Raw genomic sequence first — 144,179 nt, 5'->3', positions numbered from 1 at the left:
AGCAAAAACCAGATTGGAAAATATAGTGAAAACACATTAGGCTTTGAAAATACTGAGTGGGAGTTATATAAATACACAGAAATTATCTCAATAAAAATGTGCTACATGTAGATGAATTTCTGAGAAAATAAGGAGAGACATAAAAGATGTACAGAGTTTTACACTATATCTCAAGACAGGAATACTAAAAACAGTTAAATTAATTTTTTCTAAATTGAAATTACAGGTTTAATGCACATCTAACCAATATTCAGTGGGATACATTCTAGAACTCAGTATATTCTGAACTCCATACAGAATATGTTATATTTTGCTGATTTTAATATGCACAACTTTTCACGTTAACTCTAAAATTGAACTGTTATAAAATTGATAGATAATCATAGTTTAGCTGACAAATTTTTTTTCTTTAGTTTTACATAATATAAAAGCTAGTAGTATAAATGATAGTGTCTTATATATAAGATAAAATAGGATATGCACATACAGTTAAAAAGCAAATTAGAAAATATTTTCCAGAGGAAAAACAATTATTGAACTAGAATAGAGGGAGTAAGATCACCATTTATTAAAAATTGTAAACTTCAAAGACAAAAACAAGTGTCAATGGTGTGCTAGACAGAGAGAACAAAAAAATCCTTGTATCTGTATTATACAGATAACAAGGATATTAAGCATAATAAGTAAAGCATTATAAATTAACTGGAAATGGAAGATTTATTCCAAAGAACATGTTGAGGTAAGTAGTTATCAGCTTGCAGACAAAACTTAATTTAGCATCTAAACTATATTGCATATGAATTAAATAGCTAAAAAACCTTTATATAAAGTATACCAAATATAGAAATGGAAATACTCATATATGCAGTATACATACATATACATATACTCTCATATACACAGAATACTGTATGAAAGGTATTTCCACAGTTTAAATAATAATAAAGAAGAAATTATTTCTTCCCCATGGCTTAATAAATAATATATTGCCTGGCCCTCAAAGCCCCTTGGATGTCTTTTCAAATCTCCCTGTCTAATAATCCATCTTCTTGCATTCTTTGATAGTTTTACTTCTAGTCAATTTCAGTATTCACTGATCTCACATTTAAAAATGTGCTTTCTCACCAAAATTTATTTCTAATCCTTGAATCAAATCTCACAGAACTTTTGTGGCCAATTTCAGATATGTTCAGAGTGGTGATTCATGTGAATCGCATGACACACACATTTCCAGGTGAAATTGAACAAGAAGGCCATGTTCTGAGTTCTTCTTTCAGCGCTCATGCTGTAAGCAAGAGTTCTTTTCACAATCTATTTACTATGAAGTTATGCACATTTTGTGGGGTTTTTCATTGCTTTTGGTAGTGACTGCTATATTTTTCTTATGTATTTTACTTACATTCTAAATTGACATGTAATAGCTGTACATATTTATGGGGTAAACAGTTATATTTCAATACACGTATATAATATGTGATGGGCAGATTCATGAGTGCATGACATACCTAACCAAACAGTTAAGTAGCCTAGCTAACAGTAGGCTACTAGTAGCTAAGTAACTAAGTAATAAACTACTTAACTGCTAAACTAAAGAGGCAGTGCCAACTCCCGCCCAACTCCCACACCCTCTCACCCCTGCACCCGCTGTGGGATTGGGGCCACAAGCAGCAGGACTCTAGAGAAAGCGCTCAACATACTTTAGTAGTAAAGTAGTTTGGGGAGGAGTCAAAAACTATACAGATATTTTCAAGTGCCTGGAGATCAGCTACTCTAAGCCCCATGTTGATCAAAGGTCAACTGTAATTACGTTCATCAAATCATTAGGAAACGGTTAAAATAATTTCTTCTGATATAAGCCTGGATTATGGTCAGGTATTTTAGACAAGAGTTTCACAATGTTTCATAAGAAATTGTAGAATATTCTAGTATTTAACAAATGTTCTTTGAACCCAGGTCCTGTCTCTTTATGTTTTTTCTCAGTGTGTCTAGTGTTAACCTTCAGTAAAGTATTTTAACGTGTTGATTTCATAGTGCCACATACTTACAGTAACACAGCAGAAAATATGCCGAACACATTAATTAGCCTGTGTAATAATGACATTCTTTGTGTGTTTTTCTTGGGGAGGAAGGGCTAACTTCTTATAATTGTCTCCTGTCTACATTCTCTAAACACATCTGCAGTTATAGTTATTAGAAATATCAAGTGAGACTATGGTTATTTCACTTAATATTTGACCAACTTGGTACCATTTTGATAAAAGCAATACTACTGATCTCTTGATGAGGTTTTACAAATACAACATAATTATAAAAACCAACTGAAAAAAAAAGAACTAATTTAGAAATATTAAATGGTGCACATACCTAGCTATGCTTAGCCAGTAAAAGAAAAGTATATGCCTATTTCCTACTCTATTGAAATGTTTCTCAATGTAAGGGTTCCTATCATCTGAATAAGAAATAGCCACTGTGCTTGCTAAAAATGCTCAGTCTTGGGCTTCACCCTAAACTTTCTGAAATTGAAATTTTTAAGATTTATCCCTGTAATATACATTCACAATAATTTTCAAATACCCGCTAATATGATAGTTTCTGAGCAACACAATTTGGAAATATTGTCACAGTATGCTGAGACATCATAAGCAAACATGGATTGATTCCTCCATTAAAATGATCTCGATGATTGTACAGAAAATGCCATTAACTGCATTAACTGAATTAGGACCCAAAGAAGAGGCAGCAGCTTTTGTGTGTGTTCAGTTATGCTGCTCTAAATAGTTATTCCAATTAGAATTCTCTTAATGCTAAAAGTTTTATTCTTGAGACCCAGTGTTTTTGTTTTGTTTTGTTTCAGAGGGTAGAAAGATTGCAGGAAGAATGAAAAAGGAGAGCATATTAGGAAATCTCCTATTGACCCTTTTCATGGTGAGATCAGGATTAAAAGCTGCTGGATTTTGTTGTTTGGTTAGTTAGTTTGTGTTTTTTTCCAAGGCAGGGGGGTTTGGGTGATTTTTCAAAGACTCAGAAATGTAGAAAATGTATTCTAAGCCCTTAATTCTACTGGTTGCTATCCTAGCTAGAAAAAGGAATATGTATACCAGGAAATAAGAGCGAACTTTCTTTTCCCTATTTTGCCCTTCAACAGCCTCCAGAGGCAAAAGTTGTTTGTCTCTAATATTGAATTTTAAAGGTCACTTTTTATTTTATAGCTGTAGGTTGGTTTTTTACTCCTAGATATTTTACATGACCCATGGTAAATTAGACTCTACCCTGCACTGAAGGACAAACTTTAACTGTGTCTAATATCCCAGAACTTCATTTTCCCATTCTGGAGCAAATACTTTGAAACTGACTTAACAAGGTCCTATGGTAATTCCTTTAGACTGGCATTTAGGCAGTATATTATTGTATTTAAAAATTTAGACTCTAGGAGGAGAGAAACATGGATTGGAATTTTATAATACGTACTAGCTGTTTAACATTGGTAAAGTTGCTTAAACTATGAAAATCTGCATTTTCTCTAAATCTGAGACAACATGGTTCTATATTACAGGGTTGTAGTAAGAATTAAGTGAGATAACACATTTAAGACACTTAGAAAAATAATTGATATATAAAAATGATCAATAAATATTTTTATTAAATCTCAGACCATATTTTAACTTAAAAATTATTATATATGTAAAAGCACATTTTGCCACAAAGTCAATGTCAGCATTTTAAGTTTCGTCATAGAATCATATAAACAGCACATTTCAGAACATAAGAGTTCAATTAAATGAGAAGAATGGCAGATAGAAAAGAAAAAATTTCTAATTTCATCTTTCAAAAGTAATTGAAATTAAACTTTATTATAACAAGAATGTGCCTGTTTTTTGGGTACATGATATATAATAAAAGTCTGATACATTGTGTATTGATGGATGTTGTTTCCCATGTTGTTTAAGGTGACATGGCTCACTTTGTATATTTTAACAATGGGAATGTCTACTTGTAATTTCCAACAGTTTATCCATGTTTAGCATAATGGTGAGTGTATACCTGGTGCTCAGTAAATGCCTTTTTGAATGAATTAATGATCAAATGAGAAAACCATTAATCATTGCACAGGCATGCCACTTTTGGAGAACTAACTTTATTCCAAGAATATTCATATATTTTTTAACCAAGTAACCTTAAAGATAATACAGGAAACACTTCTTTAAATTAAAGTTATAACTCAAAAATATAACCAATAAAATTTTCTAGCAGAAAATATCGAAAATACCATAACCATATAATGATATAAAATCCCATTCAATTGATCTCCTCCCCATTAAAAGCACCATAAGCCATATATTGATTCTTTAAAAGACAACTGAGAATAACCTTGTGCCAACTGAGGCATCCAGTTAGCTGGCAAATAAAACAAATTTCTTACATGGAGTTTCTGCATTGTAATTGGTATAAGAACAGTGTCAAAGAGAATAAAGGAATAGAAAAAGTGTGAAAATTAGCTTAAAATTAAAAGAAAAATGTTTACTCAGATGATCCCAACTCTCAGTCTAAAAGGAATATTGATCAAATAAACATTTCTCCAGACATCACTTTAATATTATTTGAAATTTTGAGATAATGGCAGTGCATTTATAGCAAAAAAACAGAAAACAAAAACACCTTTTTTTTTTTTTTTGATGACTCAGTCTTGGGTCTGCAGCAATTCGTTTGTCAGAAATTTGAATTATATTTCTCACCAACACACACACACAAGCACAACAACACACGTGCATGCATGCAAATGAATCTGAAGTTTGTGAAAAGGTTTACATTGGGTGTAAAGGCCAAGTGCACTGAAATAATTGCAAACACATATAAAAACATCTAACACTAGGAACATTCTATCTAAAATGACAGCAGTCAACTTCCATTGCCAGAAAACAGGAATAAACTTAGCTTTCCCAATTATTCATGCTAAGTACAACTAAAAATCCTGCACATTATATATGAAACAAACAGTGATGCTCTGAAAGTTGGAAAGAAGAAGGCTGACCAGCAAAGGACCTTAGGATCCAAGAAACAACACAACAGTGAGTTTCCTGAGTTTTAGTTGGCTCCAAATAGCCCATACGTAATGCTGAAGAAGCTGGCAGCCCAGAAACACCAATGGGTGCATACCAGGAAAAAGCCCAAAGGTACTAGGGAGAGGGCAATATAGAAAGTGAGAAAAGTTTTAGATAACTTCTATATAACTGCCAAACACTCCAGAGAAAACTGTGTCTCCACCCTATAAATGCCACACTTGTTAGAATGGCTATCAGAAAGACAAAAGTTAACAAGTTGCCTCAGGTTGAATGTCCCCCCAAAACTTAATCCCCACTGTAACTGTTGAGAGTGGAAAGTCCTATTATGGTAATTGAAAGGTTGGGCCTTGAAGAAGTGATTAGATTGTAAGACTGTGCAGCAGTGAATGAACTAAAAATGGTAATCATGGACATGGTTTGGAGAGCTTTAAAAGGAGATTGAGTAAAGAGGTTAGTCTCTCTCTGTACCACCATTTTCTCAACATAATACTCTTCCATCACTGTCACCAGCACCAAGGCTCTCACCAGGTGTGTTCCCTGGACTTTGGACTTCACAGTTTCAGAAACTATAAACAATCAATTTTGTGTTCTTACAAATTACCCTGTTCCAAATACTTTGTTATAAGCAACAGAAATGGACTAATACACAAGTGATGGTGAGAATGTGGAGAAAAGGAAATCCTTGCACACTGCTGGTGGGAATGTAAATTAGTACAGACATTATGGAAAACAGCATAAAGTTTCCACAACATGTTTTAAATGCTAAATAAATAAATAACTGTCAAAGCACGATTCCATATCCAGTGAAAATATCGTACAGAGATGAAGGGAAAGTCAAAGAACGTGTTATCATCCTTTCTGTTTTGAAAATTGGCTAAAGGGAGTTCTCCCACCAGAAAGGAACCTTGAGACACAAGGACTGGATACAAGAACAAGTAAAAGGATAGGAAAATACATACATTATCTTTATCCTTTTGAATTTATAAATTACATTTGGTAGTTGAAGCATAAAAATAATAACATCTGATATACTTCTCAATTAATATAGAGAAAATATTTAAGGCAATTATATAAATAGGGAAAGTTAAGGGACATAATTAAAAGGGTCAAGATTTGTCTATTGTACAGTTTATTTAAACTGGTAAAATGCCAACACCAGTAGAGAGTGACAAATTATGTATACATCATGCAACTGTTTAAAAAGGTATACAAAGAGATGCATTAGACACACAACAGATACATCAATTTTAAAAAAAGATTTTAAGTAACCCTAAATAAGGCAAGAAAAAAAAACATGGAAATAAAAACAGAAGAAATTAAAACATTAAAAGGAGAAAACAAAATGGAAGATTTAAGCCCTAACACAACAGTAATTATATTAAATGTGAAATGTCTAAATACACTGATAAAAGTCAGACATTAATAGAGTGAATTTAAAAATCAGGATACGTCTGTAAGTTGTCTCCAAAAAACTGACTTCAAATGTAATGACAAAGGTAAGTTGAAAGTAAATGTTAGAAAAAGTTCATCATGCAAAAAATAATCAAAAGAAAGCAGAAGTAGCTATATTAATATTAGATAAACTAAAATTGAGAGAGAAATAGAGAGAGAGAGAGATTACGGAAGGATAAAAAGGGTCAATTTGCCAAGAACACTTAGCAATCCGAGATTTGTATGCACCAAATAGCAGAACTACAAAATATGTAATGCAAAAACTGATAGATGAAACAGACAAACTTACAATTATAAAGATATCAACACCACTCTCATAGCAATTGATGAAACTAGATAGAAACTAAGCCCATGATATATAAAAGAGTTCAAATACTATATCAACTAACAGGATCTAAACAAAATTTACAGAACAGTATATCCAACAATAGTAGAAGATGCATTCTTTTCAAATGCCCAAAGAACATATACCAAGACAGACCATATCCTGACTGTAAAAAAAAAAAAAAAATTCAACAAATGTAAAAGAAATGAAACCATGCAGTTTCTTCTCTGACCACAACAGAATCAAACTAGGAATCACTACCCAAAAAGGTAGTGGGAAAATATCCAAACATTTGGAAATTAAGCAACACACTTCTAAATATTTCATGGCTCAAAGAGATAGACTTGAGGGAAATTTAAAAATGCATTGAACTGAATAAAAATGAAAATTGAACATACCAAATTTATGGAATACAGCTAAAGTAGTGTTGATAAGGAAATTTATAGCACTAAAAATTTATTTTAGAAAACAGGAAAACATTCCAAATCAATAATCTAAGCTCCCACCTTACAAACTAGAAAAATAAGAGCAAAGTAAATTCCAAGCAATCAGAAGGAAGTAAGTAACAAAGATTAAAGCAGAAAGCAAAGACATTTATAATAGCTAAACAATAGAGAAAATCATTAGAGAAACGTAAAGCTAGTTCTTTGAAAAGATTAATGAAATTGAAAACTCTTTAGCATTATGACAACAAAAGAGGAAAGACAAATTACCAGTATCATGAGTGTAAGATAGCACTGCAGACCCATGGACATCAAAATGTTAATACAGAATTTTAGGCACAGCTCTAATTAGATAAATTTAACAGCCTTGAAAAAATGCAAACTACCATAATTCACCCAAAATGAAATAGATAATTTGAAAAGCCTTGTAACTATTAAGGACACTAAATGTAGAATTTAACCCCCCTCCCATAAATCACCAAGATGATTGCACTAGAGAATTCTACCAAAGATTTTTTTTAAAAAATAGCAATTCTACACAGTCTCTTTCAGAAAATAGAAGAGGAGGGAACACTTCCAAGCTCATTTTATGAAACTGTTATTATCCTGTGTATCAGTCAGTGTTCCTCAGAGATGTACACAAGTAATATGACAGATTAATATGTTGATTTAAATGTTCTGTTATCTTGACTCTCTCAATGTTGATATCTAGTTGTAGTATTTTACTATAGTTTTACAAGATATTACATGGAGGGAAAACAGGGTAAAGGACACATGGACCGCTCTGCATCGTTTCTTCTAATAACAGATAAATCTTCAATTAACTCAAAAAAAACCTCTAATTTTAAAAGTATAAAAAGTACAATCAACTTAGTTATGGTAGTGTATTAAATTGAATGAAATTGAGAAAACAAATGCAAATAGGCACTCATAATGTAACAAAAATTTCTTAAAAGTCTCTTCACAACAATTCATGTAAAGGCTTAATGTGTCTACCATCCTTGCAATCATTAAAAGGGAATTGTGAGCTGTATTTTAGAAATAATTTTATCATATCCTCACCTTCCTCAAATGTAGATGTCCAGGCCTTGGAAAAATCAAGATCCTGACTGATAGCAGAGGTACGAGTCATCCAATTGTTAACTCCTTTATCAAAGATCAATTTAGTGCTTACCATATGTACATTCTGATTATTCAATGGTTAATAAGGTGTATTTACCATCTTCATGGAGCTTACAATCTTTTGAGGATGACAATAAATGGTTTAGAACAGATTGCTATGGGAGCACAAAGGAGAGCTGTGTGTCAATTAAGGTTTTCTCATTGTAAAAATAGAAAATGACTAAGAAAACAAAAGATTATTTTGAGAGAATGGAGGTAAAATAGATGTTAGCATACAAAATCAAAAGAAAGATTGAATGACTAGGCATCAGGATAGCACAAAGAATAGTTCCAGAGATTTTGCAGGAAACAGCATCTGGAGGACAGACTTTTCACAGTGCTGTCATTGGGATGAACAGGCTCCATTCATTTTTCCCTGATTGGTCTGGTAAGGTCCACTTGCCTGACTCTCAGGGGGTGGAAGGGAATCTTGATTTACTGTTAAACCAACAGTATAGGCAGCAGTGGGAGGGTTGTTTTACAAAGGAAAATATAAGTACCATAAGAGAGGTAAGGACTGATAGATTGGTACAACAATACCATGTGATTGTCATGGAATTGTTCTTAATTAAGATTCTATCTCAGTTTAGAGCTGATGATTTTGTAGAATTTAGCCAAGTAGAATTTAGTAAAGTATATGCCAGGCAGGGGAAACAGCTTAGGTACAATAATTAAGGATAAGAAAAGAATCATGATGTATCAAAACATACGTGACAAAAACTAATAGGAGAAATAGATAAATCCACTCTTATATGTGGAGACTTCAACACTGCTCCATCAGAAATGGACAGATCCAGCAAGCAGAAAATCAGTAAAAACAGAATTTAATTCAGTAGCACTATCAACCAACTAAATATAATTGACATCTATTGACTACTTATCAACAATAGCAGAATAAACATTCTATTTACCAAGAGAGACAACTTTCTGGGCCATAAAATATACCTTAACAAATTTAAAAGAATAAAAATCATGTAATGACTGTTCTGAGTCCACAATGGAATGAAATCAATAACAGAAAGCTGGGGAAAAATTACAGGGAAATTAAACAACACATTTCTAAATAATACATGGTTGAAAGATAAAACCTCAAAATAAAATTAAAAAATGTTTTGAACTAGAGAAAAGGAAAATATACCTTATCAACCTTTGCAGAATTCAGTGAAAGCAGTTTTGAAAAGGAAAATTTTAGCATTGAATTTGTACGCTAGAAAAGAAAAAGAGATCTAAAATCAGTAATCTAAGATCCTCCTTTAAAAAACTAGGAGAGGAAGTTAAATCCAAAGCAAGCAAAAGAAAATAAAAAATAAAAATTAGAGCAGAAATTAATTAGAACAAAAAATTAATGGAGAAAATCAACAAAGCCAAAATATGGTTCTCTGAAATAATCAAGAGCGTACTTCAAAAAGTTTGTGGAAAAATAAAATTAAAAGATAATATGAGCTTCTCTATGAACTTTTAAAATTACCATCATGTACTCAAGAAGTCTAAGGAGAAAAAAAAGAAGACACAGTTACTAACCTCAGAAATTAAAGTTGGGACATGCACTGAGATACCATGGACATTAAAATGTTTGATACTACACTACACACTCCTAAGTCTAGACACACTGTGTTTCATTAAAGTACTGATTTGTGTTGCCTCTCAGAATACTTAGAGAACGTGAACTGAGAGAGACAGACAGACAGAGACAGAGATAGAGAGGTGGAGTGGGAAAGATAGAAAAGGAAGGAAGGAAGGAAGGAAGGAAGAATAAGTCAAACCATGTTTGTGGGTCCATGTCTAAAGAGAATATCAACCAGTATAAATAGAAAACACAGGCAATGAAACAACTGCTAGAGCATACAGTTGAGAAATTGAATTTTAATAATAATAAAAATAACGCTTGGGGAGATTTAAATGCAACACTTTGTGGAGATAAATATATAAATTTGCAACTCTACATACTGTAGATAAATAAAAGGAGATTAAGTTGGGTAAATATATATCAATCTGAAGAACAAAATAAAAATTAATTATAAAGAGAACAACAAAAAAAAACCCTTGAAGTGTAAATCCAATAGAAATAACATGTAATAATGGGTATAATAACAATAATTAAAATAGTTTTAAAAAAGAAAAAAAAACTGAGATGTAGAAAGACCATAGTTTAAAAGGTGAATTTATTGAGTTCCAGGCTGCACTGCTACTGCTTTGAAAACACACACACACACACACACACACACACACACACACACACACACACACACACACACACACACACACACACACTGAGGTATATCCTTGTAAAATCCCTGCACCTGCAGTATAAAGAGAAGGTCATGAATGATGTTGTGTTCAAAAGCAGAAAAATTTAAGGAAGTAATAAACCAAAAATCCGCTCTGACTGAGGTCAACTAAATTCCTAACTCCTGGGATGTCTGGAATGAGCTGGTATTTCCATCTCCACATCCTAAAAATGTTTACTGTAAGATTATTTTAACTTAGAAGCTAGACATCCTGTCACTAGAGAAAATTACCAATTAATTGAGGAATGCTAAAAAGCATCTTGTGACTATTGCTTATCAATAAGACAACCAAGAACCAGTCATTTGCCTATGTGTTATTAAGAAACCAATGAAAAACTTGATCTATTGACTAAGGGCTATCCTCTGTCTTTCCTTTGTCCTCGCTTTCTCTGTGATTATAAAAAATACTAAAATGTGGCTTGCATCTCAGAACACATTGTTGACAGCTTCTTGAATCTATGTCTTCCTGGGCTGTGGTCACACATATTTGGCTTAAATAAATTTCCAGTGCCTCAGGTTCTTTTTTAAGGTTGACAGAAGCATGAGACTCTTTCCACAGAATAAACCATAAGGGGACTTCTTGTAAATACATGATAGTCCTCCTTGTATATGAAGGCACTGGGAAATTGTCTCATATTCCTATTAGTTCTTAAAATGTGATTAAAAAACAAATAATTGCCTCAAAAATGTGGTCTCAGAAATTTTTACAGCACTGTCCACAAATCTTCCTTTTTATATCCTAAAACTCTATCATTAGACGAAACATTATGTAGCTCTAACTGAATGTGCATACATAGTATAAACATTTCGAATTATAGACTTTAAAATAGCATACTCTACATATTTAGTTTTCAGTCATTTTTATAATGCTTCAGGAGTACAAAAATGTAGTTCTTAATCAAAATGCAGTTTTTGAAGGACAAAAGCAAACTTTTGCTAGAACTCACTCTCATAATTTAACTAATCTCTCAATTTTTGAGAAATAAAAATTCCTGTATTTATAATTTTGATAAATCAGTCAAATTTGGGGGAGAAGTATATATATGTATAACACACACACACATATTTATCAATGTACATGTATATGCATATTGTTGGGGAAATATAATTAAAATTTTTTATCAACCCAGAAATCTTCTCCATAAAGATGGTGGAGAAAGAAAACACTTTTATTACATAAGTATTAAACCACAACATGTTACACACCGCAGGCACTATGCTAAGAGATTGTAGAAATGAAAGGAATTTCACCCTTTATGTAACCAAGCAGATACAACCCATTACATACATGTTTTTCGAGATAAACAATGATTAGTTCTCAAGTACAAGGATTTAACAGTACCATTTGTCACATATTATATTTCATCCTAAATTTACATTGTAATTGGGGTGACCATCTATGCCAGCTAATTGTCTATATCAAGAGGAGAAGCAAACTTTCATATCTCTATAAAGAAGAAGTAGTTTTGCAATTTGAAGCAACAGGCCTGCCTAAATTATGCTTCTACCCTCCCACAGAAGTAGGGAGAAAGAGTTGCTATCTCCAATGATATTTACATTTCCAAGAAGTGCTCCCAGGTCCTTGGGAAAGACATTCCTCACTCATAAAATCTATTTTCCAAAAGGGCTTATACACACTTCAAAGAGAGGGAAAAGTATAATTATAAATTTTCTAAAATAAATGCTCTGAGAATAAAGGGAGGGAAATCTCTTATTTTCAACAGAAAGAATCGTCTCCTATTTTTAATTTGTATTTGTCCTTACAATATGAAAATGCTATGTATTTGGTTATGTATATGTATATGTACATGTTTGTATGTACTCCTACGTCCCCCTCCAGTCTTTAGGTCCTGGAACTATTAATCAGGACGGTATCCTACACCTCACCTTCTATTTTTGATATCAAACTTGTCAACATCAATATGGATTTTTTCCCTTCTTTTACTTCAAATGAAATATGCTACCTTAAGTGATTCAGCTGATTCAATTACATACCAATACATTTGCTAAATAAGTCTGGCACGTGCTGTCATAAATAAATATTTAGGAAGTTTAAAACATTCTAATTCACTTTAAAATAAACCCCTCTATTGCCATCATCTGAAATTTACACATGATCTTAGTGGTTTCAGAGTTCACCTTGTGTATGTATCTCACTAGAAATATATACACATTTGGCAGTAACAGTGTCCAAGAAAGTCATGTGCTATTAATTAATGAGAAGCAAATTACTTCTCACAAACTAATTTTTTCAAGCTTTTCAAAACACAATCCCCAGTTTAGAGTAAGAGCATAAGGACAAGGTAGGAAAAATGAAACTAGGACCAATTATCCAATTACCTTTTCCTTTAGGGGTCATCCATTTCCTTGCTAGAGGTTTAATTCCTCACTGCTTGTCATTTCTTGTTTATCTGGTGGTCAGAGACCATATTTTTCTCCATCAAATTTAATATTAGCTTATACTACAAAATATGATAGAATATAACACATCTCATATATTAATTACATATACATTTTTAAGGTTGTTTTGTGAGTCAGGTCTAATATGTGATTAAAATTCCTAAATTACACATTCTCAAATCAAATGAGAGTTGGAAAAGATCTTTAATTGAGTTTTAAATTGGCTTTCCCATTAAAGTATATTACATTAGTCCTGAAGCTTAATAAACATTTCATAAATACATTGACTGAAAGAATAAATGACGGTATTGCCTCAAATCCAAAAATATCACAAGATGATTTGTTTAGCTTCCTAAGGTAAAGTCATCAAAATCTTTCCAGCTCTCCAGCCTGCCAACAATAACATTTACATTCATAGGTAGAGGACCAAAAATTAATGTCACTCACGTAAACTTTGCAGATTTGAAATAACCGATATGATTTCAGATGTCTAAACATTCCATAGTTTAAAAAAATGCATACTTTTAAAAGGACTAACCATGAAAATGCCTGAACATCTAAATATCTTCATACATGAAAAGCAATTTAAGACCAATGACAATAAGATTTTAGTTAAGATTATGACTAGTTCCTTATTCTTTTATTCCTCCCTAGTAATCAGATTTTCTGATACCTCCCATGTTTACAAGACGCTTAAGGTGATCTTATTTTTCTAAGTCAATTACTTCTTTTCCTGACTGCCAACCCCCCTGATACCTTCAACTAGGTCTAATAGAGAGAGAGTACTGAGCTAATTGAACTACATCTCTAATGGCTGCTAATGACTTAATGTGCTCATCCTCCCAGATAATATATTTGCATTTTAACAGGAAAATAAAGTGCAGAAGGAATGAGTACTGTGATGATTTCAGATTAATTATGAATATTAGTGCACTTTAAGTAAAGTTCCCTGAGAAAGATAAGATTGTGTTTATTGAATAGGAAAAAGTTACTGTCAATTATTTCAAAAATATTTGGACAGATCCATTCTCTGTGTAGTCATTTCAATCAAAATGTTCGTCCAAACACCTTAGCAAAAATTGTCCATTTAATCTAGGCCTTATAGCAGAGAATAAGTAAAAATCTTGGGAGAATAAAGCTTTATTCTAAACAATTACTAGTTGACCTACAATTATCAGTTATTAATACATTTATATTTTCATTCCTGGTTTAGAATTTTATCCCTTTCTGAGTCTTACTTTTTATAGACATATGGGAAGTATAATTGATATACAATAAATTTAGTATATTGAAAGGTTATAGTTTGATAAGATTTAATATATCTTTAAACCTGTGAAACTATTACCACAAACAACATATTCATCACTTCCCCAAATTTTCATTTGCTCCTTTGCAATCTGTTTCTCCTCTTTCCTAGCCCTATTCACAGTCATCTGTTATCTATTGATCTGCTTTGTTGCTAGAGATTAATATGCATTTTCTAGAATTGCCCCCAAATAAAATCATACAGTATGTAATATATTTTGTCTGAATTATCTCACTCATAATTATTTTAAGTTTCATACTTACTGGTGCATGGACCAATAGTTTATTCCTCTGTGTGGATGAGTTGTATTGCATTGTGCAGAAAGGCCACACGTGGTTATCCATTCACCTGATGATGGAACATAGGGTAGTTTTCAGTTTTTTGCTATTTCAAATAAAGCTGCTAAAAATGTGTGTACAATTTTTGCATGAACATATGCTTTTATTTATCTTGGTTGAATTACCTAGAAGTAGAATTTTTGGATCATATAGAACATGTGTGTTTAACTTTTTAAGAATGAACTTTTAATTTTAAAAGTTTTCAATCTATAGAAAAGTTGCAAATTACTACAGAGTTTTCATATTTCTCACACCCTTTTTCTTCTGTTGTTAACATCTTACATTGGCATGGTACATTTGCCACCATTATTAGTACATTAGTACATTAGTACATTATTATTACATTATTAGTAACTAAAGTCCAAACTTTATTCAAACAACTACATAAAACCTCTCATAATAAACAACAATTAGTCCTCAGGTAAGAGGACTTGTCAGCACCACTTGTCACATAGTTCATCCTAAATTCACCTGGTAATTGAAGTGGACATCTGTATTTGCGAATTGGCTTTATCCAAGGGAAAAATAAACCTCATATTTTTCTGACAAGAGGTAGTTTTGCAACCTGGAGTAAGGTGCCTGTCTAAATTAGGCTCCTAACCTGCCACAGACACTGGGAGACAGAGGCACTGTCTTCCTTGATGATTATATTTCAAAACACTGCTCTGAGGTCCTTAAGAAAGACATTCTGGGGTTTGAGAATGTTACATCCCAGCAGGGAGAGATTTAGCTGAGGATGTTCGCCCAGGGCAGGAGCTCAGTGTAGTCTAGCAGTGACAACCTGAGCCTCTAGCTACAGGCTTATCTAGCTTCTAAAAAGATTTACATACATTTCAAAGAGACAGAGAAAGAACTTAAAATTACAAGTTTACTAAAGTAAATGTTCTAAGGAAAGGAAGGAGGCAGGGATTCTCTTCCCTTATTTTCAGTAGGGAGAATTAAGCCTCTTATTCTTAATTTGTATTTGCCCTTCCATACTCACTGATATTCTGTCCCCATGTTCTATCAATTTTTGAGAGAGGGGTGTTGAAATCTCTCACTATAATTGTGGATTTGTCTATTTCTCCCTGAGGTCTATCAATTTTGCTTCATGCATATGAAACCTCTCTGATGAGGACTGTAAATGCCTAGGATGGACTGACTTTTCTTCAATAAGAAATTACTTTAATATTTTCTCTGATACATTGTTTGTCTCATTGATATACCTATTCTAACTTTCAGCCTTTTTCCTTTATACCATTTGTGTCTTCATATTTAACACAGGTTTGTTGTTGGCACCATATTCTTAACGTTTTCACTTTTACCCAATCTGATAATTTTTTTTGGCATGATGTTTAGTCTATTGTCCTTTAATATGGTTATTGATACAGCTGGCTTTAAATTCAACAAATTGGTATTTGTTTTCCTATTTGTCCCATCTGTTCTTGTTCACTTCCCTCTTTTACCTCTTTTTTTTTGTTTGTTTTACTTTATCTTCTTTGCTAATCTGTTAGCTGCTATGCTCTTTTTATTTCTTGTTTCACAAAGGGATTACAGTAACACCTTTCATTTATATTAGTACCTTTCAAGTTATATTATACAACCTTATGTGTCACACACAAAACAACATATGTCTATACCTAAACTTCTCCCACATTATTGGCATTTGTGCTATTATCTTAATTCACTTTATTTATATATGTAATGTAAAACCCACAATATATTGTTGCTAATTTTGCTTTAAACAGCTAATCTTTTAAAAAGATTTTTAAAATAAGAAACAGATTTGTCAAAATATGTATGCAGATATTTATCATTTTCACTTCTCTTTATTCCTTTGTGGAGATCCAGATATACCTAAGTATCTTTTTATCCTCCTACCTGAAAGACTTTCTTTAACATTTCTAGAAATGAGAAGCTGCTGCTGACAAAATGTTTTAGGTTTTTTATGTCTGAGGTAGTATTCTCATCAATATTTAAAAGATATTTTAAATACAAATTTAAATGTTTTTCTTGTTTATTGTGGTCAGAGTATTTTGACCTATGTAGATTTGCAGTTTTATGGTTTTAATCAAATAGCAAAATTTTAAAAATTTATTCCAATATTTTTTCTATCTTCTCTCTCCTTTGGCAACTCCAATAACACTGACATTAGACAGTCTGATAGTGTCCCACAACTCACTGATACTTAGTTTGCTTTTTTTATTTTTCCCCTCTCTTTGGTTTGAGTAGTTTCTATTGCTGTGTCTTTGAAATACTTACCTTTTCTTCTGCAAAGTCTAATCTGCTGTTAATCCCACCTAGTTAATTTTTTATCTTAGACAGTGTATTTTTCATCTTTAGAAATTTGATTTGGGTCTTTTTCTTTCTACCATATCTCTAGTTAATGTTCAATCCTTTCTCAACCTTTGTACACATAAGAATATATTAATTATAACTGTTTTACTGTTTTTGTCTACTAGTTCTATTATTAATGTATTTTCAAGTTTTGTTAATATTGATTTTTTTCTCATTATATTTCATATTTTCCTGAATCTTTGCATTCTATTTTTTTCCCACTGGATGCCTGATATTACAAATTACATCTTGTTGGAAACTGGATGTGTAGTATTTTTATAAACAGTCTTTACCTTTATTTTGGAATTCAGGGAAGCTTCTTGGAAATCTTTTCTGGGGAGTTTGCTTTTAATATTTCTTAGATGGGACCAGTAGTCATTGGTTAATTTTTTTTTCTCCCACTACTGAGGCAAACCCTTCCCATTACTCTACCCAATGTTCCATAAAGAATGATGTTTTTCACTCTCACGAGTGAGAAAATGAAGTTTTCCAAGCTCTGTTTGAGGTCCTGGGTTTGTTTTTTCTGTTTCTTTTCCCCACTTCTTTTTCCAGTTTCAAGTACTTATAGTTTTCTTAATTATATCCACTGATTCATACTCAGCTGAAAACTCAGAAGAATCCTTTGTAGGACTCAAGTTCTCTCTCTGAGAAACATTCTCCTCTCAGTGTTGTGCCTTGCAATATCTGACTGACATGACTTCACTGCATTCCCAGCTTTGCTACTTTAACTTAGGGAGTCCACTGAATTCTGCCTGGTTTTCCTAACTCTGCTATGCAGTGTGAGTATCCCCAATCCCTTCCCACTCAGTTATTAAGTCTGTACAACACTAGAGATGCAAATATTTTTTTCTGGTAGAGGTAAAATTGATTGAACTCCACTCCATCCACCATGTAAGAAGCCAATTTTCTATCTATTAACAAATTCACTTCAACATTTGTGATTGCCTGTATATAGGTCTGTTCCTTGAATTCTCCTTTTAATCACCTTGAAATCTCCTTTTAACACCTAACCATTTTCCTTATTCATTAACACATCAAATCCAATATTTGAAATGTGTTAATTTTACATTTTAAAATCTTATGATTTTGGGCCGGCCCCATGGCTCACTCAGGAGAGTGCGGTGCTGGTAGCGCCGAGGCCATGAGTTCAGATCCTATATAGGGATGGCTGGTGTGCTCACTGGCTGAGTGTGGTGCGGACGACACCGTGCCCAGTGTTGCGATACACTTACCGGTCAAAAAAAAAGTTATGATTTTACCTATTTTAAAAATAATAATTTGAAAAGGTGTTTGGACAATACTCCAATAAGTGTAATTTTCTTAAACATTGCCCAATTGATGGATATTTTGATATTTCTAATTTTTACTATTATAAATTTATCACTTATTTTATGCATATGGCTTATTTACTTTTCCATTTTAAAACTCTAATTTAGGAAAAAATCCAAATTATATTTAATAAATCAAAAGAGATGATTGTTTTTAAGAATCATGATTCAAATGGCTTAAACCAGGCTTTAGTTCTGAGTACTCATATTACTAGTATGGCGGACCACTTCTAGTTGCAGTAATTTTGACTGTAAAGGCATTGTATTTTTCTGTATTTAGTGGTTTTGTTATGCGCTTTCTGGGGTAAAGCTTTTAGATGCTTATGTATATTTTATTTCCAAATTTTGTTAGTGATAGCTGGTAATAAACAAAAATTTAACAATTCCAAGTCTGCAGGGGCTGGCTGGTTAGCTCACGTAGTAACACCATGGTGCTGATAACACCAAGGTCAAGGGTTCAGATCCCCATACTGGATAGCTACCAAAACAAACAAAAAAACCAGAAAAGCAAGAAGTCCGGGTCTGCTAATTTAGTATGTTTGAAGCTACTTCTTCTGTAGGCCCTACTGGCATTAATTTACAGGCTTTGCTTTAGGCCCTTTCTTTCTTTACGGCCTCATTTATGATGATATAAAGTCACCAAGGGTTTGTCTTGCATAAAGACTCATTTCTAAAGTTTAAAAAAAAAAAAAAAAGCACTATAAGTGCTGCCAAGTGAGATTCTGTGCATATGTGTTTGGATGTTTGTGCATTTAGATTTGGCAGATAAATTTTTCATTAAATGAGGAGTAATCCTTTATCTTTTATTCCTAGTAGTAGGTCAGAGAAATCACATGAGAAAAAATGAGCTTTCGTGTTGATTAATTGCCTTCCATTTCACAGTCATCATTTATTGATTTGAAATAATATATTTCAGAAGCTAATTCCATCTCACAATAATTTAAATTTATTTTATTGATATTTCTTTCAATATGTCTAGATGTAATGGAAACCTCACAATTATAGTATTGTTATTTTGTTATTAGGTTGTAATCAAATTTAAATCAAGCAGAACTGACAATCTATATTCTTAATGTAAACTTAAAAAAATTGGGACTTGAACTTTACCTAAACTTACAAATGAAAATCATGACACTGGGTTGTACTCTAACGTAAGAAATAGGTTTATTTGTACACTCATTAATTGACTGTCATATTACGTATCCATATTTACTCTAATGTTTAGAGACATTTATTAAAACAACTTATCTGTTGTATGTTAGGTTAAATATTGGTAGCTAAAAATATAAATATAAGAATGATGCTGTCCTTGCCTTGAATACATTTCAGAAATATTGTATCAAAAACAGTCTCACAGAATTAGAAACGGAGGGACCAACTCTCTGGAGGCATTAGAGAAAGATTTATAATGAAGCACACATGTTTGGTTGGTCTGAAAAATAGGTAGATTAACATTTCTGAAGAATGGGAACAAATTCCAGACAGAAGAAACTTTCAGCAGTGGGAAAATTTACCCTGTGATTGGAGAGGAATCCACACCCTGGCTTCATAACTTTTGTGTCAAAATTAAGAAGAGCCAATAGTATTTGCTGCACAGGAGTTAGGTTTGGATCAAATAATACAAGATTTATGTTGGATATTATAATACTTTGGTCTTTCCCCACTGAATATTTTTGGAAAGTTGGAGAAAATAATTAAATCTGTATGACTAATTGCAGAGAAGAAACTAAAGCGGGTAGATAAATTAGTAGGCTCTTACAATAATCTTAGTAAATATTACAGTAGTTAGAATTAAGTTGACCAGATGGATCAAAGAACTTTTGCAGGCAGAATTTAAGAATAAATTGAGAAAAGAATTTTCCAAAAGTTTGGTGATTAATATGAGGCCTCAATTTTCATTCTGTTATATCAAGCATGACTTTATAAAGAAATGAATTTCACCTATAATTATTACTTAGTACTGTGATGGGTAGGATTCCTATGTCAAGAATTACTTCAATCTTTTAACTTCAAAGTTTCAAATATTTTAATAGCTAAAGTTAGACACTTCAATTGTCTCTCAAATTCCAGGATAGCATCAAGTTGCAGAATTCAGAAAATTAAAAACTACATTTCCCACACTCCCTTGCAACCAATATTCTGGATTTTTCTCTAATAAAAGAACTCTTGAGATACAGAAAGAAGAAATTAGATGAAAGCAATTTTCTTGTATTTTGACTATTATCACTGGTTACAGGTTTTGGTAATGTGTCCCAGTGTTTCCTGCTAGCCAGGGAGGTAACATTATTTCTGTATCAAAAGAGATCCCATGATGGCTCCAGAGTCAGCAGTTTCCTAAAATTCAAGACCTATTTGTTCTGGAGGTCATTTGAAAAACCCAGGATTTAATGTATTTCTATAATTATCCAATTGATTTTGAAATATCCAATCTCTTTTAATTTAAAATATCTTAATGATAACTGCTGTTTGCACTGAACTGTGACTGACAATTAGGTTTATGTTAGCAAAGAAGATAACAAAGTAGTTTCAAGTTAACATTCTTGTAAAGTTTACAATAATCCATAACTTCAAAACTAGTTACATGTGGAAATTTTTAAAAATTTTATTGATATATAATTAATATGCCATCTCATTGACTATTTTTACATGTACAATGCTAAAATATTTTGTAAAATATTGTAATTTTTTGTATTTACAAGATTGTATAACTATCACCACTATCTAATTTCAGAATATTTTCATCATCCCAAAAATAAACCCTGCACCCATTGGCAGTCATTTCACATTCTACTTTTTCCTTATCCCCATTTACCTATTCTGGAAATCTCATATAAATGGAATTACCCAACATGTGGCCTTTTGTGTCTGGCTTCTTTACTTAGTGTAACGTATTCAAGGTTAATTTATGTTTAGCCAATATTAGTATTTTACTCTTTTTTATATCTGAATAATATTCCATTACACGTATATACCATATTCTATTTATCCTTTTGTCATATGATAGACATTTTGGTTATTTTCACTTTTATATGAAAGTGGCTATTAGGCTATCATGAATAATGCTGCAACGAACATGTTTTTGTGAAGGAAAAGGCAACATGTTCTCTGGGGCTTGATCGAAATTTGGGTTGAGATGGGGGAGATGGGTGTATATATGAGGGGTCTTCAAAAAGTTCACGGAAAATTTTGCATTATATTTTTCTTGTATTTTTTCATAATTTTTTTGAAGTACCCTCATATGTGACAGCTGGTCTACAGTAACAAGACCCTAGGGAACACATGGGCCTATTAACAGCTCCCTATAAAGAAATCCTGAACTACACCTTGCTCCCAACAATTTTCTCAAATGTGGATAATTTAAGAATAGGACCTCCAATTTTAATGTACCTTATTTTTTTATGTTATCAAACAATTTCTAAAATTGTCTAAAAAATACCATTTTAGGGGTATGCATGTGTGTTTGAAGTGTGAAAGGACACCTATCTCTCTAATGCTCAAACATTTTGAGTATCAACATTCGAATTATTATCATTTTTTAAAAGATCAGGAAATTGAAGAAGGTGTGGTTGGGAGAAAACAGCTTCCTCAGATCCCAGCAGCCACCAAACCAATACTAAAACGTTAACCTCTATCAATGGGTAGCTTCTACATTAAAAGCAGGGCAAATCCTAAATTGTTGCACTGTTCCTAAGTAAAAAGAAATTATTTAGATGGCATTCAAGAAAGTGTGTAAATAGTTCACACTAGTCTATCTTGGGGAAAAATACTGTATATGAAAATAAGATATTTAGATAGAAATTTTGTAAATACTATATTTATCTTGGTAACATGCTATTATACCCTTTTAAAAACTGGGTCATAATTTTTCACTGAGGCATTAAAGAACTATTTCCTTTTACATCCTCAAGGACACAGATTAGTTCAGTTATCATTTTTGACATTATACTTACCCAGAGAAAATTATAGGGAATTAAATGTAAAAGCTTTCCTCCCTAATTCGAGTTCCTCCTTTTCAGAGAAAATCATATAGAATTAAATAATGTTGGGGTTGGAAGGAGCCTTAAAGGTTAGCTACTTTAACCACCCTTCTGAAGCCAGAACTGGATATTTGATTATAAGCAGTGGCAGTTGTAGCAAATATAATTTCAAGGAAAAGATAGTTAAGATTCTTTATATCGGCCCTGCATGTAATGAAGAAAGGAAAGGGGCTCTCAAAAAACCATTTCATCTGTTAAGGCTGGGGCAGGATCACAGCATCCCTCCCACATTTAAAAGTACAGAGAGATAGTGGTAGAAAGATAAAGATGAAGATAAAAAGAGGAAGCCAGACATCCTTGGGATGCCCCTGCCACCCATGGAAGAGGAAATCATTCAAAATTTGTATGTTACAAAGGAAACTTATATGTTACAAAGCTTGGCCCTTTGGTGACTTCTACTTATTATTTATCTATTTTTTGGAGGAGGGGTAATAGTAGGGGAGGAAGGTCAAGAAGAAATGCAGGACATTGACAACATGGAGACCAGGAAGGTAAATGGAGCCTTTTGTTCTGATAAATCATATGCGAACAGTTTTCCTTTCTTTGTAGAAAATTAAACCTTGTCACTGATCAAGAATTATCATATTTCCACTTCTTTGTATGTCCTAGGGATATTTAAGTGAGAAATAAATATATTTAGAGGGTGCTGAAAAAATGTTTATTAAAAGCTGGGAGAGTGTAAGTTTTGTTACTGCTCCTTGTCCGCATGAATCTGCCTTCTGCCCAGGGAGCAGCTGTACCTCTTAAACAGTAAATATCATGTTCAAGCCTTGCAGAATTTTCTGGCAGTCTTGGCAGTTCCTAGGATAGAATTCATAAATTCTTTCCCACTCTTACGCTACACTATTCAAATTTCCAGTGCCTATTTTTTTGTAAGGTAGTTCTTTTTACATAAGCTTGGTTCCTTTGATGGACTGGTGAGTGAAGGGACCATTGTACATTATACAATGAGGTAAAGCCCTCAGAGTACAAGGCATAAAGGACATAGCATAGTACAGGCAGCTATGTAGGCACTGAAATACTTCTGAAGAAAAACCAGAATTTGATAATAAGATTCTTTCCAAACCAGTAATAGATATGGGAATTAGGAGGATTTAATTGCACTAATTTTCTGGTACCAAACTTTTACTTGAGCCATGCACTCCCATTAAATGTCCCATCTAACCATGTCAAGGAATTCCAAAGTTTCAGATATAAGTTTCCTGGAGTTCAATGTGTTTATTATGTAGTGTATGTTATATCAGTTCCACACTTACGGGAGTGACAACAGTCCAAGGTAGCTTAGCCCAAAACACACAAGAAAGTGTTAGGTGTTATTTTCTTATATCTTTTTCTTTCTCTAACTCGTGCAGGTGTTTACGACCAAACCTGTTCCCATTCTCTGCGAAACCTATCTGCAATTTGTCTATATTAGATTCTTCCTGCTACTTTAGCAAAATTTTAACCACTTTTAATATTAGTTCCACAGTGTTTTTCAAGAATTAAATATTTTCTATGTAAAATATTTAGCCAAGTGCCTGGAAGATAAAGATAGAATAAACATACTCTATTATTATTACTATCGGTATTGATGCAGCTACTGCTATGACTGATGCTGCTCCTCCTCCTCCTCCTACTATTACTACTATCAGTAATTTCTAAACTAGAAAACAGGAGCGATCTTTGTCTCTTGGCTTGGGTATGCAATGTCGCAATATTATTTATATTTTACTCTTATATTCTCTTAACCTTCTCCTTTTATCTCAATTCTCCTCTGTTTCTTTCCAAAGCCAATTAGTTATTGATTCTAGTAAAGCACCATGCCCCTCCCTCTTTATTCAGTATACTTGCCTGCTCTACTGTGAAGCTAAACTTTAATAAACACTGGAAAAATGGCTAGAGATAAAGAGAAGCCTCGGATTTGCTTTTATAGAACAGATTTCTAAATTGGCAGCAATTGTGGAGGAAAAGCTTTGAAAATAAAAACAAAAAACAAGCTAAGAAAATGATCTCATTAAAATAATGATTGCTAGGATATTATTTAGATACTTAATATAAATGCAATTGACAAATCTACTTTTTATAAGTTTCTTTAAATAGACCAATACAATAAGTTTATTTAGTTTTTTGTTAATAGACTAATCAGGTAGACCAAAGCACCTTTGGGGAAAGAAGAAACTAATAGATGACCTATCTTGTGAATGAAGTATAACCACAAATTCAGAAGAGATTTGAAAAATAAATACAATGAATTTGAGAAAAATGAGCAAATGAATGTCAGACCTACAAGAAAAAGGACAATTTTTAAGTAAATCCTCTAGTGAGACAATGGTCTAATGCTTTTCTTTCTTTCTTTTTTATTTTTTTAATTAAATGCTGTTGGGAAAATGTAACAATTTGGTCAGGCTCCCCTCGCCTCAGGGCCGGATAGGGATGGTTCCGTAAACATTGTGTGTGGGGGGGCGTACTGAGTGTCCCCGCACCACGCAGCTTTGGCTGGTGTTTTATGACCTTGGGTGCCTGCCCTGCACGGCCATGTTTTTCTGGACCTGTGCCTTCCAAGGATGGTATGGCCAGTTACCTAGCTTGCAGACCTGCGTGGAGGGATCTGGTGACCCAGCCTGGCATGGAAGGGTCTGGGGACCCAGCCTGGCATGTGAAGGGCTTGTGACCCAGTCTGTGCATGGGCTTGAGGGGTCTGTGAGCTCCAGACCCAGCCTTAGCTCAACCACCGGCCCAGTCGGTGAAGGATTACGGGTAGGTAGAAGAACCGCAGCAACTAGCGTGGTCGCCTAGCTTTACAATTGGTGTCACAAACAGGATTAAGAGTTAGACAGCTGGCTCTGAGAGCAGGATACATGACATCAGCCTTAGCCTTAGCCTTGCAGTAGCCAGACAAATGCATTTTCTATTTTATTTTGCAAGCATAGCCAAACATTGTTTACATAAGAAAAGAGTAAAACAAAATGCTCTAATTTGGTAGGAAACCTTGATATTATCAGGTTTTTGTTAATGCACACCTATGGGAACCATGTCTGGGCCTTCTCAGAATGCAGACTAGAATTGTAAGGTGTTGATCAGCATTACAGAGACTAAAAAATGTATAGGGCTCCATTCCCCACAAGAAAAAGGAGAGTAAAGCAAGAAACTATGACTATCATTCCCGATACTCCTGCACAAGCATAAAAGCAGTAACCAGCTGTACTCAATAAATGTCTTTACCTTTTTTGCAATTCCTTAAATAGATGTTGCTTGGTTTCTCAAATCATAACAATGCTTTTAATTTGGTTTGTTTTCTTTGATAGAAAGCATGCTACTTTTGTATATGAAGAAATATCAGAATTTTAAGTATTCTGTTTACCTTCAAAATCAAACAGATAAAATTATTTCTTTTTCCTTTTTCAAAAAATCTGTTTATTTTTAATTGACACATAATAATTGTACATAATCATGCAGTACAGTGTGACATTTCAATACACATATACAATATATAATAATTGAATTAGAGTAATTAGCATATCTGTCCCCCTCAGATTTATAATTTCTTTGTGGAAGAACATTCAAAATCCTTTCTTCTTGCTGTTTTGAAACATACAATATGTTATTTTTAACTATAGTTACCTACTGTGCAATGGAACACTGGAACTTCTTCCACCTGTCTAACTGTAACTTTGTGCCCGATGACCAACTTCTCCCCACCTCCCCATCTCTCTGTCCTATTCAGTCTCTGGGAACTACTATTCTACTCTCTTCTCCTATGAAATCAACTTTTGAAGATTCCACATATCAGTGAGATCATATGGTATTTCTCTTTCTGTACCTAGCTTATTTCACTTAACATAATGTCCTCCAGGCTCATCAGATGGAAATGCTTTTTATTGTTATATTTGACACTCACTTTGATAAAAATCAGCTGTAATGAATTGTGATATATTACACAAAATATTAACTCTAAATTTATTCAAATATATATTTATAAATCTAAAGATGTTACAATGATGATTCATTTCTTTACTTTGGGTTATCAAATATATTGGATTCATCAGTGCTTCTATGTAAGTATTTATACAATGCTTTTAAAAGAGCATGTGTAACTTAAGTAAACCTTTTTAAACATATAATAACTCATTATTACCTCAACTTTATATTATATTCTCCATTAAAATTCCACTTTTTATATCTAATTTATAAGAAAGAAGAGTCACTTCTGGATATAACATTTGAAACTTTTAAATGTTGAGAATCATTTTTCAAATAAAGACAACAAAACTTTTAAAATGTCTTTCCTTGTGTGTCTGGTTATCTTTAAGTGTCTGCTGGTTATTATCCTAGAACAAATATTCTGGGTTTTTCCCTGAGGCATAGAATGAAGAAATCCTTTCCCTCAAAAGAGTATCTGCGATTGTTTTACCTTCAAGAAGGACACAGTCCCTCTTTTTTTAATGGATTTTACCTTATTTAGTTATGCCCACCCAGAAAAATTTCCCTTTTGATTAACTCAAAATCAACTGATGGGACCTTAATTACATCTGCAAAAACACATCACCTTTGTCACATTCTATTGGCTAGAAGTCTCAGGTCCTACCCACACTCAAAGAGAGGGTAACATGAAGGATATGACTAGTACAAATGGAGATCATTCTAAGTATCTCTGCCTTGAGTTCTCCTGCAGTCCTCCTGCACTCTGTCTGCTACACACATAATAAAATATATCTAAAAAATTCCTCAATGTTTGAAATTAAGTGATATATTACCTCTAGATAGCCCATGGATCAAAGAAGAAGTCGTAAGAGAAATTGAAAAAATATTTTGACCTGAATTCTGATAAGGGCGCAACATATCAAAATTTATGGGACACCCTTAAGCAGTGCCAAATAGGAAAACTGGAAGTTATAAGAAAAAAAGAAAGAACTAAAATCAATTTATTAAGAGTCATCTTAGGAGGCCAAAATGCTGAAAAAAGGGAAAATTAAGTAAGAGAAGGAGGAGGGGGGAGAAATTAAACCCCAAATAAACAAATGCAAAGATTTTACAAGTTTGAGTGTTTGAAAGTATTCATTCATAAGATTTTAAGGAGAATACCCATGTGAGGCTTTAATGTAAAGGCAAAAGATGGTACAGCAAAATAAAGAGAAGTAGCCAAGCACTGGGCATCTAAGAGGCATCCAGTTGTAAACTCTAGATTAAACCACCAAGATCTATACAATGAATCTTGGCTTCAAGGGAGCTCAAGGCAGAAGAACCTCTTCATGGAGGTTTTTATCCCCTGTGGTTGCTTATTCAAGCTGGGTTTTCTAACTGGTTATGCCAGGTGAAAACCAATAATAAACAAAGCAGCCCTAGGAGTATCCCTGTAGGGTATTTATAGAAAAAGTTTCAATTCACATTAATTATTTTTTGTACAAAACATTTTGGGGGACACTTGCGTAGGGGAAAGATTTCTATATTTAACTTAGTGGTTCTGCAACTGCATGATTTTGCCCACCATGGAACATTTGACAATAATTTGAGACTTGGTTGGATTCCACAAAGGAAAAGGGAAGTACTACTGTCATCTAGTGGGTAGAAGCCAGTCATGATGCTAAGTATACTATATTCACAAATCAGCCCTGCACCAAAAAGAAATACCTGAGCCGTACTGTCAATAGTGAAAATACTGAGAAACTGATCTAGGTTGAACACATCAAAAGAAATAGTTATAAGGGAAATTAGAGTTGTAAGTGGAGGAGGCACCAGGCAGAAAACAACAGTTTTAGCAAAAAATTTCTGGGAGAAATTTACATTTTCAAAGACTGCAAAATTGATGACTCAGTAGAGTGGCCACCACCTATTTCTATACAGGAGTGAAATAAATATAAAATTACACTAAGATGATATCTGTGAAATAATGAAAGGATCAATTTGGAAAAAAAGAAAGGCACGAAGAAAGATGGAAAGAATTGGAGGCTGGAGAGAGTGGTATCTGGAGACAAGTGATTGGCAAGATGGTAGAGAGGATTTTAACTCTTAAGAACACTTTGCAATTGTTTCAAAGCTCTGTTATATGAGACCAGAACTCTGGGTGCAGCATGCTTTCTCAGTGCTTAGTTGCCTGAGACAGCATTTAACTTCCAATGATGGATAACAGTCTCTTTAGCACGGGGATCAATAGTGCCTATGCTCAAGCTCAAGCTCAACTACATGGAGCCGTCACTCTTTTTACTTCCTCTAGTGTACAGTAGATCTCCTACTTTTGTTTATCCACTACCTGCAGGCAAATCAAATATCAATCATACTTGTGAAACATATGTATAGCAACGAGGTAAGGGACTCCTAGGACCTGTCTCACTTCTCATTTTTCTAAATCTAGTTTTGGTATTATCATCTTGCTTATCCCTTTCCTTTTTGAATGTGTAAGTTAAATTTTACTCTTTATTGACTTGTTGAAAAAGAAAAGAAAAATCACAAAGTCAGATTTTTTTTGCTCTTAACCAGGTAGATAAAATGATAAATACATTATATACACAAACACATATATACACACATATCTATGTGTGTAAATGTTTTTATCATTTTTACACACATATATCTGTATATGTAATACACATATATACATATTTAGGTATGTATACATATATATGTATATACACATATACACATATATCTGTATATATATTTATCATTTTATCTTCCTGGTTGAGAGCAAAAACATTCTGACTTTGTAACTTTTTATATATACACAAACATATATGTGTATATATGTGTGCTAGGTGGAATCATATATATCGTGTGTATGTGTAAATATTTATAGTATATTATTTGGTCTTAGCAAAAAGATTTTCAGACTCCACTCAGCACAGAAGAAGGACTGTCTGAGGAATTCTGTTTTGCTGTAACACAGACATAATGACTCTGAGGTCCTATTTTTGAGTGCAGCCAAGAAAGGTGAGGTGACATATGGATACACTGACCACTTCACGAGACTTTTAGTGTATACACTTGCACAAAATATCCATTGCAGTTTCTAATCCCTGCAAATGTCCAGGTGTTTTCAAAATCACTGATTCAGTAAATGAAAGATTAATCTGTGTAGAAACAAAAGCAAACATTCCTACAATTATTTCCAATTGTTTTTATGTTACTGCTATTATATTTAAATGACTACATAATGCACAAAGCAAGTTAAAGATGTACATGAAAATTCTAATAATTCTTAAACAAGAGATAGTAGCTTTAAAATATTTTTCGTATTTAGGAAGAATTGCTCCAAAAAGCTATCTTTAATATATACTTTAAAAATTATCCTAAATTTACATTGGCACCTTCAAACTTCAGATAATTTGGGGAATCACAGAAACAGTTTTGAAGTAAAATTCATTGCTTATTCATGCATACAAAATTTCCCATATTGTATTTGAAGGAAAAACATCATGGAAAAAATACTAAATCTGAAGATTCTGTGAATTAAATGGAAGAACATTTCTAATATTAATTATTAGTCTTAAGGGAACACAGCTGATTTTTTGGAATATCATAAAATGTCAGCTGTATGTTATAGCTAAAGAGCATGGATCATGGAGTCAGGCCTTGCATTAAACCACAACTCAGGCTCTCAAAACACTAGTTCATCCATTCAACAAATAAGCCCTGTCTATGGGGCACTGTGCTATAAAACTGCAGTCAGATTGTTTAATTTCTCTAAGCTTTTGTTTCATTTTATTAAAAATATGGTTAATGTTATCTACCTCCAGGTTGACTGTTAAAGCTATATTATGCTAATTGTAAAAGGGCAAACAAAATGAATATAGGATTTCTATTTTCCTTTGAACATGTGATTGACTATCTAAATTTTAGATTAAAACATGGCACACTTCTCTTGAAAATAGGCTAAGTGTGGTAATAATTAAAAACAGTTTCAGATTAGAAGATTTCTTTCATATATTGAAGAGCAGTATAACTCTAACAGAATGAACACCATCCAGCCTCTTCAGTAAACGGTGCCAGGAAAACTGGACATCCATGTGTAGAAGAACAAAGCTAGACCCAGACCTCTTGCTATATACCAAAATCAAGTCAAAATGAATTAAAGACTTAAGTATAAGACCCGAAACTATAAACCTCTTAGAAGAAAACAGGGGAAACCCTTCAGGATGTAGGTCTGGGCAAAGATTTTATGAATCAGACCCCAAAAGCACAAACAGCAAAAGAAAAAGTAAACAAATGTGATTATATTAAACTAAAAAGCTTCTGCACAGCAAAGGAAACAACAGAGTGAAAAGACTAGTAACCTACAGAATGGGAGAAAGTACTTGTAAACTATACATCCAACAAGTGATTAATATCCAGAATATTCAAGAAACTCAAACAACTTAACAGTGAAAAAAAAAAAAAAAAAAACCCAAAGCAAATAATCCAATTAAAAAATGGCCAAAGGAGCTGAATAGACATTTTTCAAAGGAAGATGTACAAACGGCCATCAGGTACATGCGAAAATGCTCAACATCACTGATCATCAGGGAAATACAAACAGAAACCACATCGAGATATCATCTCACCCCAGCTATATTGGCTATTATCAAAAAGATGGAATAACAAATGCTGGCAAGGATGTGGAGAAAGGGGAATCCTCCTACACTGTTGGTGGGACTGTAAGTTAGTGCAGCCATTACAGAAAACAGTACGGGGGTTTCTCAGACAACTACAGATAGAACTTCCTTACGATCTAGCAATCTCACTACTAGGTAAATACCCAAAGGAATGGAAATCATCAGGTCGAAGGGGCACCTGCATTCCCACGTTCATTGCAGCTCTGTTTACAATAGCCAAGATATGGAAGCAACCTAAAAGTCCATCAGCAGATGACTGGATAAGGAGAACGTGGTATATATATGCAATCAAATACTACTTAGCCAAAATAAAGAATGAAATTCTGCCATTCACAACAACATGGATGAGTGTGGAAAAAATTACTTTAAGTGAAATAAGCTAGACATAGAAAGAAAAATACTGCATGTCCTTACTCATAAGTAGGAGATGAAGGAAGGAAGGAAGGAAGGAAGGAAGGAAGGAAGGAAGGAAGGAAGGAAGGAAGGAAGGAAGGAAGGAAGGAAGGAAGGAAGGAAGGAAGGAAGGAAGGAAGGAAGGAAGGAAGGAAGGAAGGAAGGAAGGAAGGAAGGAAGGGAGGAAGCGTTTCTATAAAACCATCCACAGTGGGCTGAATCTAAGTAAAAGTTATCAGCGATAAACACAATATATGCTAAGCAGGTTTCTTGGATTATGTTGACTGTCCTTTTGTAAGGTAGTATAAGATTTATTCATCAAAAGGACTAAAAGAGGCTTGGTTTTCTGACTTACAAAAGATCTTGTAAACTGCCAGGAACTCAGGGTGAAACCAGTTGTTCCTCAAGGTACCAGTGATATGAATTTTATCATATGATAAAGAGACATAGAAACTTTTTTATGTTATTATAGCTGGGCAGATTTCATTGTTAGAAAGCTCATCCTTATTTTGAAATCTATCTCCTTTTAGTATTTCTTCATCATTTCCTCTTAGAAAAATCCTGAGCCTAATTAAGTTTTACCACATGCACCTTAAGACCAGCTCTGTATACTCCTGGTACACTCTCATGAGGATAAAGATATGTCTCTTATGCTCATAGAAGTAAGGCTAAACAAAATGATGTTTTGTTTTGTTTTTTTAAATTAAAAAAGCACAATTGGGGTTTCTCAGAGTTTACTGAAATTATTGTCAATTTTAAGTTACATAGAAAGAAATATGAAAACTTGATAAAGTTGCCCCAATCAGCAGGTGAGAGATGTTCCTCCCCTTTGTCATTCTTACAAATGTGTGACCAATGTGTTCATTTAATGTAAGCCTAGAAGGGTTAAACAAGACTTCACTAAATTTAGTGAATTTGTTAACAAATGGGAGGAAGGATTTAATGTTTGCCATACATCTAGATATCTGGCTTGGAAGGAATATCTCTCATGAAATCAAATATTCTCAATTTCCTACTTGGGAGTTTAGCAAGAAAAAGTGATGACTTCTTGACTCTGCTTCACAATGTCTGGTGACTCAGACAAAAGATTCCAATGTCAGACGCTGGAAAAATCTGAAGACTCATTTCCTCACACGACTGCAGGCTGATGTCAGACATCAGATGGGCACCTCAGTTCCTTTATGCATGAGTTTCTCCATGTGGTTTCTTTGCATCATCTAGTATGTACTTCTTCAGGACTCATGGCTGGGTTCTAAGTGTGAGTGTATTGCCAGAGAGGCAAGGGCGAGGGGAGGCAGAGAGAATAGAGGGGGTGTAAAGGAAGGGGAAGGGAGGAAGGGAGCACGATCACTCCAGGGAGAAGCCATATGCTGTATTCGCCTTTAAAGGTAGACTCGTAAGGCACATAACTTCCACCGTACTCCATTGCTTGGAACAGACACGAGCCCACATGGAAGGGAAGTAGACTCAGTGTATTAATGAGGGAGTAGCAAAATTCTGGAAGAGCCTGTGGGACCATAAATATTTCTGTAGCCATATTTGGACAATACAATGTTTCATGTGTGTTTTTCCCCGGGGGGGGGGGTGTCTCTCTAATTTATATGTAAGTCTAAGGAGTAAGGGAGAATAGTCACTAATATATGATTCATTAAAATGCTAATTTTAACTGTTCTGTATATTTTCAATTTAGAAAATAATCTGCAAAAAATATACGTATCTTTAAAATATATCTTCAAAGTCATGGATTCAGGGAGTCCCTTGTCTGTTGTTTCTTTCTTAAGTTTGCTATTGCTTCCCATACATTTCTGCTCCTCACCTAGATTAAGAATATCATGTATCTTACTTCAAATGTGTTTCCTAAAAACTAATTTGCATATTTAAAACCTGAAATCTAGTCAAGGACTTATCCCTTTTTTTTTTTTTTTTTTAAGAGAATGTTCTTTACAACTTTACTGGCATTTCCTTTTCAAGCTTGGCCTTACCCAGCTTCCTTACATTTGAAATGGGTCTTACTTGTATCTTGATCAGTGCTCATTATAGTATTATATAGTATATTATGACAAAATACAATTAAAATCTTGGTTAATGATCTGCTTGATTCTCTGGCCACCATGAGCAAATAGCCTTACTCTGAAATCCTAGAAGCAAAGTTCTGGGATGATTTTCTGCAGAAAACTTACCCAGGCTTTGGAACTATTTTATTCGCAGTCAGATTTAGTGGGATTTGAGGTAAGCATTTTGCTCATTTTCCATTTCAAGGCATGTGCATATACACATACATAACACTGGAAGTACCCATAATACACAGGCCTTTTGCTCATTCCTTCCAACATTTAAAACAATCTACAGCAGTAAATATTGTGTAATTGAGACCTATAGTCACTAAATTTCAGTGGCTTGACATCCATACATGGAGAGACACACAAAATTATTTCTTACTAATGAAACATTAATGGGAAAATGACCAGGTTTGGGACCACACTCATGCAGGCATTCATTCAAGGAATTTATTCAGGGATCATTGTTGATAGAGACTCTGTCATCTTTAATGCATGGATTTCAAGATGAGGCTAGGAATTCAACTGAAGTTGGCAAGAAGGGAAAAGACTACCGGATAGTAAAGAGGAGTTTCATCATTCCACGCCTGTAATTGTTTGTAACCCATGGGCTATACTCAGTCACATGAAAATTACTGCAAGGTAGATGGAAGATGGGCAGCTATCCAGTAAAAACTATACTGTGAAAGGGAGTGTACAAATTTCTGATGGACAGTCAGCCAGCTCTGCCACAGTAGGTAAAAGTTCTGCTCAATTATTTTTTTTCAAGAACCATTACTACATGTTTTCAAAGTGTTACATGCAGTTTCTATATTTACATGCATATGATGATGTGTAAATGACAAAATAGCAAAGATAACTCCACACTGTGTTCTGCTATCCCACACAGTATCTAGTTCCATCATACTTTAAATTGACTTAAGCCCGAGCAAATAACTCCATTAAACCCATTTATATATCATTTGCTTATACGAACTAGTATACTCTGAACTGCAAAATAAACAGACACCTCAGTAATTATATTTTAAATACACATTTTCACCGCACATTAAAGACCACCACAAATTAAAGACCACCACAAATTAGATAGCCACATGGTATATTTTCTATGGCAGACTTAGCTTTAGTAGTGCCAGTGATTTCATTGTTTTAAATATATAAAATATGTATCTACAACAATAATTTTTTTTAATACTCTTCAACCTTGCTTACCTTAACAGACAATTTGTGGCTGCCTATAGGCATAGCTATATGTCCAAAAATTATTTATAATTACTTAAGAACACATTAACATATAATTATTAATAAATTAATACTAATCACTCATTTTACCTACTAAAATAGACAATTATTAGAGTGAACAGGGTTAAAGTTTTCCACATGATATATTAACCCTTCATAATGCAAGTTGTTGATTTGTTAATAAATTATTTCAGTGCATACTTCTTTTCTGGAACAATATAAGAAAAATGCTAGGAAAACAACACCTATCACATAAGAATGACAGACTGCCCTATGAATGTGATTTATAAGAACTAACAAAATATGGCAACCTTGAGAAGAGGCTAAAATACAAATTGAAATGCCAGACAATCTAATTTTAAGAGACAGTAGGTCATGCTTTCCTGTAATTCATGGCTTGTATCCTTCTAAATTTACTACTAGACAATGCTAGGTATTTTTTCCTAAATGAAATATAGACACTAATTAATAGGATCCAGAGATCTAAAGTTTTTGAAATCTAAAAGATCTAAAATCTCATGCTCCTCCTGTAGAAAAGATGTACACTATTGCCTCTGAGGCTACATAAAAAGGGTATAGTTTTTTCCTTTCTCCTGCAGTCTTTTTAGTTTCTAAAAAAAAACCCAAAAAACAAAAAACAACACAAACTTCCCTTTCCAAATTCTATGTCTGTCATAACAATAACTCTTCTGACTATGTCTCACAATATTTTATTCATAAGAATTTTCACACTTAAAGGTTAACCTATCAACCTAAAAAGCATGATAACCAATGCCTGCTTAGTAATCTCACATTTTGTGGGTGTACCACAATTGACTTTATCAATAACACGGTAATAAGTATAGAAATGGTTTATTTGCTTGCTCATTTTGATGAGAAATTCTCAAAATGAACATGATTTCAATTCTCAATATGAGAAATCCTCTGTTGAATATGATTGCATGAAGATCTTCATGGATAAGCTTGATTTTTTTTCTTTTCATTTTTAAGTGTCATTGTTCATTGACTCTGGATCATAAATAATACTTCTAATTTTGTGTCACTACTGCTGCAAAAATCAATCTTGTTGCAACTGATACCAAAGCCATAGTGATACACTTTGTGGTCACTGTGAATGATTGAAAGTCCTGGGTGGACAAAACTCCTTGGTGAGGCCAAGGTCACAAGCACTACCTGAACTTCCAAATGTTCTAAGGAAGCTTCCATTTTAACTCCTATACTTGGAGATGAGCTCGCCTTCCCACCAAGACTTGTTAGATGGAACTTCCCAAAATATTCAATGACAGTTCAGATGCTGGTTCAAAAAATGAGAGACCATATAAAAGATACTATATTTTCTTATCTCATATAAATTAATATTTTAATGTGAACACATTTTATTTTTGGAAAGTACTTTTAAATGGTTCTGTGTGGCCAAACATCAATATTTTTCATAATCATCTTATTGTTTGGTTTTACATTTGAAAGATTCCTCTGTTATCAGAGAAATATTTGTCAGAGTTTCTTCTTAGAAATAATTTCACTTTTTATATTTATCTTTTTAGTACATCTAAAGTATTATGGTTATGAATATTTTTGTAGCAGTGTAAAAGTAGTCTGAATCAAGTTGAAGTTTCTGAGTCTTTTAAAAATAGTATTAATGTTATTTGGAATGTTATTTCAATGTTGAAATAATATAAGAAATGTTATATCTTTGTTTCATTGAGCTTTATATCAAAGCATTATACAATTTTACTATAAATGTTATAAAGATAAATAAATATCATACTCTGCCTTTTCTTTTTTGGTTATGAATATTCATGAGATACAAAGCTGATTGTCATCCCTCGTGCCCAAGATGTGAAGGCCAGATTCAAACTGGCAGCATGCCCATTACCACAAATTGCATTTGTACCCCATGTCCCCCACCCAATTATCCCCAACCTCCCTCCCCTTCCCTCTCTGTCTCCCCCCCACTCCACTTTGCATTCCAAGGTATGTTCCCTCCCTCTGCAAGTCCAATGCCCCATGTGGTCTTTCTTTCCTTCCTTCTGCCTCTCAGCTCCCACTTATCAGTGAGCGCATGCAGTATTTATCCATCTGTGCTTTGTTTATTTCACTCAACATAAGTTTCTCCAGGCTCTCCATGTTATTGCAAATGGGAGAATTTCATTCTTTTTTATGGCAGAGTAGTATTCCATGGTGTATATATACCACAGTTTCCTTATCCAGTCACTCATCAAAGGACATTTAGGTTGGTTCCATGTCTTGGTTATTGTAAACAGAGCTGCAATGAACATGACAGTGCAGGTATCCTTTTGACATGATGATTTCCATTTTTCTGGGTATATACCCAAAGTGGGATTGCTGAGTCATATGGAAGATCTATCCATAGTTGTTTAAGAAACCTCCATACTCTTTTCCATAGTGGTTGTATTAATTTACAGTCCCATCAACAGTGCTGGAGCTTTCCCTTCTCTCCACACTCTCGCCAGCATTTGTTTTTCTCCGTCTTTTTGATTATAGCCAGTCTAACTGAGGTGAGGTGGTATCTCAATGTAGTTTTAATTTGCATTTCCCTGATGAGTACTCTGTCTTGATATCTATTTAAAGCCTTTATTCTCTATTTAAATAACTATTTTTAATTTCTTGATACAAGTTACCAAATTTCCTTCTGGGAAGATAGTTCTGTTTATGTTCACTAAGATAAAATTACTCAATGTAATGTCCCTTCTCATCCTTTCAGCATTAGTTATTATAGTTTGGTAATTTGAAACACCAAATAAAATCTTCTGTGAATGTTCTACTAAAGATGTTTTTTCTGACATTGCCTCAGTACTTTTCTTATAAGTTTGCATGAGCTTTACACATAAGTACATTAATTCTTTTGAGCTAATGGACAATATGATGGACAGAATCGGGCATTAAAACATAGCAGATAATACTCAAAAATTTCAATAGAATAGACTAATTTTAAGGGCGATTTTTATATTAACCGGAGATGTAAAACACAGAAACTAGAGATGTAAAATATATATAGACATTTACATACCATCATTTAAGGTGAATAGAGATAACTACTAATTTTGCTTTTTAAATAACTTAAATGAAAGTATGTGGAAATGTGGAGATGCAATGCAAAAGTGTGTATATTCAATTGATTCTTCCTTAGCATTATCAGAACTTACAAAAAACTCCAGTGCTAAATTAAGACAATTAAATTAGTGACCTAATTTACCACATCCATTCAGAGATAACAACCAAGCTTTTGTGGGATAAAAAAAAAGGAAGGGAGAAGGGAAGAAGGGAAAAAACATTATCTGCTCTACAATCAGTATTTAGGAAGACTATTACATATTTTCAAACTTTAAGCTCATATGTAGAGAAACTAAAATTAAAAGTTAAATATTTTTTAAATGTACATTCATGTATTCGCAAGTAAAGAATTTATTAGAAATTATATATTGTATATTAAAAAATGAAGTATAGAGTTTCCTCTTTCTCAGTAATAATAATTTCCATAGATGTCTTTCTCAACTTCATCTTAAAACATACTCATCAAATACATTATTTTTGGCAATGAGTAAAAGCTTTTGATTGCCATGAATTTTTTTGAGTCTTACAAAAGGTAATGAATAAAATGGTTTGCATTAGCTATAATTACAAAAAAAATTATTACTCATTTCAATTATAAATGTAATCATCATAACCACACTCTAATTTTATTCACTCTAAACTTGGTATAAACCAAAAGAAATCTTTGTTGCTAAAGGACAAATAGACACTGTATGGTGGCTTTATAAAATACTTGACTAGGCTGAACTACATTTCCCCAAATTTCCTTTCTTGTATGTTTCTGTTAGAAGGGATTTTTATGGAGGGTGAAAGTGAAGTAGCAGCCACTTAGCAGCTCATATACATTGTCACTTACGTGCTGGCTCACCTTTTTGACAAGATACAATCGCAGAGCCTTCCTCTGGATCCTTCTTTTCTGACTCTGGGCCTGAGGTATGAGTTGAATTCCGTGAACTTCTGTAGGATACACATACCATCAGGCTCAGAGGCAGTAAGAAAAGACATGGATTTCAGTTCATACTCCTGAACCCTAGCTTCTTGTAGTTTCCAGATTGTTCTTGTTCTGCTTTCCTGATTGAACCCTGACTGATGCAGGCACAAAATAATCAAAAAATAAATGCCAATCTTAATGCCACAGTGGTGCTTATCAGTTCAATATTAGCTCAGCATTGAGCCAATATTTAAACCAGGTATTTCATAAGATGAAAGTTCAGTCTTTTTCCACTGCCAATACAGAGGCTGACTATGTGAAAGTGCTTTGTGAAATTGTGATGTGTTACACAAATTTAGGTTTTTATTGCTATCATTATTATCAACACTATCACTATTAAGCTTTGCCTGGTCAATAATAAGCACAGGATGTTCTCAAATACAAATTTTATTAAAGGTCCAAGTACACTAATATTAAACATTAGAAGTTGGTTACAAATGATACATGTTTTTATTTTTACTGGGCTTCGAAAAATATCCTCAGAGGCATTAGTTAGGTTCTGTTAAGTTACTGAGCAAAGAAACAACTGACAAAGTCAAGAAGTCAATCTTTTTAATTGAATTCATTGGTTAAATGCAGAATCCCCAATGTATTTACCCCTTTTTACTCTTGACATCTGTTACACAGCTACCAGCTACCAGCTACCAGTTATTGCTTTCTCTCATTTCTGCCATCACTTTTCACAATGAATATACATATACATGTGTGTGTGTGTGTGTAGTACTCTTTTACAATAAATTAATTGGTGTGTGCCATAGAGTTTGCTATTTAAATCTACCCTGTCTGACTCTAGTCCCTACCTACCAACCTCTTTGCTGTTGCTAAGATAAAATTTACATAATACTATTTAACTAAATGTGTAAATAAATTATAAATATTTCAAATACACACTATGTCAAGATATCCTCTGCATCCTTAAAGTACTCATATATATTCTTATTTCAGGATTCAGAGACAGGAAAGCAAATGGCCTGTTATATCAAAACTACTAAAAGCCTACAGCATCAGTTACTAAGAGCCAGATTTATTTCTAGGCTGTTCTGATACTAGGTCCACACTGAGTAAAAAGATTAAGAAAAAAGAAATAGAACTAATGTTTTTTGAGTGGTTACTGGTTGTCAAGGCTTTTATATATGCCTATGATAGGCAAAATAATGGCCTCACCAAAGATGTTTATGTCCTAATCCCTGGAACTTGTGAATATATTTTACCTTATATGGCAAAAGGGAGTTTGCAGACATGATCAAGATCACAGACTTCGAGATGGAAAGATTATTCTAGACTGTCCAGGTGGGCCTAATCTAATCACATAAGTCCTTAAGAATGTAGAATCTTTCCTAGCTGTGGTCACAGAGAGAGATATGATCACAGAAAAAGGGTCAGAGAAATGGCAGCATGAGAAGGACTTAACCTAAAATTTGTAGTTTTGATGATGGAGCCACAAGCCAAGAAATGCAGGTAGCATCTAAAAGCTATAAGTGGCAAAGAGATTCTCCCCAAACCCTTAAGAAAAAGTTCTATAACATTTAATTTTACTTCCTACTGGGCTTGATTTTAGCCCAGTGTGATCTGTGTTGGACTTCTGAGCTACAGAATATAAGATAATGCATTTGTATTGTTTTAAGCCACTAAATTTGTGGTAAGTTGTTATGGGAGCAATAGAAGTTAATACAATGAGTTATGCTATTTAGTTCTCAATAGAGGAATCAGGTACCATTGCTATCCTTGTTTTACAGAAAAGAAAACTGAGTCTTATAATGGTTAAGTAAGTCAACTAAAGTCAACTGGTTAGTGAGAGATACAGCTGGAATCAAACTCCAATGTTTCTCTCTGAATAAGACAGATCATTTATGAGATATAGTTTTATAGTCAATATATATGGAATGATGTTCTAGGAGAAAGATAAGAAACTGGCATAGTTTTATAATTATGTGAGATAATGACTGAGACATTTTCAGAATTAAGAAAATATGCAAGTACTCAAAGTGAAGTAACATACCAATTCTTCAGTAGAATACCATTATAAATTCAGGTAACTCCTAAATAATAGAAGCATCCTGTACAACTTCCAGATCAGAGAAATAAATTTAAATGGGTCAGGAGGAAGGAGAATTAAATAACATTTCATCAATCCAGTAGAAAAATAAGAATTCAAATAAACAAACAAAAATTTAAAATTCTAGACAAATAAAAAGCTCAAAATAATTTGGTAGACTTAAAATTATGGCAAGATACTAGAATAATATTAACTAGACCCCCTGTATGAAAACAACTACAAAATTACTTTTACTGCAAAATTGCAAAATTGCAAAATTGAGATTAAAAGAAGTAACAAATAATATCCAGGATTAGAAAAGCAAGGTGAAACTAAAAATAAGAGCCATAAATACACTGTTTTATGCTTGGCTTTTTTTTTTTTTTTTTTTTTTTTTAATGCTTTACTGCTTTTAAGACATTGAGGAGGACAATTGCAGTTCCTTGTAACCTAAACCATAGTATCATAGAGAAAGTAAAATGAGACATAAGTTTCTACAAGGCAGCAGGTTTAATCTAAAACTCCTATATAGAACATATTAAGGGCTGCATATTAAGGGAAAAATGAAAAACAAACAAAAACCCTTTAGCAAAAGAAGATAAGGAAACGTGTCTCAGGCTATTCTCTTATGGGGGTTGCGGGGGAATTTCCCTGTGGAAAAAAAAAAACCTGGGTCTACAACTTGAATTGATTTCGGATTCAAGTGCATTCCTCTCATATACCCCTGGGAGATATTGAAGTAGCATGTACAAAACTTTCCCACCACCCTGGCTATATAGACCCTGCAGTTAAATATCAACTAATGATTAACATACAGTTTAAAAGTAGTAAACATATGAAGGAAGAATCCATCATCGTGTTCACCTTATTCATCTTCTTCTCCCTCCTGAAAATAAGATAATCTACAGTTTCCAGCACAGCATCCTTCTAATTAGGCAGAACTGGTGTCTGGTTCTGCCAATTCAAATGAGAATGTGTCATTTCTGGCCTGAACCAGTGAAAAAGCCCTTGTTCACTTTTGTAGTCTCTCTTCCAGACAGATCAAATCAAATCCAGGAGATTGCTAAGTCATTGCAAGGAGGGCAGCTGCCCTGAGAAGTAGTCTATGTCCAAACAGAATTTGCTTGAATAAGAAATGGTGAAGAGCAGTATTTAAAATATCAGGTAAAAATTTTCCAGACTTGATGAAATATTGAAACTCCTTGACAAGACTCAAAGAGAAAAAAATAGAAATGCATAACTTGACATATCATAATGAAAGCATGACCGAACAAAACTTTTTTTTTTTTTTAATGCAAACAAACAGGAAAAAAATCAACAGAGGAAAATTAACAGAAGACTCCAAGAGGCCTAGTAAGACATAAAATAATGGGATGATTTGTTCAAAATGTACATAGAAAAATCAGGAATATTTTCCCCAGGAAAATGTCATTTCTAAACCATTGAAAATTAAAGAAATTTTCAAATAAACAAAATGTAAGAGATATTTTCTTTTTTTTCTTTTCTTTTTTTTTTTTTGTCTTTTTCGTGACCGGCACTCAGCCAGTGAGTGCAGCGGCCAGTCCCATATAGGATCCGAACCCACGGCGGGAGCGTCGCCGCGCTCCCAGCGCCGCACTCTCCCGAGTGCGCCACGGGCTCGGCCCGATATTTTCATTTTTGACAAAGTCCACCATCAATCCATAAGATGGGCAAAGGAGATCTCATAGCAAGGTAAAGAGAAGAATCTCCTTAACTATTAAGTCACTATATTTATTCTAAATGTTAGAAGGTGATGGAGTTTGGATGTGTTGTCCCCTCCAAAACTCATGTGGAAATTTGATCCCCAATGTGGCAGTGTTGGAAACTGATTGAGTCATGGGGGCAGATCCCTCATGAATGGATTAATGCTCTCCTGGGGGAAGGGGGATAGTGAGTGAGTTCTGGCTCTGTTAGTTCCCGCAAGATCTGATTGTTTAAAGGACCCTGGCACCTCCTCTCTCTCTCTTTCTGGCTTCCTCTCTCTTGCTTCCTGTCGCCATATGATCTGCTTGTACCTGCTGGCTCCCTGCCACTTTCCACCATGAGTAGAAGCAGCCTGAGGCCCTCGCCAGATGCAGCTGTCCCAGAATAGTAAGCCAAATAAACCCCTCTTCTTTATAAATTACCCAGTTTCAGGTATTGTTATAGCAACACAAAACAGAGTAAAACAGAAGGGTTCTCTTTCTATTTAGGAAAGAGAAAGACACTGTTACTACCATTTTGATTGACACTTGTTTTGGGAGTCTCAAATAGCAAAATAATAAAAGAAGAAGTAATGTACACTAGGATTTAGAAGAAAAATTCAAGACAGAATCTGTAGACTAATAAAATCATAAACAGTTTAGGGGGCAACTGGTTAAAGAGAAGAATTAGAATTAGAATATATGCAAAAAATATTATCCCATTCAATGACAACAAGTTATTAGAGAATATAATAAACATACCAAAGAGATTTCTAGAAGTATAAAAAACCATGGAAAAAATAACACTATTATATAAAGTCATCAAAGTGCAAAAATTCTGAGAAAATTTCTTTTTTAAGAGATTAGTGGCACTTTTGATGAGTCACTCCATATCTCACTTGAATTTAAGCCAAAATGTTGCAGAACTTTGAAGGCTAGTTCTTTACGTATTCAGCTATTACAATTCCCACAGCTTTTGACTTTATTTGTTTGCCTATTTTCTAGTTTCTCCTAATCCATGATCTCTTCAGATAGGGTTTGACTCTGAAACCTAAAATCTCTAATTTTACACTAAGTCAGTTACTTACATTTATTTGCTATTTGCTTCTCTGTGCCGCACCCCCCACACTCCGCATTTCATATTCAGATCAATAGTTTTTGTTGTCTAAATTGTGCATAAATTTAAAATAATCAATTTAACTTATTAAGAAATACCAGTAATTCCAATTCAGTTTTGGAAATAGTGGTACTGAAAGTATGGCACTTTACAAAAATATGCTTTAACTAGCTTGGAAAATGATTGGGGCTTAAGTCTTATGTTTTCATGATTTTAATTTTTGTGCAAGGTAGATTTGCCTTCTAATTTTTTATAGGAATCTATTGATTTGCTCCCCTGGTATTATGTGTGTGCCGATATTTAATAAAATATGTGACTCTCATTTGGACTTACCCAATTTCCAGTGTTTTTCCTTTTATCAGAAGTTATAAAGTAGATGTGATATACCAAGTATTCATAACAACTCTTGATTTTATAGCTATTTGTATCTTACTCCTGACACAATTTCTTAGAAGCTGTCATTTCCTTTTAAAAGTATAACATTTACTAGAATTATATGCATATATAAGCACACACATATGTATGTGCGTATATATGCATATAATTCTAGTAAATGTTATACATAATATATATAACACATATATATAAAGCTTTTGTTCTCTGTGAAAACTTCTAAAGGCCGTTTTTCTCTGATGGATACAGAATTTTTTTTAAATGTCTCTGTTTATAGTCTGTATTTTTTGACAAATCTACAACACAGAAGTTCCAATATAAGAACTGGAATCTTCTACCCCAAAATTTGCCTGTGTTTTAGGCCACCCTTTGCTATTTAGTGTTGTATCAGGGTATCAGTCTTCCAGGTGTGTATGCATGTGTGTGTGTCCAAAAGACCTACAAATAAGATTAAACTTTTATAAAATGGTAAGTGGCTTAAAATGCAATTATTTTCCACATAAATTCCATTAATATACAAAGCAAATTACATTCATATAAGTTGCCAATAACTGTTAAAATAAACCAGACAAGCTCACTGAAGACTGATTGTACAAGTATTTAAGACTAAAATTGTCATTTGAACCCAAATGAAGATATTTTACTGCAAAAAAAACTAGAAGGGGTGTTGGTCAGAGAAAAACCTACAATAAAGCTTCCTTAACCTGAAGGCAGGATTGATACAGACTATACAAGAGATAAAAGATAGAACAGCTTGTATTTCACACAAAGCAGATGAGAATTAATTAAAAATACATGCTTCTTAATAATAAATCAATAAATTCACAACACTTTAAAATGTATTAGTAGAATGGACTGCTCTATAGAAAATTTGAAGAAATAAAGTCATATGAAGTTAGTCCAGTGAAGCAGTTATTTATCTTTGGTATCACACAGACACGGGTTCAAATTGCTGCTTTGTTAATTATTGTCTGTATATTCCTGAACATATTTCTTAACCTATTCCTCATTCTTTATGGTAAAATACTATTAATCACACATATTTGTTCCATGAGTTCTTAGAATAACCCAGAATGCTTAGTTTCTTCAAACTTACTCCCTTGAATATAATTTCTTGCAAACTTATTATTGATAAAATTGGCCATCAGATAGTTAATTAATATCACTTGAAGTCATTAAAAATAGAGTAAACCTTGTGTAAACAGAAATTATTTCATATGAGAGTTGGCCCTTAAATCATATTTAAAAATTCAGCAGGAGTTAATCAAGGTAGAAAAACAGAAAACACACATGCAATACGAAAAATATTTTGCAAAGATTTGGAGTCAAGAAAAAAATACATCAAATTTGAAGTAGATTTATTAAGGATGGGAAAAGTAAGCAAAGACTAATTTGTACAAGTCTGTGAGGAGCTTATTACAATAAAGACATTTTGTCCTTGACCATTCTTTATTTTTATCTTTGGAGGTGGTGGTTAAAAATAAACATAAATATAATGACTAATAGAGCCAACACCCATGTACAAAACACAGAATTACTCAGCTAATAATTTGTCAATATTTGCTTTTGATTTTCATTCAGTTATTTATTATTTATTTGTATAGCATTTACCATAAGCCACGGACTATTTCTCACACTAGTGACAGGGCAGTTAAAAAACAAATTTCTAAAAAACAAATCTCTGTGACTATATGTATGGCAAAGAGTTTTTAGATTTGGTATTAAAAGCATGATCCATGAATGAAAAAAGCAATCCATGGAAGAAAAAAGTGATTCAGGAGAGATAAAAATGATGACTTTATCAAAAACAAAATAAAATTTTTTCTCTGAGAAAGTCACTGGGGAGATGTTTGTCAAAGGATACAAACTTTCAGTTTTAAGACTAATAAGTTCTGGGGATCTAATGTACAGCATGGTAACTATAGCTAATAACTGTATCTATACTTGAAATTTGCTAAGAGACTCGATCTTAGGTGTCTTCATCCACCACCCACATACACACACACACACACACACACACACACACACACACACACACAAATGGTAACTATGTGAAGCAACAGATGTGTTAATTTGATTGTAGTAATCATTTCACAATATATATGTATATCAAATCATCACACTGTGCATCGTAAACATATACAATTTTTTATCTGTCAATTGTACTTCAATATAGCTGGGGAAAAAAGAAAAAAGTGAATGAAAGAATCAGCCTCAGCTAGAGAAAATATTCTCAATTAGTTATTAAAAGAAAGACTCAAATATAAATTATATAAAGGACTCTCAAAACTCAATAATAAGGAAACAAACAGCCCAAATTAAAATTGGGCAAGGGCCAGCCTGTGGCTCACTTGGGAGAGTGTGGTGCTGATAATACCAAGGCCACGGGTTCGGATCCCTATATAGGGATGGCCGGTTCGCTCACTGGCTGAGTGTGGTGCTGACAACACCGAGCCAAGGGTTGAGATCCCCTTACCGGTCATCTTTTAAAAAAAATGGGCAAAATATCTGAAGAAACATTTTGCCAAAAGAGATGAGATGTTCAACATCATTAGTAATGAGGATGGGCAAATTAAAATTACAATAAGATATCTCTACACACACATTTTAAAAGGCTAGATTGAAAACCACAAACTATATCAAGGATTGGCAAGCATGTGAGCAATAGGAGAGTTCATATATTGCATGCAGAAATGCTGAATGCTATAATCAACTTCAAAGTTGATTATAACGTTCAATCTATATTTACTCTATGATCCACCAATTCCACCTTTAGGTATTTGCCACAGTGAAAGAAAACTTGTGTTCACAAAAATCTATCCATAGATGTTTATAGCAAGTTTTAAAATATATATATAATTGCCACACACTGGTAACAACCAGATGTCTTTTTAATAGTAAATAGATTTTTTAAAAAAACATGATACATCCATGCAACAGTACATTACACAGCAAGAAAAAAGAATGGGTTATTTGTTCTCACAAGAATGTGGGTGAGTCATAAATACATTTGATTAGGTGAAAGAGGGCAGATCCAAAGTCCACATATGTATGATTCAATTTATATAACATTCTGGAATAGGTAAAACTATAGGAATGAAAATAGGCCAGTTAATTTTTATGAATTAGGGTTGGGGAAATTGACTGCAAAAGAACAGCAAGAGGGAAGTGTCCTTTTCAGAAGGACAGAGAAGAACTGTGGTTAGTAGAGTTGGGAAAGGAGAGTGGGGAGGGGTTTGGTGAAAGGTTGGTTAATGGATACAAAAGAGCTAGATAGGAAAAGTAAGTTCTACTGGTATAAGGTTGAGGTAGGCATCTACAATAAACAGTAACTTACTGCAGTTTATCAAATGGCTAGAAGAGAGGAGATCAAATGTCCACATACAAAAGAATTATTAAATTTTGCAATGATGAGTATGCTATTTACTCTGATTTAATCATCATTGCATAAATGTATTGAAGTATAGCTCTGTACTCCACAAATATGTATGATCAATACATCTCAATAAAAAAAGAGGGAAGTGTTCTAGTGATGGAGCACTGTGTTCTGTATGGTATTGTGGTGGTTGGATACCTGAATCTGCGCATTTGTCAAAATCATAGGACTGTACGCCACAAATAGTGATTTTTAGTATTTGCAAATTTTTAAATAGCCTAGATATTGAGGAAACCCAAGACGGAATGCAGCCTCTGATAAATTAATCTAACTATATTAGTAATGAATAATATAACCTCACTAAAGAGAAAGGAAAGAAAAAAAAAAAAGAATCCGACAGAATAACATTGCAAAACACTGTTTTGACCAAATACTGTAAGGCTAATAAAAAACAGAACTGTACACAAGTATGGTACTCTAGTTGACAAAGTTTTTCTTACAAGGGCAAGGGGCGGCAACTCTGAAACTACTTCATAGGTATAACAAATCAGCACATATATTGTAGATAATAAAGTCCAGTTTTCTCACTGCAATGGAAGAAGTTAAAAATAATCAAAGAAAGAATGATATAATAAACCTTTTACTGCTAGGTTAGATTTGGAGTTATCAGCATAATCTCATGTTTTTTTAAAAAACACATATACATATAAAAGAAATATAAAAGTGTGCATACCTAGGTTAATTTGCACAAGTATATTTCTTGTCTTAGTCCAATGAGAGGACCTAGAAGTAGTGATATGCCAGGACCACCTAATAAAACTAGTGCACAGATCTTAGTTTCTAAACACCATCCCCCACTGAAAGGAACCAAGACTCCTTGGAGAAATAGTTGATTACGGGGTTGGGGTAAAGAAAATACAAGATAAACCTGGAATTTCATATAGTGCTAGAAGGTAAAAAAATGATTTAAAACAAAAGTAAAAAAAAAAAAGAAAATAAAAAGCCTGGGACAAGTTAAAAGGACACAGAAGCCAATCTGTGGCTTGGCTCCCAGTTGCCAAAGCTAAAACAATTTGGGCAAAACAAAATAAAGAATAATAGTTTGATAGTTTTGTATTACAATCCAGACAATAAAATAAACAACCATGAGTCCGTAGCAATATAAATAAATAATTGAATGAATAAATTTAGGCACAATTATTTCTTACACAAGAATTCCAATTAATACATTTAAAGAAATGAGGGGATAGAAAAAAAAAAAAACAACAACATTAGACTATCTCAGTAATAATTGTAGAAAAAAATAGTGGGTAAAAGTGCACAAAGAAATAGGATATTTGCACCTTATATTATTTCCCCCTAAATATTTATTAATTACAATAACTGTACTATGGAGAAACCTGGTAGACACCACCTTAATCCACTCTGTTAAGCCATTATGATTTCATTAAATTGCTGACGTGATCCACTGTTTCAGGCAGGGCCCATTACCTCTGTGGTGTTTTTCCCCAAAATTCAAAACTTCAATAAAACCATGAGAAAACATCGGATAAACATCAGACTCAAGCTGAGCAACATTCTACAAAATACTTTCAAAAAGTATCAATGAGAGACCAGGAAAGGCTAGAGAGCTGTCACAAACCAGAGGTAACTAAAGAGACAGGACAACTAAATACAACGTGGTCTGCTGGACTGGACCCTGGAAGACAAATAGGATATTAGTGGAAAGATGCTGAAATATGAATAAAGTTTGTAGTGTAGTTATTAGTATTTCACCAATGTAGTTCATTAAATAGCATTTTACCAATGCACTGTACCTATTACCTTAGTTTCGATAATAGTATCATGACTATGCACAAAGTTAGCATTGCAAGCTGGGTGAAGGATATACCAGAACTCCCTATACTAACTTTGCAACTCCTCTGTACACCTGGAATTTTTTCTACGAAAGGTCAAAAGCCAAACCAAAACAAACAAACAAAAAAAACAAAGCAAAATAAGAAAATTTTTGAAGTAAAATATTGTTAAAAAAAGACAAGACTAAAAATAATTCAGCCAAACAATGCATAAGGGAACAATGAAAACAGATGTGCGAGTACCTGTATAACATTACATAAGGATTTAGAGATATCAAAGAGATCACTAAAGCATTGCCTTAGGCTAAAATTGCAAACTCCCCTTCATCTCTCAAAGACACTCATACATTTCAGTCTTGAAATCTGGCCGCAAGTTGATTTGACTTAGGGCAGAATTAATAATGTGGTTAAGAAAACACCACAAGATGGCACTGATATTTGGCTGAAAAATGTGTTGATTTTTGAAGTTGTCATAGTTTTTATTAAAAATCGGAATAAAAAACTTATTTCTGAAAAGTACTTGATTCTGAGACTCACGAACACTGTGCTCTACTCAGTCATGCAACTACCAACGAGGGTATAAATGTTTCAATCAAGAAAGAGTTAGCACTTTAGATTATACAGGGTTTTTCAAGTATTATATATTTTAAAGCTGCATCATTCGATATATTGCATGTGGTCTTCAAAACCATTTTTTTACAAACATGTCATGAAATACATAAAATATGTACTGAAGTACAAGTATGCATCCAATATCATGCTTTAATTTAGAATCCACCTTTTCGCAAAAATGATTTAAAGTAGATATGCATTACTGATTAGTAGTGCATCAGTAAAATTCTTTATGACTTTATAGATCTGGGGAAACTTCACAGATGAAAGTTGAAATTGAGTTAGTTGCAGAAATATTGGTAATAAAAAATAAATTAGCCAAATTGGGTTATATACTAACAACTGTAAAGAATATTGCAAAAAACCATTTAATAGATATCAGAAGTCATTTAAGTTATCCCCCAAAATGAGTGTACCTTTTTAGTTCAGATGGTTTTGATTCCAATGATGATAAATTAGTGCTATATTGAAGCTAAAATAACCATAGCCAGATCAATCCTTTTACTTTTCAGATGCTAAACCAGTGATGGGTTCCCTATTGGAGCCCCGAATTTCAGCTAATAATTAATTCTTCATCACTTAAGGAAAATAATTCTTACTGTGATAAAAATGGAGACAGACTGGTCAGGCTCCCTCATCCCATATAAGGCTGAGCATGACTCAGCCTGTCTGAAGCAAAAACATTAACTGCGCATGTGCGCCCAGGTGTTCCTTGGCTGTCTGACTCTAAAAGACCATGGCTCTGAGCCCCTGGGGGCTGAGCTTGCAGGGAGTAAAGCATGTCAACCTTGCTAATGGCTCCCAGGATCTTTTTCCAGCTACCTTGCTCGCAACCTGCATATGAGGGGCCTGTGACCCAGTCTGCACAGGACAGGTTTGAAGGGTGTGTGATCCAGCCCGACACTTACTCTTTATCAAAACATTCAAAGATATGCTAAAATGCAGGAGTACATTAAAAAGTTCATGGAAAGGTTCGTATTATCATCTTTCAATTCTGTTTTTCCGTCAACTTTTTGAAGTACCCTTGTAGATCCCAATCTTACTTTTATAAAGGTAGGTTTTTCCTCCTTTTGTACATTTTCTGTTCTTGCCCAACTAGACTTCATGCTATCCCCAATATTCGTAACATACTTTCTATTTTATAATTCTCCTTGCTCTGTTCCCTCTACCAGAGAAGGTTTCCTTTTCATTTTTTCCTAATGTACAGTTTTCCATTCTTTAAGGACCAATTCAAATAACACCTGTTCTAAAAAAAACTTCACCACCAAGAATTAACTGCTCCCTTGTTTGTGCTATCTCTTACACTTTTTTTTTTTTTCCTGGCTACATTCTGTCATTAATCCATCTATTTAGTTTTTCAACAAAGATATGTTAAATACCTACTATTTGCCAGTTCTAAAGGTTGATTGTACTTTGATAAATGGTGAAAGAAGCAGATGTGGTTCTCAGGTTGAAAACACAAAACTCTGTGTGTGTGTGTGTGTGTGTGTGTGTGTGTGCGCGCGTGCGTGCGCGCGCGCGTGCGCGCGTGCGTGTATTTATTTTATTTTTTGAGAGAAAGAAAGAGAGGTGGGTAGATGATATATAAATATAATCATTTATAGATACATAAATTATGATATGTAAATCTTTACTGTAAGATCTCACTGTCATATTTCCCAATTGGAGACACTACTATCATTCTACTATCATCACATAAAACAATAAAGAAAGTTTTAATTTTTTCTAAAACAGCTACATCATTCTTCGAGTTAAAACACACCTTACCATAGAAGCAATAAAATAGAAAATGAAGACAACTTGTAAGGGATGCCTATAATTATCACAAAAGAAAATACAAAAAGCCCAATATTCCCAATTTGGTTTTCTTGGCACAAGGAACCCATGTTCTTCTGTATATTTAAGACTTTGCTAATAGATCGATGTATAGAATTATCATGATGTATTATACTCACAAGACATCCACTTTGATCTCAAACTTTTATGCAATAATTTTCAAGATAAATGAAATAGTAAAGTTAAACTAGACTTTAAAGGTAATCACATCAGGCCTCTTGTGCTTAAAATCAAACGTATTAACCACTGAAAAAAAAGTGTTAGCCCTTCAAGGAAGAGGGGGAGTGTTACTTACTGATGGTTCATTGAAAATGTGCTCTGTGGCAATTATGATGAAACTGTTTTCCATAGTGGCTGTACGATTTTACATTCCGACCTGCAATATATTAGGGTTCTAATTTCCTCACATCCTCTCCAAGACTTGCTATTTTCTGTTGTGTTTGTTTTTTCAACAGCCATCCTAGTGGTGTGAAGTAGTATCTAATTGTGACTTCAATTTGTATTTCCCTAATGACTACTGATGTTAAGCATCCATTATGTGCTTCTTGGCCATTTGTATATCGCCTTTGGAGAAATGTGTATTCACATCCTTTGCTTATTTTTTAATTGGGTTGTTTGTGGTTTTGTTTTGAAAAGAAGGCATCTTCCCAGAAGAGGGACATATACAAAGGAAACAAATATTCTTAGCAAGATAAAGGTGAATAGAGTTTGAACACTCAAACAAACATGTGCCATGATAATTTTAAGCTTTTCTGCCTTATGCAAGAAAGGATCTTGTTTGACATGTATCATGTTGATTTTTTCATTTCTTTGAATTTGCGGGATGTTAAAGGTGAAACTTATATATAGTTATAGGTATAACTTTCATTGTTGTAGTGTATAATGCACAATATTTATTGCTTTATTGGTTAATTTAGCAATGATGTGTTTACTCAATTCTGTGGTCATGGTGGATAACTTCTGTAAAGTTACTCTATCAAGTTGCTGAAAATCAGAATGCATATAACTTCTTCCAGAATATCTATTTCTGTGTTGAAAGAGTAGTTACATCATAGGTCTGAAGTGAACATTTTCAGTAGAGTAATGGTTACACTTTAAAAGTGATTTGTTGGCTAGTAGTAAATGAACTTGTTTGGAAGTCTTGATAAAAAATATTGAGGGGTTAAGATATGCTTTTTGCACATTCAACATAATAATATTTAGGTAGACAGAGCATGGGGTTAGAACTCTAGCCACATAGCTTACTGATTTGTTCAGATAGCACTTAGAAGTGAATTATGAGGGTCTGTTTGGAAAGATGAATGTTTTAAGTTTATGTACTTATGTATATTGAATCAGTAGAAAAGACTTTGAATTGTCCATATGTGACAACCGCAGAAAATATAACACTGAAATGAACTCAACAACTCTCAAAATGCAATTTTCTGAGTTTGTCAAAGCTGTTACATTTTAGTCACCCATGGAAGAAAATCCTTAATCCATTTAATAGGCCTGCCTTTTTTATTTACCCATATCTTTGTTCTTTCAGTGCAGATAAGTGAATTCAATAGACTTGCACATTCTTTCTGTGGCTGTCACTAATAGCCTGAATATAACTAAGCTAATGAAAGCAATTTCATTCTTTAGTGTCAAAGTAAAATGCAACTGATAATATAGTTTTGATATGCTTGTGGCTATTTAAAAATGAAATATTTCTCAGTAAATCTAGGATTCCAGCATATGATTGAGATAGAAAACCATTTGTTTTATTCCTAAATCCATGTCTGACCGTAAATATGTTACAAATAAGCCCAGCAACTGGATAATGCCGGTGAACAAATGGCTAATGTCCCATAGCAGTTGGCAAATCAGTATAGTATGCTCATATGAAAATTCTTGGTCTCCACCTCCACGTTTGTTTGTTCAAACTATTGCCTTTTAGTGATTATTAAGTGAGAAAACTCTTACTCCCTAAATAGAAAAACAGCAAAAAAAGAGCATGATTTCTTGAGTGTGAGAGGTCCACGTTTGAATTTCTGTTCTTACGATTTTTATAGCTTTGTCACTTTAGCAAGTTACATAACTTCCTAAATCCTCCACTTCTTGTTGGACTGTTTTATTTGATTAGTACCTTAACTTCCTACAGAAATATTAATAACTTTCCTGTTATTCATTATTACTGCATGGACAACTACGTTGACCATAAAGGCAACTGTTTTAAAAGAAATTCATGCCATGAGGATGGTAGTGATTGAACTGATATAATTTGACATTATTTCATAAGCTGTTTTTTTTTTTTTTTTTTCTGTCTCAACTGCTAAGGCCAGTTCATGATCCCTTGATTTACCTTTATGATTCATATATACTCTACCTGACTTTGGTTTCTTTTTCTAATGATAAGTTATTAATTGCCTTTGATTTCATCCTTACAATTATCACATTAGTTTTGATATTAGACCATTGCTCAGATATAATTCATTACCTTCTCTTTATAAATGTTTGTCTTTTTAATTGCTGAGTGTAGGCTATTAGGGAGTCACCATATTTTTTGTTTTTTTGGTAGGAGGTTTAGGGAATAATTGTGTGGACTGAAAACTCCTCCTCACATCTTCTCTGTTAGAACATAGTTATTAATAAATGATATTTTACATTTCTATTGATAGCTAACATTTGTTGAGTTCATTCTATGCCAGACCATGATCTAAGGATTTTACATATTATACCCCTTAGTCTTTACAACCCTATGAGATTAGTACTGATGTTAACTCCATTTTATAGATGGTACATAATTCATCCAAAACCAACATGTAATGAAAGATTTTAGTTTCTGAGTAGTTATAGTAGTTAGTTAATTCCTACCTCTTTAATAGTTGAAAAAAAATATTTAAAAAAACCGTCAAACCCTAAATAATAAACATTTAAAGAATTTCATGCAACTGAGATATGAAAAATTATCTGATGTAATAATTCTTCCCAATCATATCACACCACACCATACTAGGAAAACTCTAAAGATAGCAAAGGCCAATTAATCCAGACATACACAAACATAAGAAAGTCTCAGTGTGCTACATCATCAATACACTAGCAAATACAGGTAACATCTGAAGTTGCTTAAATTCACTGTTTGAGTGCTGAGCTGTGTTCAGTTTTGCACTTTCTGGCTTTTTACAGTAGAATCAAACTTTTATTTACTTGGAAGAGCTAGTGTTTCAAAAAAGAGGAAAAGACTATGTTTTCCTGTAAAAATAAGTATTGTTTTTATTGTTTAATATAAAAAAACAAAGTCCTTTGTATGAAATGTGCATCTTTTGTCTTATACCCACTTTAACCTTACAGGTATTTGAGTTTGTGGCCTCTGGTATAGAGATTTCCAACAAGAATTCTTCTGAATCTCAATTTCTATATTTCTATCAATTGCAGTGGGGTTTAACAGCAGAAGTGTGGTTCATCAGTTTAACCCAATTTTCAGAGTAGGAATGTCAGAGGAATGCATCTGTCATAGAAAATTAAGAAACAGCCATACAGTACCTAATGGCCTAAGAAACTTTATCTGTTTCCCAAATCACTTGACTTACTGTCTAGGACTTTTTCTTTCCACTGATGACTATCAAGTTCAATGTGTTATCCCTGAAGACTTCAAATGAAGTCAGATTGTTTTTTTCTTTCAAACATAAAAGCCAATCATTAATATCGGGTCAGCAGGCTCTTATATGGATTATTTCTTGAAAACCAAAGAAATAATTGAGTTTAAAATGCTGTGCTTAACATATCAGGATGATATATGGCAGATGCAGAGGAAAATATTTTTCTGTCAATGTGGATTTCTAAATGGAAATTCACTTAAATGAAGGCCTATCAATTTGTAGTGTATTATCTCACTCTAGTTAAGACCAAGCTTCATTGAACACATACCCGCCCCCTACACAGAATAGATTACTTCTTGGCAGTGCAATTCTTTTAAATAAATATTTTCTCTCTTTTAATTTTAAATAAGCCTTTGCCATCTGTTTTGTCCTTTAGTTACAAATGCCAAACCACATAACTTACTATTGTGCCATTTACAAACTACAGACAGGGAAGTGATTTGGTGCTCTGCATGTCTTTGCTTTTAATTCTACACAGACAGTATTTGTTTTCCTTTCTTCTCATGCTTCAAATATAATGGGAGATATTATTCTATTCTGACATATTGAAATCTTTCCCAGCAAAAAGGAAACAAAAGGAAGAAAGAGAAATCAATTGAGAGACGAAACTAGTGCCATATCTGCAGAAATGTGATGTACCTGAAGGATGGTAAACATATAGAGGGGATGTTACACCTAACCATATAAGGCAGGTATCATACAGATTGTATTTTAGCCAAGACCCTTGATAAAGCAAAATCTGTTTGTCTTGTAGCAGGCACAAAAAACCATTTCCAAAGACATAAGGCACTAAAGGTGAATTCATCCTGTCTATGTCCTTTTAGGCTGCATATTCCAGGAGCATTGTGAATATTACCTAGACATTAGAAAGACATCACAAACTGAATAAAAGAGGGGTGTAATACCTGGTTAAAATGTAAAAGTTATGTTCAGTTCTACTCAGTGTTCATCAAGCTCTTTCCTTGAACACATGACAGCATGAGGTACTTAGCTAAAAACATTCATAATGAAAAGAAAAGCTGCTGATTAATCAAAAAGAAAAAAAAAGTAAGAAAACAGAAAACTCCTGTAAGGTGTTTGCATTAAGAAATCATAAAGAACTAAAATCACTAATAGGAGAGTTATGATATTCTATAAAACCAGGGATGTGAGCTTTCAAAGCCTTGGCTACTCTGCTAAGACAAGCTTCCCAGGTCGTGGCTAGGTGATCCCTGGAGAGGTTTCTTTCTGTATTGCTCTCTCAGCTCTAAATTCCATAGCTGTCAGAGAGTGGACTAAGTTGTCTAGCTGTCTAATGCCAGACAAATATGGGTTCTCTTTCTATAATTCAGGATCTGACAATAAGCATGGTTAATTTTGTAGAATTAGAACATAGACATCCTAAGCTCTCTTAGGCACTGTTCTCAGTAGGTATGTCTATTTTGTTCTAGTTCCTCTGACAACGAAAATCAGTTCTCATCTTTTCATGTTTAAGCATCACTTAGTAGTAATCATCTCAGGTCATCTCATCCATTCTACCTCGTCCTTCTGCTAAAACCCCTCCTCTCTTTTACAACAGATATAGTGGAAGAGAAATGTTAATATTTAAAACTAAACAAAGTAAAAGAGGTATAGATGCCTTTGTCTTTAAAGGGAAGTAAAATAATTCATACAAAGTGATACTTGTTTTTATGTTTGATATCAACATGGGCACATCAGTAGTAATTTTTTTTCCGTCATGTAAAATCCCCCAAAGGAAAAATCATTTAGGAATAAAATTACAAAGTATACAAACATTGTGCCATATACATACACAGGAAAATAGAAAGCTGGAATTTAAAAATAAAATCAGAAAAAAGAAGATTCTGTGCTATGTGGGTATGTAAACAAGCAAAAAAGTAACTTTTCTCTTTTAAATAATTACTGGGTCAAAGATAAAATCCAAAATAAAACTGCAGTTTGTCTGGTATACTAGAATATAACAGTAATGAAAACAGTACAAGAATGCCTAAGGTATAGACCTATGATAGCTCTAAGAGGAAAATTAATTGCATACATGCCCAAATGAGAAAGAAGAAAACAAATCAATTAAACACTTGATTCAGAAAGTTAAAAAAGAATTCCAAATGGGAGTATAAGAAAGAAATAATAAAGACTAAAGTAGGAAATAATGAATTAGAAAAACAGTAGAACACATATATGAATGGAAACATAAGGTTCTTTGGCAAAACAACATAGTGCTAAGTGATGAGCTAATGTAAACATAGAAAAAACAGAAAAAAATAATAAATGTGCAAAATAATAAGAGAAAATACCTATAAAAAGAGAAAATGAAAAGACTCATAAGACATGATCTTGCTCAGCTCTCTACAAATACACTTAAAAACATGGATATAATTTTTTTAAGAAAATCTAATTTATAAAAGGTAATTACAGCAGAGGAAGGTAATCTACATAGAATTCCCTTCCCAAATGTATTTGACTTATATGATTTTAAGTAGAATTTTGCCATAAAATTCTGTCAGGTAATTCCAATACTATTTAAACAGTTTCAGAATATTGGGGATGAAAGAAATCTTTTAGATTTTTATTTTAAGAAAATATCATTCAGACATCAATATAGATTTAAAGGAAACAAGGAAACTAAAGACCAAAATCATTTATGAATATTAAGTCCAAACTGTTAATTTCAGTAAATAAAATCCAGCAGAATAATAAAGTAATATATTATGAACGTAAATGAAAGCTATATAATTCATCATATTAATGTATCTAACTAAAGTTTATATGATCCTCTTCATAGAGGTATGCATTTGATAAAATATATCTATTCATTAGAATTGGGGTTAATACTTAATAACAAATAAAATAAATAATAAAATAAGGGTTGCCTAATAGCTGATTCACTTATAAAATATGTTTTTTTTCCACTCTATAGCATTTTAAGGGAAATTAAGAAATACACATTAAGATGGCTATTGCTTAACATTGTACTGAGGGAGGTAGACAATTCAATTATAGAAGACAAATTGGAGATTTAGAAAGTGTAAAAGACTAGATAAAATATTACTGTTTTAATGCAATCTGATTTTATCCCTATAAAATCAAGCAAAAGTAAAAATTGTAAAAAAAAGGTAATAATTTGTTGAGGTAGCTGGGTACAAAAGAAACATATAAAGAAATGATTAAGTGCCACATACTTCAGTAACAACTACTTGGAAGATACAATGGAGAAATGTCTCTGTTTACATTAGCAAGAAAAGGATAAAACAAATAGAATAAAGTTCTGTACAAAAAACCCAACTTCTAAAAGCACTGTGCAAAGTCTGAATTAAAAAGAAAAAAAATTAACATCTGAAAAGCAAGCAAACAGAAAAAGATAAATAGAAATGCATAACATGTTATGTTTAAAAACAAAACTATCACAAGGATGCCAATTTTCAGGGATTTTTGTGGGTATTTTATATATCTTAGGTAGTGTCTCAAATCATTAGTAAAAATTACATGAAGTCAATAAACTAGCTTTGAACAATTGAAGAACTAATTGAAAAAAATTTTAATTGAGCTGAATCCATACTGCTTGCTAATTAAGAGAATACATCAAATGAATCAGAGACATGCATATATATTCAAAATATCATGTTACATAATAAATCCTATATATTTTCTAACTTTTGTGTGACAAAGATCTTTCTAACTATGATTCAAAATCTAAGAAGATATAAAAGAAAAGATTGAGATATTGAGAAACATAAAACAATCTTCACTGAAAAAGCATTTAAGTCAAAAGATAGTAGACAAAGTTGGAAAATATTTAGAAACTAATGAGGAGGATTAATCTATTGCATGTAGCATTCCTACATATAAATTATAAAGACCCTCCAAAACGGATATAAAAATGGGCAAAGGATGTCAACACAAAGTTTATGGAAAACTAAGTAAAAACAGCTCTAAAACATAGGAATCAATGTTCTCCAACAACAGAAAATTTCAATTAAAACTGACATTATTTTTCATTTATATTAAAAAGTACGTTTATAATTTGATACCAAAACCCTATACATTCTTTGGGGAAGTGTAATTTGATACATTCCTTATGAGGGTCAATTTATCATCACTTAACAAAATTATAAGTTCATATATCTCTTCATCAAGCAATTCCACTTCTGGGAGTTTATACTGGGGATATACAAACATAATGCATTCAAAATGACAAACGTTTTTTGAAGAATTGTTAGAAAACAAACAAAAGTTTGGAGTAGTGAGTTCTTTAGGTAATGCATATCCACAGTCTAAATGACTATCACTTGAGAACAAGGTAAATAAATCAGAGTGTATCTATAAAATAGAATACAATAAAACTGAGAGATACAGAGAGAGAGAGAAAGAAAGAAAAAAGTTCCAAGATTTATTTGGTAAGTAATAAATCAATGTAAACAACAGTGTGAATAAGAGTGAATTTTTATTCATAGATAAAAAGGGGGAAAAGTAGCTTACATTCAATTGCTTATACCTTATGTGCATTAAAGCATTTCCAATAGGATACATGCAAACCTAGTAATAGAACTTCCTTATGAGGTAAATTGCTTCGACCAGATGTGAGGGGGAGATTTATTTATTTATTTATTATTTATTTATTTATTTTTAATTTTATTTTGTCAATATACAATGTGGTTGATTATTGTGGCACATTACCGAAACCTCCCTCCCTCCTTCTTCTTCCCCCTCCCTCCCAACAAACTCCTTTTTATTTGCTTGTTGTATCAACTTCAAGGAATTGCAATTGTCGTGTCTTCTTCCCCCACCCCCAGGTTGTTTGTGTATTTATTTATTTATTTTTAGCTCCCCCACAAATAAGTGAGAACATGTGATATTTCTCTTTCTGTGCCTGACTAGTTTCACTTAATATAATTCTCTCCAGGTCCATCCATGTTGTTGCAAATGGCAGGATTTCATTCTTTTTTATAGCTGAGTAGTATTCCATTGTGTAGATATACCACAGTTTCTGTATCCGCTCACCTGATGATGGACATTCGGGCTGGCTCCAACTCTTAGCTATTGTAAAGAGGGAGGTTTTAATTGCAAATTTTCTTTAAACCTTTTGATTTGGACTCATGTGAATGAATTACTTATTGAAAAAGTGAAATTGTAATAAATTAATAAACATTTTATAGCTGCCATTTCTTTAATTTACTAATAGAGAAGAGAGTCCTCCTTAAGAATTTTAGGAATTATAGGGAATATTATAATGTTATTTTATTTATTTATTTATTTATTTATTTATTTATTTAACACTGCTCTGTGCTGCAAAAAGGGAACCCAGAATAAATTTCACTTTATTTTTAGACAGAGTCCCAGAGTGCAGTCTTGGAAATGTGTAGGTTGACCTGTACAATTTGTGTGTAACCAGTTGGTATCTGTGAGTTGAGAAGGTAACATAATGTTGATTGGCTACACTTTTTGTATTGATAATGGCCAAAGACAAATGAACAGAGACGGGACATAAGATGGATAAAACAATGGAATCAAGTAACAGAAGTGAGGATAGTGAGAATATTCTTACAGCAATTTAAGACACTTTAAATTTCTCATTTTACATGTGATGGAAACTCAAATGTCATTCCAATGACATGTAATGATCACACATCTCTGATCCAAGCCCGAGAGCTTGTACTCACACACAAAAACATATTCTTTACAGTTTAATATAGCTATTTCCTGGTGCTCTGAGTCAGAAACATACCCATACCTTTACTCCAATTTTCTACTCCATGCTATATCCCCCAGCCCCCATATAAACGAACTAGCACTAGGCCCACTGTGCCCACACTCCACAAGCTGAGAACTACTGAGTTTGGGTCAGATGCTCAAAGGTCTTATAAAGAGTCTCATCTCTGACGGGCTACCATCACAGCCACTGAGTTGGTAACTTCCATTCAAAGTTAACCTACTCTTTTCTGAAGAAAGCAGGTCTCTTTTGCGGTGTAAACTCATGGTCAGTGATGATACCCACAAGTAGACTATTCAACAAATTTACTTTATTAACATAAACCTTCATTTTCCATGTTATTTACCCTTGGTGAAGAAATGAGTGCAAAACTTTGGCTTGCCAATATGCCACAGAAGATAACTTCAACCTTGGGAAACTTCACACTCTTATGTTTCTCTGATGGAAGTTCATAGGTCCTCATACACAGAAGAAATAATAAGTATTGATACCCACTGGGAGGTATGCTTGTCTGAGTAAGATCAGTGTTTAATTTGAGAGCTTAAGTAAAAATAAATAAATAAATAAATAAATAAATAAAGTCATAGTGACTTTTAATCTATTTCATTCAAAGCTTCAAATAAAACTTCAAATGATATATAAACCACATGATATATAATATCCAAATAGGTATTTCATTCCCAGTTTAAAATCAACACTCAAAAAGATTTAGCGACTTATTTGTGATCAAAACCATTTCTTTCCTCTGCAGTGCTGTCTACTAACTGATAGAATAACCCCCTTCGATATTTCCTGCCCCCTCATTCTTCAGCTCCTATCTTGAGATTAATCTACATTTTCTATCTCAATACCTTCTGAGCACTAGAATATTTCCCATTCTGTCTTCCTTCATTGATAGATTTTTTAAATAATGACCACTAAAATTCTGTTATTTTACTGTCACCAGTAAAACTTTAAATATTTATCAGTTTGTTATTCTTTTTAAAAATTCAAAATATTAATATTTACAACACACAATATTTCCTAGAATGATAGGGTATACTTTATGTTCATCTTTCCCAATTGACCTTATTTGAATTCTATTTCATTTTAAATTAAAGAAACTGTGAAAAGTTGCCAAAATGCTGCTTTTCATTTTCCTTAAAATGTATCATTCACCACATTTCTGATAGCCAGATTAATTTATCAATTATTTTAATAATTTCTTCTTTAGAAGGACCAATTAAGTACCTAAACCCATTTTAATCTGCTATTTTCAAGAAGTCTAGAAATATATGCTGAAATATATACTCACTTTAAATAGTAAAATACCTGGATAACATGTATTCCTAGTGGAAATTAAATTTTGATTTTATCTGCATGCTTATTCCAGCTTACAAAGTGAAAGTAGTCGAGTAATTATTTTGAATAATTCTTCACAAAGAAGAATGAAGGAAAAAGATAAGAAGGAAAAAAGCATGGAAGGAATAAAGAAATTAGGAAGAAAGAGATGAAAAATATTTCTTTTGCAAAACCTCAGCCTCATACTTTTAGGTACTAGTTTTTATTGTCCTTGTTTTTTAGAGAGGTACAGGTGTCTATTTTCCTTGCTTTTATGTCATCAGTAGTATTTAAATTAGTGATGGAACAGAAGCCTAAACAATACTGGAATAGAATAAACAAAGAATGAATGAAGAAATTCTGTAGTAGGATAAAAGAAAGGAAAACTACAGCAACCACCAATAAATAAAATAAAGTTTCTCCCTGTTAGCAAAAGCAGCAAATAATGGCTTGGAACCATAGATAAAGAGCACAAAGGCAGTCAGGCATACTTTCAAGGTTATAAGTTTTCTCCAAAATGGGAAGGAGACAATAATTATTTTGAGGGAGATAGAAAACATGTTTTGGCCTAGCCTCAATACTCATTAATGTTGTGTTCAGGGTTAATACAGTGAAAATGTACCCTGTTGTGTTTTTTTTTTTTTTTTTTAAATAGTAGAGTTGTCAATCAGTACAAGTAAGTGAAGTTTTAGGTATTTTTGAGTTGAGAAAAAAACACTATTATACTGTCAATACCAGAAAATAAACGTTTATCTATGAGTGAATGAATCTGAAGACAGAGGAATCTGAGGAATCTTTGGTACGCTTATACATTCAACATATTTCATATTGGCTCTGTGTATAACATCTGAGGTTGATTAAACTCAGCATAACTTGGACTCAGAATACTGCTTACATATTTCAGACATTTTCAAGAGTTCTAATAAATGAGAATATGATATCCAGAAATATTCTGTGTTACCAGTCACTTTGAGAAATAACACAACAAATTACTACATTAATATAAAATAAGAACATACATAATTATCAATTCAATATTAAAAAATGTCCTCTCCTTTTATGAACTTTATGAATGATAAATAACCAATGGTTATTTTTAGCTAAATAACTTCATTATAAGTTTACTGTAAGTATTCTTAATTTTGTTTTCTATGTAAATTTTAAATTTTGTTATATGTGTTTAATTTTTATAAGCTCAGAATTGAATATTATTTATAATTCAGCAAATCCTAAACTGACTTTGCTTCTCTAAAATATTTTTTTCTTTCTTAGTATAAAGAGGTCTGAATTATAGTACCCTGGCATTTTGTATCTAGCTAATCATCCCAGAGAGAGAGAGAGAGACATTTAACCTAAGAAGTCCTTCTCAGAATACTTCTCTTTCCCCTCATCCATAGTTGGTTATTTCTGTTCCTGATAGCCACACGTGCCACACTCTTTTCCCAACATGTTTAGACCTGGAACTGACAGTCAGTTCTCCCAGGAGGAGGTAGTCATAAATATAAAACTGAATGTATATCAGGAAAAGATTTCAATAACCAAAAATAAAGCCATTTCACAGAAAGAGCAAGACACCAGACACTGAGAAAGACAGCAGTGTAAGTAGTTAAGTATTTTACCACTTTTTTTAAATATCTGATCAATATATGCATCATGCAAGTTCGAATCCAAAATTATCCTTTCCAGTCCTCAACACAAAACGTTCTCTCCTCTGTCCTCTAAGAGGCAGCATTACATAGTGTTTAAAAGCATGAGCATAGAAATTAGACAAGACTTGCCTATAGAAAACAAATGGTGTCTCTGTTTACAAAAATGCCATTGTAACTCATGGGGTGAGGGTGTAGTAAGGGGTACTTATCAATTGAACGTATTCTTCCAGTGCTATTTTTGGACCATTGGGTTTGCTAGGCAAGACTTTTCTGTATGTCAATATTGCCAACTTTATTCTGCAATTGCAAACGTAAACAATCTGTATTCCACGAGATTAGATCATCTTTCATCCAAAAGTTTGGTTGGAAATATGCAGTATCAAATATAAAAGCTAAAATTGTAATATAAGGCACAATACTTAAATATGTTGAAGATATATAGTACAAAAAACTTTATTCCACTTACTATTTTCCCCCAAATTATTTTTTTTCTTGGTTATAGAAAAAACAGGCTTTGAAAATTATAAGAAAGAGTGAATGATAGGTTCTGAATTGGAGAATGAGATATGTGGCCTTAGTTTTTTCATATTAATCTAGTTATTTACTATCTCTGAGTCTGAGGGTCATGAAAACAATATCTGCTCTACCAACAAAGTAGGTTTGTTGTAAACGATATTGAGAACAAATCTGGTGAAAGAATTTGGTAGACTATCAAAAATTACAGTGGAATCTAACTTTACAAGTTTTGTTATAATATTAATCAAATATATTGTGGAATGAAATCTTACCTCCCTCAAAATATATAATTCATACTCCGACATAACCGTGTCCTAAAATCAAGACTGGACATAGTTGAATAATACAGTTGCTATTATTGCAGACCTTAGCAGTAGCATGCTGCATATTCGTAATTTACATTTCTTTCCAATTAAAATGATTTATAATGCCCATGTTCTTTTATTTGCTTTGCTGTAAAAAAAATTCAAATCCAACTGTGTAGTTTATTCAAGGAATTAGTTGCTTTTTCAGTCTTTCATCTCTCATTATGCTACCAAATAACAATTCTTAGTTTTTTATTATTACATTTATGGTCTTTCTTTAGCAATTAGAAAAGTGCCCCAATACTACCTGAAAAATGTCACATAAGAGTATCTTAAGGATCCATATCTTTTACAACTATCATTTTGAGATTTTGCATTTATTGTAGATATTATAGACGGTAATTCAACACAAAAATATGAATTCATTTAGTTTCACATTTGTTGGAAGTTTTGGACTATGAGTCATGGAGGAAATCAAAACAACTCAAAGTTTTGCCTTAAGTGTTAAGTATTTCTCTCATTGTCCTTTGAAGGAGCAAAGAATTGCAGAACATTTGAAGCAGACCAGGGAGCAAAGTCTTTGGTTCTGAAGAATTATCATTTTTGATTATGTTTTTGTTTTGTTTTTGCCTGATGATAGAAATTGAATAATGTAGAAAAAACTTAGAACAAACTCACAATAGTTATTTAAATTGCTTTCTATTGAAACTATGTAACTATCATCTGTCTACTTACCTATACACGTATACATATGTGTGTGTGCATATATATAACCTATACATATATTTGAGCAAGTTGAAAAGAAAAGGCAAGTTGTAAAAATAACATAATTTTACTTGTTAGTACATTCTAATAGAATGTAGATTCATAATGAAAAGAGACCAGCCAAAAATAGTCTGGTAGTAATAATAGTTGAACTGAACAGTAAGAAGCAGGTGCAACATGGATGACAAAAAATTTTTTACATGGCAATGAAAGAGACGTTAAGAAACTTAAACTTCCAAACCCACTGTTCAGTGCATGAAAAAGACCTCTAAAATTCTCTGGCTGCCTATGCTCCTGGTTCTTCCCCAATGGCCCTGGCATGTTCCTGGAATAGCATTTCCCTTCTCTTATGTCTCTGACTGTTGTTTCCAATGCTCCTTCTTCTGTTTCTGACTTGCTTCATTTTTGAGATTGAAGCTAAAATTCCCATTTATAGATATATTTTAAAAGCTAAAAAAAACTTTAAAAATAAGTTTCAAGGGACTTAGAAACAGAGATGAAATCACTGTGGACCACATGTTAAGCAAGATGATGAGTCTAGGTGGTATGTTTAATATTCACACTTGGGCCTGACCATCATTTTCTTCTTCATAACCCTGTATATAATCAATCATAAAGTATCAGAATTTTTTGGTCCTAAATATTTCTCAAAGCAATCAATCCCAAGACACTGATTCCTTGGGGCAGGCAATTTCTTCCTCATGTGTTACTTTAACGGTCTGCTAACTCTTCTTCCCTTCCAGCTTGCCCTGCTTCAAATCCATTCCTGACACTGTGGAAAACGAAATCATGTGACACCTCTGCAAATATCCCTTTAAAGATCTCCATTGTGTTTAGTTGGAAGTGAAATTCCCTATCAGGGCTTGAAAATGTATGAACCCATACTTAATCTGATTCCTGTTTTGTTACCCATTTCCTCTGATTTGCATGCTGTCTCTTGTATGTGATGCCTAGAAACTATTTACTCCCACCATTACCCCACAATTCTCCTCAGAATTATTCATCTTTATTGCACTTGCTAGGTGACTTGTACAGTGTGAGTCCAAGAATGCATCTCTGTTTCTATTGCCGACCAGTGGAACCTCAGCCTTTACCATAGTTCATAGTTCAAAGAAGGTCCTTTAATAATGTTTGTCAAAAAGTTCAACTTGAACTCAATTCTAATCAAATAGGAAAATATAAATTAATAAATGAAATAGGGCTATTAGAATTGCCAAAATGATCAAAGTAGATCAGAGACTGGAAAACCATAAATGACATTAAAAACTTATTGAAAGAACAAAAGTTTAAATGAATAAATAGTAGGTTTAGTGTTGAACACACACTTCAAGTTTTAAAGAAGAAGGTGACAAACTGCACAAGTTAATTTGGTAACACGGATATCAGGAAAACTGGAAATTATGTCATAGTTTATTTTCTGTCTCCTGAAGAAAAAATAAGTACTTTTTCAGTAGTGTGAGATAGACCCAAAACAATAGCTTTCAAATATGTGTTTTGACACAATGTGCATGTGATCAGAGGAAGAGAAAAGGATGGGGAAATAGCACCTCTGCATAAATGTTACCTAGGTGAAGCCTAAATGATTTGTTCAGCATTATATGAGACAGAACGATTACTGATTAATGTATTTTACACAAATAAACATATCATCCAGGAATTGCAACATTGTTACAAATAATTTTTTGAAAAGAAAGCTTCAAACCTGAACTAAAAACCGCCTAAAATCTAGCTTAATTCTAATTTTAAGTAATATAGCTTTATTAAGTATCAGAATTTAGGAATGTTACTTTTATCCTGCAGTAAGATGAGAGCTTTTTACAAATGCAATGAATTTGGTGGCAGAGAAACTTCTCTACAGACATACTGAAGATGATTCAAAGGGTGTACATATATGCAGTGCCCTTTATGATGCACTCTACAAACAAAAAACAAAATAAACATTTGAGAAAGGACCTAACTGATCATATTTCTATGAAAAGTGCTGAACAAATGCCAATTACTGTGGATCTAAAAGTCTTTTAATTTCTATTCCTAAATTTAAGAAAAACATAACTGTCTTGTGCATCAATCAGAAAGAGAAACCATGATCAGGAACCCACAGGATTTCAGAAAAGGAAGCAAAATATAGATATTGCATGAGAAGTCTTTAAAACAAGCTATGGCACATACTAAGCCCGAGAACACATTAGCTATTAGGAGATGTAGTAATAGTAGTAGTAGAAAAGGCTATTCATAGCTAAAAATTTATCCAATTTACTTATGACTTCCAATGAAAAAATGCAAGATGAGACAGGCATAGATGAGTATATATAATAGCTCTTCACTAAATAGTCCTACTTAATAGGAATTATTTTTCCTAAGGCGGGAAATGTTGTCAAGGAGACCATCATTAAACATATGCTTCATTCATCATTCCAGTAACATATCTTCCTTACAGACTTGACCAGCTTACTGCAATTCTTTATATTTGTGCCATTTTTTGTTTATAACCAAAGAAGTACCCCCAAAACAATATCTGTGTACTATGGGAAAATTTTTTTTCATTAAGTTAAAACCAATTATGCAAATGTGAATTATTTTAAAACTATTTTGGTTAAGCACAGATATCTTTCATAACATTTAATGTTCTATTTCTAAAGTATGGTACAACCCAAAACCATAGGAAGTGAGTTATTCATTTAAGTTCTTGGGTTTTGAGGAAGGGAACCTGTAAACTCTGAAAGGAGGAATGGATTCAGGTGATGGGCAATATGTTTTGGGAAACCATCACTATACATGTTTTTACATGAGGCAGGGAACACTCTACTGCAAAAACTAAAAAAGGCCAGATACAGCATGGATGTGAGCAGGTAACCTAAGCTTGCCCAATCTGACCCCCTACTGCCCAGACTTTAAAAAGCAATGTAAAATCAGTGGTAAAAAGAAACAGAAAAAGTTTAGAATTCATTCTTTTGTTGATAACAGTGACATTTCAATAAGGGAGTTATAAGTAGTGCTCAGTGGTAGCGGCAGGGGCCATCTAACCAAGTTATTTTAAGTCACATTTTTGTCCATGAATTTAGCTGCTTATATATCCTTGATCCCTTCTAGTTTTCTGAGGTGAATTTTCTAGAATTTCCTTTTTTGTGTGAGACACCCCATACCTTTCTAACAAATTCCATTTCTATTTTAGTTAGCCAGAGTCAGTGACATTACTTGATTTCAGAAAGTTTAACTATTACAGATAATGGTATCTAGATGTAGGGAGTTTGGGTGGGTTTATTATCTGGCATATTTGGGGTAAGAGGAAGCAAAAATTTAATAATGAGGATTTGGATAAAAAGACATCCGTAATTCAGAGTAGAGAAATAACCTACTAGTCATATATATTTTTCTGGAAGTAATTGCCCAATAAAAATAAGTGGTTGAGGCTAGAATCACCAATTTCATAGAACAATATGAAGACAAAAGGAATGTCAGGGTTGGATAGCTACTAAGATTGAATTTGGATAGCCTAATGAAAGAAATGACCAGTTTAGAAAACCAATAATCTGAGGCACCAAATCAATACTTCCCAGGCTTTCTACCCAAAGTTCATCTCTCATTCTCTGACTTGCAAGCTGAGATAACTGAAAACCTAACGTGAAGTTTCATACTTCAGGTTACTGAATTAAAATGTTACTGATTTTGCAACCTTGCTTGGGCTTTTTTGGTAAAACTGAGGATATTGATTAAGTATTTGATCCCAAGAGTTGGACATATGATAGAGATTTTTGTATACATCTAAATCTCTCAAATCTTACTGAAAGTCCTTACTAACTGAAGTGTCTCATTCCGCTTGCTGATCACACTGATTCTATCTTTATTAAATAAATTGTAATATCCTAAATGCCAGGAATTACAAAGGAAATAAAGTAAATCCTTTTCTTGTTTTAGACTCACCTTTGCTCCTCTGTCTCTGGAATTATATCTAGAATCAAATCCAGACATTTTGGTGAGATTGAGGGAGGGACTACACTACACAAAAGAATAAGTAAAAAAGATTGGAGGATTTTTGTCATTTATATATGTAAAGTATATTGAGAATATACGAGGGGATAGATTCCAATATTGCTTGACTATGAGGAGAGGAATAAAATTTTAGGTTAAGCTTAATTTGTTAATGCAGGTGTACTTACCAGAATATCTAGATTAGTTTCTAACTCTAGCAGTGGGACATTGCTACAATTTTTGTGCAGTTGTTGGTCTAAAATCAGACTCAGAAATAAATAAAGATGAGATACCAAAACTTCCTCGGTTTTGTGTAGAAAAATTAATCTAATGATTTGGGAAAATAGAAATGATGTAGTGGACTTGAAATAGATAACTCATCTACTACCCCACTTATTCTAAAGGACCCCGTAAGCAATTTCTCTACCAAGGTCTGGTGTGGCAGGTGTCCACAACATCATTCCCAAATCCTGTGATTCACTAGGAGGACTCACGGGATTCAGAATAGAGTTGTACACATGGATGTGATATATTACAGGAAAAGGATACCAAAAAAAAAAAAAAAAAACCACAGTAAAGGGAAAATGCACATAGGAAAAAGTCCAGAGGAAATGAAGTCAAGCTTCCAAGAGTCATCTTCCAGTGGAGTGACACAGGACATTAATTATGTTAGCAGAATGAGTTGTGACAACACATGTAAAATGTTGTCTGCCAAGGATGCTCATTAGAGATCCACTGCCTTTCTGGGGGCTGATCATGTAGACATTCTCTTCCTACCACGTACTACAATTCCAGACTCCCCAAAGTAAAGCAGGTGTTCAGCATAAACCATATTGTTTGTACAAACTATTGAGGAACAGTGGACCATTCTTTTCAGTTCTTGGAATGGTAGGAACTCTCCCAAAATCCAAGTCTCCAGAAGCCAACCGATTGCTAATCTTACAAGCTTGTTATCCTCCCTAAGGATAACAAGCTCAGATCGGTCACATTAACTCTTTCCTTACAATTGGTGAGAGAATGGGATCTTTGAAAAATGCTTAAATGGCTGTGCTCTGTAGGCCTGCCTTCTGATATGAGATTCCAGAGTTGAAAAGGGATCCCTGATTTCAAACGAGGATGACAGGATTGCAGGGTACCAGGTACGAGTTAGAGGCACTTAGCTTCTACTAGTTCAGAGGCCATTTTGACATGATTTATCTCAATAAGCAAAACTATAAACGTGGTAAACAAAATATTCTGACCCCAATGGATCTTTGTTCATGGAAATTGTTCATGATGCCTCTAGGATTCAATGACACGAACAGACAAAACAGGTGCTACTTGGAATGCATAACTAAAACAAACAAATAAGCAAACAGCAAAAAAAAAAAAAAAAAAAAATCAGTTCCAGTGGATCTGGTTACTTAGTCTAACCCAAGATAGAGAGTTATAAACCCTCACCATGTTACCAATTCAAGGACCCAGGTACCTATGAATGAAGGGAGATGAAGTTCACCTGAGGAAGGATATTATTATCAAATCACACATACTTTCTGTGACTTACCCTCCCCCAAAGTGACCTGCACCTATTTACCCAAGTAACAGTGTACAGCATAAAGGAATATATATAGAGATTGTTTGGGGGAATGTTGGATACAAGCTGTGGCAGATTGCAATCTTAATATTCCTAGATACAGCCTCCTTTTATGTATATTTTAAATCCCATATTATATCCCCATGCGCCTTGTAATGGTTATGCTTTTTCTTTTCTTTTCTTTTTTTTCTCTCTTAATTGAACTGTGACTGATAAACTCGTTTTTAGATTATCATGATTCTTTGGGTACAGATTTGACAAGCCCAACAGGAAATATGGAAGAGGCTTGTGATGGCTAAAGTACTAACATTTCTAGTGAATAGTAGGGATGTATCTTCTCAGCTGAAAACATACCCACCCCTGCATTCCTACCTTGGAGAAAACTCATGATAATAATAAAGACAAAAGGGAAGATTCTTGAACACTGCTCTGTGCCACTGAATTGACAGAAACACTACATTGCTCTGGGAATCACACTATATAAAACCAGAAAATTTCAGAAGTGATAATTCCCAGCACATTCCCATTTCTCTTTTCAGTTTGGCTGAGATGGATTTGTCCAAAGAATTATAGAGCTTTATCATGAACTTAATTAGGTGGTTTTTCCAACCGAAACTACTATCCCAAATGTGTTTTTCTTACTGAAGCAAATCAATACAGCCCGTGGCATCTGGTATGCTGTTATTGATCCAGAGATAACTTTTTCTCCCTCTCCAAACCTATAAGCAGAAAACATAAAAACACATTCTGCTTTCACCTGGCAGGGACAGGAGCTCAGCAGGGCACTTCCAATTTTAGGACAGCATCTAGTTTTTTAAAATTCTGGAAAACAGAAAGTAGAAGATATCTCTATTAAAGGTCTTGATAAGAAAACTTAGCCAAGAATGTGTGACAAAGACTGATAATGCAGAGATTTTCCTCCTCACTAAACTTTCTACAAGTCTATGCAGCATGTTGGGATATCCCTATCAAAGGTATACACAAATGTGTCATAGAACCAATTTCTCTAAGAATGAGTTAAAACATTTAGTGAGTTTAATAGAAACTTAGATGCAATTCAAATTATATTTGAGTGTGCTTATTCATTTAGTTGTTTTTGAAAGTTTTTTTATATTTATGCCCTTTACCTAAGCTTTAGGTTTCAGTTGGAACAATTTGGCCTTATAGCCCAGCAGACCGACTGATGCTCAGAATTCCTGTAATAGAAGACAGTGCTTTATTTAAACCATTGCAAAACCAAATGGAGAATCACTGTAAAGGCCCTAGTTTCATTCTTTTATATAAGTCATTCCCTCTTTCATAATTAACAATTATGTTAAGAAAGATTCTTCTTTTGCTATTGGGCCCTTATAAAGTTTGAACATCTGACGATGGGACAAGAGGTGAACATGCTACCTACCCATGCTGTTCATCATCCTGGATGGTATCTATCCACCTAGTTTTAAAGGCAGTTGTACCCAGCAGAACTTTATGTTTGAGTGAAGAGAGAATGTACTTTATCCAAGAACAGACCCGAGGATGTTTTGAAAGCACAAATTAGTTGCAGAGAAAGGTTCTCAATTTCCAAAACGTTGGTTTCTCTTCTACCCTATCCTTAACTCACACTCAGGGATTCATGTAAAATGCCTTATGAATAATCGAGGGAGGTGCAAAATATGAGCCTGATTTACAAATGTGTAAATCACCTTTATTGAATGTGGCAGCCAAAAGTTCATTGTGGCTGCCCATTCAGAAGCATCCTGAACACCTACAGGGAAGCCCTCTTACTGCACAAAACACTTTTGGTAGAAAATATTATCACCCCTCTACCTGCAAGGTGAGATGGTTTGTGATAAGGATCTTTAGGGATTCAAGGGCAATGGGAACATTTTCATCTGATAATCACAGGTTAGAGAGGAACAAGAGTGGAAGATTAGTGATAAAGATATTTTAGGAAGAAGTATATGGATGAACCTCACGAAAATGATTCACGTATAATCCTCCACTCTGGAGAAAGTACTTAATGGCAGATGGAAAAGAATACCCGCTAATATGAATATCAGTAATCTCTGAATGAGTTAAAGTAAGGTGTTGCTACATATAGCATGTAACAGGAAAGATAAAAGAGCAGCAACTTGAAAAATGTAGAAGTATATTTTTCCCTAACAGAAAACACTGTAAGATGTATAGTTCATGACTGTTATGACAGTTTCATGTTCATAAGTGAACTAGTTTCCTTCTATTTTCTGCCTCAGTATCTTATTAACATTCCTTCCACTTTCAAGGTCAACTCATGGTCCAGAATTGTGGCTGGAGCTCAGCCATCATTTCTGCATGCAAAGAAACAGAAATGGGGAAATACTGAAGTACAAAAAGACCCTCATATCAGCTTAGCCAGCTCGCTTTACATAGGTGTCTTGGTAGTCTTTCACAACACTTTTTTTTTTTTCAATGTCATTGACCAGAACCTAGCTATGTGATCATATCCAGATGAGGGACAATGAAATATAGTATTTTATTTAGGCACACTGCTGCTCTAAATAAAATTTGGATTCTATTACTAAAGAAGAAAAAGCAAAGGATATTCAGTGGAAATTTGTAGTCCTGTAGCAACCTCCGTTACTCACTGTATCTGTGCTCGGTCAATGTCTTGAAAAAAAGGAGCTGTCTGACAGAGATATAGCATAGAACCAATAACATGTATATGTCCACTGCAAAGCTTGCCTGGCCTCCACCACAGCTGAGTGTCTTACAGCAGTTTGCAAAAATAAAGTGATATTAGTGATAATACATATGTTCTTATTCAGCTATTAATATATGGTTTATTTCTTTCTTAGCCAAAGTACTCAAGCCTGGGGACCAAGGGGTAGAAGGCTGGGATGACACCTGTTACCACCACACCCTATCACCTTTACATAAGAAGTTCCCAGCCCACAGTTTCTAGAGTCTATTGATTTAGACCAAAGGGAGAAATGATCGCATCGGAGAATACAAAAATGGTATCTACTGAATTGGAGATGTTACCTCTATGTATTAAGCTCTTTATGTGGCTGGGCTATTCAATGGATTTAGGAAGGAGTATGACGGAACTAAGCAGATTACTCTGAGGTTGTCACCATCTATTACTACCACATCCAGAGGCAAATGTTAATAGAAAGTACCACTTATTTTAAAATATAGTACAGGGATGAAAATTCTGAGGTTACACAGGAATTAAGATTTAGTTTAAGTATATGATAGACAGAATAGTGACACCCAAAGATGTCTACATTCTAATTCCCAGAACCTGTAATTATATTACCCTACATAGCAAAAGGGACGTTGCAGATGTGTTTAAGGTAAGGATGGCAAATTATCCTGAATTGCCCAAGTGGTCCCAATGTAACAGCAAGAGCCTTTATAAGCGGGAGGCAGGAAGGTCAGAGTTAGAAAGAGATTTGAAGATGTTAAGCAGCTGCCTTCCCAATCAGAGAAGGATCGCAAGCCAGGAAATTCAGGAGTCCTCTAGAAGATGGAAAAGACAAAGAAATGGGTTCTCCCCTAGAGCCTCCAGAAGAAATGCAGGACTGCTGATATCTTGATTTTATCTCAGAAAAACTCATTTTAGATGTATAACCTCCAGAACTATGAAATAATGCATTTGTCTTCTTTTAAGTCACTAAATTTGTAGTAACTTGTTACAGCAGCAATATGAAATTAATACATACTACTAAATCAAATACTTTAAAACTTGTATTGATTTAAGGCAAAAGAAACATGGAATGCTAATGAGAAAGAGATGTTTAAAAGTACATTGTAACTTGAAAACATCTGAAGCCAAAAATGCATTTAATACATCTAACCTATGAGACATCATAGCTTACCCTAGCCCACCTTAAAGGTGCTCAGAACACTTAGCATTAGCCTACAGTTGGGCAAAATCATCTAACACAAAGGCTGTTTTATAATATAGTGCTGTGTATCCCTTGTAATTCATTACTGTACTGAAAGTGAAAAACAGAACGGTTGTATGGGTACCCAAATTACAGTTTCCCCTGAATGCCTATCACTTTCCCTCTGTGGTAAAGTTGAAAAAATACTCAATTGAACCATCACAAGTAGAGGACCATCACTGAAGACTGCAGCCTCTACTAGCTTTCTTTCATTGCTGAGTCATGCATATATTTATTTAACTAATTTCTTCTTTAATTTCCTATTGTTTTGCTTGTCTTTTAAGCTGAGGACTTTTGTGTTGGTGAAACATTTCTTTTTGTTTGTATGGTTATATGATATGGAAACCAAATAGTGACAAAAATAAAGGAGAAATTTGTTTGGAAGTCTTGTCAGAACTGGTTGATGCACTAACTGATGAGCTTTTGGATGAGCTTTTGGGGGAATGTGGATAAGTCTATTTTCTTATTGTTCTCAGTATGCTGACTGAGAGCAAATTATTAAATTGATAGACCTGAATACTTACCTCCATCCTATAGCAAAAGGACAAGGACATGTAAACTGAACTTGATCAATTCAATGCTTCCATTTGGAATTTCTGATTTGGAGTGAATGACACAAGGAGCAGAGATCCTTTAGGGCTCATTTGTATGGAGAAGATAACACCACCGAGGACAGTATCCAGTCTCTTGGGGCAGTAGCATTATAACCAGGCTGCTGGTGTCCACCATACTGTTTTTCTGCCCACACCTTCCCTTGGATTTTGTGCTTGTACAATTCTGTTTCTCTAGTCTTTCCCTGGATGCTGTGAATTATCTGGTATCCTTTTAATAAAATGTGGGGTTTTCTTCTTAAATTTTACAGAGTTGGTTTTACACAGGATAAACAAGTTTAATTTAAAGAACATGACAATGTTTTTAAAATTATTAGAATTTTAAAAGAATTTTACCCTGTCAGTTTTACCATGGCTTGAGTAAGCATATCATAATACATCTCAGATTCTTTTGCTGTAATCTTTTACATTTTGGACCAATGGCCTGACTAGATCATCTTCCTAGATTCCTAAAAATGGAAAAAAGATCTCCTCAAATAAATGGCACAGTTAATAGAGATGACCATCATGGTTTATATAAAAATTAGTAGTTTGATTTATTCTTCTGTTTTGTGCACACTTATACATCATGTACATTTGTCTAACCAGCAATCACTGTTCAGCTGTAGAGCTATTGAAAGAAATTAGTTTCTGTAAAAACAAGTCTTGAGAACCAGATTTAGGCTGTGCTAGTTCAGCAATATAATGCTAAGCTGGAAGGTTTATAGATAGTCAGCCTTTCTTTATCTAATGTAAATATTTGTTTTCAAACTTTAAGAATAGGAAGAATAAAATTTTGTTGCATTTTTCTTTCTGAAATAATTATTGTCTAAAACACTGTGGAACTCCATATATCTCTAGGCCAGTAATTCTCAAATTTTTGATCTGGACACTTATTCTACTAAATTGTTGAGGACCACATGCTTTTGTTTATGTGGGTTATATCTATTAATATTTATCATATTAAAAGTTAAAACTGAAAACTATTTAAAATATGAGAATATACAAATATACCATTAGTTTCCAGAATGATGACATCACATATCATGTAACCTCTGGAAATCTACTGTATACACATATGAGAGAAAGAGAGTAGAAATAGCAAACAACACATTGGTATTGTTATGAAAATAGTTTTAGCTTTATGAACTCCCTAGTCTTGTGGACTCCCAGGAGTCCGTAGACTGTACTTTGAGAAGGGCTATTCTAGGCATTTGTGAATATTACAGGTCCTTGTTTGTCCAAGATTTTACAAAGGCTTAAACATAATTTTATTAAAGCTTTCACACAAGTCTAAGAGCACTTGCTGTGGCCCAGTTTTGTGATAAGTACTTTTTGATAAGTATTGTTTATCTTCATTTTACAGAGAAGGAAGTTGGAGCTCAAAGAAGTTAAATAATTTGCCTAGAGTAACAGTATTGGTGGATTTCTGATGCAAACCCATTCTTTCCAATTCTGTCAGAAAAAGATTTTGCTATTTTCACTATGTCATCCTTTCAAATTCCAATAGCAATAGATGATATCTGTAATTAAAGTACAACAATGTGTCCTAGATAATAGTTTTCAAGGAATTAATATTAATTTTAAAATATAATGTGTTTACATATATTTGAGAGTAGATTATATGTGTTCACTGGTTCACTATGCACATCACAGGTACTTTTCTATTTTCTTGGAGAATGTTGATTAAAGCTCCAAAACTCTGGACAGCAGATTTTTGAATCTGTATTGTGTAGAATTTTCTTTCTAAGTTTTGATTTTCATTTTCTTCTTTTAAAATAAAATACAAAGTTTATCTTTTAAAAAGGATTATCTTTGATGAAAATCTTTGATGAAAAGAAGAGAAAAGCTATTTTCCCCTTCAGTTTTTTTTTTTTTTTTTTTTTTGAAGGTTTAGGGTTATATAATCACCAAAGGCTTCTGCCAAGAAAGACAATTTTATACAATTGGCCATTTAGATAAAACATTTTTACTTTCTCTGGAATTTTGAACTCCCTGTGACCCTACAAGAAAATGGGAACATTGTTGCTGCCTATTCTTTTCATTGTTAGGTAGGGCCAAATTGCTGAAACATTCAATTTATCACACAATGTACTCACAGTGTGTGAAACGTCTTGCTCAAAAAGTCACTTTAATTACCTTTCTTTTTTGTTAGTCCAATAAATAAATTCACATGGAAACATCTTGGACGGAGACAGAACTTGGTTAGAATTCCAATTTGATTGCTTAATGGCTGGGTAATCTTGGTTGCGTTTTTCGTTATAGAATTCAAGTCAATTCAACAAACAGATATTGGGGTGATATTATGTCCCTGACACTATTGTGAGCACTGGAATAGAGACATGAGCTGAGATGTTTCTTCCTTTGTTACTATTGTGGCTTCAATATTGTAACAAAGGACACATGTAGAAAGTATTTCATCGTAATTGACACACAGCATATTTTCAAAAAGTTTTCAACTATTTTCCATTTTTCAAAAAGTTAAACATAAAATTACCATATGACCTATGAATCCTGTTCTTAAATATATAACCCCAAAAGTTAAAAACTCTTACTTAAACAAATACTTGCACATGAATATTCATAGCAGTACTATTCACAATAGCCAGAGGTGGAAATAACTCAACATTCATCAACAAATGAATGGATAAAGTGTGGTATATATGCAAAGGAATCCTATTTTATAAAATTATTCCATATTGCAATATTATTCCATAAAAAGAAATGAAGTACAGATACATACTATAATGAGGATGAACCTCAAAGTATGCTGCTAAGTGAAAGAAGCCAGACACAAAAAAGGTCACGTGATTCAACTTATATTAAAAAGTCCATAATAAGTAAGTCCACGGACAAAAAGCAAATTGGTGGTTTCTAGCAGCCAGGGGAAGGGAAGAATGAGGTATAATAGCTTAATTGTTATAGGGTTTTATTGGGGGGGGCAATGAAAACCTTTTAGAACTAGATAGATGTGATGGTTGCACAGCACCGTGAATGTACAAATCATTCACTTCAAAATGGTTAATATTACATTATGTGAATTTCACCTCAATTTTAAAGAAAAAGAAAAAGATGTTCCCTTCTCCTTTACCTAAGGGAGTAACCGCATGACCAAAGCTTAGACTATCGGAGTCTTTAAATTGGAATTTTAATTATTAAATGAGAGTTGAAATTATGTAAAAATGATTAACCATCTTTCATCACAATGGAAGTGTTATGCTGCTGATGATTATTACTGTTATTGTAATTATTGCTGTGATTCTTATTCTCATATTCTTATTTTATACCTCATACCATCAGATATATTTCTGTGAAGAGAATACAAAACAAATCTATGAGAGAGGGTTCCCTAAGCTTCTAAATCCGTCATTCGGGCTTCCAAAGCTTCACACTCTCAGACGTGGATACAGCTGCTAGCTTCCGCATCATTCTTCCACAGGCCTCGCCTTGTACTGACCTTAATTTAAATTTATGAAAAATTTCCATTTGAAAACCTGGGACCAGTTATTGAGTTATATTATTAAAGCCTGTGCTACATTGCTCTTTTCACTATAAATTGCACCCTTACACCCCCAAACTGTTCCTAGAAAGTGCTAAGATAAGTTGCTGTAATAAGAGCTAGTAGTCTTCTTCTGAGAACACTGCTTCTGCAATTTTGTCAAAAGGACATTTCTCACATATTTGATCCTATATATTCAAGTCTTGAAATTAGAGGTAACATGCTTAAGACACTATGCTTATTTTAGTGCTGATTTTAGTCTTCACAATTTACCTAAAAGTATCACTTTTCCGTTGAAAATTATCCAATTTGTACTTTAACCTAGCATCTTTTCTCTTCTGTGTCACCTATTGGTTTAGGATGCACAGCCACTCCTCCTCATTAATCAAGCAGTTTACCAAATAGCTCATAGTTTTACTGTCCAATTCAGATTCTATTATCAACTTTGGTAACTTGAAAGTTTAACATCAAATTTTCAATGTGACTGTTGACCACTCTTTATGATCATCCAAGCCAATACAATGAAGGCTTCAAAGTAACAGTTTCTGAATGGCTCTCAAACATCTACCTCCAACACAGATCTCTCTCTGTCTTCACCTAGTACACATCTTAATCTTGATATTTCTCCGGCACTTCCAAATTAATCTGATCAAACTTAACTTTTAAACATCTTTCCCATCTCACAGTGAATTGTTCTACCGTCCAGTCAGAAACCAGTGAGGAATCTTTGACCTTTTTCTCATTCTTGCAGCCTGTCAGTCCACTCTTCTTAAAATGCCTGTCATTAGAATTCTGTCTTCAATTTCTCTCTGTATCCATGCCACCACCTTAGGTGGTGTCTCCATCATTTCTTACTGAGATTCCTGAAAGACTTTTCAATTGCAGACTCTAGCTAAGAGTTCTCTGTGAGTCTCCCGGGTAGATCTTTTTAAAAGGCAAATATGATCATATGTAATTTGCATTAAAACATTCTGTAATTTATTATACTTGTCATTTTAAGTTCAGCATCCTAAAAATACACTTTCTGCCACAACTTTCCATCACCATAATAACTGTTTTCATATTTATATAACTGCACGCTTTTATTCCACCCTAAGCCTTTGTTTATGGTATCTATTTTGCATTAAATGCTGCTAACAAATCCTTGTTTTGATGCTCATTCTAAACAAATCAATTTGGATTAACTGACTCCTAGAAACTATATCCTCTCTTCCACCCTTCTACCACATACATATCTTTTTGTTTTCATATAATTCATGCATGTTTATCACTGCACTTATGACATCGCATTGTACATCAAATGCTTAGTAAGATATTCATAAAACAATACATGATTAATGCATGTCTATGAATGCATAAATAAGTGAATTTACTGAATTAAACTTAAAAGACAATTATTTTAAAGTATCCATAAGAAATGTGTGTATAAAGTAGAAAAAGCCTTTATAATATGGATGAATTTTATGTGTTTACAATTAAATATGAATGAAGGGTTTGCAGTTGGAAATGCAGTTGTACACAAGAGAGCTACTGTTCTTGACACTGAGGATCTTACTTCTTATTAACTTGTGGGGAGAAATAAGCCATAAAATATAAAGAAAAAATAAAGAAAATGCCTTATAATGTAGTAGGAAAAGAAAACATAAAAGATACAATGGAGAGTAACTAGTTCATAAGAACATGTTTATTTTCAGCAGAGGCCTCTAGGAAGTGGTGTTATTTTAGCTAAGACTTGAATGATCAATGTGGGGCAGCCTCATATCCAGGAGGGCAATGCACAGGATGATACAACGGCAGGTGTGGGGCCCTCAGATAGGGATGATTTGGCATTTTTACAGAAGTAAAAATGAACTAGTATTGGAAGGTAGAAAATGAGGTTGAGGAGGCATACATGTGTTTAGATATACAAGGCATGTTTAATTTTGATTTTATTATTTTATCAATAAGGGCAATGGGAAGGTATCAAAAGTTTTTAAACAGAGGTGTGATAAAATCTGAACTATTTTTAAAGGTCCTTGTGGATTATGTAAGGCAATTATAATTGAAGGGGGGTGGGCAGGTTGTGCCATGAACGAAAGCAAGGGGATTAATGGGAAGGTTATTGTTGTCATCTAGTCAAACAATGGGAGAGCCAGGGCGGGTCACAGTGGAAATAGAGGAGTGGACGGATTTCTCTATGACTTTCTGAGATAGTCTGAATATGAATGGCTGATAGGTTACATGAGGGGGTGGGTTACAGAAAGGAGGAACACAAGCTGTATCCTAAGTCATTTGCTTCATAATTAGATGGATGGGGGTGATATTTACTGACATGGGGATGATAATTTCAACATGCCTAACATCACCCAAATAGTGGCATTAGGTAGACAGATGTTGTCACAACAGAATGTAAAATTTGAAGTTGTGACTGAGACACACATATTCAGCAGATATCAAATACCAAAGCAACTTATGAGACAGACCTTCTTGGGGACCGCATAAAGTAAGTAACTGAGGATTATTCAGATTATTTACCTTCATGAGGGATTTACATTGTTGTGTGGCTATCAACTGAGAGAATCCTTGAAGGAGATCTGTTTGGAGAAAGCTGCTGTTGTGTGATAAGCCCCACCCTTCCTCAGAAGAGATTTAATGGAATTATTTGGACAGCTCAATATATGGCCCAGCAGTAAGGAAAAACACACTCACTGGGAATCTTTAGCTTTTTTGGGAAATCTACACAATGAGTGATTGTATGTGATAGGGTCTGAATATAACCAGCGCCATTTTAGGAAAAGCCAAGCACAAAATGGTCACCAGCCCCTCCCTTTGTAAGAAACCTCATGATTTCTGAGAAACAGAAACCCTTTTGCTTCTGCAAGGGCATAATTCTCCACCCTGGTCACATAGCTTCCGCATCAGCACAAAACCCCTCCCTGATGGCATCAGCCAACCCTGGCACCCTACAGCCTATATAAGCTCCCCCACCCTGACACCTGGTGCTGCCCTCCATTTTGAGTGCAGCTGGCAGATTCTTTTCCTTTAATAAAGCTTGATCGGTACCCAGTATTTTGGCTCACTTTCTTTCAATATGACTGTCTGCTTTGGTGGCAGAACAAAGTGGAGCAGCTGCTTCTCTGGGATCCACCTCCACTCCCAGTGATGCCTCAGAAAGAGAATGCTTGAGTGGATCTTGTGATTCAGCTGTGGGCCATGTAGTTGAGAGAGTCACCTATGCATGTAGACTACTAGGAGGTGCTACAGGCATTAGAAGGAAAAGATAACTATGGAGTGTATAACTATGAGAAAGACATAATTAACTGCAGGACTGGACTGGATTTGCCAACATTGAGGCTGTGTGTGTGTGTGCATGTGTGTGCATCTAGGAGGGTGGCAGTTCTCCAAAGTACCAATAAAATCCCCTATTAAGGAAACAGTAATACTTAAACAACTTCTAAACTCAGATATGGCAATAGCATTATTCAACAGTCTTCATTAAGAAACTCCCTTCCCTCCTGACCTTTAATTCTTTTCAATTTTCCCATAACAATAGGAATTTCAGGATAGAAATACAATACTTTCAAGAACAGGATGCACTGTCAATTAGAAAAGGATCTATCCTGCAGCAGAGAGAAAAGAGGCATTCAGAGTTTTTCTAACATAAATATAAACATTTTTTATTGTTAAATTGAGATTGTGTTGGCAATCTATAATAATCATGGAACTTTCTGGTACCCAAGGATGACCAAAAAATCATGTGGCCTCAGAAATCTTTCACCCAGTTGCAAGGAAATAGTGAAGACTAGTAAGGAGGCACAAATTGGAAGCCTAAAAGATACAGATGGCATTTGAAGCCATAATCCTGAGCAAAAAAAGTAAATCTGGAGGCATTACACTTCCTGATTTTAAACTACATTACCAATCTATAGTATCAAGAACAGCATGTTACTGGCATGATAACAGACATGTGGACCAATGGAACAGAATAGAAAACTCAGAAATCAACCCACCTGTTTACAGCCAACTCATCTTTGACAAGGGCACAAAGAACACACATTGGAGAAAAGACTGCCTCCTCAATAAATGGTGCTGGGAAAACTGGATATCCATTTGTAGGAGAATAAAACTTGATCCATACCTCTCACCATATCCCAAAATCAACTCAAAGTGAATCAGAGACTTGAATATAAGGCCTGAAACTTTAAAACTCCTAGAAGAAAACATAGGGGAAACACTCCAGGATTTAGGACTGGGCAATGACTTTATGAAAAACACCCCAAAAGCACAGGCAACAAAAGAAAAAATAAACAAATGGGATTATATCAGATTAAAAAGCTTCTGCATAGCAAAGGAAACAATCAATAGAGTGATAAGACATCCTACAGAATGGGAGAAAATGCAAACTATGCATCCAACAGGGGATTAATATCCAGAATATACAAAGAGCTCAGACAACTTTACAGCAAAAAACCCAAAAATCCAACTAAAAAATTGGCAAAGGAGCCAAATAGACATTTCTCAAAGAACGACATAGAAATGGCCAACAGGTATATGAAAAAATGCTCAACATCACTACTCATCAGGGAAATGCAAATCAAAACCACACTGAGATATCACCTCACACCAATCAGACTGGCTATTCTAAAAAAGACAGAGGATAACAAACACTGGTGAGGATACGGAGAAAGAGGAACCCTCCTGTGCTGTTGGTGGGTCTGTAAATTAGTACAGCCATTATGGAGAACAGTATGGAGGTTCTTTAAACAACTACAGATAGAACTTCCATGTGACCCAGCAACCCCACTCCTGGGGATATATCCAGAGGATTGAAAAACATCAGGTTGAAGGGATACCTGTACTCCCATGTTTATTACAGCTCTATTTACAATAGCTGGGAGATGGAACTAACATAAATGTCCATCAATGGATGACTAGATAAGGAAATTGTGTATATATACACAATGGAATACTACTCAGCCATAAAAAAGAATGAAATTCTACCATTTGCAACAACATGGATGAGACTGGAGAAAATTATCCTAAGCAAAACAACCCAGGTACAGAAAGAAATATTGCATGTTCTCACTCATAACTGGGAGCTGAATCCATAAATAAACAAATGAACAATAAAGAGAGACTGAGAGAAAGAAAGAAATAAGAAGCACAGTAATACATTGAACTTTTGGAAAACTAGCGGTGGAAAAGGGGAGGGGAGTGGGGGAGAGAGGTAGGCTAATGAGGAATTGGTCAATGCACGCAAAGAATGACTTCATATTGTAATATTGTAGTGATGAATAAGCTAACTATAGTGATCTAACCACCACACATTGTACACCATTATTGAAAATCAACATTGTACCCCACGTGTATGTATAATAAAAAAGAAAAGAAAGAAAGAAAAAAAAGTAGAAGAAATAACTTATAAGGTTGAGCCTCAAAGAGGCAAATGCATGCTTATCTCTGTGGTTCTGAGGAGCCACATGCTGCATCCCAAAAAAGGATAAAATAGTAAAGAAAGATGTTATTTAGGACTATATTTGCTAATTGTAGAAGTGTTAGCTATCTAGCAAATGGCTAGACCTACAATATTTTTTTAAGGTGTTAAACTTCTTTTTAGAGGAAATTATTATTTCAATGGAAATGAAAGAGTTACTTGGCAATGGTCAAAGGGATCATTCACTACGTTTTTAAAAATATATTAAATCAATCTCACTAAAAATTCAGTCTAATCCTATCAAATATGTATAGGATCAAGGAAGGAAAAAATTAGTTGCTGAAGCTATGAAATATAACGGGGAAAAAAGCATAAATTTTGGATTCACACAAATGTACAACTGATTCCAGGCTTTAGCAGTTTTAAAGTTGTGGAACTTAGAAATGTTTTTAAACAGCAAAAACGATCTGCCTCATGTGGTTATTGTGCAGATCTGTGAAGCAACTCAGGCAGAGCACCTGCGTAGTGCTCAAAAATATATATATTAATTTTCTTTCCCTCATAATGTTTTCTAAAGAACTTATTTTTTCAAGTCATACTTTCTAAATGCTGGGTTGCTAAATATGCACAAGCATACACATCTGAAAAACCCACCCTTTACTTAAATCTCAAGTACAATTTGTGCACTACTTATAAAATGCTTACTTCAGTCATGAAAGCATTTTAAGATTCTTTTGCAGTGCTATTTATTCAAATTATTAGTAAGCTTTGAAGACAGATTTCACTTCATTAAAGAGATTTTAGTCTCACAGGCTCTGTAGCTCACCCTCAGGGCATCCTCTCCCCATGGCCAATTAATTCATTGCACAGTTACAGTTCATCAAAAGAATGAGGGATGCTGATAATTCAGCAGATGCATTTGTTGGCCTCTCTATGGGCCACCTACCACTGTGAGTTGTGCCCTGTAAAATAGGACAACATAACATAGAAGAGTTTTAAAAAAAATATTGTTTGGTTTAGCACATCTTTTGTAAATCAAATTAGTAAACATCCTCCAGAATTTTAAGTTTTGTTTGTTTGTTTGTTTTTGTAGTTTTTTTAACTATGTTTTACAGGAATAGGTACTGATTATGGCCTTGTGTGAGATTTTTTTTCTGGAAACACTGATCTCTATAGGTGTAGCAACAATGGAATTTTACTACCTAGAAAAGACATTATATAAATATAAAATAATTGATATAATATGGAAGTATAGTATAAAGAAAATTGTCAGTTGACAGTGATGTAGTTTGGATGTGTGTGTCCGCTCAACCTTTGTCCACTGAAAGCTCATGTTGAAATCTGACCAATGTCCCAATGTAGCAGTGTTGGGAGCTGTTTGGGTCATGGGGGCAGACCCCTCATGAATAGATTAATGCTCTCCCAGAGTGGGGCAGCTAGTGAGTAAGTTCTCACTCATTAGTTCCCGTGAGAGCTGGTTGTTTAAAGGAGCCTGGCACCTTCTTTCCCTCTCTCTCTTGCTTCCTCTCGCCATGTGATCTTGTACCTGCTGGCTGCCTGCCACTTTCCACCATGAGTAGAAGCAGCCTCAATCCTGTACCAGATGCAGCTGTCCCAGAATTGTGAACCAAATAAACCTTTTTTCATTATAAATTATTCAGTCTCAGGTATTCTGTTATAGCAACATGAACACAGACTAATACAACAGCTGACTATTTAGTATGTGCTAGACAGTGTGTTAAGTACTCAAAGTTTAGTGATAAACAAGACAGGCACAGAATGTAAGCGAAGAAAGAAGCATCACTAAGTGATGTATTATCAGTCTTGCTACCATTTAATGACTAAGAGCAAAGAGAGATAAGGTTGCTAGGAAGATTCACATACTATATACACAGGATTTGTCTGAATGGATGAACTTTCTTTGGTGCAGTCTATAGCAGAAGGGAGATTTTTTCTCTCTTCATTCCTACTGGTTAAAGTTCAACCCAGTGGGAGAAGATTCTCTTTCTATTCTGAGTTTTATCCTCTGGCCCATTTGGAGGGCCTCAGAATGTCAGATCCAATATTCTGTGATGGTTCTTCTAAACCCAAAGAGTGTTAGAAAAGCCTGAACCTATGTAACTGTATGGGCCAGCTGATTTAGGATAGAAAGGGAGAGGGTCTGGTGCCCTTGGGGCATGTAACTTGTAGCTTTCCAGTACATTATGACAAGAGAGCAGCACCTACAAAATGAAGATGCCAGTCAAGGGAAAATGAAGGAGTGTCTAAGAATTATTTTCAGCATATTGTCATAGACTTTATGCAGACAGTAGTGCAAATTCTGTCAAAAGTAATTGGTAACTTAATGTCTGACAATTAATGAGTGATTGATTCAATAAATCACTGAAATTCATGTTCTATACTATTGCTTTGTGAGACATGAAAGATGGGAGAGTAGAGATGAGAAAGAAAAATAAACTATTTTTCAATAAGTGGTGCTCTATTTTCAGTTTGTTGCAGAACTGCAGTTTATGTCCTCACAATTTATTTTGCTGTGCTTTGCTGGGCTTTTTGTTGTTGTTGTTGTTGTTGTTGTTTGCATCTGTCTGGTTCAGGGATCAAACCCTGGACCTTGATGCTATATCATCACCAGACTCTAATCAACTAAGCTAACCAGGCCAGCCCTACAACAGAACTTTTTACAAAAAGAATAATTCTTCTTTGAATATTAAGAAGAACTATGGAGAATTATAAAGAAAAATAACACATTGTTCATTAAGATGCTAAAAGGGAAAGCAGTCAATCATTGGCTACCACAGCTAAAATTAAAGGCAAATGGAATATTTGCCTAGTGTTCATTTTAATAAAGAAAGTTTACATAATTTATCTCTCCTAATCATTTTTCATTCTTAGCTATCAAATTGGTCTTTTCCAAATTATTTACATAAGGATAAAAGTGATGACTGCATATTTTCAGAGTTCAAGTCACTATTGACTCCTCTCAATTAAACATGTGGGAAAAAAAAGTACAGTACAAGTAAAATATGTGATATGGAACTAGTGCTATATTTGGAATCTCAATTAGTTAGCCAAGTGATTTTGGAAATGTGTATAACTTTTCAAAAATATGTTTTAAGTCTCCTTTCATTGTTGTGTTCTATGAATCTGTATTTTTTTAAATGTGCTTTGCAGAGATTTTTATGCAGCAAGTCTGGCAGGAGTATATGAACTATTGTAGAATTGGTTGCATGTGTTGATAATGCCATGTGACAAAAGCTTTATTCTGGCCCTCTCCAAGCCAAAATAATATTCTGCAGAAAGATAGTACTTATACTATAAGGGCTAGGAATTTTCTTTTATCCTGTTTATAAATTATGTGTTTCTCTTATAGAAATTAAGTAGGTATAACAAAAGCATGTATACTATACGCTTCCCAATTTTCTCACCAGTAAAATAGGCCAGATAGGTAATAATATATTGTTATTCGTTAGTATTTTCCATAGGAAATTTCCTTAAATGCATAAATGATTCTATGACTTTATAAATCTGAATTTTTTAATGCTTTCTAATGCCCACAGAATAAAGTTTAACCATTACAACTATCCATTCAAAATCATCCAGGGTATAATCTAGGATATTCCATAATGTAGAAGTTACAAGAAATACAACTTTTGGTGGTTAGTGTGTTTCTTGAGGATGGGGCTGCAATGGCAGCTTTTAATTCAAAGGTTGAAATGCCTATTGTCATCATGATGACTTGTATTTCTTAAAAATGAAGAGTCCAGATTGCAGTAGAAACTGAAATTTTCCTTGCATATGTATACCTTTCGATTGTACAAGATACTGATACCTGTAGTTCTTTATGTAGATGTTACCAGACCAGACTTTTCTGATTGTACCTGAGCATATGTACAACCCCTCAGATCTCTAGTCTTTCAAGCACTGCCTGAGATCTGTTGTTAGTCTTGTCATATTCAGAGCATCTTGATCTGATTTTATCTTGTGCTTGACTGTATAGCATGATGTTAGAGCTGCTTATGACAAAAGTCATGTGTTACCAAGCATGCAGTAGACAGGAATGGCCCACAGGACTTTGCATAATGTTTACCTTTTTTCTCACTAGGAAATATAAAACTATATTTTATCATATCGATAAAATAAACAGCACATAAAGCAATCACGTAATCTGACAAAATTTATTATATTTCTCTTTTGAACTTACAGTTTAAACAACAGAATCATTTTAAAATCAATTACAACTTTACAAAATTTGGTTTTAATATACATACTCCCCGGAGCCAAATTTTAACTTAAGTTTTTTAGTGAGTAATATACTTGAGGCCTTTACAGACTCCACCATGCACATAACAGCATAAGAATTCAAGAAACAACCTCAGCATTCTCATTATAAAGAGCATGTCCAAAATCATTACCGTACCTGCAGGCTTTCTAGCTGATAGACACGGAAATCTAATGCAGACCTGGTGATATATTTCTATTGTCCTTGCTGCTATATATATCTTCTCAAAAGTTAGGCACATATATTTTGATTAGAACAAATTATAACCCTGTTTCCCGAGTTACTTTTGTCTCAATGGAGCTTGAAGCTGCAACAGTGTTGTGCAATCAGCACATCAAAATTAATGATGGTTTATGTGCAAGACACAAAAGCTTAAAACCAATTGACTAAAGCTTAAAACCAATTTCCTATATGTTCTTACTGCTGCCATAAGTCTACATGTCCCGATTCCATTTTTAAAAACACTGCCTAAATTATAAGAAAAAGAAGTCTGATACAAAAATTATATATACTGAATTATTTCATTTAGATAAAGATCAAAAACAGATATGACTCATCTAGAATGTTAGAAGCCAGGTTAGTAGTTATCTTTGGGGAGAAAGAAAAGAATAATTGTGAGTAGGCAAGAAGGGAGCTTAAAAGATGCTGATAATATTATATTTCTTTATCTGAGTAAAAGTTGCATATACATGGCCATAATGCAGATTTAGGATTTGTGCACTTTTCTATATGTATGTTATCAGCAGTAAAAAAAATGTTTAAGCATTGATAGTCTGTATGATAATTCATGAAGTTAAAACCAATTGCCTGAGGATTTAATTTTTTTTTGAAAGCAAATGTTAACAGTAGTATTTTATTTTATTTCTTACATTGACAGATAACATTGTATGTTTTTTATCATGTAGAAAATGATGTTTTGTAGTATAGATACATTGTGGAATGGTTAACTCTGCCTTATTAACAAACCTCACATAGTACATAGTTATCATTTTTGTGGTGAGAGAGCATAACATTGACTTTCTTTAAATTTTTCCAAGAATACATATATTGTCATTAACTATAGTCACCTTGTTGTACAATAGATTTCTTGAAATTTATTCCTCCTATCTAAGGGTAATTATGTATACTTTGACCAACATCTCCCCAACTTCCATCATTTCTAACCACCCCAGCCTCTGGTAATCACCATTTCAATCTCTACTCCTATAAAATCAACTTTCTTAGATATCTATGAGTGAGATCATACAGCGTTTGTCTTTTCATACCTGAGGATTTCTTAACTGCGACCATCATGTTTACATCTCCATCTTAGCAAAAACAAAAAACAAAAAGAAAAAGAAAACATGATCTAGCTCATTTCGGGGCATAAGATGAGTTTATGAGTGTAATAATAGTAATGTCTTCATTCCAAGAAGTTGATTTTTTTTTTTTAAACAAAACTCTTATTATCCATTTTGCCCATACAATTCTAAAGAAGCTAGTTAATGGACAGTTCTATGCAAGCTGTCAATGGGACTGTTTTAAACTATCATCTCGCATAGGTTCATTAACAATTGGATATATAGCTTTAAAGCTCACAGGCTAAAATAATTTGTCATCGTATTTATGATAGTTAATACGATGAGAATAAATAAAACCTCCTAGAGAGAGCATAAAGTGGGAGAAAATCTGTCTGTGGGAATACAATTTTGAGAAGTGCCAAGATTTAAAGTGCAGGTAGGGAAAGATGAACCAGTAGAGAATACTGAAGAGGAACCATTAGCTGAATAGGTGGGTGACTGTGTCATCAGAACCCAGTGATGATGGATCCAAATAGGAGGAAGATCAGAACTCTAAAATGAGGCAAATGCAGAGTCAACAGATGAAGTTGCTGCTCTTAAGGATGTTTAAAAGCTAAAAGAAAGGAGGTAGTAATGGAGAACTTAAAAACACATGTGAGAATAGAAACCCAGAATCGAGGAAAGAAATTTACTTCAAAGTTATAGCTTATTTAGTAGCTACTAAATGCCATATCCTTTAGACATATTGCCTGGTATTTTTTTACCCTGATACTTCAAGAAAGGCTTTAACCTCTATTTTACAGATTCCTGCACTAAAACATCACCCTTAGGTAATTAGAATGACTTGTGGAGTTGTTCACACATCTATCATGTTATCACTTCATGCTAGTTTATCTCCTATTAATCATGGAAATTTTCCAGAGGTCTTTTACTTTATTCTGATTTAAGGTTTAGGATGATATTTTTATAATGTCTGTTCTTTTTTTTATGTGTTGCAGTTTTTGTTAAATAGGTTTTTGCCATGATTAGTACCCCATTATATTTACCTGTTTTTATGCTTCACAAAGCGAAGATGTATATAAAAATTATGCAAATTGAATATTTTATTGAAATTCATTTCTGAATAAACTCCTTTGTGATCATTTTATTGTAAGTGATGTAATAAGTAAATGTAAATTCATGCACAAAAAGGGTAGAGAGTTCTAAGAATCTTCCAACAAAGAAACATTCTAAAGTTACATACATCAATTCAATTAGTCATATCCATGAAGATCAATTAATATAATAGATAAAAGAGAAAGGCAAATTTACACAGGAGGTGCTTTAATTCATACACCTCAAAATGAAAGCATACAGTAACTTTGCAAGGACCGTTTCACAGTTGCTAAATACAGCGGGATTTAATTTTTGTACATGCCTGTGGATTCTAGTTTTATCTAAAATATTCTTTTAAATGACTATAATTTTAAAATTTCTTGTCCTTTTGCACCTGAATCAATAGCTATTTCTTCCCTTATCTGTAATTCATAGGGCCTTTATTTTCAACACTATGAGCAGAATTCCCTTTTTATGAACTGAATTAGAAAGTGCAAGAGCTAAAAAAATTCATTTGTAAGAACTGGAAGAGAAAGTGCAGAGGCTTATACAAGTATATGGTATAATTGATTTTTAAGATAGGAATATGAAGCCTATAATAGTTTCTTTCATACTAATTATGTCACTCTCTAGCTTAAAAATACTTAGTATCTCCCTTTTGCCAAGGTCCTGAGAATGTTCAACGGGTCTTCCATGGTTTGTCTTCTTCATGCTTTCAGCCTCATCTCTCTTCACATCCTCTTGGACTCTAGGCTAAGGCCAAACTGAACTGTCTGCAGTTTTCCAAATGCTGCAGAACATTTCAAACCTCTATAAACCTGCATACTTAAAGCCTCTATAAATACTAGCTTCTTCTTATACCTGAAATGCATTCTCTCCTCATCTACTTACTCATCGTTCATTTTAAGACTATTCTTTAGAGCCCTTCCTGATATCTCTCTCTCTACTTTTTTGTGCCCCAAACATATACTGACACAGATTTCAAGTGTGGTCTCTTTTATATTCTATCATATCTGCTTAAGTCTCCTACCCCTATAACACCTTGAGTACTTTGAAGACAGGTGTCATGATCGATTCAACTCAGTATCGCTAGCACCCTTTGTATAATACTGAATAACATTAAATAATATTTGTGGAATAAAGAACCTAGAAATGGATGCACACAAATAAGTTCAAGTGATTTTTGACATACAAAGCAATACAATGGAGGGAGTATCACCTGTTCAACAAGTGGTACGGGGGCAATTGGGCATATACAGGCAAAAAACAAACAAACAATAAAACACCTTAACCTAAACTTCACAACTTATGTAAAGTTTAACTCAAAATGGATCATAGGCTTAAATAAAAAATATACATGCCATCAGAGAAATGCAAATTAAAATTACAACAAAATATGTCTGTATACCTATCAGAAGGCCTAAAATAATAATAATTTAAAACGCGACGTGGCCAGGTAACTGGCATAGATACAGAAAAACAGAATGACTGATACATTGCTGGTGGGAATTTAAAATTGTACAGCCACTTTGGAAAACAACTAGGCTGTTTCTCATAAGAGTAAACATGAAACTACCATATGACTTGACAATTGCAGCCTTAGGCATTTTCCCCAGAGAAGTGAAACATGTTTACAAGTGTCCATGGCAGCTTTATTCATAATAACCCCAAACAGGGGGGAAAAAAAACCCAGATATTTTTCAATAAGTGGAAGGTAAAACAAATTGTATTATACACACAGCATGGAATACTACTAAGCAATAAAAAAGTGAATGAGCTACTAATACATTAAAGAACTTGAATGAATTCTCAGGGAATTATGCTGAGTGAAAAAAGCTAATCAAACCGTGGTATGGAATACAGAAAGATACACGTGATATGACTGTAGAAAACACATATAAGTACAAGTAAAATTGGGAAAGTCTGAGTAAGATTAGGGGACATAATCAGTTTTAATATCCTAGTTGTACTATAGTTTTGCAGAACATAAGCACCGGGGGAAACTGGAAAAGGGTACACGGGATCTTTCTATTATTCTTACAACTACTTATCAATTTACAATTATCTCAATAAAATTTTCACTAAAAATATTTAATAAATTCATTGTTTTTTCGTGACACAAACATCTTGGTTTTTTAGGTTTCTTAGCAGGAGTTATAGGGAAAAGTGTATATGACACCTCTTCCTGGAAGTGGAAGAATAGAGAAATTAACTTTTAACTCTTCTAAATGGAGAAAGAATACTGCTACCAAGAAACATCAAAGGACAATAAAAAAAAGTTCATAGAGCTTTGTTGCTTTGCCCCCCATGGATTTGTCACCCCACTTCCCCTGGGTGATGGAGCCACAAAGGGTTACTCAAAGCCCATCTCTTCTGAGCAGTGAGAGATCCTGAAATGGTTAATCTCCCCTGGAACCCTCAAATGAGAGGCATCCCTTCCTTGGGAAATTAACCCCAAATTGGGGTTCTCTTCCTGCATTTATTTTCCAGACCAGGAAGTTACAAGAAGAGAACATAGGTGGGGTTATAGTTCAACAATATAGGCTGGTAACCTTCAGTGGAACAAGTCAGATGACGTTCCATTAGACAATCAAGTGACCCACTAACAAAAGCTTGATCTAGCAAACATTCCCTTCTTACAGCAATTTCTCAGTATCTTTACATATCAATCAGTAACTAGTCTGTCCTTGAGCCAGCAACCTTGCTGTGCCACAAATCTTTATCTTACACCAGAGACTTTATAGCCTGAGGAAAATTTCCAGTCCTCCACAAGGTCAATCTTTGAAACTGCAAGGCTTTGGAAAACCAGGCCCTGTGAGGTACATGTGCTTTAAGAATCCTCTACGGAGCTTAAAACACCTTATCAGATTTACCAAACCACATTTTTGTGTGTGTGCAATGTATAAAAGAAGTCAAGCATTGACAGTTTTTTAATGGAAGTAACCTGGTTATCGCATCAGATTTAGAAGATGGCTTCTTTTTTTAAAAAAAATTTATAATTAGCATATTTACTCTTACAAATTGTGATATTTCTTTATGCCCTTTACTCAACCTATCACTTTCCAAACCCCCTCCCACACTCCCATTAGCTGGTTTCTCAAAAACATTAGGGAAAAAATAATGCGATTTTTAAAACAAAAATGGAATATTAATTACAGAACTTTGTACATAATTTAATTGTAAGAGTTTGTTTTCATGGTAATGAGAGTGATTTGAAGTGATTGAATATAGAAACATCATTTTGAAAAAACTCTAATAAGTACACCCAATTTCTTCCTACACATTACAATTAAACTGTATATTAACCTTGTCCAAGAAAGGTTACATTAGCCTAAAACATAACTCAGTAAATTTATGTAAAACTCTGAAAATACATTGGTTTACGTATTCCAAGAGTACAAATACATGTCAAATCAGTGAATATTATATTTATGTCACTGACACTTGAGAATGTATCAGTTAGGAAAAATAGTTGAAAAAGCCTGATTATCTTGATAATTGTTTCAGAAGAGGAATGCAATGTATACCTTGCCATATCCTTGAATGACAAACATTTTTAAAGAATGCAAGTTATAATAAATATTGCATTCATTTTTAATACATACAAATATGTGAAAATATTTTCATAAGCACCCTATGGGATACTAATATTTCTCTAGAAAAAAGATTAAACAAATGATAATTCCACTTTACAGATGTATAAGTGCAAAACATATAAGAATAAGAGATTTTTTGGTTTCATTTTTTTCTTTTTTCCTAAGAAGACTCAGGTAGTTGCAGCCAATGTAGCTTTTTCTATTCAATATGATAATTTAACTTATCTATATGATAAAGATTTAATTTTATCATTAAAGTAATAAAATAAAGATTTTGAAAATATATTTTAAAATGTTATTAGCTTCTTTTTATTTATTTATTTGTATATAAATTTTATTTTAAAGTACCCCTTAATATTTTATAAACCATCACAAACATCCTCAAGTAAATTTCAGTGTGATGTTGTTGGGAAAATAGAATAGTTTGGTCAGGGCCCTTGCCTTGGGTCTGGTTGGGTTTGGTTTTAGCACATCCTTTGTAAGCAAATTGTGTGTGGTGTGTGTGGAGTTAGTGCATTTGCGTGCCAATGTATCTTTTTAGTTTTGTTGCTATTCTTGTGCTCTTCAGAGAGAGAGAGAGAGAGGGAGAGAGAGAGAGGAAAAAGAGAGAGAAGAGTTTTAGTGAAGCAGGCAGGTGGGCGTCTGCCTTGGGTATCCACCCTGTGCAGCCATGCTTTCCAAGCTATGCCTCCAAGGAATTTTTGACCAGTTGCCTAGCTCATAGACCTGCCTGAAGGGGTCTGGTGACCCAGCCTGGCATATGAAGAGTTTGTGACCCAGTCTATGAATGGGATTGAGGGGTCTGTGAGCTCCAGACCCAGCCCTAGCTTGACAATTGGCCCAGTCGGTACAGGATTACCAGCAGGTAAAAGACCCCGACAACTAGCATGGTCGTGTGGCTAGACAATTGACGTCACAAACAGGATTAAGAGCGCTACAGTTGGTGATATCAACAGGATTCCAGACATTAGACATTTGCCGTGGTGCCACAAATGTGCACAACAAATTCTGCAAGAAGGGAAACTTTCTGATGACAGGGCTGTAAGATTTGACTGTATTTTAGTGGGGTAAAAAAAAATATGAAGCTGGGTTTTAAAAAAATGTGAAGCTGTCCCCATAAAAAAAAAGTGTATTTTGTATTTTTATATAAAATGCACAAACATGATTAAAATAATAATGTTGAGGGCCAGAAGAGAAAACCAGAACAAAGCCTGTGGGCTGAAGACCTAGAAGCCTAAATCGGGATGCCAATAGGAAATGGAAACAAGGACTTCACAGCCATTAGAGAAGAAGATCTAGCATATCCTACAAGTAGTAAGGAAGCTGCAACAGACATTTTTTTCTTTCTTTTCTAGTAAGTAGCAAGCTAGTGGTGTCATCTCTTGCCTGGTTGACTGCAGCAGCCCCCCAGGTGGTCTCCCCTTCTATTATAGTCTTTTCTCAACACAGCCACCACAGTGACCCTTTTGATTGTATGTCAAACCAAGTCACTTCACTGCTCCCACCAACCTGTCCAATGTGTAGCCAGATACAAGCTACTTAAAGATGGAAGAGGGAAGCAGTAAGGATATCCAGTTTGCCCAAAATCCAGTTTATGCTTCCCTCAGTCTCAGGAATTAGAAATTATCCGAAAGCCTGAAGCTCTGAGCTATTAATATAATACCTGAGCTGAGTTGTATACACTGAGGGACCTAAGAAGGGAATGAGAAGAGAAGAAAAAATAAATTCCCAGGTAAGCTGAGCATTAAAAGAAAAGTTATAAAATATGAGAGAAGATTTCATAATGTGAATGACATGCACCAAAGTCAATAAATGTATAGATTTTTACATAAGTATTTAAAATAATAGAGCAATATTTCAAAGCTTTTATATATGTGCTTAGAATTATTAAAAATAAAGGAATAACACTCATAAAGTATGGAAGATCATAAAACAGTATAACATGCATGTGGTTAAGCACCGTGAATTGTGAAATATGAAAAGAACTAATTTAAAATTACAAAAATAAAATGTATTTTCATGTTCATGTGGCGAAATTGACTATTATATTTTAATGATGATTTCAAATTTTAAATATCCTCAACAATCTACTGCTAAAAAAGAATACCAAATAAAACTTGACAACATTTCCAATGAAGAATTCTAATGTTCACATTATACATAAACATTTGGAGATGATTAAATAAAAATTCTTAGATACTTGAGTATTCACTTTGTTCCAAGTACTGTGCTCAACACTCCCCTGAATTATCACTTGTAGTTCTCATAACTATTATGCAAGATTTATGGTACAATTTTTCCAATAATGCATTTAATGAAACAGGATCATTGAAATAAACTCTTTCAAATCATCCACCTAGTAAGTTTCAGGACAGTAATTTGAACCCAATCTGACATGTAAGCCTATGCTGTTAACTATTATGCTCTTACATGTTTATACTAAAGGTGTATACAGATAGATTTTAACCCTTGATAGCTTCTATCAGCATTCCTCTTTGGGCAGGATCCATTTTGTCTAGAAATATATATTGATTAGATTATTCCATAGAAATTCTAGAGTGAAAATCTGAAAGCATGTGAAAAATTACAAAAAGAGAGGAAAAATGGTGTGTGTGTGTGTGTGTGTGTGTGTGTGTGTGTGAGAGAGAGAGAGAGAGAGAGAGAGAGAGACATAGTAGGAGGAGGAAAGATGGGAAGAATACTAAATTATTTAAAGTTTGGGGAGATCATGATAGAGGGAACAGGAAGATAGTAAGAGGAAAATATTTATTTCATCCAGAGACATGGCACAGGACTAGGACTCCGATTTGGGCAGGGATCTGTAAACTGGCAGCACAGCATTCATGGGGAGACTAACAGATTCTATCTGGCCCGTTCGTTTCTGCCTTCTCATAGCAGGCACTGGTTAATAACTTGATATAATGAGCAAAGCCTCTACAGAAGGAAAATGTAGCAATTAGTGTGAAAACTCTTCTCACCTGACCCAGACTAGTGGCTCAAGGCAGGCACCTGGAAGAGGTCCCTGGCCATGCTGATAACTCAAAGCATATGCCTGACTTAGCAACTGAATTCACTGGAATTTAATTACTCAACACGATTACATACTGACGGCAAACTCATTATTGGAAGGATTGATTATTATTATGCAAACATTTCCATGATTCATTTATTGAAAACTTGGGCATACTTCCCAGACTAGAATGCAATCCTCCACTTCTTTCCACTTCATTATCTTTTTAGTTGAATATGTTTAACTTTCCAAGGTGGTTGTTTTGACTCATGTCATTCTCGAACATGATTAAGTCATTAAAATTCATTCAGGAAATGTATATTTCTTCAGATAGAAAAGCAACATTATGATAATAAAATACAAGATAGTCCTGTCAGTTCTGCTTCAACAACTCAGCTACAGTCATTTCCTTCTTTTCTTGTAGCCCTTTACATGGCCTGTCCTGGTATTTCATTTCTTAAAGCAGACCCCCAAAAGCAATAATTTGGTGTAATAGATTAGCTGTTAAAATGTGAGTCATGAGGTCTTGCTATAAACACTTGTTGAGTGAATGAATGGGTGAGGGATATGGACTCTAAGTTGCTTCATTTATGTAATGTGTTAATCTGGAGATATCATTGACTTTATTACTCATTTTCTAGAGAGGATACTGCTTGCCTTCAAGCAAACATCAATAAATACCATATTCAAACAAAATTCCATTAAACGCTCATGAACATTTTATACCATTTTACATTTTCATGAGTTTATAAAGAAAAAATGTTCTCTTTTAACAATAAACTTCTTATTTTAGCATTATTCATTCCAAACAGTAAATTCCAAACAGTACGAGTTTTACGTACCATAGTTTAATAGTAAGGTGTTCTCAAATAATACAAAAACATTTGCTTCTCCTTTCTTCCACAGATCGGGAGTTATTTTTTCCACACCTTCAGATTTAGGATGATATTTGAGGAATTTAAAATTGTTAGGGTTTTTTATTGAAACATACTGATAATTCATATTTGTGGGATACAGAGTCGAATTTCACTTTCAATACACGTATACAATGTGCGATGATCAAATCAGGGTAATTAGCATATTCATCATTACCAAACTTAATCATTTCTTTGTGATGAGGACATTCGACCTCCTCTCTTCTAGACACTTGTTAACATGCAGTAAATTATTGTTAATTATGGATGCCTAGCTTGACTGTACACCAGCAGAAGTTATTTTTCTCGTCTAGCTGTTCTGTGTCAATTAACCAACTTCTCACTATCCCCCCTCACTTCCCCTTTCCCACTTCTGTGAACCACAGTTCTTTTCTCTCTTTGTGAAAGTTCAACTGCTTTTTCTTATTGTCTGCTTGTTTGTTTGTTTAGCTCCCACTGATGAGTGAGAACATGTGTTAATTCTCTTTTTGTACCTGGGTTATTTATTAGGGTTTAAGGAACACTGTAGATTCAGGGATCATCAAATCTTTGTCTTGCCTGTATTCTGTATCATCATTTCTGAAAAATCATCATCTCTGGACAAGCCCTGATGGTGACTTCTGAACCTAATTCTAAGACATACTTCAGATTCAAGGGCACTGGAAGCTATTGTGATAAATTAGTTCGTGCTTCTCTGTTTACGTTTTTATGAAGAGACAGGACTTCTTGCTTTCCAAACAGTATCTCAAAAACAAAATAAACAAACAAGCAACATATACAGTTGTAGAGGTGAAAGCTTGATATACCTTTGATTCATAGAGATCCCTTTGTGCTCATTTCAGAGAAAGCTGTAAACTCTGTGAAAGATACTCAAACTAAATCCATAAAAATAGTTTGGATTCTGGCATACATAAAACATACAGTTTCTCAGAACTGTTCTTGCTTTTCCCACAAGTGCTCCTAATTTTGGTAGTCATACAACATTAGAAATAAGACAAATCTCAACCCCAAAATTATGAAATTTAAAATACAGTTACCAGATCTATAGGACATATATTCTAGGGACCTCTACCTATAAAATGGTCTATGCAAAGGTACACACCCTGGTGGCAAGACATATGTAACCTAAAGGAGAGAGAAAGCAAGTGGAGCAGATGCAATAATTGAAGACAGCTTTAGCAAAAAGACAAAAATCTGAAGCCAAGGTTAGAAAAGTTCTGTGAACTACATGGGGAGGAACAAAAAAAAAAAAAAAGAAAGAAAGAAAGAAAGAAATCCATACTTGGGTGCATAAAAATAAAATTGCTGAAAAATAAAGAAATTATCTTTAAAATAATTATAGGGAAAAAATATCTATAGAGACATAATAGATTAGTTTTTGCCTAGGGCTGAAGGGGGTAGGCTTTGGGGGAATGGGGAATGACTGCAATTGGGTACAGAAATTTTCTTTTCATGGGACAAACATGTTCTATAATTAGACTGTGCTAATTGTCACACAACCCTGTGAATATACTAAAAACACTACATTATACACTTTCAAATGTTGAATTGTATGATATGTGAATTGTATCACAATAAAGTTTGTAAAAATAGTCTGTAACAGAAAAAGCAGAAGCTTAATTTACAATAACTGTGGGGGTTGGTATCATAAACACTGATACATACACATGCATACACAAACATATAGGGCTATTTGTTTTCTGATGTTTAAATTTGGTAAAAATAGATTCACATACTAAAACAGTTGCCAGGTTCACAGCTATCACAGATATGTTTGCAGGCATTTCCATTTGACATATTATTGTTGTCTCTAAAGCCTCCGTGTTGCCTCTCACGGTTTACATATGCCAAAGTGATTTCCTCAAAAACAGAGGTGCTGAGCCTCAGTGTCAATATCGCTGACAATGACACAGGTCTTTTATGTAAAAGAAAAGGGATGAAGACCATTCACCTGAAGGAAAGCAAGACATACACATTCTTGTAGCAAAGCACAATGAGATAAGAATGAGTAGGAGGAAATATTAAAGTGAATGAGAGAAGGGAAGAAAGAAATAAAAACTGGACAGAGTAAGAATGTCAGCTTCCACTGGCATGGCATGATATGTCACTATGTGGCAGTGTCAAGGATAGGTGAAACCCTTCCAATACCCTCATTAACTTAAGGCCCTACTAAGCAAGTTGAAATGTGAAAATACAAGGTCCTTTGAGCATTTCAAGGATGTTTATGGCACATTAGCACCACATTGTTTAGCACAGGTGTTCCAGTAATTGTGGAATACTGGGAAAATACACAGCGTTCCATTTATCTTCATCATATCCCAAGGTGATACACCAGTAGCAATTTAGCACCTGCTAGCGAAATTTGGCATCTGTGGTATTTACCAAAGTGTTTGGCCTTAAAGGTTGGAAGTGTTATTTTGTACTTCCATAGATGTTGTGGAATTAGCAAGCATTTGCCAGTACCAAATGCCTTGTAAAACCCTCTTAGTGAAAGTTATAAAAGCAAACTTAGTAAAGCATCGTGAATAAAAATTTTATGAAAGTGTCAACTAAGATTATTTTTATACCCCTTCTACCCATCAAAAAGAGCCTTTCCTCCGACCACCAGGGAGAAAAATTATTTTGGTACTTGCTTAACAATATAATTTAAACATTTGTAAAGAAAGAAATAATTTGGAATGTAACTGTTTTAATTACATTTCTGCAATGTTATTATGATTTCTGCAGTGGACTTTCTAGCTGTGTCACTGACCCTGCAGGGCATCACAAGTGTTAGGATAAATAGTTCTTTATCTCCTATGTTTGAAAATAATTTTAAAATATGAGCAAATTAGCAATCTACCAAAATAAAAAAAGATGACCAAATATTTCTGATCTGAAAATAATAAATAAAATAGAAGGATAGATAATAGACAGACGGATAGATAGATAAAGATTACATCTTTCTTTGCCCTAATATCCTGGTTAAGATGGGGGCTGTGTCCTTGAGAAGTAGATCCACTGAGGAATGAATAACAAGGAATGGGAGGCTTCACATTTTTTCACAAACTGTGGAAGGAAAGATTACTAATCTAATATTTGGCATAGAGATCCTTAAGTTTAAAATATATTCTCTGGCTATAGTTAGGAAAATCTAAAAATAAGAAATACAGAAAACATTAATAAAATTATTCAGAAAAAAGAATTAAAGAAAAAATAAATTATTAGAAAATGCTGGTAAAAAATTGTTTAAATGTACATTAGGCATATTTTGAATTCACTAGCTCCTCTAGTACTTTTATAAAAAGATTATAACAATGTATTTATATGCTTTTCTCAATCTTAAAACAACCAACAATATTTTAGAGCACCAAATATATGCCAAGTCCACAATTTGATTGGCAATTACCCACTCCCCCACAAAAATTTAAAAACACTATCAGGGGAAGAGACCCTCTAGGTTGTACTCAAGATTAGCATACGGCCAAGGTTTAACAAATAATTATAAAATAAAGCATGTGTTTTGAAAATGTTGCAGATGTAGAAGGTACAATATGTACATTTGTTTTTGTTCAGTGGGACATGAAAATACTATAAAAATCTTAAAACTGAATACACTAAACAATATACCAGGGAAATATAAAGCAAAATATGTCAGAAATACAAAGAATTTTTGATTAAAAAAATTACTGTGGAAATGTCAAATTACCTTGGATGAATGAAATTTAATAATATAATTAACATATTAATTATGCATTTATAACTGTATCTGTACCTGTATGTAAACAACTTTACAGTTCCCTGTACTAAAGAGTAAACAGTCTTTATCAAGCATATGGAAAATTTATAAAAATTGTTCAAATTAGATATTAGGAAAAGATATTCACTAAGAATACATATTCAGACAGCATTCTCTGATTATAATCTTGTTTTTGTACAATTCTTCCATCAAAGAGGAAATCAAACATTAAAAATTTCAAACTACTGGAAAAGTAATGGGAAAAGAAAGCTTTATGCCAACATCTGTCAAGCATAGTAAAAGCTATGCTCAGAGGAAATTGTATAGCCATAACACTTTTATTATTATAGGCAATGTACTAGAAAAGGTTAATAAAATGTGCTCGTATTTCTTTTTTCTGGATAACTTCTTTTTGGTGGTGTCTTAGCCCAGTCGCGTTAGAGAGACTTGTAGTTTCCATGAATCATTGTTTTACAGAAATTTAAGATATATAAGAGCGTGTATATGATTCCATCTTGTAATACTAACCATGACAAAACCACTCAGTGTGGGTGGGTAGGTGTATTTGCTATATAGCTAAACATAAAGAAAGTTATGGAAGATACAGATGTTTATAATATTCTGTTAAATGATGAAAATGCAACTTAGATTTTATTGTGTATATTATTTTGTATCATGATTTAATCAGTAAAAAGTGAATATCAACTTGAATATATCTGAATATATATTTGCATATATTTAGATGAACACAAAAACATGTGTGCAACAAAACACACCAGGCCATTTAAAATTTGTTACAAGAGGAATTTGACTTTGAAAATCATTTAGATGAGAAATGATTAGATTTGTTCTTACATGCATTCATACATGCATACATAAAGACATAAAAACAAATACATAGCAATACCTGTATATTTAGGCAGTACTGTACATCACTGTATACTAGTGTGGGACCATAAAAATTATTGTGCAAACTAAAGTATATAATTTAATTCAAAACATTAGAAACTGATAAATTGACTCTTTTTTTGTAAAAATTTTTTAAGAATAAAGAGTGCTTGCCTTTTTCTCCATGTTTAACTTGTGATAAGAAGTGAGCATCTTTTCTATGCCTTAGTGAATTGTACTATCCTTTGTAACTTTGAATCAGCTTCCAATATTTTATTCGTTGTGCTTTGAATATCTTGTGATATCTCCAAGAATTATTTTCGTGTGAAGTTTTCTATTGACATCACTTCCTCTGTAACATCTACAGCCTTTTCCACGCCAGCATTTTATCATCTATGTCCTTACTAGCTTCCCCTAGTGATGCATCCAGCATCTCTCAAAGATGACAGCAATGTCAGTATTCTCACAGTCTCCTGTTTATTGTGTTAACTCCATTTATGTTCAATTCCAATTTTTTGGTGTTATCATTTTTTGTTTCTTTGCTGAACTTGCATCTTTGTTGGCCAATTCCTTGTTTGTACCACCCATATTTGTAAAATGACATGTGGGTTTATCACTGGGTACCAGGAGGCAGCACGACTAAACGGTTTGCTCTCTGTGTGAGAACTGAATGAAAGGTACACAGTTCACAATAACTGACAGACATTTAAAGAAGTGACATGATTGGTTATTGATCACAGTGCTTATCTATCATTAACATAGTGATTTCTAGACCGAAGAGCTAGCCCGGAAGTTTGTACTTATGCACAGTTAATATACCATAGTGACTACACTTGTCATGAAACATATGCGAAGAGGACAGCTTGTCTGTTTATGTCTATTTATAAAGGGATGACTTATTTTCCTCATTATAGTAAGCCTGTATTGACATTTTTGAATCATATAATTTCAAATGAGAGACTGTTTAACAAAAAAGATGCATGTTATTTGCAAGTGTAGGAGATGCTCAGAGTATCTTGCCCGTGTCATCGCATCATTCACCACTACCCATTCATTATGCTTACTAAAAATACCTGACACTTTCTGCCTGAGAATTTTGTTGTTATTGTAGAAGCACACAAAGCCAGAGAAGGTAATCTGGAAGTGCGGGAATCTTTGAAGCAGCCCTCAACTAATGTCAAAAGGAGAATTGTCAGATACACACAAACTCCTTGCTCTTAATTTGGGATAACTCCAGGGCATGTTCTTCACTGTCTCCAGAGTTTTAAAAAGAGATTGACTTTCGTTTCTCTAGTGGTAGCTGGCTTAATAATTGCCCTTTGCTGACTTCCTTGCTGATTGTGTCTCATGGGCCCATATCTCTGTGAGAGTTTCTTGTAATCAAGTAAATATACAGCTTGTACTCCCATCCTAGTCTTGAGGATCTCTTACTGGAGAAATTCAAAATAAAACAGTAAAAAAATAGAAATTAATACTGACAAACTCCAGGAAAAATGGAAAACATGCCCCAAAATCATACTGAATACCAAAAAAAAAAAAAAAAAAAAAAAGGGTGGTGGTAAAGGACAGGTTTTGTAAAAGACATTTACCTGTACCTGCATTGTTATTAGTTTAAAAGGAGAGAACTGTGGTTACCTGAGGCAGGAAAGGGATGGGAGAGGAGGGACAGTGAAAGGCTTATTAATGGACACAAAAGTACAGTGAGATAGGAAAAATAAGCCCTATGGGTCAACCCAGAAATCTATAATCAGTAATGTTGTATTGCATGTAATCAAATGACTAGAAAAAAGGAGATCAGATATGCACATCAAAAAGAAATGATTAAGTTTTTGCAATGATGGGTAGGCTAGAAAGAAATGATTAAGTTTTGTGATGATGAATAGATCGACACATTGTATACGTGTCTTGAAATATAACTACATACCCCATTTATGAAGAATCAATATTTTTCAATAAAAAATAAAATAGCATTTATAAGAACAGGCATCTGTTCTGCGCATTGTTTGTACTGAGTAGAACATTCTTACTCTTGAAAGAAGCTGTTGTTCATTACTATAAAAGTTTTTCAATTAAAAGTGGAAAGTAGAGAAGTTCTATAAAAATATGTGAATATTTAAAGCTTCAGAAAAGTTAGAAACAGGGAAGACTCAGAGATTTCAGCAGAAGGCAACTTTATTCTTTGGCCCCAGAGTATTCTCCAGGCAATACTGCAAATAAGTTATACCATAAGAACATAAGTTATTTGAATTCACAGGCAGTAATGAGTAGAACCATTGATATTTCTACCTGAATTAGGTCACCATCATCTATGATTTTATCATTACTTTATAAAGTTTACTTTATTTCATAGCTTCAGTGTTCTCTGAACAGTGTTTCTAATGAATTCTGGATGTGGAAAATATTTTCAACGTATTTTTAGCACTTGGATGAATCATTCTGCTTCTTGCGAGCAATCTCCAGTAATTCCGTTTCACAGAATTCATAACAAGCATGGAATTAACGTGCTTCCATGAAAAACATCCTGCATTTGGTGTGTTGTTTCTTTGATTGGAGAAACATGTTAAATATCATTGTCCACAGAAATGTGAAATTTAATCACAGATTTCACTATGTCATAAAGAACAGAACTTTTGAGTAATGAGGTAGAATGAATTTCCAAAAGAGTGCTCAGTTTTAAAATGTTCTTGAGGAAGATCAGTTTGCAGCATTTAAAACCTACAACCCCATGTTTTGTCACCATCATATTGGAAAATGCAGTGACATTTTGAAATTAACTTTAGAGATTTTTTAATGAACAATGGCATGAAAATATAGGTTAAAAAAAAGTCTATTTTCCTTTATAAATGACAATTAGAAAGGAGAGACAAGCAGAACTGAAATGCTGAAATAAACATATGAAATGTTCTAATTTCCTCTAGGGCTCTTGTGGTCAAATTCCTCTTCTGTAATATAACAATTAACTGTCCTGACTCTTAATATCTTGTTGGTCCCCTGCCTTGTTTACTATAAGCCTTCCCTGGGCAAGATCATCTAGTTAACAAACTTTCATGTTTTGTTGATGTTTCTTTAAAAAAAGAAAAAATTCCCCGGGTGTTATCTCTCCCCTGATCTTCACCTCAGTAACTCCAAATATCTGGTGGGCCATCTCTGCCTCCAATTAATCAATCTCAAAAAACTCATACTAAAATAGTTATTTGGAGGCAACCCCCATGCCCCAACGTATCCCCTTCTTCTCTGATTCCTTTCTGGATTAGTGACAACTCCATCAAAACATTAATACATGTAAGACACAGTTAAAATCTAAGCACATTTCTTTCTCTTACCCTTTTAATCCAACAATTTACAATTTACAACTAAAATTTAGGAATTTCCTTTTGAGGTTACCACTCAAGATTCTATTGCATCTTCCTTTCTTTTTTATTGTATTTATTTATTTTGACGAGTAACAATTGTTATGTTATATAATTATGGGGTCCAATGTGATGTTGGTACATGTATACATTGTGTAATGATAAAATCAGGATAATTAGCATGTCCATCACCTCAAACATTTATTATTTCTTTGTGGTGGCCACATTCAAAATCCTTTCTTTTAGCTATTTTGGGATATACAGTATCTTATTGTTGACTATAGTCACTCTCCTACTCAATGGAGCACCAGAACTTATTCTTCATTTCTAATTGTAACTTTGGACTCATGAACAAAGCTTTCCCCATCCCCTCTTCCCGCCGTCATCCCAGTTTCTTGTAACCTCTGTTCTATTCACTACTTCTATGAGATCCACTTTTTTAGATTCCACATATGCATGAGATCATAAAATATTCTCTCTCATGGCTGAATAGTATTCCGTTATGTATGTATGCCACATCTTCTTTATCCATTCATCTGTTGGATAAATGCCACATCTTCTTTATCCATTCATCCAGTCAACTCGAGTTGATTCCATATCTTGAGTAATGTGAATAGTGCTGCAATAAACATGGGAGTGCAGATGATCTCTTCAAGATACTGATTTCCTTTGGATTTACACCCAGTAGTGCAATTGCTGGATCATATGGTAGTTCTATTTTTAGTTTTCTGAGGAACCTGTATGCTGTTTTCTATAATGGTTGTACAAATTTACATTCCCACTGACAGTGTACAAGGATTCCCTTTCTCCACATCCTCACCAACACTTGTTACCTTTGTCTTTTTAATTATAGCTATTCTGACTGGAGTGAGGTGTCTCATGGTTTAGGTTTGCATTTCCCTTGTAATTAGTGATGTGGAGCACTTCTCATATACTGTTGGCCGTTTTTATACCTTCTTTTGAGAAATGTCTACTAATGCCTTTCACACAGTTTTTAATTGTATTTATTTTCTTTTTGCTGTTCTGTTGTTTGATTTCCTTATATATTACAAATATTAACCCTTTGTCAGATGTAGAGTTTGCAAATATTTTCTCCTATTCTATAGATTGTCTCTACATTCTGTTGATTGTTTCCTTTGCTGTGCGGAAGCATTTTAGTTTGATGCAATTCCATTTGTCTATTTTTGCTTTTGTTGCCTGTGCTTTTGAGGTCTTATCCAAAAAATCCTTGCCCGGTCTGATGTCATGAAGCATTTCCCCTGTGTTTTCTTCTAGTAGCTCATAGTTTAGAGTTTTAAATTTAAGTCTTTAATCCATTTTGAGTTTATTTTTGTATATGGTGAAATATAGGGGTTCAGTTTCATTCTTCTATATGCAATTATCCAATTTTCTCAGCACCATTTATTGCAGAGACTAAACTTTCCTCAGTGTGTATTCTTAGTTCTTTTGTCAAAAATCAGTTGGCTCTAGATGTGTGGATTTATTTATGAGCTTTCTATTCTGTTCCATTGCTCTATGTGTCAGTTTTTATGCCAGTAGTATGCTATTTTGGTTACTATTGCTTTGTAGTATATTTTGAATTCAGGCAGTTCAATGTCTCCAGTTTTGTGAGGTTTCATTTTGTTCTTTTTTCTTAAGATTGCTTTGGCTCTTAAGGCTCTTTGTGGTTCCATACAAATTTTAGGATTATTTTTTCTATTTCTGTGAAGGATGACATTGGCATCTTTATACAGATTGCATTGAATCTTTAGATCACTTTGGGCAGTACAGACATTTGAACTATGTTAATTCTTCTTATCCATTGCATGAGATATCTTTCCATTTATTTGTGTCCTCTTAAATTTTTTCACCAATGTTTTGTAGTATTCAGTGTAGAGATCTTTCACCTCCTTGTATAAATTTATTCTTAAGTATCTCATTATCTTTTGTATCTATTGTAAATGCAATTGTTTACTTGAGTTATTTTTTAGATAGTTTACTATTGGTATATAGAAATGATACTGATTTTGTATGTTGATTTCATATCCTGCAATTTTACTGAATTTATTTATCTGAATCTTCCTTTCTTTACCATTTATACTGTAATTTCTCTAAATGAAGTTTTCATCCCCTGTCCAAGTTCATTACATCCTACAATTTACTTTCCACACTACTGATACTGTAACTTTAAAAAAGGCAAATGTGATTATGTTATTCCTTGTTCTCACACTCTTCGTTGCTTTTGCATCACCTTTTTTTATTATTATTATTATTATTGGTTAGGGATATTCATGAGATACAAAGCTGATTGTCACTCCTCATGCCCGAGATGTGAAGGCCAGATCCATCACCTTCTTAAGAAACTGAATGAAATACCAGATCTTTTCCACTTATATTTCTGGTAATATAGAAAACTGATCTGGCAAGAAAGTAAGAGACTTTCTAAGAGACCATAGTAACTTTAAAGGCACAGATTATATAGAGGTATGTAGCAGAAAAGATGGAGCTTCTTTATGAACACTTACCAGTACCTACCGATCTTCTTCATTTATTTTGGCTACATCATGAACAATAAACAAAACCTTGGAAGTGAGCATGAAACTAAGTTTAATTTGGAAACTCCCCTTCCTGAATTAAGCCAAGATTTAGAGATAGTGATGTTCACTTTCTTTAGTAATGTGACAGAGAATTCCTCAAGCTAAAATGTAAAAATGTCCAAGAAATAAAGGAAGAAATTAAGAAAAAAAAAAAAAAAGAAATGAGAGAGAGAGAGACAGAGAGAGAGAGAGAGAGAGAGAGAGAGAGAGAGAGAGAGAGAGAAGGAAATAAGGAAGGAAGAAAAGAAGAAAGAGAAAAAAAAAGAAAGAAATCCACAACTAGACACATTGCTGTACAATCAAATTGCTATGGTTTGAATGTGTCCCTTTCAAAATTCAGGTGTTGACAGTGTGGTAGTTTTGAGAGGTGGGCCTTTAAAAGCTAATTAGACATGAGGGTTCCTTTTTTGTTAATGGGATTAAGGCCCTTATAAAAGAGGCTTCACGCAGCATTTGGCCAGCTTACTTTTTGCTCTTCTACCATGTGAGGACATAGTCTTTCTTCCTTCCCAGGGACACAGCAAGAAGGCCCTTATCAGACACCAAATGCTGGCACTTTAATCTTGGACTTCCGAACCTCTAGAACTGTGAGAAATACATTTCTGTTATTTATAAATTATTCAGTCTGTGGTACTGTGTTATAGCAGCACAAGAGAACTAAGACACACATAAAAAGACTATTAAAATAGCTAAGAAAAAAATATTATTTATAAAGACGCTAAAATAAAGTCCAAATTGACCTCTTAAAACAGAAGGCAAAAAAAAAAAAAAAAAAAAATTAAAAGAATATCTTCAAAGGTTTGAAGAAAATAATGATCTAAAAATAAGTATAGAAGAACTAAGAGAATCTAATATTAATAGAAGTTCACTAAAAATGTTAGTTTTCTGTTGATTTGTGACAAGTTACTACAGCATAGGAGTTTAAAACAATCCACAGTTGTTGTCTCCTAATATGGCAGGTCAGAGAACACACAGGCTTGTTCTTTGCCTAGATTCTCATCAGGCTGAAATCAAGGTGTCAGCAGGGACAGGCTCAGTGGAAGAATGCACATCCAGGCTCATTCTGTTATTAGCAGAATTCAGTCCTTGCTGTTACAGATAGCACTGAAGCCTTCATCTTGCTTTCAACTCCTAGAAGCTCCCCTCATGACCCTGTTCTGTGGCCTCCACAAGCTAAAAACCACCAGTTGAGAACCTCTCTCACATCAGATCCCTCTCACATTTTGATTCTCTCTGAGTTCCCCTCTGCAACCATCTAAAGAACTCTCTGCTTTTAAGGGGCTCAGGTGATTATGTCAGGCCCACTGGATAATCTCCTAATCTCCCTTTCCTAAAGTTATCTGACATATAACACGACACAAGCCTGAGAAATATATCTCATACTCACAAGTTTTAGCCACATTCAAAGACAAAGGGATTATGAAAAGGAGAGGGTCATTGGGAGTCATGTTAGGATTCTGTCTACCATAAACAGATGTTTAAAATTGTACTGAATAAAGTAGGAAAATTATTACCAAATATGTAATCGAAAGTGCAAAAGGAATAATAAGTAAAGAAAGTAGTAATCATGTGAGCAAATTTAAATAGACATTAGCCAAATAAGCCAACAGTTATACTGCCCAATATGTGAAATTAAATTTATTTAACAAAAAGAATGGAGGTACTGTTCTCTGGAAGAGAATTGGATTTAAATCATCCTAAATGCTTATATTGTTTAAGAGCAGATAAAACTGTTAATTAACCTTATACATTTTTTTAAAAAATCCATGATAAGACTGTAAAATAATACACTAAAAGATATAAAAAACCCGTATACATAATGCACAATAATAATAATAATAATGGGAAAATGTAAAAAGATAAAATAATTAGAATGAATCAAAAAGTGATAAAAAGTAAATAATTAGAAAGCAAAAGCTATAAAAATAGAAAGTTCAAAGTAAGCCTGTAAAAATAAATTCGTATATTAAAGTAATCAAAATAAATATTACTGAAATAAACTCTCCAGTTAAAATACAAAAATTGCCAAACTGAATTAACAACAACAAAAAAGAATCTCTGGTGTTTAAAAGAGGTAATCACTAAATATATGATAAAAATAAAAAAGAAAAAAGGATAAAATAGATGTACCTGATAAAACTAGCCAATAGAAAGGTGATGCCTTGATATTAATATTTAATGAAATAGATGTGAAGTCAAAAAGCATTTCTAGAGACAGAGTCATTTTATAACCATAAAAAAGTTTAATATTTTTTTCTGGATAGTATTTATTTATTATATTCTTATTGCAAGTTAGTTATGAAGTTACAGATAGAATTTTCTGCAAAATACACATTATTTTTCACAACAAAATCATTGTGAAATACCATGTGCAGTATACATCAGCATTCTGCTAGTTGTTGGAGATAGATATACACACAACCTAGACAAATTTTTTTTTTGCTTCATTACAGCATACCACTGATACATACCAATTTCCAGAACCCACCATCTCTACCTGGATATCTAGACATCTGTAACTCAGAATGTTCTAAATCCAATTCATTTTCTGTCCCTCTGCCTATGTATGTTCTTTGATCTACTTTCTTATTTTGGCTAATGACAACAGCACAATGCCTATATGCTGCTGCCTGACTTAGAAATCTCAGAATCATTCCTAACTCTTTCTCTGTTGCTCTCACTTGTGACACCCACAATCCCACAATGCAGTATATTAATTCTATCTCAGAAATGTCTCTGACACTTTTCTGTTAATCTTATAAAAAGTTTAATTTTGGAGAAAGATCTAAGACATCTTATAAATAGCTTCAAATTATATAAAGCAAAAAAATCACTGCAATTCAAGAACAGCAAATATGTCATTATATTGTGTCGTGTTTAGTCTACCATGCTTAGTATTGAATACTCAAAGAAATGTAATACCTTTACAGAAAATTTGAAAAACACAATTAATAAGCTTTGTTTAATGAACCCATATAGATACTACAACTAACATTGGAAAACCTATTCTGTTTTTTTCCAAGCTCACATGGAATATCAATAGAAACCTGACAGTGTGCTGGTCATAAATAAGCCATGGCCATTCTGAGCCCCATTTTTTTTTTTTTTTTCATTTTACTCTTCAACAATACTAACACATGAAATTTTTCATTTATAGGTTTTTGATTGTGCTGATTTTTCTGCCTCTGGTGTCCTTAATCTTTTTCTTCTCAGAAAATTTTTGTGCTCATTTTAAACGAAGTGGATGGTTATCTCTTTTGAGAAGCTTTCCCTAACCACGAAGGTAACTTGATTATTTTGTTGAATTTAGTACACATTTATCTTCATTTATTTATTTGTGTACATAATCAACAATATTTCTGATGCTGTTTTAGCATGCCACAGGTCGTACATATATTGGGGATATTCCAGGGAGTAGGGAAAAAAAAAAAAAAAGCCATACCTAATGGAACTTCTAGTCTGTGTTAAGAACAGATTTTAGTCAAATAATCAGTATGGTTATAAATGCATACTCTTAGAAAAAAAAAAAACAGAGAGTAATATAGTTTATGGAAACACTTAATAGAGGAATCCAACTTTGAGGGGTTTGAAAAGATTTCTGAGTGGAATTTTGTATAGTTATGGCTAACAATAGACATTTAACATAGATTTATTTAATTCCAATCATTCCTTCTAGCATTATATACTTCCACCATTTTAATTAAATTTATTTGATTCCATATATTATGTGATGTAATTATTGGTATACTTTGTTAATGTCTGTTTAAATTTACTCTCATGATTAACATTTCTTTTGCTCAACACACCATCTTATACTTTCTAATACTTAGGCAATAATTTTTCTTCATTATGAAGTAAATTGAGTCATATAGATCCCTTGGACTCTGGTGAACTAATCCTTTGAACTTCTTAACACAAAACATTCTCTCTTATCTCACGTAAATATTTCTAATACTTTTCTCTAACTTAAATGCAAAAATTAGGAAATAAAAAACTACAAAAGAAAACGAAACTTACCCAAAGTTTCACAACCTAGAGGAAAAATGTTAAAAATGGAAATCGCACTATACATAATTTGGTCTTTATTTGGTTTTTTTAGGCAAACATGAATATTGTAAAGCACTTATGGGCATATGTTTGTAAATATTCACAGAGGAAATATAGCATTTATCTCCTAAATCTATCTAGCTTATAATAATCAATCCATAAGATACAAACATTAATGAGTTAAGCAAAGGTGAAAAGTCTCAAAATTAAGATGAGAGACACTGTCAGAAATCAATTAAAAAAAAAAATGAAACAGCCTCTTGCTAGTATTCTAGTGAATAAATCACATTACCTTAGTACCATGGAACATGGTGGGATATGATCAGTAGAGAGATGCAAAATACCATTTGATTAACGTGCGAGGCATGTTTTAGGCCCTTCAAATATGCAACAACACATACCATCATGGGGTGTTTAAATCTAGTTAACTACTGAACCTGGGCACTTTTCCCAGAACCTCTGCTTAGCCCCCTTTCAATCAACTTGCTTAATGCTACTCAAGCTGCATTTTTACTCTGTGCACTGAAGAATATTTTTCCTAAGATAACGTTTCTATCCTGCCCCTGAAATTTTGTGATGCTTCTTTCCTGTCATTATCATTTTCAAGATTTGCTAAACATTTCACTTGAGAGTTAATGCTTCTCAAACACATGGGGCAATGCCAAGGCAACGATTTGTCTCAAAACAACTTTGCAATAATACATTTTAATCTAAAATGAACTGCCACCTAAAAATTTTCACAACATTCTGAGAGCACAGGTGTAGCATTTCTTCAGGTTTATTTACAAAAGCTATGTAGTCTCATAAAAACCCATATTCAGATGCAGAATGATTTCCTTGCACAGCTGCCTCAACTAATCAGCTAAGGATTATGTAAGGGCCTCAGAAGAATACTTGCTGTTCTGGTTCAGGTATGGGCACTTTTCAAAATGCAGGGAAAGTACGACATTCAGAGTTTCCCTAGGACAATTATATTCTGCTGCTAATTAAAGTGCAATGTTGTTGATTTTTCTCTCATAGCTCCACAGGTATAAGGCATGTGCCAAGAATGAATGAGGAATAATAGCTCCATCATCACTAAGTACCAGTTGCTGAACATTTTCAAGGATGTAAACCATGCTATTTTTAACAATGTTGGCATAGAACATCATTAAATACATAAGTGATACTTTCTGCTTCCAAAGATTTTCTCAAACATTAATACATCATTGTTCGTGATTCCATTCTTGTCACTGAGACATTTTATGGGTTTTTTTTTAAACTTTTTATTAATGCATTTATTGAACAATCATTGAACAACTATTATGAGCAATACATGGTAATAGATAATAATGGAAAGACTCAGTCTCTGCACTCAAATAGTTTGTGATTTTGGTAATAGGGTAAAAGTTTCATACTCCTCAGAGTTATTATACAGTGGCAAATGAATATTGCCTGCCAATCTTTATTATGCTCAATTCAGTTAATACTTAATGACCACGTTTTGGCTTTCATATCCAACTCATGGACAGTTCCTTTTTTGTCATATTTTTAGAATCTATATTCATATCTGGATAGTTTCTCTATTCCAGAGCCTCTTCATCTAACATTTACATTTTTTTCAAGATCCTTCTTGATGTCTTCCATCCATTAATTTCCCCATACCCAATATTATCCTCAAAAAGTTTCTACCAAGAAAATGTTATCGAACTGTTTTATTGTTGTGCTTCTCCGGTGTATATTTAAGAAAAGCATGATCCTTTATCCCATCACACATTTAACAAAATGTTTTATTGAGCATGTAGATTGTGTGAAGAATTATGCTGGGTAATGCAGTCCCAAAGATGAATCAGATGTTAAACATGTGTTTCTGTAGCTAATTTGTAATACACCATACCATAGCTTTGATAAAGAAGTTGGCACAATTTGCAATTACATGAAAATATACTTTCTCTTTAAAAGTTAAAATATATCCAGAAGACTCATGCACAGCCACCAAAAAGAATTGTTTCTTCTGTATTTCAGTTCATGTCTGGAGGTGAGACCAGTTTCTCTTTACTGAAACAAAATTGTGCCACAGCTTCAGTGGGCATTGGTATGGCTGGCTGCTACATTTACATTTGTTAAATAAACATAGATGATGTTCCAAAGCACATGTAATAAACTTCTGCCCAAAAAGGGTTTCACCTAAAATATCCCGATTCATGATATATTTTTTCCTATCATTAAATAATAATCCTGAGAACAAGCATAAGTTGTCCATCAGAGAAATATTTAAGGTGCTAGGGATTTATCTTATATTGGTATTAACTTAGATATTATGCCATAGAATGTGGAATTTAAATTACAGAGGATTAAAATATGTAATTCCACATGCTCATAATAACTTGCAATAGTATATTAAATTACTAAATTAGCTCAAGAAAATGAAAGTTGGGTAATTTCTATCAAGTTAAAAAAATTAACTTGATTTACGTTAGATGCGTTAGTCATAGATGTGAGCGCATTATCACATACTCTGTGTTAACACTATTAGCTTGGGGACATTTTGCTAGCATTGGGCAAAAGCAGAAAATATCTGTTACTGGAATGTCAATGGTATGCGAAGACTGGAGAACATGATTGAAAAATAATTCCAAGGTTACAGAGCAGATATCAAGGCTGTAGTCTGAAGAGGTATGGAAGAAACAGGCCTGCAGGATTAGAGATGATTCTAACAGGTTAAACATAATATCTCACAATTGGCCTCCTCTGAATATCACTTCTGTCTTGTTAGTTCCTAAAAAGCAGATGTGGCACTGAAATTTTGCAAGGGACAGCTAAAGCCATCTCTGAGCCAGCCTGGAAGTATCAATAAATTTCCTGTCTCTTGAGTGTTCTCTGTTTCGTATTTTTCAGATTTTTTTTAACTTAATTCTGTAATCTATTAAGGAAATAAAGTTAACAATTTTTTTTTTTTTGACAGGGTAGAACTCCTTCAAAAAAAATTGTGTTACAAAATAAACCACAATCTTATGGTAACAGAAAGTTTCCATAGGAAACTTGGACAAGGTGGAACTCCTTCAAAAAAACTTGTGTTACAAAATAAACCACAATCTTATGGTAACAGAAAGTTTCACATATATTTAATTTTTCTTGATAACCTGTTTCAATATCAAGGTTTATGGGTTAAAAGTTCACCATTGTAACATGGCCAATATCCAGCCCTAAACTACTTGCTTTGAGCAAAGAGTTGATTGATATAAGTAAAGTAAATTCATTCTTTTAAAGGTAAGAGAACTAATAATTTCTGAGTACCTTTCTATTTGGCAACTTGCAAGTGGTTTTTGATCATTTCCATATTTAAATGACCGAGGACTTTGATGGTTGTGAATGAGTTCTCTTTTTTAGGCATGCCAATAAGTCAATACTGCAGTAAAAGGGTGAGGCCAAGCTAACATTAAAATGTAGCAGAGCAGCCTGGTAGATTTTATTCTGATAGTGCTTAGTTTTTCTTTCTGATATGTTTATTGGTTATACGTAAGTTTTCTATTGCAGATTAAAATATTTTTAACTGAGAAGTCTCTCGGGGTTGTGTTATTTAGATGTTAGGATGCTAGGCATTATTGATATAGTATATACTCCCCAACCCACCTCAAAACTTACCCCCAAATGTGTAGTGTATGGCTACTTTATGACTTTTGAAGAATTTTCTAGATTTCAAATCATGGTGAATAAAACAGAGCTGACACTACCTACTCCATTTAGAAAATAAGATCAATGGTGGAGAAGAGAAAATTTGACTTAAACCTACTAGAGACTTTCCAAGGCTCTTGGTCTCACAACCAGAACTGAAAGTTTCAAATGTATAAGCAATTATTAAAAAACAAAAACAAAAACAAAAAAAACTTCTAAAACTTCAAAACCAATAAGCCATCTTTCCCTATAATTTTTGCAAGATTCTTTCTATTTATTATTCTTTATGTGAAGAAACTATATTTATATTAGCATTTCATTGTAGTTGATATTGGAGAAAATGGAACCCCATGTGATTTTTTAGTGCAATTCATTATTTCTTAAATGCTAGTACTTATCTCTTAGATATTGTAGATGTAATTGTCTCATGACCTTAGATCAGACTTGGCAATCTGCTGAATTTAAGCATATTAGTCAGCAGAGGAAAATATACTAACAAGAATTCCCTCAGTAAATTGAATGAACAGTGAGGCCTGTAGACGTCTCTAGCTGGGTGGGCCCAGGTCTTCCCAGAGTTCTGTTGCTTGGGAATGCAGCCCTAAGCAGGTGGTAAATTCCATTTAAGGCTAAATGCCAGCACAAAAATGACAGTAGATAGTGGTATACATAAACATAAGAAATATGCAGCCCTTAAACTATCAATGCTTTATATCCTGAAAAACCTCCTCTAAGCTAACTAAATACAAGAATTCCTTAAGTTCAATTAGAGATACGCAAAGTAAATAAGTGATTTTCATGGATCACAGGGCCTTCTAGAATACTTGACAGGAACTACCTGGCAAAATTTATTTTTTGCACAGCTTCCTTACCTGATTTAAGCCAGACAACTTTTATTGGTTACTTGGTTTCTCCCTTTTGAAGACCAGCATTTGCAATGTTCACTCTTAAAACCTAACGGTTATTTACTTTCAATTATTTTATGAAAAAATAATCTAGGAAACTCTGCAAATAAAGTCACAAAATTCTCTTAGAGACAAGATTTTGTCAAAAAATTAGTCTTACCTCTGTGTCAATTCATGAATCAGTAACACTCAATCCTACTTCAGCGCTCTAACTCTACCTGATTAAAAACTTAGCAATCCTGGCAAACCAAGTCCGTGCTTGAGAAGTTTCTGAGCAGGAACTCTTCTTTCCCCGTGTCATGCATTTTTTCATTCAGAAAGTTCTATTAGTAGGCCATATTATATATTGAAATGAAACTCTAATGACTTAATTTTTTATCAGTAATTTATAATCACCCTCTATGCAAAATGTAATTGAAGTAATTTAGAATAAAATATGCATATGCAGTGTAAAAATTGTCTAAGGACATAAAACTGTCACAAAGAAAGAGATATGACAACACATTTCAGTGCATCAACTTATGCTTGGCACAGAATTTAACTCCATTATATGTGTTTCAATGCATCACATACAATGATCATGAAAATGTCCATTATAGTGATCATAAGAGATATATAACTATTTGTATCACTCAGTCATGCAATAAGAGAAACTGTAACGCAATAGGCAGGTACCATAAAGTCAGAGTGTCATGAGATATTAAAGACTTCTAATAAGTAGTAGAATGGCATTGTTAGATCTATGGTTTGCTAGAAGCACTGGAAAAAAAGGAATAAGCCAGCAACTCCTTTGCTTGATATTAAAGCAAGAGATTAGTCAGAAAGACTTAAGAAGATGTATATATTTTGTTGGTAGAAGGTTACACCAACATTTTAAATGCAATTTTTAATTTCAGGAGAAAAAAATAAATGTCTGTTCAATAATGCTTGATAAAAGTATATATGTGAGTATTTATGGACACATATAGATTATACACACACACACACACACACAATATTTTCCTAATAAGTCAATTAGAGTAGTATTTAGTAGTTTAGTAGTATCTACACACACATACATACATACATACACACATTGAGGGACAGCAACAAACCAATATAACTGGAATAAAAATAGCTTGCCTTAAGTTTAGTTTCATTTATTTACTAGTTATATCTTGGGCAAGTCATTTATTTTCTCAAATAACAAATGAATAATAAATATATTTTAACTCAATTAGAATATAAGCTACTTATGTAAACCTTGTTATATAGTTCATTTTTAAATGTTTGCAACTTGAAGACATTTTGCTCTGTTAAAAAACCTTTCCTCCTCTCCTGTGTACCCTGGTAGATTAAGAAAAACATTGAAAGCAGGTATTTTTCTTCTTTAACATGTATCTTTATGCATTTGGTTTCCATTATGTAAAAAACTACATTAAAAAGCTTGTAAAATTAAAATATGGCAAGATAAAATAATTTTTAAATCGGTAAGCAAACTCAGACAAAAATACAGTGAAAAGAGAAAATTAAAGGGATCCTATACATAAATTTAGAAGACAAAATACTATGAAATCTTATATATGTGGTACGATTTACCCTATATTTGGTCCTAAGATTTCTAAAAACTCCATGGGACAAAAATGAAGATTTCAGTGACCATAAGGTCAATTACTCAGAAATATAGTAATTATCCTTTTTACAGACACCAGACAAAAATTTCTTTCTCAGACTGCAATATAAAGACAGTACATTATTGTGTGATGAAAAGGGTAATGTTTTTATCTTAAACATAGTGATAGTATCTATTAGGTTGCTAATAAATGCACCCCTTAAGTGCAGATAAGGCTAAGCCAGTCAATTCCATGGAGGCCAATATGATGCAGTTCAGGTTCCTCTCTGAATAACTACCACTGTTCATACATTGATGCTGAAGCAATGGCTCTTAAACTCTTTTGACAGTTGTCAAAAATGAAAATCATTTTACATCATAATCCAGTGAAAAGATACATACATACACATTCACACATATCCACCCAACAGAAATTTTAAGAAACAGTGATTGTGCTTACAATATATTCTAATATATTCTATTCTATTTTATTAAAAGCATGATAATCTGCAACAAATTAAATTGATTTTATGACCTACTAAAGGACCAATTACCACAGCATGAAAATAATGTGCTAGGGCATATATAAAAATAGATAAGATAAAAGCCTCCATAAAGAGTCTTTGACAGCTGAACTATTGAAATGTCATAAGAAGGTTGTATTAGTCAGTTTTCCAAAGAAAAAGAACCAGTAGGACATTTATTTATTATGAGTAATCGGCTCACATGATTATGGAGCCTGAGAAGTTCCACAATCTACTGTCTGCAAGCTGGAGACCCAGAAAGATGAAAGTGTCATTCAGTCCAAATCCAAGGGCAGGAAAAGATAAGATGAAATGCCCCAGCTCAAGCAGGAGAGCATGAAGCAAAACAGGGAATTCCTTCTTCCTCTGCCTTTTGTTCTATTCAGGCCCTCTATAGATTGGAGAGGGCAAACCACTTTACTGAGTCCACAGATACAAATGCTAATTTCATTCAGAAACACCCCCTTCCCTCGCAAACACACCCAGAAATGATGTTTAATGGCAGCATGCCATGTCCAATAAAGTTGACACATAAAATTAACCATTACGGTCCCGACCTGCGGGATATTCAATGCAGACCCTGGAGGGGGGAGTGGGAATTGGATGGGACAAGAGACGTGAGAAATGGAGACAAGACGGTATTCTGATCAAGTCTCCTTTATTAGCCAGAAGGTCACAGCTTATATAACCAGCAGGAGGGAATCAGCAGATAAGGAAGTATGCAGATGTTTTCTGGGAAAAACCACAGGGCAAATTGTTCCGGGAAATGGAACATTTCTCAGCTATGTAAAGCAAAGCAGCTGTGATCTACGCCTAGGGCTGTGCAAACAGTAAAAAGGAGTAAAGGGTGGAAAGGTCACAGCATTTATATCTTTAGTGCCAGAGGGCTATTGGCAGGGCTTCATGACCCTGGGCAGGCTATGACCGGGCTCTTTGGCCCTGGACAATTACAAAGGTTAAGACTGTACTCATGAACTACGACTTGAGTCACAGACATTAGTGATCAATTGGGGGTAGGGCGGCTACACTCCTGCCAAACTACACACCAGTAGATTCTTGGGCCATCATGCACTCTCCCACATCAAGCCATTGCACATTCTATTCCCTTGTTCCTTGTGCTTACAGGGTATTTTTAATCTCTCTAGCCTGGCCGGCTCTTGCTCTTCCTTCAGGTCTCACCCCAACTATTGCCTTCTCAAAAATGATTGTCTTTTCCTTTTTAATTAATTTTTTTATTGGTTATGAATATTCATGAGATACAAAGCTGATTGTCACCCCTCGTGTCTGTGATGTGGGGGCCAGATTCATACTGGCTGTATACCCATTACCACAAATTGCATTTGTACCACATGTCCCCCGCCCAATTATCCCCAATCTCTCTCCCTCCCCTCCCCCGCTCTTCCCTTCCACTTTGTAGCCCATAGAATGTAGCCCATATGTTCTCTCCCTCTGCAAGTCCAACACACTACTGTGGTCTTTCTTTCCTTCCTTCTTTCTCTCTTAGCTCCCACATATGAGTGAGGACATGCGGTATTTATCCCTCTGTGCTTTGCTTATTTCACTCAACCTAAGTTTCTCCAGGCTCATCCACGTTGTTGCAAATGGTGTTTTTAACAACACTAATTAAGGCACAGTTTTTGTATGCTTTCAATCCCTTTACATATATAAAGCAATCTACATATATATTACTTTAGAAAATTTGAGCAGAAATTGGTTTTCTTCATAGCATATTGCAGCTTATAATTGTTTTTTATTTTTTTCTTTATTTACTGATTTTGCTCAGATGGAATCAGATTGCTGATTAGTTGACCTTAAAACAAAGAGACTATCTTGGATTATCCAGATGGACTTACTGTAATTATAAGTTGCCTTTTAATGTGAAAGAGAGAGGCAGAAAAGTGAAGGTTACAGAGATGCCCTGTGTACATACCTCAACCTGTGTGCGAATACTGGCTTTAAAGGTGAAAGGGAACGTAAGTCAAAGCATGTTAAGAGCCTCTAGAAGCTGGAAAACACAAAAAAGTGGATTCTTCTCTAGAGCCTCCAGAAAGAAACACAGCCCCTGCCAGCATCTTGATTTTAGCCCACTGAGACCCATCTTGGACTTTGGACCTCCAGAACTGCAATACAATAAATTTGTCTTAGTCACTAAGTTTGTGATAATTCATTACAGCAGCAATAGAAAACTAATCCATATATTTTCTATAAAACACATGCCTAAATTATTAGTAATATATTTCTAACTTTTCTTACCCCAAAACCAACTTAAAATAGTCCTAATTATCAGTGCAATGTCTTTGTTACGTTCTGTAGAATTGATTTTCTACAACTAATAGCCTAGTATAGGGATATTTGGACTCAGTAGACTTTATAAGTAACACTCCAAAGAGCATATTTATTTATACTTTAAACTTCATTCGGTATTGCATTTTAACGATATATTTTCAAAGGTAGAATTATTAAGAAAAAACTAAAAACTTTCATGTCTTTTGAAGTACATTTTCCCAATATTTTCAAAAGAGGTTTCCTGCCACCAGTACACTACATCAGTTTTTCTACATACTTGACAGTATACTATCACCACTGAACTTTAATTTTGTAGAAATTTAATAGTCAGAAAATGGCACCTATTTTAAATTCTAATAACTTACTTTTCTGTAATAATCAGTGAAGATATTTATAGTTTTATATGTATTTTATGAACTTAACAGTTATTTTCTGAGTTTCTTATTGATATTCTTTGCTCATTTTCAAACTGTTAATATCCTCTCCTGGAGAATTAACTTCAAGGATAGTTGAAGTATTTACAATTTTTGTGAATAATGGTTTATTCTTCATTCTTTGATTACATAGTGGATATTAAAGGAAAAATCCATTTGTTTCAAACATTATGAAGATAGCTTATTTGTCCATAGTTACCATCAAAATCATTTAAGAGATAGACTTGATGAATTGATAAACTGCAAAGGTAATAATAGACTAGAAATTACCATCATCAGAAAAAGCAGCAAAAATAATCTGAACAATTTTGCTTAGTGTATTTCTTTGTTTTGTTTTATTTTGTTGATTTGGTTTGTTTTTTAAGTAAAGCCACTGAAACAGAAACAGATCCCTGGTTATATACATGCACAGATACTATTTGTATGTTTGTCCTTGTTAATTTATTGTGATTAATAATATGGAATAGAGAAAAGGAATTATTTATTTTTGGAATTCTTTATTAAGCATGTGATATGTCAAACATTATGGTGAATTCTGGAAAAGTCATTAACAAATCATATATAGTTCTTCAAGTTACTCAGTTTAGAATGAAAAACAAGTAAATATTTGAAATTTTGTCATATCTATCACAAGTACTAGACTTAGAAGTATGTTCATGGTGCCACTACATTAAACAGCAGGGGATGTTGGACTCAGGACATAAAAAAGGTGATCTTGGAACTAAATTTTAAAGGATGAAAATGACAAAGACAAATGAAGACTGAAGGCAATTCCAGACAGAAGTGTCAGCAAGAGAAAAAAACACAGAAGCATGGAGAAAAGACACAGATATTTTTGAAAAGTCTCAAGGTATCTACCACGTCTGAAGTACAGTGTTAGTGTGAGAAAGTATTAGGAAGGGGGCAGGAAGCATTTGGATGCTGTCGGATTATTTGCATCCTCGTATGCAAGAACAGAATTGGACTTTTATCTTGTAGTTTCTGTGGAGCCTTTTAAACTTTATAAGCAGGAGAGTGGCATGATCAGATTTTGATTTGGGAATACTAGTTTGATAACAATGTGTAGAAATATTTGGAATAGGAACTTTTGGAATTAGACTAGAAAGGATGCCTCTGAATTAGTTAAGTAGTGACATACTGAGGCCTCTCTCACCTTTTAAAACATATTTCAGAAGTGCTGAAGAAGCCAGTAAGTCTATAAATACAGTGACCATATAAATTATTGCTCAAACTGAGATACTTTGGAGAATAAAAATGGATGTTATTAATAATTACATAAGTTGATAGGCATATACCAGAACTTTTTGGGGAAAGTTAAAATATATGGTTATTTTATCTCTAGTGATTTGATCTGTTATTCAAGACCCAGCAGAAAATGTATCTGCTTCTTGTTCGTGAATAAAATACCTGCATAGAAGGGTCAAGTGAATAACGTTTGGATGGATTAATGTACCTGATCCTTTGGGCAGATGTCCAAGCAGTCACACAAGAGGCACCACGTCAGTTGCCCTGATCAGATGGTTGAAGAATGAGTTCCTCTGATCAGAGGGTTGACGCTCTGACGAATTCCTGTGTGAGGGGCCCTACTCATTCTTGATGGAACTATCTGGGGTGGAGGAAGTATTGTTTATTTCTTACCTAAGCAGATATTCTTTGTTCAAACAAATGGGTATGTTATTTTTATTTGCAGCAGAAGGAAATTAGAAAAAGTTGTTTTCCCAGGGCCTAAATTTTTAAGAAACAGACTGTATTAGTCAGGGTTCTCTAGAGAAACAGAATCAATAGGATACATTATAATTATATGAGAGGGATTTATTAGGGAGATTAGCTCATGTGACTATGAAGAAAAGTCCCACGATAGGCTGTCTATAAACTGGATGCAGGTAGCATGGCTCTGTCCAGGTCCAAGGGCCTCAAAACCAGGGAAGCTGATGGTGTCCTTGGTGCAAGTTCTGGAACCCAAAAGCTGAAGACTCTTGAGCTCTGATGTCCACAGACAGGAGAGAAGAGTGTATCCCAGCTCCAGCGGATCGAGAGGGAGAGCTTCACTTCTTTCTTCTGTCTTTTATTCTCTCTGAACCCCCAGCGGATTGGATGGTTCCCACCCACACTGAGGGTGGGTCTTTCCCACCCAGGCCACTCAGACTCTCAGACTAATCTCTGCTGGAAACACATTCGTGGACACACCTAAAAAGATAGCTTTACCAGGTTTCTCTGCATTCCTTCATCTAACCAAGTAGACACCTAGAATTAACCTTCACACAGACCCAATTTGACACCTTGTTGTGAGCCTGGCTTCCTAGTTAAACTGTCTGTCCCCATCATGGGAATAACATGGCCCTCTCAGAGAGGAAAAGAGAGTATTTACCTCTGCCTTTTCTGGATACCGAGATCCTGACAGCAGGGTGTCATTTAAGTCCAACTTGGGTCCTATAATCAAGATAGCAATATTTGAAAGGATTATTTCACTTTATTGAAGCAACACACACAATATGTAGCTGGGATACCAAATCCACATAATTTATGGAAAATTATATACAATAAATAAAATAATAGTATACGATAGGTAAAATGTATGCAATTTGCTAAAAATACTATTTTGAAAAAAAATCTGCATCCATATCCACAGTGTTTATCAACATTATCTTGAATATCTAGAAAGTTATAGATACATATATTCATAGGCATGCATACATATACAAATATACATAACAAATATATATGTTTGTACACAAATGCATAGTATAATCTCTTTAATCTCACTTCCCTTAAGAAACTGGCAAAAGCTAAAGCAAAATGTTAAAGGAAATATCTATGCCCAAATTTCTTTGCATTCCCTGATCAACTTGTGTTCCAATAAGAAGAGAATGGTACTAATAATGTACTTTGTTTTTTTTTTCTTTCTTTTTAATTTTTGCTTTCTATATTTATGTGTCTTATCTCCCTAACTAGGAGAAATTTTAGACATATGTATTATTCAACTTTGAAAATAACACAATACTAATATATATCATGGGCAATCAATTAAATTTTATTGAAGTAAATTGAGTTGAAATAACACAGCAGATTGTTTTACCCCATATTCTTAAAGAATGTAAAATTAATTTTCTTTTCTTGTGTAAGCATTCTTCCCAATGCATTATTACTCACATCCTTATAAAACTCTCATCTTTAAACTATTTTTCTCCATCATATTTCTTTGAAAAGTGGAGAGTCACTTAATATAGGTGATCCATTTTTTTTGTATATGTCTTCTTTCATCACTCTGTAAATGCATCATTAATTTCTTTATTTTTTTGAGCAAAGATTTATTGAATAATCATTTGTGTGTTAGGTGCTAAGATAAGCACTGAAAATAAAAAGACTGGCAGTAAGAGGTCACAGTGGAACAGGGGAGAAAGATCACTTAAAAATGTAGAAATGGGAAACAACTACCATAGCAGAGAGTACAAAAGGTAATTACCATTGTTGAAGGCTTATTTGCTAGACACTGCACACATCTCATTACAGTCAAAGAGGTAAGTCCAAAGACTTTTGGGAGTAAAAAGGAGAAAATTAATTCATCTGATGGAATTAGAAAAGCTTCAGAGAGTAGCTTTTATTTGAGCAGAGTTGTGAAGAAAGACTTGAAATTCAGCACATGCACAATTAATAGAGGAATAACATTAAGAAAGCACAACATGGAAAGACTCTGATACCCTGTGTGAGAGCTTACAAAGTATTGACTTTGATTTCAGAAAAAGTATTAAGGACCTAGGTGAGAAGATGTTCTGTATAAAAGAATATTATAATGAATTATAAAAAGGATTTTTATGTTGAATACCAGTAGTTATGAGTATTCTCTATAATCTGATGTATTATAGAGTTGTTTTTTCTCAACATTCAGAAATGTATTTACAGCATATTCTACCCAATTATCTAAAACGAATTTAAAATTAAATATACAGACTATTCTAACAAAAGTCTACCAAATGACCTTGTTGAAATTATTAAATTTATGCCTAATTCATATAAATAAATACACATATGAATAGGTGAGGGTACTTCAAAAAGTTCTTGGAAAGATTTGTATTACCTTTCAATTCCATTTTTCCACAAACTTTTTGAAGTACCCTCATATGTGTTGCATGTGTGTACATATACGTGCATACATATGTGTATCCATATTTTTAAAAAATGAGAAAATATCAATAAAGGAATATTAGCTAAGATCTCTTTATCATTACATACAGGTAGAACAGTAAACAGACGTTACTTTTTTGAAAAAAATAGGAACTATAATTGTACATGTTATTATTGATATTAAAAAAGTATTCTTAAGAATAATTGAATTTTATAAATGAATATAACACTCAGTTGAAATAGGGGAATTTGCTCCATTTCAAATAAATGTTTCTTTTCACAATTGGGAATATTAACAAAAAAATTCCTCTGGGGTAAAAAATATTCACTACAAACATCTTCAGCTATTGGAGTTTTTTTAAAAATGTGTTTTGCTTTTCCTGTGTTAAATTTTTTAATTTTAAACAGTATTGATTGATAGCTTGTTACTTCAGATGAATGCATTAGCATTAACACCTTGTTACATCTCGCCTTCTGTGATTTTTCAGTTTTATAACATTTTCAGATGTTGCTTAAGTAAGAATATATATAAATTAAGCAAGTACCTGCTGTCTTAGTCAGTTCAGGCTGCTGTAACAAAAATACTAGAGACTGGGTGGCTTAAAAAACGAACATTTATTTCTCACAGTTCTGGTGGCTGGAAGTCCAAGATCAGGGTACAAGTGTGGTTGAGTTCTTGGTAAAGGGCCTCTTCTTAGTTTACAGATGGTCATCTTCTCATTATATTTTCAAATGACAGACAGTGGAAAGAGGAAACAAGCTAGCTCTCTCCTGTCTTTTCTTATAAGGGCATTAATTTTATTCATGAGGGCTTCAACCCCATGACCTAATTACCTCCCAAAGCCCCACTTCCTGATACTGTCACATTGGGGGTAGGATTTCAACGTCTGAATTGAAGGTGGGGAGTGGGGAAGACAAACATTTAGTCCATAGCATTTTCTATAAAATAATTTCAATGATTATTTAGTTGTGGTTCAATACTTCAGAATTTCAAATTTGATTATTAGCAAACTTTTAATACTGTTTCTCTATTCCTATAATTTTAATTTTTTAATTATAAAATTTATTTTATTTAAATGTTATGTATATACAAAATAATGCACGAATCCCAAGTATTTATTTGATGAATATCTACGAAGGGAATACACCAGTGAAATGACTACCTAGATCAAGAAATAAAGCACCACCAGCACCAGAGCCCTCTTTGTTTTCCTCCTAGTCAATTTCATCCCCCTCCAAAGAAAAGCAATGTTCTGATTTCTGTTATCAAAGACTCATTTCTCCTGTATTTCTCTTTTATATTAATGATTCATAAAATATTGGACTTATTTGTATCCAACACTGTCTGTGAAATAAATCCATTTTATAGTGCATACCAATCCAGAGCATTCTGTTGTATGACAATTCCTGAATGTATGTATACATTCTGTTGTTTATGGACTGTTTTCAATCTGAGGCACTTATAAATTATGCTCCTACAGTCAATATTTATGCATATATACATATTTATTTTGGGTATGTCCATAAGAATAAAGTTGCTGGATCACAGGTTTCACAAGTGTTCATGATTAGTAAACACTGTCAGCCTTTTTTCCCCCCTTTTAATCAGCTATACGCTTTTAAACTCCTACTAATTGTGTGAAGAGTTCCAAGGGTGAAGTCAGCAAGATGACAAAATAGGAAATCCCAGACCTTCCTTCCTCCAGGGAGATGTGGATTAACAATACATGGAGCAATTTTCCTTTGTGAGAGATTTTGAAACTAGATTCTAGGATTTAAGGAGCTCCTGCACCCCAGACAAATGCAAAACTAGCTGCATCTAAGCTAGTAGAAAAATTCATGTCCCTTATTTGCTTAATTCCCTTCCCATAGCTCAGTGTAATGTCATTGACATGGAGGACATTCTTACCTTCCAAAATCTCCCTGGGGAAGGAAAGAGAAGACTGGAACACATTTCTAACATTTGGACATTTTGGAGAGCTACCCAAGGAACTGACTTGTGTCTCACCTGAATCTAAGCACGGACAGGAAAGAGCATCAGATTGGAAGTCACTGAGAACAAAATACTCAGCTTTTCCCTTCCCTCTGGCTCAGCATGAAATGAGTTGAAAAAATCCACAATTCCTGGCTTCTTAATGGGGAGAGGAATAGTTGGAGCAGGCATCCAACTACACAGCTTTTCAGAAGGCTGCCCACTGAACTGGTTTCTGTCTTGACTGACTTGGAGTATTTACAGGATCTGGCATACTCTAGATGTCTAAAGACTGCTGGGAACAACAACAACAAAAAAGATATGGATGGCTTGGTACTGCTCAAGAGAACCCACAATAGAGAAGACAGAGGCTGTTATAGCTTGGCATTTTTTCCCTTAAGAAGAAAAGAAGAGAATGAAGTGTGTATCCAATATTTCAGCATCTCAGAGAGCTGGCTGAAAGATTGGTTTCAGTCTTGCCTGTCTCAGAGCACAAGTCCAGAGAAGACATATCCCAGACACGGCTTGAGAGACCCTCAGAATCTCTAACAGGGCCAATTGGTAAAGTTCTTTTCCTGTGCAAAGCATATCCAAAAAGACTGGGAGAGGTGGCTGCTTTTTTAAATGCATAGATCCCAGCAAAAAGTAACAAGTCACATGAAGAAACAGAAACATGATGCATCCACATAAACAAAATAAATCTCCAGAAACCAACCTTAAAGAAACAGGTATATAAATTACCTGAAAAAAATTTCCAAAGAAACACTATAAAGATGCTCAGCAAGATCAGAAAAATGGTGCTTGATCAAAATGAGAACATCAACATAAAGAAAATACTAAAAAGAACCAAACAGAAATTTTGGAGCTGAAGAATCCAACAACTGAAATAAAAAATTCACCGGAGTGATTCAACAGCAGACTTGATCAAGCAGAAGAAAGAACCAGAAATCTTGGAGAAGATATAGCATGAAAGAGGAGAAAAAAAAAAAAAGAGAGAGAGAGAGAATGAAAAAGAGATAAGCCTAAGGTACTTATGGGACAACATCAGGCATATGTATTATGGGACCACTATATGCATTATGGAGTCTCAGGAAGAAAAGAGTAAAAGAGGCAGAAAACTTAATGCTCGAGCAAATAATGACTGAGAACTTTTGAAATCTGAGGAAGAAAATGGAGATTGAGATTTAAGAAGACCAATGAATCCTAACTGGGATAAATGTAGAGACACATTATAATTAAATTGACAAAAATAAAAGACAAAGAAAGAATTTTGAAAGCAGCAAAAGAAAAGTAATTTATGGTTTATAATGATGAATGTGCTAATAATATTGATTTGATCATCACATACTGTACACAAAAACTGATAGTCAACTCTGCACCCCATAAATAGGTATAAGTAAAAATAATTAAAAATAAATAAACAAGTGATATGATTTATCACATACAACAGAACCATCATAAGACTTTCAGGAGATTACTCAGCAGAAATTGTGAAGGCCAGAATGGATTGGAATAATATATTCAAAGTACTGAAAATAACTAACTAATTAAATAAATAAAACTGCCAATCAAGAATACTACTATAGCCAGCAAAGCTTCCCTACATTAATAAAGGAGAAATAAAAGTTTTTTCAGATAAACTAAAGCTAAGGAAGTTCATTACCACTAAACCTGCCTTACAAGAAACACTAAAGTGAGCTAAAATTAAATGATACTAAGAGCAACACCAAAGTATATAAAATTATAAAGTCTGATACAGATAAATATATAAACAAGTTCAATATTGATACTGTAATCGTGGTAGATAAATTATTTTTTAACTCTGGTATAGAAATCAAAAGGTAAAACTATACAAAAACACTATAATTATAAAAACATGTTAATGGATACATGACATAAAAAGATGTAATTTGTGACATCAAAAATATCAATTTGGCAGTCACACTGGAACAGGCAGGTGCTGCAGGACGCCTAGCCCAGGCCAGTCCCCACCTCCCAGAGAGGCTCAAGAGCTGCTGGGCACACACATCCCAAGACAGCTGTGCCAGAACAGGCAGGTGCTGTTCACCATGAGACCCACAGCCCAGGCCAGTCCCTGCCACCTAGTGAGGCCTGAGAGCCACCAGGTCCACACCCCCTGAGCCGGCCATGCTGGAGCAGGCAGGCACTGTGAGACCCCCAGTCTGGGCCAGTCCCCACCAACCAGAATTGGCAGTCCCTGCAGGATCCACGCCAGACATCAGGGTCGAATGAGTGGACTGTGATACCCCCTGCCACAAAGACTAAAAGCCAAAGGAAAGATACCAGAAATATGAAAAATGAAGAAAGTATGACACCACAAAAGCGAAAAAAATAACTCTCAAGCTCTAGATCCTATTGAACAAGAAGTCCTTGAAATGACTGATGAGGAATTTCGAGCAACAATTCTAAGGAAACTAAATGAGATACATGAAAATTCAGTTAGACAACACAACGAAATAAGAAAAAGTATACAGGACCTGAAAGAAGAAATGTAGAAAGAAATCAATGACCTGAAAAAGAATGCAGCAGAGCTTGTGGAGCTGAAGGACTCATTAAATGAAATAAAAAACATAACAGAAAGTCTAACCAGCAGGCTAGAACAAGTCAAAGAGAGAATTTCTGACCTTGAAGATGGGCTGTTTGAATTAAAAAAGGCAGACAAAAAAAAAAAAAAAAAAAAGAAAGAAAAATTAATTAAAAAAATGAAGAACATCTAAGAGAGATAACAGACAACTTTAAGTGCTCAAATATCCAAATCGTGGGTATTCTAGAAGGGGAGGAAAAAGGAAATGGCATTGAAAACATATTCAACAAAATAATAGCAAAAATAAGGAATTGGTTCCATAGAAATTTCCAATGTTGACAATGATTTTTGAGTCTTCTCCCCGATTCACAGTTATTGTCAGATTCACTTCTCATGATTCCACACAGAGCAGAATCTTCACTTTTAAGGGTGTTTTTACTGGAGATTTCTGAGTTCCAATACTTCTTCCTTTTATGTACATTTCTCAGAGCCTGTTTACACATTTTATGTGTTAATCTACAAATGCATGATGCAGTCCATGAGGATTAATGCTGGGCTTGTCCTTTTTATCTGCTACAAAAATGAGTCACTCAGTCAAGAAATACATCCTTGGGCCATATCTTATAATAATTTAAATAGCCTATTCACATAACTGCATATGACCTGTAACATTAATTCTATACATAAAAAGCATACTTTATTCCTAGATCTTGCAGATTTCAAATATTTAGTTCTTTATAATGATACCCCATAAATGCTGTAAACCAAGTTTTAAAAATGAAAGAAATTGAGAGAGAATACAGAATTAGGATGTCAAATTCTTCACCAGCCACCTACCTCACCCCTAAGTCCCAATGGGAAATATATAAAGAGAATATACTTTGTAAATAAGCTATAGAAATATATATGCAAGAGAAATATAATGTGAGCCACATATATCATTTTAATTTTTCTAGAAGCCACATTTGCAAAAGTAAATAGAAACAGGTAAAAGTCATTAATAACATTTTAATTTGACCCAGAATATTATAGGATCAATAATTAACCTGCATAGAAAATTATTTTTGAGATATTTTAAACCATTTATACTCAGTCAAGAGATTGGGTGTGTGTTTAAAACTAACAGCCCATCTCAGTTTGGAGCCTCATTTTAGTGCTCCAATGGTCACATGTAGCTAGTGGCAATCATATTGCATAGCCCAGTGGAATCAAGGGTAAGCATACATTTTGTACTATTTCACCTTGGGTATGGCATTGTAACAGATGTCATTAAATAACAACAACAACAACAAACCCACAAACAAAAGAACAACAAATAATCACGACACTTTGTCCTTCAACAGAGCTACTGGTATTTTTATGTGACCTGCTGCAAAACAACATCCTTCTCAGGGCAGGTCATGGGTCAGGAGGAAAAGAACCCGTACTCCTTTCAGAGGTTAGAGTGAGCAGCCTTCGTATGGCTACTCATACGTGACTTAATGCTGTATTGGAGAAAATTTATATACTGGAACCAAAAATGCAGACTTGAAGCTATGTAACATCTTTACTACAAAGAGTTGATACAAATGCTTCTAAGTTTTTCTGATTATATTATTTGAATACTATGGTAACCATGACATAACATAGGTCCACATTTTTTACTTATCTTGAAGACTATACCCAATACTACTATTTCCAAGTTTCCCTGATCATCAAACTTTTATCACTTCATAAACCTTAATTCATTATACTGAATAATACAGCATAGAAATAGGTGCACATTTTCTTTCCATTCAAAGGAAAGAATTTGGTTACTAACTTGGAAACATTTTAAAGTAGTGTACTCTTCTATAAAATGATTCCACAGTATGGATCATTGAAAATGGCAATAAAGTAAAAGTGCTACTGTATCACTGTAAACATCTGACATGCATTATGAGGGTTGAAATCACATTTATTTATCTTGTATGCCTAATAATATGCAAGTTTTATTATGAGAGTCACGGGCCTGTCTGTTGAAAACTATAAATCCCTTAGCCCCAAATAAAATATCATAAACCTTTTGATACATTTAAGAGAAAAATGTGAATTTGCGAATACAGTTGTGCTTTACACAGAATAAATAATACTGTACTATTGCAGATTGGATAAACATATTTCCTGATTGATATAATAAGACTAATGCCCACAGCCCTGTAACATGAAATCTTTCATTTAACTAAATGCCTCTGCATATTTTGAAGAATGAGAGATGAAGTAGAAAAAAAAATCTTGATCATAATGGGTAAAAACTAAGCACATTAAGTGTCTTTACTAATCTTCACTACAATATATAAAGAAATTATCCATCTTCAATTTATGATAGGGAAACCTGCTTTAATTAATTAATTCTCCCAAGATCACTAGCGAAAATACAGTGGAGCTGGGTTTCAAGGCAGAATCAGTCTGACTGTGATGCCTAGTCCCTTCTATTACCGCTTAATATATCTCTTTCTATAGTTAGCTGACCTTAAATTTCAACTATACCCTGTAAAAAACCTGCAAATGGAAGGCACAGTTGGTGTTTTGTAATTGACAGTGAGCAATTTGTAGGCTAATAAATCTAAGGACCCAACTGTTTCTGTCATTGGCAGTAATGGAGCATCCACTTCAGGCTCTGCATTTTTTGTTAATTAGCACACTTCTCAGGTGGTAAAATTGATAGCCTTCAGCTTGATATGCTTTAAGGCCACCTGAGGCATGCTGTTATCATTCAGAAATGCACTGGCTGCCAGGTACTACTCCTTAATCCACATAATTAGTTTAGCACTATAATCATTGGACTGTTTTTCAGATGGGATACAGAAAGAAAAAAATAGAAATGAAAATTTATGCATTTTTTCTGTCTAGTTTTAGAGATTCCTCTATCTTGTCATAACTTTAATGATAATAGAATTTGACAATTATCTCTAAATTAAGAGTTAATAACACAAAAATAACAATAACAACAATAAAAACCAGGTAACAATTACCAATAATCTGGTCATGCTGATTAGATCTTTACATCGGCTGTCTTCTGTATTCCATGAGCCTACTCTATGTTGTGGTAATAACTGTTATTCCGGTTTTCCAGATGAGCAATCTAAACTTAAATATGTAACATAGCTTGTCCCAAACCATACAACTATTAAATTTTTGGCTGAGATTCCAAACCGGATAGTCTCGCTGTAGATCTTGCGTTCTTCTTAATCGTATTTTTAAGGTTAACAGTTTTAGAGATAGGAATTTCCCTACATATTTATCATACATATACATTCATTAATAATTCAAGAAATCTAAGTAAAAAGTATCATTCTTCATTTTGAATATTAAAATGAACATGCATTATATTAACTTTGCAAAAAGGTATAGGACATTAGATCATCATAATAATACATTTTAAGTCATTTGTGGTGGAACCTCACGTTTTATTTTAAACAGCATCTTCTGTGATGTCCCCCAATGTGGACAATCATATTTGTCCACCTTGAGAAAGACAACTAACTTGAGAACTTCTTACTTGAAGTAGCTCACTAAAGATCTAAAACATACGCTATCGAATTTGTAAAACTCTTTTGAATACATATGCTACTTTTATTAATGTTTCAGGGGTTGACTACAACTGTTGGAGTCCCTTTGACCTGGGAAAATAGATAAGGTTTCAACATTTTCCCCACTGTAGATGTTGTATGGCCTCTCGAAAAATAATTTTATGAAAATGGTTCAATCAGTTATTCATTAAATAAACATATTTTGTCTCATAAAATGTTTTAAGTACGAGGGATAGAAATGTGAAGAAGACAGGAATCGTGGATTAAGGAGTTTACAACCAGCAAGAGGTTTACAGACTTGAAAATGTGTCATTTATTCTAAACAAGTTCATTGAATATTTTGGCCTATTTTTTGTCACAAAATTATTTTCTAGGATCATTCCAAAGATATTTTAATATCAAGACTAGGACATGGTGGTAAATATGTCCGCAAATCATTTGTAGTACCTCCCATTAATTATTGGAGTCTGTTTCCCAACCTCTTAAATTTGGACTAGCCCAGAGACTTGCTGTGACTAAGAGAATGTAGCAAAGTGTTGAGAGCTTAAGCCTCAAGACCTCTTGCAGGTTTTGCTCTTGCTCTCTTGGGATGCCACCATGAGAATGCCATCTAAGGGAACTGGTTGAGCCTACTAGAGTATGAATGGCCATGTGGAAGAGAACTGAGTTTCCCCAGGTGACAGCTAGATTTGTGAGTATGGTCATTTTCAACCCTCCAGTCCAGACAACCCTGTAGCCAAATTCAGCTCATGAATGAGCTCAGCTAAAACCAACTGAAGAACCATCTATCCAACTCACAGAATCTTAGAAATAGTAAATCAATATCATTTGAAGACACTAAATTGTGAGGGTTTCACTAGAAGATAGTTAACTGAAATAGACATTCTAGAGTTTTAAGCAGTTTATGAGCTTCAGAAATTAATTTCCCATTAAAGGTCCTGTGTAGTGGCAGCAGAGTGAATGAATTTTTAGAGCGACGAAATATGTCTAGCAAAAATCCTGTGAATATGGATAAAGATATAGGAGTAAACTTATCTTTTATGGATCAAATCTAAAACATTACAGTGGTGGATACACGTCATTAAACATTTGTGAAAACCTATAGAATGTACAACACCAAAAGCAAACCCTAATGTTAACTATGGACTTTGGGAGATAATAATGTATTACTGTAGGTTCATCCACTGTAACAAATGTACCACTGTGATACAAAATATTGATAGTGGGGTAGGTTGTGCATGTGTAAAAACAGAGAGTATATGGGGTCTCTGTCTACTTTCTAATTAATTTTGCTGTGAATTTATTATAACTTTGCTAAAAAATAAAGTTTATTAATTAAAAAAATAAAATAGCAATGAAAACAACAAAAATGATTTGTGTTTACATATTCCTCTTTTAACATATATATAGATTCACTTTTAAATATAAATTAGTTTGCCATGTCAGAACATAATTTGGTTTAGTTATAACATAACCCTTAATGAATATTGCTAAGTATGATAATTGATTTTTGTTTTGTGCATCACACAATAGAATCCACAAATATTCAAAGTTATACCCAAAAAGAAAGAAGAAAATGGCATGCACTGCTGCTAATACATGAACACACAGAGCTACCTGGGAGAAATATTTTATTAGTCAGTGAACAGCTCTATATATGTCAACAAACTATTGTTGTGGGAAGAAAATAATTAATTAAAAATCACTTGACAAAAATGCTTAATCATTTAAGTACTTATTTCCCTTGATGATATTTAGGAGAAGTGGGAATAAAGAGCAAGATATACATGAATAGAGAGAGAGAGAGAGAGAGAGAGAGAGAGTGTGTGTGTGTGTGTGTGTGTGTGTAGGGAGAGAGAGGGAGAGAGACAGGCAGGGAGAGAGAATGAGGGAGAGAAAGGAAGATTGTAACTGACTGTGAGCACTGTAGTTTTGCTTAATTGCATTTCTAGCTACTGCTGTTAATTTTAAATTGCCTAGCTGGAGTTCTGGAGCATTGATAATATTGAGAGATTCTATCTGCACAGTCATAGCAATTTTTAATTATGATACATTTTTTAAACATGATCTAAATTTTGCTTTGTTTTGCTTTTGCTTCGTATGTGAAATGATCTTTTCACTATTTGTAAATGGAGAAAAGTGGGATATAAAAATGAGAAACATTTTACATATACTCAGTAATATGGCAGAAGCAGTAATAATGTATGAAATTTTAAATAAAATTTAGGGAAAATCTTAGTAAGCCATGGAGTCTACTTGAGGTTCAGTATGTTAAGGCTCCTTAAATCGTATTACAATGCAGTGAGATAATTGTGAAAAATATTTGATGTCATCCGAAAAGAATTTTATCCTTTTATGCTAAAATGATAATGCTCTCCAATATTTTTGTGTGCTTATTTTGTGCAATGCAATCTTCTAAATCATCTTACATATAATATTTCATTTAATTCTTATAAGAACCATTTAAAGTAGATACCCACTTCAGAGATTAGGAAACAGATGCATAGAGAGATTAAGGTCACATAAGTTCTATCTGTTGGAACTGGAGTTTAAACATGCTAAGTTTGAGCCAACAACTCAAACTCTTGAATGCAAGGTTTCAAAAAAGCATCATAATGTGACAAGCTGGGAACACAACAATTTTAATATATTTTTTACTCTAAATATTTTTAGTAAAGAAAACAGACATTTTGATCAGCGTTAAAAAATAACTTTGTCACAAGTGAGATTAAAAACTAACACTTTCCCTTCTAGACCTGTTTCCTAAAGGCATTTTCTATCCTGGAAATATTTGTAAGTTAAATAAATAAAATAAAACTATGTGTAAACCTAGTTTAGTAAAACAAACTATGCTGATAGTTACATGAATGTAAAATACATTCCTCATTACAAATAAATCATGAAGGAATAAAAAATAGGTTGACAAACTAAAAGAGACTGTCTTTACATTAAAAAGAAACAGGGCTATATCTCCATGGAGACTGCATAAAAGGAATCAAATTTTAACTGCAGAAATGCGTGTTCTGAACTAAGAGTGACTTACTACTTAATATGCTGGAAAATTTAGTACAGACATGTTAGTATACTTTTCTCATGAAAGAATTTCTTTGTTTTGATGTATCTTCCTACATTCCCACTACTGTGTTTGTCTAACCCCTCTTGGACACTCGTCCTGCCTACTGCCTCATGACGACTATGACTTTTAGCATGTCCACTACCGTGCATACTATATTGGGCCGGGTTTATTGAAATATCTATCTATCTATCTATCTATCTATCTATCTATCTATCTATCTATCTATCTATCTATCTATCTATCTATATTATATATATATAATATATATTATATATTATATATATATTTATTTATTTATTTATATTTGTTTTTGTTTTTTTGCTTTTGCCTATGCTGGCGGTTTTCAGGCTTGAAGCCTCAGAATTTTTTGCATAAGAAAAAATAAAACTTTAATTATTTGCTTACCCTTTTACCCCAGTGAGAATTAAGCTGTTCCCACTGGCTTTGGCTTACACTGCATCATGTTGATCATTCTATGATGGTTTCATTTGGATCATAAGAGAGCCATTCTAATAATCACTACCTGTAGTCACTTCCCCTATTCCCTATATTTGTCTCATATTTTGCCTACATAGGATATTTCTCTGGGGAAATCAATGTAGTTCTAGCCCCACATTTTTTTCCTTTTTTTATATAGTAAAAATGTATTTATAAAAATGTATCAATATTGGTTAATCTATTGTGACAAATTTACCATACTAACATAAGATGTTAACAATATAGAAAGTTGAGTGTGTACTATACAAAACTCTTTATAACATTTCTGCAATATTTATGTAAGTCTAGAACTATTCTAAAATAAAATATTTATTTAAAAAAGAATTTAAAAATCTAATTGACAAAGAAAACATGAAAAAAATCAGGTTATATACCAAATGAGTTAAACCATGCTTGTATTTTGAAACCACCAAAATTAGGCATCTATAATCTAAGCAATTAATCAATGATTTAAGAATGATATGTCCATTAATGTAATGCAGAGTTCAAAGAAGGAAAACTGATTCTTCTTTATATATTCTAAATATATTCATAAAATTTTAAAATTAATAAGAAATAAAAATACAAAATTTTAGTTAGGTAGAAGGAATGCATTTTTTTCTTAAAGAGCTTTTGCCAGCATCATTACTGAACAGTTTAAAATGCCATAATAATAACTACAAAGTATTATCTCATTTAGTCTTTACAAGGTAATTCTGAGTGAAACATTCCTATTCTTATTTTGCAGATGCACAACCATGAAACAGATAAATTAACTAACATGCCCAAGAACACACAGATACAGACAACCAAGCCAAGATTTATTCCAGAGCTTCATAGAACACACCAACCTTGCCAGTGCATTCTATAGAAGATCTCTAAAAGACAATTTTTATTTTTTTCTAGTATGAATTGATTGAATATTTTAGCTTATTTTGGTTTCTTCTCTCTGTATCTGTTGCAACTAAAATCAGTAGCAAATTACTTAACATAAACAGCACTCTCATTGTTCTTATGCTCCTCATTCCTACAAAGACAGGAACAATGTGATACTATATAAGTAAAGTAGCTGATTTCTTTATTTCACAGTCCTGTACTCTAAAAGGGACAGCTCACAACTAAATCAGTTCCGTCTATACTTACAACCCAAATTTAACCTCTAAAATATTGTTGCCCAAATTCATATTTCCTGACTACTAACACCTCAGTTCCAATCATCTGTGAACCTTAATCTACATGTCTGTGTCTCTGAGCATCCCTGTTTTAATCCCTTTGATCTCTTGTTATCAGATTTCCAGGTCTCCAAGTTTATCTAAAATGAGCATTGGTAAAAATTGCCTACCTGAAACTTCCATGCTATAGTTGCTATGCTTTATTCATGTTGTTTCTTGAGATTATAATTTTCATTCTTTTTCCTGGGTCTCTGCTACCTGTACCTGGATCTTGGCTCATTCTCCTCTGTTGTCTTGTTGATATTCCTGAAGATCCATGTCACAGGCTCTGATTTCATTAAGTGGGAAAAAATCTGTCTATTTTGTGGGCATGTGGGACCTTAATAATACTTTCATTGTCTGGGCATACAAAAGTGGGTTGATTAGCTGACTGATGACTTTATCCAAGTATATTTGAAATTCTCAGTTTTTTCCCAATTTTTGTCTTTCTTATATTATGCCTAAATTTTTTTACTCTTCTTTATATTTATTTACATATTTGCCTTTGTATTTTCAAACATTGGTGTCTTCATTTTGACAGAGTCCAATGATGCAATCTTCAATTACACTAGGCTCCGAGACAATATTTCTGAATATTCTCCATAGAGCACAGCTACCTGAAGTTTATAATTTGAATTCATGTAAGGTGAATTGCATTCCAACTTTATCAGTTTTGCAAAATATGGCATACAGAGTTTAATAAAATAAATAAATTTTTAAAAGATAGTTTGAATGACACATTTCTGTGGCTCAACAAAGAAAATAACTTCAGTTGCTCCCAAAGTTTTCCTCAACACTACTTTTACTATGAAAAGTTTAATGTATTTAAATTAATTCTTTTAATGAGACTAACCGCAAATTTACTGACTAAGGTACATTGACAAAATTAAATGGGCTTTGGAAATGCATTTCTTATTATCTGGTTACCTTTGTAGATTTCCCCAGATTCTAATCAAATTTTCTGCAGGTATTTTCAATTACCATTTGAATCATTTTACAGTGTATTTGCTATGTGCCTCTCATTTAATGAATAAGCATTGATTTCATCTATCTAAACACTTCAGATAACTTTCTCTCAAATTTTTGTAGCTCTGATGTCCCTAGCACATTCTTTGAGATATGAAGAGGAAAATAGTCTCTCCTGTTCTTCCCTCTTGAATTCTTGTCTCTCCCCCTTGAAAGAGACACTAACACATTTATGGTTGATAAGATAGGGTAGTCATAATGATGAAGGGTCTGGATAAATGACACCTAGTAGTATGGAGATATTTGAGAAATGTGAATGTAGTTAACCTGTAGAAGAAATAAAGTGTTGGGCAATTGAGCTTGGGATATACTAATGGAGAACTTCATATTTTAGAGATGCTTTATAATCAGAACATAGGCTTATTGTGTAAAGTTTCAGAGGGCAGAGTAAAGATCAATTTGTAGAAGATCTTGACATGTAGACTTGGTATAATTAAAATGAAGAATGAAATGAATAAAATACAAAATAATAAAAAGAATAAAATATGAATTAATTCACTATGTCAAGAGGCTTTTAGTCACCATATTTCAATTTAATTCAACAAGCATTTATCCAGTTCCAATAACAGGCACTGTGGCACTGTGCAAGGAACTAAGATATACAGATTAATACAGCACAATATTGAGTCAATTCAGATCTTGGCCTGTGCTACTGCTCTGGTCTTAAGATGCTCTCTGTTTTATCTATGGGCCCTGACTGTGCAGCATCTCATTATCTCCTGCAGTTCTGGGCAGCTAACACCTACTATTGAAGATCTTGTTTCTTACCACGGTGGTCTCTAAGAACACTTATCTCTCTTTTGTCACTCTGACCGAAAGCAGATGCACATGCATGGCTTAATTTTATTCTGTCTTTATGAGACAGGCAGGTATAATTTAAAAAACACCTACTAAAGGCTTAAGGATAATAAAATGATAGTATTAAATGGATTATGCAAATAATTAAAATTAGCAAACAGATTTGATAGAAATTAAAATTACAGGCTTCACTCATTGTGTGCAGTTCTTTACAGCAGGGCTTCTCAAGCCTAAGTGTTCATTATAAATCATTTGAGGATCTTATTAAAAATAAAGATTCTGTGGTCAGTCTGAAGAAGGGCACAATTTCGCAGGTAATGCTGTTTCTGCTACTAATTCTGTTTAATTCACTGAGTAGCAAGGCTTTACCAGAAGCTTTTCTAACATGCTAAAGAACTTCCTCCCTTCCTGTCACACTTTCTGTGTCAGAATTCAGATTCACTTCAGGGTACTCTTAAGCACGCAGAATAAATATTGTTTTTTTCTGTAATGACCTAATTTCTAATTTAAGCAAAAGATCCAAGAGAAAAAATTATTCATAACCAGTACCAAAAACAACACAACATAAAACAAATAACCCAACCAGTCAAACAAAAAATAAATTAGTAGTTTCTATTTAAAATTCTCTCCAAATTATAGAACAGGAAGCTCCAGGAATATTTTCCATTTTCCAAAGCATATACAATACCAATATATGTTCAACCCGAGATGATCTTTATTAAGTTTGATTCAGTCTGATCAATCTTTCATCTCGATTCTGGTGGAGATAAGACAGGCACAGATTTCCTGCAGTCTCTGCAAGTGCTCAAAACCAAACTAACACAAAACATACACTTCTTCAGAAGAATAAATGTTTTCTTCTTTCTTTCTTTTAGTTACAGGCACTGCACAGTCTAAATCCATTCTAAGAAAGAAGCGTTTTCTAAGGAAATATGTATAGAATAGAAAGACAGCATTACCACAAATATTCAACCTTCTTCCTTATTACACCTGTACTTTAGCTCCTTAGAATAATAGTTCCTCACCCTCTTCCACTTTCATTCATAGTCTCTAGCTTACATTTGGTCCTTTCTTTGGCTGTCTCGGTATCGAGAAACAGTCTTCTCCACGAGGATTCTAAAAGCTTTACCTCATATTATGCAGAATATGGCTTACAGATTCTTCTCACCTCCTAACCTACTGAAATGCTGTAGACATCCCCTTTTTTCTCCTACAATCCTCACTCTAAACACATATATATTGAGATAAATTAAAGGTAAAGATTTTTAACTCACAATTGAGTTTTGGGGGGGAAAAAGAAAAAAAAGGACATCTCCAGCTACTGTAAATGAAGGGAGAGATGAAAGTCAGTGGTAAACATGTCAGCTGATTCTATGGTGGCCCAGGCAGCTCAGATAATGATAGTAGGAGCTAGACCATAATAACCATTAGAGAATAGGAAAGGTAGAATTAGGCTCATGCAAGCTAAAGTGCTAGAGCCAAAGACCCTTGACTAAAGCCTTTTCCAAACGTTGACCTGCCTTTGGAAAGGACTAATTAAAAATTCCACTGGCTTAGGAAATGTCAGGAAAATTTGTCACAACTCAGAAATTCAGGTATTAAAAAAAAAAAAAAGACTTTCTTCAGAAAGAACTGTAAGCCCATGATCACACAGATATGGAATATCAATTTATATTTCTGATGAAACACGAAACTCAGACCAAGGAAATTAATGTATGAATTGTTCTGGAAACAACAAAACTCTGGGACAACAGGAGAAGTCACTGTAATAGAAAAACCACTCCAGGGCTAAATTTTCCCCATTCTAGAGTAGAGGTTAGAGAGATGAAAGCAACTGTGCAAAAGAGGAGCTTCCAAATAAAAAGCATATTTTATGCAATGGAAAAGAATCAACATGAAAGAGAGTTAAAACATAGTCATACAGTCATGCATACACACAAAGAGAAAAACACAATAATTTCAGGTAAAAGAAAATCTAAAAGAAATGATAAATTAACTGTGGTTTAAATTATTATAATAACAAAAAAAAATTATTATAATAACAAACAGGGCAGATATTAAATACAATGAAAAATGAAAAATAAGATTTTTTTAAAATGAGGAAGATTGAAAAACAATAAAATTAAAGTAAGGAGGCATTAGAATTTAAAAATCTTGAATGTAAAGCTTCAGAAGCAGATTAGATATGTATGAAAAATGATTAATGAAATGATATTTAAAACAGGAAATTTTTAGAATAAATCAGAGAGGTAAAGATATGATAAGGATTAAAGCAGAACTAAATGAAATAGAGACAAAAATACAAAAGATCAACAAAATAAAAAGTAGGTTTTTTTGAGAGGATAAACAAAATGAACAAACTATTAGCTAGACTAAAAAAAAGAAGAGAGAAGACTCACATAATAAAAATAAGGAATGAAAAAGGAGACATTACAACTGATACTGCAGAAATACACAGAATCATTAGAGACTACTGTGAACAAATACATGCCAACAAATTTGAAAATTTGTAGGAAATGGATAAACTCCTGAACATATACAAGCCACTAAGACTGAACCATGAAGAAATAGAAAACGTGAACAGACCAATAATTAGCCATGTGACTGAACCAGTAATTAAAAGTCTACCAACAAAGAAAAGCTTGGGACTGGATGGCTTCACTGCTAAATTCTACCAAAGCTTTGAAGAAGAATTATTTACCAATCCTTTTCAAACTATTCCAAAAAATTG

The sequence above is a fragment of the Cynocephalus volans genome, chromosome 17 (genome assembly GCF_027409185.1).
Source record: "Cynocephalus volans isolate mCynVol1 chromosome 17, mCynVol1.pri, whole genome shotgun sequence".
NCBI classification, from domain to species: domain Eukaryota; kingdom Metazoa; phylum Chordata; class Mammalia; order Dermoptera; family Cynocephalidae; genus Cynocephalus; species Cynocephalus volans.
The sequence above is the reverse complement of the archived record's forward strand: the minus strand, read 5'-3'. Positions refer to the sequence as shown.